Source organism: Silene latifolia, chromosome X (genome assembly GCF_048544455.1).
Source record: "Silene latifolia isolate original U9 population chromosome X, ASM4854445v1, whole genome shotgun sequence".
In the NCBI taxonomy this organism is placed as follows: domain Eukaryota; kingdom Viridiplantae; phylum Streptophyta; class Magnoliopsida; order Caryophyllales; family Caryophyllaceae; genus Silene; species Silene latifolia.
This window is the reverse complement of record NC_133537.1, coordinates 14,392,171-14,498,422: the sequence shown is the minus strand read 5'-3', so window position 1 is coordinate 14,498,422 and position 106,252 is coordinate 14,392,171. Positions and strand designations below refer to the sequence as shown.

The 106,252-nt window shown below is 38.1% G+C and overlaps 2 protein-coding genes and 3 long non-coding RNA genes across 6 annotated transcripts; 3 read left to right on the top strand and 2 right to left on the bottom strand.

Moving 5' to 3' along the window:
• Positions 1-47,377: 47,377 nt before the first annotated feature.
• On the bottom strand, positions 47,378-58,974 carry LOC141621240 (uncharacterized). Its single transcript, XR_012532163.1, has 5 exons — positions 58,760-58,974; positions 58,606-58,644; positions 48,978-49,063; positions 48,549-48,646; positions 47,378-47,594 (listed from the first exon to the last, which is right to left on the bottom strand). It is a non-coding gene; the product is annotated as an uncharacterized LOC141621240 (long non-coding RNA).
• Positions 58,975-63,423: 4,449 nt separating this feature from the next.
• Positions 63,424-65,560, top strand: LOC141622979 (uncharacterized). The gene is made up of 3 exons (XR_012533156.1): positions 63,424-63,693; positions 63,811-63,874; positions 65,493-65,560. It is a non-coding gene; the product is annotated as an uncharacterized LOC141622979 (long non-coding RNA).
• A 941-nt stretch (positions 65,561-66,501) lies between these two features.
• Positions 66,502-68,338, bottom strand: LOC141622977 (transcription factor MYB59-like). 2 transcript variants are annotated; one of them, XM_074439012.1, is made up of 3 exons: positions 67,730-68,338; positions 67,503-67,632; positions 66,502-67,318 (listed from the first exon to the last, which is right to left on the bottom strand). In XM_074439012.1, the coding sequence occupies exons 1-3, from the start codon at positions 67,842-67,844 to the stop codon at positions 66,808-66,810; spliced, it is 756 nt and encodes a 251-aa protein (XP_074295113.1). In that variant the 5' UTR covers positions 67,845-68,338; the 3' UTR covers positions 66,502-66,807. The 2 variants fall into 2 exon arrangements, with proteins under 2 accessions (XP_074295113.1, XP_074295114.1); XM_074439013.1 differs by having other exon boundaries at positions 67,701-68,330.
• Positions 67,204-91,482, top strand: LOC141622978 (uncharacterized). The gene is made up of 5 exons (XR_012533155.1): positions 67,204-67,292; positions 69,416-69,503; positions 69,851-69,899; positions 82,156-82,261; positions 90,156-91,482. It is a non-coding gene; the product is annotated as an uncharacterized LOC141622978 (long non-coding RNA).
• Positions 91,483-91,636: 154 nt separating this feature from the next.
• On the top strand, positions 91,637-97,143 carry LOC141622976 (protein SOSEKI 5-like). Its single transcript, XM_074439011.1, has 3 exons — positions 91,637-92,256; positions 92,365-93,306; positions 96,643-97,143. The coding sequence occupies exons 1-3, from the start codon at positions 91,955-91,957 to the stop codon at positions 96,797-96,799; spliced, it is 1,401 nt and encodes a 466-aa protein (XP_074295112.1). The 5' UTR covers positions 91,637-91,954; the 3' UTR covers positions 96,800-97,143.
• Positions 97,144-106,252: the final 9,109 nt, after the last annotated feature.

Here is a 106,252-nt window from a genome sequence, read left to right as displayed (position 1 = left end):
TCTAAAAAGGAAAAAATAATTCTCTCATTTCATTTCTTCTCAAAATCTAATCAATTTTTTTTTTCTCAAATACTTCAATCATATCATCATATCATCATATATTTCTTTAATGCAATAGCCAAATGTGCTGATGTGACATCATAGTTTTTCATCTAGAGTGATGTAGCAGTTAAATAAAGCACAACTAAATAAGGAAAAAACAAAGACTAATTGAAACCTGCCTTTAATAAAAAAATTATTACTAAATATTATGTTCAATCCTTATGTTGAAGAATGATCTTTAATGCGTTATAAATGTCTCATTTTATGATATATTAAAATCTATTTTGAAATACATTTTAGCGGAATTTATAAGACTTATAAATTACGACTACAATTATAATTAAAAGAGGATTAACATGTGATTTTCAAAATATCTTTTACGAAATTATTACTTTCTTTTCCGAAAATTAGCCAAAATTATTTTGAAAAATACTAAGTAATTTTTTTTAGATAGTCGAAATTTTAGCTAGCTATAACCTATTTCGAAAAGATTTCAACTATACTAAAATGTTACAGTATAAGATATAATTATTTTATGATCCCTATGCCATTACTCAAACTATATTATTGGACACGGATAAAGGAAAACTGTAATGCATATAAATTACATGTGACGAAATATTTTATATTAAAAAAGACATAAATATCTTATTGGGTTCTTATATATTTGAGACAGAAAAAGTTAATATAATAGAATATTTATATATAGATAAAGTGAACAATCGGTCCGTTGGGATAAAAGAGATTAATTGGTTAATTTGGTAAGCATTCAGAATAAAAGAAAATTTCTTAGGTGTATCCGGGATATGACGTTATCATACACTTAAACCAATAAGAATATTATAATTATAAACATTAACATCCATTGTCTTAATAAATGAGCGGTCTCATTGTTTAGCGCGCACAAAAACATAGTAGACTTATACACATAAGAAACTTTGTGAGTAAAAAATCAAGAATATACATAAGTGACAAACTTTCTTGATGTCATGATCACTTCACTTATACCAGATAATTTTTTATATGTCAATAAGAACAAATAAGAAATCATAATAAATGTTATATAAGGTGATCGCGTACACTAAATCAATGAAAAAATATTTAAAGTCTGGCATATTGTGAGGGTCACGAATACGCTGAAAAATAATTTCAATCTCAAAATATTAGTTTTAATGAAGATTAATAATGAAATAGCAATCTTTTATATTAAATATTTTAAAGCAGACCCGTGAATTTTCACGGGTTTAAACCTAATATTATATTAAAGCAGAAACCATCTGCCACATGTCATCGAAAAAAATAAATTTAAAATAATTAATTAATAACCTCTCAATTTCAATCCGTGTACTCCTAATTAATTAATTAATTAATTATATAGCAAATTGATTGATTATTAATTAAGTGTTAGCTATGATTTTTATAATTTTGGCAAAACGTAATTTACATACTATTTTGAATCCCAAATTGATATACTTTCCATTTTCGATGCTACATTTCCATCTCATCATATAATATCATTTCTTAAATAATTGATATAAACAGATTATTTCTTTCAATCTTGGAATCAACTGATCTTATCAAAGATAACATCCTTCCTCACAAATCTCTCCATTCACGGCAACAATCTCCCAAGATAAGCAATCAACATATTCTCTCCTTTATTACATTATTGCATATATTGTATTTACTGCATTATTTCATCATACTTGCCAAAGTTCAATATCTTCGCAATTATTGATTTTCTTGTGTCGTACTCATGTAAATTCCTAAGTTTAGACGAACTACGTGAATAAGCATATATATATGCACTGAAATTGATCATTAAAGCAAAGTTTGGAATATTTCCCAAAAGTATTTTATCTCAATCAAGGTGCGCCCGTGTGTTCGGATAAGTGTTCAGTAAAACGGTATTACAGTAAAAACATTGTAAACGTCTACCACTAAAACTTTTGAGAGACGGTCTCTTATAAAGTTATTGAAAAACTATTTTTGTCGTACACATTTATGTATTTTTTTCGTACCCCTTTTATTATTGATTGTGGTACATTCATAATTATCGTACCTATTTTATTATATAATATAACCATTTCTATTACTACCTCATTTTATATAGTATTCGAACTCATTTTAATGCTTTTCATACCATTTGTTCATCAATTTGTAGTTCTCCCAATAAGTTATCGACAAACTGTCGTCTCAGAAACTTATTCAAAGTATTCTATAAAACCGTATACCATTAGTTACTTTACTTAATTACCCCCGCTCTAATAATCACCACTAACTACCATAATTGGCTAACCGCCTAACAAGGACATCAAAGTATTTTATCAATAATAGTTTTACAATGTTTTAATTTGACAAAAACGTGACAATTAACCAACTTCTTCAACATTTCTATTCCTTTGTATGTTATTTTTTAAAAAAAAAATCATAAGGCTAATTGAAGGTATAGTGGTTGTCGATGAGTAGGAAAAGAGCGCGCGATAATGGAACAAATTTTACTTCATTCATGAATTCACTCACGTTTTTTGATAGTCTTAGAATCCGTGTTCACTAGAAATCCTTCATATTTAACTTGATCCCTCTTTGCCACATTGGAATCTTTTTTGTTCTACAGCAAGTCTTGCTATAAACGGATATATCCGTCTATAGCAAGAGGCGGGTCAAATACCCTTAAAATGATGACATTTTTGGATCCCACCACGTAAGTTGTTGTTTGTCTTATGCGTAATGTGGTATATTACTTGGCCCGTCTTTAGAGTTATAGACGGATAGTTGTCTTCTATAATGAGATTTTGTGTTTTTTCTACTGTTTGACCAAACTTTATAAGTGTTTTTGTAACTGAAAAAGTAGTAGTTAGGCCAAACACCCTAAATTATGGAGTTTTTAAACTACTTTTAAAAAGTCAGATTCTGATTATTGACCCCCAAAAGTAGAAGTAGCTATTTTATACTTCTACTTCTACTTTTTACATAAAGTGCCCAAAATTATTACTTTTTTTTTTTTATGAAACCATTACTTCTTTATATACTTTGTTCCTACACTTTTTCTCTTCTATGTACAATATTTGCTTCTATCCTCTCACATACACCGTCAAAGTAGCAGGATGGGTAAAATTATAATTTTGATTTACTTCCACCCTCTCACAATATTTGTTGGCATAATTTTAGTTTGACAGGGGTGTGTAAAATTAAATTGAAGGGAATTATATAGTTTTAGTGTAAGTGTCAAGTGATTAAATAAATTTTTTAAACGTTTATTTTTATTCAAATGATGAATCTACAAATAACATGGTTAATGGATAAAGCAAAAAAAAAAAAAAAGTTGGATGAGAGTAGTTAAACCAAACATATAAATTTTATAAGAAATCACTTTTACAAAAGTATGGTCAAACAACCAAAACTTTTACCAAAAGTAGCTTGTGAATAAACTCCTTCTAAAAAGGAAAAGCTATTTTACACAAGCAATGCCAAACAGCTAATAGGATTCAATATGCATTTTGGGAGATTTAAAAAATTTGTCTAAGGTTGCTAGATTTTGTTTTACGTGGTTTTAATTATTGTTTCATAAAAATCGTGAGTGACAACAACAAGATGTAATTGCACCAAAAAAAACTAAAAATGAGAGATGGAATATTAAACAACAAATTGACGAAGCTCGCCTCCAATGTCATGGCTCAAGTCTCCCAAGTTTGTTAATTTTAATATTTTCATCTATCTTTCAACATTTTATTTTCATATCACTTTACGCACTATATTCGTGTGTTTGATCTACGTGATAGATTAAGATTTATGATTATATAAACACTTGGCATGTATGTGATATAATATAGTACTCATTTTGAATGTAATGAAAGTTTACTTTAGACGTTAGGAATTTGTTGGTTTCGTTTATTGTATCTACTGATTCACATAGTTGCATCAAAATATTGCAAAATATTTTCATGATGTATCCGTTGTTCCTAAAAATATGGTAAAAGAAAAAAAGTTCAATCAAGTAAAAAAATATCATATGAAAACCATATGTTGTTGCTTTTAAGTTAGTATTTCTAATTATATACTCCGTTTCTCTCAATCATTTTTTATTTTGTCTTTTATATTCTTTGCAATCGAGGAGTAGTTTAATCAAAGTTAAACAAATGACTGAACAGAAGGAGTAATTACTATCCCTCTCATTCACCGAAAAAGCATTGTTTGATGAATATATGTGAGTAGTATTTTATTCAAACATAGCTTTTCCAAAAAAAAAGGAGGGAGTAATTATTAATTTGGTGGCTAACTATTTGAAAGGTTAGGTAATATAGTTGGAAGATTAGGGAAATACAGAAATTTGCTCCTACTATTGACGATGAACGTAACATGACATTACGGAAATACAGAAATTAGCTCCTGTTATTAACGGTTAAGGAAATGTTTTCATTTTTAGTTCAATATAGGAAAAGATAATTTCTATAATTCGTGTATCTCATCCCAACTTACAAACGGAGTATAATTTTACCAATCATAATCATTCAACGCTGAAGATGACACTTTGAAAATAACCTTATAATTTCCATGATATATAGTTGATTAGTTTGATTAAATTTTGTTCCTGATGATCATGATTTAAGAGGTACATTATAACATAATTTTTTCATGTAAGCGTGATGTATTCTGCAATTTCACTAAGTTTATACTATTATGAATGTAGTCATAAATTTTGATTAAATATCTAAATTAAAGTGTGTCATTTAACGAAAGAAGTGGAAGACAATATTTCATTACCTTGAAACAATTTTAGAATTTTAGAAAAGAAATCGAAACAAATATAAATTAGCTAAATTTCTCAAGTAATTCCATGACTAAATAAATTATACAAAAGAAACGAAATAAAAAAAAAATTAGTATTTGGCGATTTAAAAGGCAAATTAATGGCCAGTGTTAATGGTACGTGGGAGATCGTGATAGGGGAGGGGTTGCGATGGGTGGATAATGATGACATGAGGGGTCGCATAAGGTTACGAGAAGGGTTAAGGGTCATGCAAGGGGTAAGGCTGAGATGGTGGTTATCCTGATGATATGGTGGGAGCCGTGTTAGGGGTCGGTAAAGAATGGGTAGTAGGGTAGTTGAAGGACGTAGGTATGGATTGCAAGGTGGTGGTTAGTTGAGGTGGGGCTGAGATACGGGTTTAGACTGGAGAGGGACATAGTGGTTCGAGGTGTTGGGTAAGTGATGGGGAACGCTGCTTCCACACGTTCATGCAATGATGGGTGGAAGAGACAATGAGAAAGATCATATATAGAGAATTGAGAGGAGAACAAACAAGAGGGGTAATATGATACACATCATTATGTAAATAAACAGGTTATGAAATCTACAATAATTTTATATGCACTTTTCAAATTTCACTTCTCATAAGTTAAAAAGTTGAGGAAAAAAAAGCAGAAGATTTCGAATAAAATTAAGCAACATAAACTTATAAAAAATATATGGGTAGACAAAGTAAAATTTTCGAAAATTTAGTAACTACTAAACCAAAAAAATACGTAAGTTTTTGCTTTTAATTAACTTTTTCCGTTACCACCCGTGCAGTGCACGGGTTCCAAAATTAGTTATTCGTCTAAATTAGTATATAGAGTATATATCACACAAGCAATTAAATATTGTTAATTAAATTACACAATTTTGTTATCGATTGAATTAATTTAATATTTTTGTTCATTAGGGTTGTACAACATATTAGGCTTGATTTTCAATTAAAGGGTGTTAATGGGGAGATGATGGTGGTGGAATAAGCCAATTAACAGCCTCAAACAAACAAGCAACATGTTGTTCTATCTAATAGCTTGCCGAATTCCACTTTTCTATGTATGATGTTTCATTAATTGATCCATCATGATTTTAACAGCCTATTCAACTACTTCGTATAATTGATGCAAGTAGTGTGCAAGAGGTCATCGCGCACATGGTAGAGGTGGGCTATGCTAGGGTGGTCGAGTGGTGGTGAAGGGTAGTGGGTTACGTGCGGCAGTGGTGAAGGTGTCTGAGGTGGTGAGGGTGGCTCGAGGGGGATGAGTGTGGTGCGAGATTGGCGACTGAATGCCGGTGCGAGGGACGACGGTTGAAGGCTGGTGCAACCCACGATAGGGTGGTTGACCTGGGTGGTTGGTTGGATGGTTTTTATTGGGTCTTGAGTAGGAGGGAGATTAATTGAAAAAATGACAAGGTTAAAGTTGTAAAAGTTGTATGTGAAAGAGTAAGGGGGCGTTTGGTTCGGGGGCTTTAGGAAAGGGAAAGGAAATTAAAATGGGTGATTCTTTTTATTACTGTTTGTACACAAACAAAGGGTAACTCATACCCTCCCTTACCCCCAAAGCCATCCACATTCATACCCCCACCCCTCTAGGGTAAGCCCATACCCTTTCCCTCCTACTCTCTATTTCCACCACTACATTCATACACCCACCGTCAACCACTGCCGCCAACACCCTCCCACACCGACACAACCACCACCAGCGACGCTGGCGGCCCCTCATTCCGGTCCACTCACCGGCGTACTCATTCGGACCCCACATCCCCAACCTGTAACACCCCCATACTCCAAGTGCCTTACCAGGACCACTCAGGTATGAAGACATTACCATCTCGGTTACCCGAGGCAATGATAATCAAATAACAATGAAGAAACAACGTTTATTATAAATAATTAGCGAATAGTTACAATCCTCAAAACCAAACCAAAAGTACGATACATGATCTCAAACTGACTGTTCTAACTGAAATATAAATAACTAATAAGCTACAGCGGAAGACTCCTATCATCATGTCGTGGCCATCCCAGCTATCCCAGTACTCATCTCAATACCTGCTCAATATCTGCTCACCATCCCCGAATGGATCACCGCAGGTTTACAAAACAACACCGGGGTCAGTACTAATCACACAATTCAATATATACTAACAATAAGGTAAACAGACAGCTTAACTGTCACATACACACAATCACGCCAAATCCAATCGTCTCAATCACTGACTGTCCACTGGACCAGCCCCTGCCAGTGGGGGACCGCAGCCGTTCCCACCAAATCCCCGCTCCACATAGTGAGCGATAACCCTGTCCATTAATGTGCACATCCCTTCTATGGCGGGTTCCACAGAAGGCGAAACTAGGGCGTGAAGCCACTCCCGCAAGTGACCCCACTCAGCCGAGGCCACGCCTCGCGAACCATAGACAACGATCACAACCACAATCACAATACAATTACTATATCAAACAACCAAACACAACACATCAACCAATATCCCATTATGGGACTAATACGAGTAGAAATCCTACCCGGTATGCACACAATCGACGGTCTCTCTCTTCTTTGAGTCAAAAGCTTCCTCTATGAACCCTCCTCCTATCATACAACACATAAAGGCTACCAAATCACATACTACACATAAAACCCCCAAATCCCTTAATTAGGGTTTAACCAAAATAGAGGAAATACAACAAAAAGAGTACATAGATCTTACCCTTGACGCAAGGAACTCAACGGTATGAACAACGACAAGAACTGATCCTCCAAACTCCGGGAATTGCTAATTATGCGATTAGGATGAAGAACTTGCTTGCTTTCTCTCTTAAACAGTAATTTAGGTTTTGCAAAAGTGATTTAGAATAATGACGACAAAGCTTAAATACCTCAATCGCGTAATTAACAAAACCCGAGAAATTTTCCCGTAAAACCGGCTACTCGATCGAGTACCCGAGGTACTCGATCGAGTACCCCCTTACTCGATCGAGTGCCCCAGCTACTCGATCGAGTACCCAACAGGTCAGAAACTTTTCTAAAACGCAACTTACCCTTACTCGACAGAGTAAGGGCTACTCGATAGAGTACCCCAAGACTTATAAATACGGAGTATTACAGTCTTCCCTCCTTAAAAAGAACTTCGTCCCCGAAGTTCAAACCACTACCAAACAAAGGTACTCCCGTAACATTCCCGACTCTTAACAACCAAAACAAAATTCAACATAAAACATGTTACTAACCCAACTCATCCCGACAAACATCCCGACACACATATAAAAGGGGTATAAAACTCTTAAAACTGTTCGCGACCATCTCCTACCCCCCTAAAAGAAACAAGGTTACGTCCCCGTAACCACACATACCTGATCAAAAAGGAAAGGGTAACGCTCTTTCATAGCCTCCTCTGGCTCCCATGTAGCTTCCTCGGTCTCGTGGTTAGACCAAAGGATTTTGAGCAGAACTGTCTCACCATTCCTAGTCTTTCTAACCTTTCGGTCTAGGATCTGTTTTGGCACCTCAAGATATGATAAGGACTCATCTAGCTCTAAGTTCCCGGCCTCTAACACATGTGACGGGTCACTCACATACTTCCGCAGCTGCGATACATGAAACACATTATGCACTATCTCTAATGCAGCTGGTAAAGCCAGACGATAAGCAACTTCCCCAACGCGCTCTAAGATCTCATAAGGCCCGATAAACTTCTGACTTAGCTTGCCTTTCTTCCCAAATCTCATAACCCCGCGCATAGGAGACACTTTCAAAAGAACCTTATCCCCAACCTGGAACTCTATATCCCGGCGATGTAGGTCTGCATAACTCTTTTGTCGATCCTGAGCTGCTCTCATCCGTTCCCTAATCATCTTAATCTGTTCCACCATCTCATGCACCATCTCTGGTCCTAAAACCACTGCTTCAGCACTATCGTCCCAACAGATTGGACTCCTACATCTTCTCCCATACAAAGCCTCAAACGGTGCCATACCAATACTAGTGTGATAGCTGTTATTATAAGAAAATTCTATCAAGTCCAGCCTCTGCTCCCAGCTACCACCAAAATCCATCACACAAGCTCGCAACATATCCTCAAGAGTCTTGATTGTTCTCTCAGTCTGCCCGTCTGTCGCAGGATGAAATGCTGTACTCATCTTCAAAGTTGTTCCCAACGATTCCTGCAACTCCTTCCAAAACCTCGATATAAACCTCGCATCTCTGTCAGACACTATGTCCTTAGGGACTCCATGTAACTTAAGCACGTTCTTTAGATAGGCCATAGCCAGTTGTGCCTTAGTCCATGTATCTTTCATTGGAACAAAGTGAGCTGACTTGGTCAGTCGATCCACTATTACCCAAATCATGTTGTTACCTTGTTGACTCTTTGGCAAACCCACAATGAAATCCATGGAAATGGATTCCCACTTCCACTCAGGTACCTCTAAAGACTGAATCTTACCTTGTGGTCGTCGTTGTTCCCCTTTAACTCTCTGGCATGTCAAACAACGGGATACAAACTCAGCTGTCTCTTTCTTCATCCCAAGCCACCAAAACGTTTTCTTCAAATCCTTGTATAGCTTGTCACCACCCGGATGTATTGAATATGGTGTGCAATGTGCCTCTGCCATGATAGTCTTTTTCAACTCCTCATCATTAGGAACACACCACCTACCATCAAACCTCAAACTACCATCTGTATGAATAGAAAACCGGGACACTGTCCCTTTCTCTACTCCAACTCTCCACTCCACTATCTTAGGATCCAACGCCTGCTTACCTCGAATGTCATCATAAAACTCAAGATGATGTACTGTCATATCACCCATGGCATCTCCTTTTTGCATCATATGTATCCCAAAACTCGCTACCTCATCTCTCAGCCTCATCAAAGATAGAGCTGTACACAGAGAATGTACACTCTTCCTACTCAAAGCATCAGCTACAACATTGGCCTTCCCTTCATGGTAGATGATTTCCATGTCATAGTCGCCAATCAGCTCCATCCACCTCCTCTGCCTCATGTTCAACTCTTTTTGAGTGAAAATGTACTTGAGACTCTTGTGATCAGAAAATACCTTAAAGATTGCTCCATAAAGGTAATGTCTCCATATCTTGAGAGCGAACACCACTGCACCCAACTCCAGATCATGAGTAGGGTAGTTCTCCTCGTAAGGCTTCAATTGCCTAGAAGCATAGGCAATCACTTTACCATTCTGCATCAACACACATCCCAACCCATTCTTCGAGGCATTTGTATAAACCTCAAAGTTCTCGGTCCCTTCAGGCAAAGCTAAGACAGGAGTTGTGGTCAAACGCTCCTTTAATGTTTGGAATGCCATCTCACAACTCTCATCCCAACGAAACCTGTTCTCTTTCCTCATCAACGTTGTCATAGGTCTAGCTATCTTGGAGAAATCCTTCACGAACCGTCTGTAGTATCCAGCTAAACCCAAGAAACTCCTAACCTCGGCAACATTCTTCGGTGCTTCCCACTTTGTCACTGCCTCAATCTTCGCCGGATCCACAGCTACCCCATCTTTAGAGATCACATGCCCCAGAAAAGCAACTTTCTCTAACCATAACTCACACTTGGATAGCTTAGCATACAACTCATGGTCCCTCAAAGTTTGTAACACGATCCTTAGATGCTCCTCATGCTCCTCCCTATTCTTGGAGTAGATCAAGATATCGTCAATAAACACCACTACGAACTTATCCAAAAACTGTCTGAAGATCCTATTCATCAAATCCATAAACACTGTCGGTGCATTAGACAACCCAAACGGCATCACCACATACTCATAATGGCCATACCTCGATGTGAAAGCTGTCTTTGGTATGTCCACCTCTCTAATCTTCACCTGATGGTACCCCGACCTCAAATCAATCTTAGAAAAGACTGATGCACCACTCAACTGATCAAACAGGTCATCTATCCTTGGCAAAGGATACTTGTTCTTTATCGTCACTCGGTTCAGCTCCCTATAATCTATGCATAACCTCAAACTCCCATCCTTCTTCTTCACGAAAAGAACTGGTGCTCCCCACGGCGATACACTAGGTCTAATGTATCCCTTCTCTATCAGATCATCCAACTGCTTTCTAAGCTCCTCCATCTCCTTAGGACCCATGCGGTACGGTGCCTTAGAGATTGGCCCCGTCCCTGGTTTCAATTCTACTGTGAAATCTATCTCCCTTCCCGGCGGCAACCCCGGAATCTCCTCTGGAAAAACATCGGCAAACTCTCCCACCACTGGTATCTCATCCACTTCTGGACTCTCTATCCGGTCATCTCTCACATGGCACAAGATCAAAGGACATCCCTTCCTCAGATAAGACTTCAAGGTGACAGCTGCAATCAACTTAACTTTGGGTTTGACTAGAAACCCACGATAAGACACACTAACGCCCTTAGGACCTCTTAAAGACACTTTCTTTTGATGACAGTCTATCTTAGCTTTATACTTTCCTAACCAATCCATCCCAACTATCATCTCAAAACCGTCGAAAGGAAACTCTAGCAAGTCTACAGGGAAATCAACTTGCCTAACTATCATAGATACATCTCTAAACAATCTCCCACAAGATACAGACTCACCCGAAGGTATAAAAACTCGCTCACTAACAGACTCATATACCCTCAAACCCAACCGTTTAACATGACTCGAAGACACAAACGACTGAGAAGCCCCCGAATCAAACAAAACAAAGGTATGAACGCCATTTACAAGAAAAGTACCGGTGATAACGTGCGCATCTTCCTCAGCTGCTTTCTTCTCCATCATGAATAACTTGCCACTGGTCTTCTGCCCACCTCCCTCCCTGGACAAGATCTTGGCTGATGTGGTCGGCTTAGCACCCGACCCTTGATTGTTGTTGTTGTTCGTTGGTGGTTTCTGATAAGAATTACCGCCGTTGCGGTTGCCTCCACTCTGGTAACTCTGACTTCCCCGGTTTGGCCATGATCCAGCCGGTCTGTTGCTCGCGAAGCTCTGCGCAGGTCTCTGGAAAGATCCTGGTGCACTTGTGCACTCATGTCTCTTGTGGCCTACACCACCACAGCTATAGCAGGTCACTCCCCAACTATTACTCACACTTCCACGGCCACGCCCAAAGGAAGCCCCAACACTAAACCCTGACCCAGAAGAAAACCCCTTAGACTGATTGTGGTTGCCTTTCTTGTGATTAGATTGGCCACCACCCTCGCTCTCAGACTTCCTCTTCTCACCACCTAACCTCTCCTGAGCCATCTCCACCAACCTCTCAGCTCTCCCAGCCCTCTCATAGGCTTCCTTAACATCAGTAAGGACTCCCACGGGTAACTTATCCATAATCTTAGGGGTCAACTCCCTCTCAAACCTCAGCGCCAGATTCTCCTCACTCAAACCCATATCCTCTGCATACCTAGACTTCTCATTGAATTGCCTGTAGTACTCGGCCACAGACATCTCGGCCATCTTAAAGTCACAAACTCTTCTCTCAACTTACTCCTCACATGTTCCGCACAAACTCCTTCCTCACAACCCTACGAAACTCCTCCCAAGGTATAGCAGGTAAGCCTTGGTTGGTATATATTTCCTTAGCACTCACCTTCACCGAATCCCACCACTTGCCACCGCCTCCCTCAGATAGAACGCAGCCTGTTCCACTCTCATCTCATCCGGACAGTGAACCAAATCTAATATGTTCTCCATCTCTCTCAGCCAACTATCAAGAAGGTTAGGCTCCCCAACTCCCTTGTACTCTTTCGGGTTAAACCTCGCGATATAGAGGCTGATTTTAGAATGATCAACCTCCTTCTCTTTATCCTTATCCTTATCCTTCCCCACAGTCTTTAAAGCCTCAGTGAGAGCATCCTGATGTTCCAACATCTTAACGATGTCATCTATGTTCATAAGCTCAGCTCTCGCGTACAAAGCAGTCTTCTTGGGCGGCATCTTGAAACTATATATAAAAAAGGGTAGACATAAACACACGTACTAAACCTCAAAACATGAAAACACGCTGCCCAGAACCTACTCGATCGAGTTCCCAAACACACTCGATCGAGTAACGGGCTACTCGATCGAGTGCCCAACATACTCGATCGAGTACCCAAACATTAGACCCCTTACAGACCTTCTGATCTCTAACTTACTCGACCGAGTAGCTAGGCTACTCGATCGAGTGACCCCCTACTCGATCGAGTACCCCTAGTTACTCGATCGAGTACCCAAAAACACGATTCTGGACTCAAAATCGTCAAAAACCCACCCGATCGAGTCAGTCCCACTCGATCGAGTCATGCCAATTCATAAAAGCTACCCGCATGCTACGTCATATGCTAACATGCTAAACTTTATAAAACCACATTACATCATAACTAAACATGCTACGCATCTTTTCATACGATCTTCGAGATCACTTCATCATGTTACTAAATGCCACATTGTAAAACATTCAACATGCTATCATCCCATCACATGGTTTCCACATATTTCATTAACCTTTCTTTAACATTCTCAACCTCCAACTTCGAACATCCAACAATTAACACATTTCATCACATTCTTATACAAGTTAACCAAACACACATACGACTCGACAAACACTCCCCCCATGTGACCGGTTCAAAATTGTAGGGCGACCCCGCGACTTTAGGACGTCTCCCAAGCCTTTGCATTAGCTCCTACAACTTTTACCCCGGGTTCATTTTAATTGACGCCCTATGTTCATTAGGTTCATTGGTTACGAGTTTTGGTCGTTGCTCGATACCATTTGTAACACCCCCATACTCCAAGTGCCTTACCAGGACCACTCAGGTATGAAGACATTACCATCTCGGTTACCCGAGGCAATGATAATCAAATAACAATGAAGAAACAACGTTTATTATAAATAATTAGCAAATAGTTACAATCCTCAAAACCAAACCAAAAGTACGATACATGATCTCAAACTGACTGTTCTAACTGAAATATAAATAACTAATAAGCTACAGCGGAAGACTCCTATCATCATGTCGTGGCCATCCCAAATATCCCAAGTACTCATCTCAATACCGCTCAATATCTGCTCACCATCCCCGAATGGATCACCGCAAGTTTACAAAACAACACCGGGGTCAGTACTAATCACACAATTCAATATATACTAACAATAAGGTAAACAGACGACTTAATCATCACATACACACAATCACGCCAAATCCAATCGTCTCAATCATCGATCGTCCACCTTTGGACCAGCCCCGCCGATGGGGGACCGCACCCGTTCCCACCAAATCCCCGCTCCACATAGTGAGCGATAACCCTGTCCATTAATGTGCACATCCCTTCCGTGGCGGGTTCCACGAAGGCGAAACTAGGGCGTGAAGCCACTCCCGCAAGTGACCCCACTCGGTAGAGGCCACGCCTCGCGAACCATAGACAACGATCACAACCACAATCACAATACAATTACTATATCAAACAACCAAACACAACACATCAACCAATATCCCATTATGGGACTAATACTTTGAGTAGGAAATCTTACCCGTATGCACACAATCGACGGTCTCTCTCTTTGAGTCAAAAAGCTTCCTCTATGAACCCTCCTCCTATCATACAACACATAAAGGCTACCAAATCACATACTACACATAAACCCCCAAATCCCTTAATTAGGGTTTAACCAAAATAGAGGAAATACAACAAAAGGGTACATAGATCTTACCCTTGACGCAAGGAACTCAACGGTATGAACAACGACAGGAACTGACCCTCCAAACTCCGGGAATTGCTAATTATGCGATTAGGATGAAGAACTTGCTTGCTTTCTCTCTTAAACAGTAATTTAGATTTTGCAAAAGTGATTTAGAATAATGACGACAAAGCTTAAATACCTCAATCGCGTAATTAACAAAACCCGAGAAATTTCCCGTAAAACCTAATTTACTCGATCGAGTACCCGAGGTACTCGATCGAGTACCCCCTTACTCGATCGAGTGCCCCAGCTACTCGATCGAGTACCCAACAGGTCAGAAACTTTTCTAAAACGCAACTTACCCTTACTCGACAGAGTAAGGGCTACTCGATAGAGTACCCCAAGACTTATAAATACGGAGTATTACACAACCACTAAGCACCACACCAAAACCTTCAATAACTCTCCCACCCCACCGAAACTCCCTCCCTCGCCGGTAACCTCTCTTCCTGACAGCCTCACAATTATCGAAGCATCCCCCAACTGTAACATCCGCGAATTTTCTATTTTTGCATTTATAAATTAATTAACCTTTCTATTACTTTATTTTATATTTTTAAATTATTTAATTTTATTAATTTTATTTTAAACATGATTTTTATAAAAGTAATATTTTAAAGCTTAATTTATATAAAAATACGTATTTTAGTCGGACAGTAATAATAGTGAAAATAATAGTAACACTAATAAATCCAGTCTTAAGTTATAGACATATTTCCGTCTAGCAAAGATCGTCACATTTCTCTTGTAAGACTAATTTAATCCGGACCAACCCGATTTCGACAACACAACACACTCACCTACTCTCTTACACTCTACATTTATATAATCCTTTTATTATTATCATTATTATTATCATTATCATTATTATTATCGTTATTATTATTATTATTATTATTATTATTAGTATTAGTATTATTATTATTATTATTATTGTTATTATTATTATTATTATTATTATTATTATTATTATTATTATTATTATTATTATTGTTATTATTGTTATTATTGTTATTATTGTTATTATTTTATAGGCTATCGCACACCTATCCAAAAATAATATTTATACCCTAGGTAACAAATTAATGTAGTACTTAGGGGTCGAACCCAAAGGAGACGGGAGTTTATAATTTAGTTGTTATGGATTGAATTTTACCTTGGTAGATTAACGCTTGCTTTGGTTGATGTGTTTGATGTAATAAAACAATAATAAATAAAATGTCTAGGGAGGTCGGGTGATGCGTGTCATTTATATGATGTTTTACACCCTATTTTACACGCATTTCAGAGCTCAATTATGTAGTTTATGCTACTATTTTCCCTATTTCCGTCTACTTTCGTGTTTTTGTATAAAATTGCAGAAATGTGAAGAATCCAGCGGAAAATGAGCCGAATCCGTTCCCGAGTGTTTAGCATAGGATTTGACATGACGTATTGACTCGAGAAATGAGCTTGGTGCGCGTTCAAGGCCTAAAGATAGCAAAAGCATGGGTGCGTACGAGTTTAACAAGCAAAGAAGCACTTCACGATATTGCAGCCTGCTTCAGATGGCAATATCTCGAGTTCTAGACCTGATAATCGAGTGATTCTAATTGGAGGTGAAAGCTTATCCTCTTAGCTTTCCAACTCCGCATAGAACGCCTGATTTGACCAAGTAACGAAGAAATGGAAGCTCTTTTAAGATCGTTGCGCGCTGCAGAATTTGTCAGAATGCATTACTGTACAGCACCCTTGGTCGATCGACTGACCTACATGGTCGATCGACCAAATCACGACTAACAGAAGCTACTGTTCAGCAAGAGTCGATCGATCGATGCCTCGATGGTCGATCGACCATCCCACGAGCTGACGCGCAAATTAAAAGACGAGGAAGCCCATTGTAATTAGGTTTAGGAATAAGGGTTTTACGTGACATTCCTATATAACGTAACTCATTTCCTATTCATTATATATCAATCATTAGCTTAGTTTAATTCAGAAATTATTATTTATAGTTTAGATCTCAGTTCATTCGCTACATTAGTTTACTTTATCAAATTGGTTCTCAATAAAGCTTTGCTTCGGATCTTCTTCTGCTTTGCTATTTCGGTATTATTCCCTTTTAATTTACAGTTCACTTTAATTGTCTTTTAGTTTATAATTGCTAGTGTATATATCCCAAAACCGTCATTAACGTTTTATGCAATTTAATTGTTCTTCTAGTTTAATTATGAATTCTATTCCTTTAATCGCAAATTACATTGTCATTATCATCAATATGTCTAGCTAAATCACTATTGCTAGGATGTAGGCGAACTTAGCGTAGATGGCACTAGAATAGGCTACCCTCGAATTAGGGTTTGGTTGACCGACTGACTTATCTGGTCGGTCGACTGAGTCGGTTAGTCGATCGACTGGGGTAGCTGGTCGATCGACCACCTTCGTGTCTGATTTGCTTCGTTTGACTCGTTAAGTGCAATATCTATCAATGAGACCTAACGGAGACTTGTTAGATGCTTAGTTTTGACCAACCCGTAGATCGAAAGATAGGGAAGGACTTGAATTAACGAATTAAGACGGCTAAATTGCTAGATCGAAAGATAATGTAATTTAGGCATTAGGATCACTAGTCAGGAACGAAAGTTAGCATTAGTGACACCTAGGGACTAATAGCATAGACCGATAGGGGCTATTAGTTGACTTGGACCGAGAGGACCTGTCATACCCATCACCCACGACTGTATTTCGAGACTTACCTAGACTTATGTGCCATCGTAGCTGTAGTGACCCGATCATCCTAGCTCCTTTTCATTATTTGTTCACATCTTTTATGTTTATTGCGTATTTTTATTGTCTTATTTATTTTTATTTGCATTTAGTTTAGTTATTAATCAATCCAAACCTCCACAACTGTTACCCTTAGACTAGAATTAATAACAACTATTATCTCCCTACCTCCCTGCGGATCGACCCTTACTACCGCTTGCTAGTAGTAGTTTGGTTTTATAAATATTATTTTTGGTGCACACAACGACAGGCATCAAATTTTGGAGCCGTTGCCGGGGAGGCAGCGCTAGTTCTAGTTGTTTTTAATTTTAGTCTTTCTTTCTTTAGTCTCAGGGAACTTCGGTTCCTTGAGACCGTTCTCATGTTTTATATTCTGAGTTTTCCACAGGAAGAGGATGAAATCTTTGGTGCTTATTTAGCCAGACTTTGGGAGTTTATTGAGCCTAGACGAGATGCCTTTTCTGATCTCCAAATATGCTGCACTATTTTCCGGCATATGAATGACCTTACGCGAGCATACCTCGAGTCTATATGTAAGTGGGATTTCGAAGGAATCCCCGTAATTGAGGTATTAGAATTCTTTAATTGGTTTGCTATTGAATCTCTTAAACCTACTTTTTCTCTTCATGTTGACTCAGATGAGGGGATGGGTGAGACCTTAGAAACCAATCTAGGAAATGCTGACGGAGACATAGAAGAGACCATTAGCGTGGTTGACAATCCTTTTTATGAGGATAGTTTAGAACCCCTTTATGATTCTTGCAATGTTAGTGAGGACGATTTGGAGGCTCTATTTGAGAACCTCCATCTTGACGAGTCTAGCGATGAGGAGAGTGATAGTCTAGAGGTTAAATGGGATACTTATGATGATATCGATAATGAGCCTATTTTAGGAGACTCCATTGACCCATTTGACTTTACTATCCCATGCATTTGGGACGATTATCCACCTTCTCCCTTAGTTGACCAGACTCCTCCACCTCACATTTCATACCCGTCGGAGTACTTTAATTTTACTCGCGTTATTATTGAGTCGAATGCACCTGAGTGCGTTAATTCTCCACCTGTGGTTAACTTGAGCTTTTATATTCCGCCCTTAGCTGGAGGGCAGAATTATTTTGTGGATGATTTTAGGAGCCGCCATAGGAAATTTGTTAGGCTTAAATGTTTTTACATTTTGATTTCCTATGTTATTTCTATCTTATGGTGCTACAAACAGTTTTGTGTAGCACATGCGCAGATGTATGATAGGTTGCTGAGAGCCTTGAGTTGTTTTGATTGGGCTCCATTAGAGTGAGCTGCTGAAGAAAAAGAGGTCGAGCGGGACCGGTCTGAAACCAGCGCTAGCCGGGAGGCAACCCGGATGTGATTTGTTTAGTTTTGCGAATAAAATTCGTAGTCGTTTAAAAAATAAATAAAAACTCTTAGTGTGTGCTTAGTTTAATTTCCGTCTTTAGACTGTTACAATTGGGTTTAGCGCAATTTTGGGCGCGTTTTTATGTGCATTTACAGGTTATTAGACCAAGTTAACTCAATCCATTGAGTTAATTCGAAGAAAGAAGTTGTTTCGTCAGGTAGGTCAGTCGATCGACTGACCTAGCTGGTCGATCGATCGCTTCGGCCTCGATATACATACCCTCGATCATCGTGAACTGGTCGATCGACCAGGACCATCGGTCGATCGACCACTATAGCTGCTATACCTCGTTCTTCAATTTAATTCTTTGCACGTAATTTACCGCTTCATTTTTGTTTTCTCGGATAATGCGCGGTATTTTCTGTCTTTTCAGGTACTTATTGGTAGCACTGCTGGCTACTGAAACCTCCTAGCTCACGCTGGTTTGGGGGGTTTCCTTTTGCCGCGCTTAAAATCTTGTGAGTTTCCGAGTCCTTTTCATGTCTTATTTATTTAATTTATCGCAAATTCCCGTTTCCTTTTTATTTCATTACATGATTTTGCACAATGGGGACATTGTGTGATTTGGTTTGGGGAAGGGTTTTGCGTTGCATTCACATGTTTTATTGCATTTATGTTTCACGTTTATTGCATTTCAGTTTGCATTTGTTTATTTCATTTCTCTTATATATACAAAAATTCAAAAAAAATTGAAAAATTTCAAAAATTTCAAAAAAATTTCACGTTTATTTTAGCATATAGGTTGAGTCGGAACGGCAGTATTTCAATGATGACATTGCATTTTCAGCTGTTTACGCTTAAGCCGTGCTTAATTAACATGTTATTAGTAGAATCACATATGCATACCTACGAGTTTTTGTTAAAATATTTGCTGGATTATAAACTTGACCTGAATTTTGGCAACCTACTTATAATTTTTAAGGATTAGAGCTCATATAACTGGTGTCATTTGTGACCGGTTTCATGTAGGATTGTGAGTAGTTACTCCTTGCATATCATGTATCATTAATTTGCACATTTATGCAATTAAATTGCTTTTTGCCTGCATACATTCGGGTTAGTGGTTGGTGTCAAATGCAGGGAGGTGCTTACAATTTCCCCTTTAATTCATTTTACCCATTGAACTCCACATTAGCCAAATTTGCCTGTTGACTCTTAGCTACATCCAAATTTAGCCTGCCTTGTCAAGCTAGTATAATGTATGCTTTTGCGGTATATAATTTATTGTGCCAAGTTTGGTCTGTATTGCGTTATTTGGAGATGGTAGAAAATAAAGAAGGAGGATGAAAAAAAAAAGAAAAAAAAGAAAAAAAAACGTGAAAAAGAAAGAAAAAAAAAGAGGTTGAAAAAATTCAAAAAGAGAACAATGTTGAAAGAAAGAAACCGTGGAAGGAAAAGATGTTGTTTGTAGACGGTTTCACTCCTATGCTTTATTTACATTTTTTGAGGAGTATTTTCAGTTCGGTTTGGTGAGTTTTGTGCCAAATGAAGGGCATGTGCTTAATCCTATAAGTGAGTTGGAAATGGATGATGTTATATGGTTTTGTTTAGGTACTAGCTTGATCACCTATACCTCCACATTCCCATAAATGTTTTGCCTTTCTTACCCATTGCCTCACTCTACCATATTTTTGTAAGCCCTCGGCTGTGACAGGACCTTGTTTGGTTGGAATGTATGTATGGTAGTTAGAATTGTCTATCATATTAGTTGCATGCATGATTATGTGGGTCGTAGTCTAGGTGAGCGGCTATTTCTCTTCCTCTCTTACATATATATGCTTACCCTTTGCTTCATGAGAGAAGAGTGACCCGTGAGAGTCCAATTTTAAAGGTCTTGCAAGGTCGACGGTTCAGCAGTTTTTGACAACTACATAACTCGTTTGCATGATTCATATTGCTAATTTATTGTTGATTTGTAGCATTAAATTGGTTTAGGCTTTACAGTTTGCATTTCGCTCTGAGATTGAACTCGTTCCATTAGGTTTTAGGATCGAGTCTAGTTCTTGCTTGGGGACAAGCAAGGGTTTGGTTTGGGGAAGTTTGATGCGTGTCATTTATATGATGTTTTACACCCTATTTTACACGTATTTCAGAGCTCAATTATGTAGTTTATGCTACTATTTTCCCTATTTCCGTCTACTTTCGTGTTTTTGTATAAAATTGCAGAAATGTGAAGAATCCAGCGGAAAATGAGCCGAATCCGTTCCCGAGTGTTTAGCATAGGATTTGACATGACGTATTGACTCGAGAAATGAGCTTGGTGCGCGTTTCAAGGCCTAAAGATAGCAAAAGTATGGGTGCGTACGAGTTTAACAAGTAAAGAAGGACTTCACGATATTACAGCCTTCTTCAGATGGCAATATCTCGAGTTCTAGACCTGATAATCGAGTGATTCCAATTGGAGGTGAAAGCTTATCCTCTTAGCTTTCCAACTCCGCATAGAACGCCTGATTTGACCAAGTAACGAAGAAATGGAAGCTCTTTTAAGATCGTTGCGCGCTGCAGAATTCGTCAGAATGCATTACTGTACAGCACCCTTGGTCGATCGACTCACCTACATGGTCGATCAACCAGAGCACGACTAACAGAAGCTACTGTTCAGCAAGAGTCAGTCGATCGATTGGCCTCAGTGGTCGATCGACCATCCCACGAACTGACGCGCAAATTAAAAGACGAGGAAGCCCATTGTAATTAGGTTTAGGAATAAAGGTTTTACGTGACATTCCTATATAACGTAACTCCTTTCCTATTCATTATCTATCAATCATTAGCTTAGTTTAATTCAGAAATTATTATTCATAGTTTAGATCTCAGTTCATTCGCTACATTAGTTTACTTTATCAAATTGGTTCTCAATAAAGCTTTGCTTCGGATCTTCTTCTGCTTTGCTATTTCGGTATTATTCCCTTTTAATTTACAGTTCACTTTAATTGTCTTTTAGTTTATAATTGCTAGTGTATATATCCCAAAACCGTCATTAACGTTTTATGCAATTTAATTGTTCTTCTAGTTTAATTATGAATTCTATTCCTTTAATCGCAAATTACATTGTCATTATCATCAATATGTCTAGCTAAATCACTATTGCTAGGATGTAGGCGAACTTAGCGTAGATGGCACTAGAATAGGCTACCCTCGAATTAGGGTTTGGTTGACCGACTGACTTATCTGGTCGGTCGACTGAGTCGGTTAGTCGATCGACTGGGGTAGCTGGTCGATCGACCACCTTCGTGTCTGATTTGCTTCGTTTGACTCGTTAAGTGCAATATCTATCAATGAGACCTAACGGAGACTTGTTAGATGCTTAGTTTTGACCAACCCGTAGATCGAAAGATAGGGAAGGACTTGAATTAACGAATTAAGACGGCTAAATTGCTAGATCGAAAGATAATGTAATTTAGGCATTAGGATCACTAGTCAGGAACGAAAGTTAGCATTAGTGACACCTAGGGACTAATAGCATAGACCGATAGGGGCTATTAGTTGACTTGGACCGAGAGGACCTGTCATACCCATCACCCACGACTGTATTTCGAGACTTACCTAGACTTATGTGCCATCGTAGCTGTAGTGACCCGATCATCCTAGCTCCTTTTCATTATTTGTTCACATCTTTTATGTTTATTGCGTATTTTTATTGTCTTATTTATTTTTATTTGCATTTAGTTTAGTTATTAATCAATCCAAACCTCCACAACTGTTACCCTTAGACTAGAATTAATAACAACTATTATCTCCCTACCTCCCTGCGGATCGACCCTTACTACCGCTTGCTAGTAGTAGTTTGGTTTTATAAATATTATTTTTGGTGCACACAACGACAGGCATCATCGGGTCACACATGTCAATTACGTAAATATATGATTATGTTAAACTTGGTAATAACAATATTGTCAATTGTTTAGGCTTAAAGACACCCACCTTAAGATATTAGTGTCAACCATAGACCGGGTCCTAGAGAAACTCTCGTCCATGACTAGGTCGTCCTACTACACATGCTTAGTCTAATTCAATTCTGTGCCTCTCGACTTTTAGAATGAATGAACAAACTTAATCTACGATTACGGCCGATAACCAAAGACTAAACGTGACGTTACAAACATGTGATAGAAACAATTTATCAATATTAACTTAACCTCATTTTGACATTTACATATTACTTAATCATGCATGGCTTTCCTTAGTCCTTAGACAAATGCAACTACTCCAACATGGTGGAAATGTAAATTAAACTAATTCTAAATGAAATGATAAATAACATAATGAAAATAGAATAAGAATTACCTTGAATGGAAATGGAAATGGAAATAGAAGAGAAATGAAACTAGAACAAACTTGAAATGTAACTTGGAATTAAACTTGAAATGGAATTGTAATGTAATTGCTAAAAGGAAATGTAAACAAACTAAACTAGACTAAGCTAACCTAAACTAACTACTAAAATTTAGAGAGAATTTAGATGGAAAAATATGTGTAGAAAAGATGGTGTCCATGGTGTGTGAGATTAACACCCCTTATATAAGAAATAAGGGAGTAAACTTTGTAGAGTAATCCCAAAATGGCATCCTAAGCACACTTTTAATTTTCCTTCCAATTCTTGAGTAATTGCCAAAAGGAATCCCATGTAAATTCTTAATGTCTCTTTAATCACATGGTTAAATGTGATATTAGCATCCAAAGCTTCTTAGCATCCAATATTTTCCACCATAATTTGGACTTTGAATTTGGGCTTGACTTTGCACATTGACTTTGCTTGTATTTTCATTTTGATCCAACCCTTTCTTCATGCAAAATCCATGTACTTCCAACACTTAGTCCAATCTTGCTCTCATACTTAGCCTTGCTTCTAGTGTTGGCACATTTTATAGTATTTTAGCTCATTTAGCTCATTTTCCTACAAAACACACTTGAACACACAATTGCACTAGAAACACAATATTAGCTTAAAAACACTTTGATAAGTGCTAAAATGATATGTAAAATCAAACCAATATAAGGGGTTAAAATGTATAGAAAATGCACTTATCAATATTGTTGTTGTTGTTGTTGTTGTTGTTGTTGTTGTTGTTGTTGTTGTTGTTGTTGTTGTTGTTGTTGTTGTTGTTGTTGTTGTTGTTGTTGTTGTTGTTGTTGTTGTTGTTGTTGTTGTTGTTGTTGTTGTTGTTGTTGTTGTTGTTGTTGTTGTTGTTGTTGTTGTTGTTGTTGTTGTTGTTGTTGTTGTTGTTGTTGTTGTTGTTGTTGTTGTTGTTGTTGTTGTTGTTGTTGTTGTTGTTGTTGTTGTTGTTGTTGTTGTTGTTGTTGTTGTTGTTGTTGTTGTTGTTGTTGTTGTTGTTGTTGTTGTTGTTGTTGTTGTTGTTGTTGTTGTTGTTGTTGTTGTTGTTGTTGTTGTTGTTGTTGTTGTTGTTGTTGTTGTTTTTTTTTTTTTTTTTTTTTTTGCAAGAAATTATAGTCCATTTTATTCATCCATTTAGGGCAAATAAAGAGGACAGGGATTGTTATACAAAAACGCTATCAAATCCAACCTGTCCTCCCAACTTCCACTGAACTCCATAGCGCAAGCTCTCAACATGTCCTCCAAGGTCTTGATAGTCCTCTCAGTCTGACCATCTGTTGCAGGATGAAAGGCCGTACTCATCTTTAAGGTCGTACCCATCAACTCCTGCCAAAACTTCGATATAAACCTCGCATCTCGATCTGACACTATATTCTTGGGTATACCATGTAACCGGACCACATGTTTACTGTAACCCAAAGCTAGCTGTATCTTAGTCTAGGTATCCTTCATTGGAACGAAGTGAGCTGACTTTGTTAACCGATCGACGATCACCCAAATCATATTGTTACCTTGTTGTGTCCTTGGTAACCCCACGATGAAGTCCATAGAGATCGACTCCCACTTCCACTCAGGTACCTCAAGAGATTGAATCTTACCCTACGGTCTCCGCTGCTCCCCCTTGACCCTCTGGCATGTCAAACATCTAGCCACGAACTCAGCCACATCCCTCTTCATATTAGGCCACCAAAAAGTCTTCTTGAGGTCTTTATAAATGTTGTCACCTCCTGGGTGAGCCGAATAAGGAGTGCAATGATCCTCTGTTATGAAAACTCTCCTCAAGTCTGCATCATCAGGAACACGCCATCTTCCATCAAAATGCACACTCCCATCTGTGTGGATAGAAAACCTGGAAACTGTGACAGTCTCCACCCTAGACTTCCGTTCTTGGATCTTAGGATCAAGCTCTTGTTTTCTCTTGATATCCTCATACAAATCTGGCTCGATCGTCAAATCACTGATGGTATCCCCTTTCCGAATCATATGGATCCCCATCTTGGACATCTCATCCCTCAACTTCAGCAAAGACATAGTTGTACACAGCGAATGGACACTCTTTCTACTTAAAGCATCTGCAACAACGTTAGCCTTACCTTCGTGATAGATGATCTCCATGTCATAGTCCCCGATCAGCTCCATTCACCGTCTCTGTTGCACGTTAAGCTCTCTAAGAGTGTAGATATATTTCAGACTCTTGTGATCTGAAAACACCTTAAAGGTTGCCTCGTAGAGATAGTGCCTCCAAATCTTAAGAGCAAAGACAACTGCACCCAGTTCCAAATCATGAGTGGGATAGTTCTCCTCATATGGCTTCAGCTGCCTCGACGCATAAGCTATAACCTTCCCATTCTGCATCAGAACACAGCCCAATTCATTCTTTGAAGCATTGGTATATATTTCAAAGTTATCACAACCCTCTGGTAAAGCTAGGATAGGAGCTGTGGTCAAACGCTCCTTCACTACTACAAATCCAGGCAACTACAACGCCCCTTTAACAACGATTATTCACGAAAATCACAATAGACGTTGTAGAATGTATGGCGCGAATTTTACTAAAATTAATTACAACGGATATGGTTATATAACCGTTGTTATAAGTTTTAACAACGGGTCACACATGCACAACCGTTGTTAATAATTTGGCGCAAAATTGACGCAAAGTTAGTGAAAAGTAATCACAACGGTTACTTTTGAAACCCGTTGTTAAAACTTATTTGACAACGGTTGTTGTTTTACAACCGTTGTTAAAACGTTTTAACAACGGTTTTTGTTTAATAACCGTTGTCAATACTTTCCATACTATAAACCACACAAACACAAATCAGCTACAGCCACAAAACACAAACCTTAATACACAAATACAAACAAACACAAACACAAACACAAAACACACACTTTCTCATCGTCTCTTTCCCTCTTTCTCATTGTCGCTTTATCTTCTCGCCGTCACTGTTGATTTCATCGTCTCTTACTTTCTCTAATTATCGTAAATCTAAGTAAATCACTTTGTTGGTTTCATCGTCTTTCATCGTCATTATTTTCTTTTTCTAATTATTTCATTTGCATGTATGTGTTTTTATCGATCATTATGTTATTTCTTTAAGTATTATTCGCTTAATTAGCTAGTAAAACAAATTAAATAAACTAAAACAAAGAAGAAGCAAGATGATAGAGAGGAATACATGATAAACATAATTAATATATATATATATATATATATATATATATATATATATATATATATATATATATATATATATATATATATATATATATATAAATACATAAATTAAAAAAAATTATATTAATAAAAATGCAATTCTTATATTTTCATAGAGAGTCTTATTCTCTTCTATGATATCCGTCCTCTCCTCCTTGGCTATTTGGAGGTTCCGTTCGTGATTGCTATATCGTCATATAGGCAATCGCCGCTGCTTCTTTGCTCTGTCGAGCCATCTTTTTTGGAGTCCTTCAGTACGGATCGAGCATCCACAAGGTAGGTCCTGAAACTTTCCTCAATGTGGAGCAACCGGCGGATGAAACTGTTGTTGTTCTCGATCATAGTAAGAGTCTTAAGGATGATATCATTCATTTTGTTGATGGAGTTTGGAGTTTGTTTGAAAGATTAATTAGGGTTTATTTGGAGTTTGTTTTAGCAGTTAGGGTTTGGAGATGTATAGTGAGATAATGGAATGTTAGTTGAGATAATGCATGTATTTTTACTAAGCAATGTGTGGTTTGAGTTGTTTTTTAATTAATATATATGTTAGGAAGTTGTGCCATAATCATCATCATATCTCTCTCTGCTACTTCAAATCTTATTATAACCCTTCTCATTCCATATTGTCCATTCATATACACAGGGATGGCAGTAATAATGCATGCATCGGAATTATAACGGGCCATAATTATGCATGCATCTAGTAATATTTAATTTTATTTAATTTTATTTTTTAAAAACAAACAACAACGGTTATTTATAATCAACCCGTTGTCTTTAGTTATAACAACGGTTTTGTATATTACAACCCGTTGTTATAACTTTCCCCCCAAAATTGAGTCACACTTTCCACAACGGGTTTTTATACTTAAAACCGTTGTTAATAGTTTTAACAACGGGTTCCTTAAGAAAACCAACCGTTGTTAAAACCTTTTACAACGGACGCTTTAACAACGTCCGCTTTTTATATAACAACGGTTTTTAACCGTTGTTATAGCCTGTATCTGTAGTAGTGCTTTAAGATCTGGAACGCCGTCTTACAACTCTCATCCTATCGAAATATGCTCTCTTTCCTCAGCAAAGCGGTCATAGCCCGTGCTATCGTAGAAACGTCCTTCACGAACCTCTTGTAGTAACTAGCTAGACCCAAGAAACTCCGAATCTCATCAACATTCTTCGGTGATTCCCACTTGGTCACTGCCTCAATCTTTCTAGGATCCACGGACACACCCTTCTTGGATATCACATGACCCAGAAAAGCCACTTCCTCTAACCAGAACTCACACTTGGATAGCTTGGCATAAAGTTGATTGTCTCGCAAGGTCTGCAAAACTAACCTCAAGTGCTCCTCATATTCTTCCTTAGTCTTAGAATAGACTAAGATGTTGTGGACATGGGCCACCCGCGCGTTGTGAATGTTTAAGGCGGCGACACTTCTCCCACGGAACATTGGATAGCCAAAGCACGTCATGGGCCGTTACCGATTTGTGAGGCATTGAAACCGGTGAAAGGTTAAATAAGCCTGCATTTGTGGAGTCGCCACCAAATTTTTATGGGAAATTGGAACCGTTCGAATACATCGTGTCATGTCAAGACACAAAGTAGTGACATGAACACTAAGAACTCGTTACCCTTAGCATTCTATGTCTAGAATGACTCCCCGTGGATGCCAATGAACACGGATGTTCACAGAGATCTGAAGTAAGGGGTGAGGGTACGTATTAGGAAGTCCTTTTACTGAACACCTAATCCCTCCCGCCTCGATATCGGCCTCTACTAATGATTAGGGAAATTATTCATATTTGATATGTTGTCGATTTTATGCATGCAATGCAACAAACAAAAGATTAATCCTAGCATGTGAATTAAACTATGTCGGTGAACACGTAATTAGCAAACAATGAGGTCGGAGTTGGAAGTTAGATTGATTACATGTGAAACAATCAAGCAAACAAGATCATACAAGATAATAAGAAATATTACAAAGGAATAAGAAATAAATTACAATTGATATTTGAATTTGCATCATAAACATGCCCAGAAGAGTTTTAGAAATAAAAGAAAAGAAAAGAATAAATGAAATAAGGAAAATTAGAAAATAGGAAAAATAAGGAAATTAGAAATTGATTTAAATAAAGAAATTAAAAGAAAATAGGAAATAAAATAAATTAGGAAAAATAAAAAAATAAAGAAATAAAATAGAAAATATGGAAAATATGTCGAATTATGGTGATAATAAGAATAATAGTTAATTAGAAATCTAATCAGAAGCCTATGTCAAAACGAGAAGAGTTCAGAGGCAGAAGCCATCCCAGAACAGGCGCAGCATAAACTGGGTCCTCTGGAAGAGGCGCATCAGTTTATGCGACTGTTCTCGAGTTGGATTCTGACTGTGAAAGTTAGACCCGCGGGTTGTTTAATGTTCGTTAGTTATTTAATGTCGATTATTGGTATATAACTCGAGTAGAAGTGATTTAATCATATTACTTATGCTAAAGGTCGTCATAAGTCAGATTAAAACGAATTATTATAATGAATTAAAGACTACGACGGTTTACGATGTCGAATTTACAAAGATTGAAACTAGATTTGAAAACGGAATTAAAGTTATAAAACTGGAAAATAAAGAAAATTATGTACAAAAGACGAATTCAAACGACTTGATATGGAGAAATCGAATCCTTTAAGTCCGGGTTTGAATAAGATGACGAAAACCTGCAAATATTGAATTATAGGGGATTTAAGCCGTAAAAGATTGAAAAAGAATATAAAAAAACTAATTTGAGAATTACTAGATGAAATAAGAGAAAAAGGACGAAGAAAGAAAATATAAGGCGAAAGGAGCAAAACCCCGAGGAAGAAGAAGAAGTGCAACAACTGAAAGCAGCCCTTGGAAGAGGCGCAGCAGATGTTGCGGCCTTTCCAAGAGGCGCATCAGTTGATGTGATTCTTCCCCGTGTCAGATCTCTGTTGTTCCCGTCAAAAGGTTTTAAAAGGTGGTTTTAAAGGACGGTTTTGAGCATACTTATGATATAAATCCGTACATTAATTACAAAATAAAAAGTATAATAAATAAAATTGGGATTTTACACCCTCAGACTTACATGTTAGCGCCGCGAGATTTAACTAAATCGGTTTTTAGTGGTAACCCGACTCGATCTATGCAAATATGAAAGTGCCCTTGAAAAAAGATTTAAAAAACAAATTGATTAATTATGGTGTAGTGGTCAAATTGGTCGGTCATGCAAACGTGACTGGTACTCAGAATGATCTGAGCTTACGTGGTCACGTAGAGCAAGCACGTAAGCGTCGAAAGCTTAGAGCAAGGTCTAGAATGCAAAGAAAGAAGAGAAGGGCGGACACTCGCGTGAAAAATATGTGAGGCAAACGCCTCTATTTATACTAAACACACGGAGGAATTATGGTAAGCGTAGGATACGGAAGAAAAGATCCGGAAACAACCGACTTAGGTTGAAACACGGAAACTTGGACAAAAAGAAAGCCCTGAGAAAAGGCGCAGCAGGTGCTGCGTCCCTTAGAAGAGGCGGAGACGTGCAGTGCTTACTGCGTCCTTTCTCGGGTAGGATCCTTCTGCGCGTAGAAAACGCGTTTGACTGTAACGCCCCGTAATTTCGGACCGTTAATATATTTCGAAAATAATTTATTAATCAAATAAAAGTTGATATTTAAGTATTTAAAGTAAAAATAATTCAAAGAAATATAATTTTATTATATTTTGAGGTAAAGTATTTATTTTGATAGTTTCGAAATGTTTAAAAATAGTTTAAACCGTGTAAAACTTTTTATTTCGAAATAAGGACGTATCGGGGGGAAAATGACAATTCTTTTGAACGTTGGGTAAACGAATTTGGAAATGGGTCGTATGAATATTCAATTTTATTGTAATCTCGTGTTTAAAAACTTTGGTCTTGACGGAATTTGCATTTGACTTACGGATTTAATTATTATTGAAACGAGTCAAAACGGACTCGAAAAATCCCGACTCAAACCCGCTCTCCCTCCTTTCTTCTCCCTTACACGGCTCCCCTTCCCCCTATCCTTTCTTTTTCTGATTTTTGGCCTTTGTTCATCTTCTTCAATCGTCTAAAACAATTCCAAACACCATTTTTACCAATTCAAGCTAAAATCGTCATATCTTTTGCGTTTCTTATCGGTTTTTCGCATAATTTACCTTTCCGGAATCCCCTCGCCGAGATCTACAACTGGGTATAATTTAATTTCAGTTTTCTTGAAGTTGTTTTAAGACCAATTTTCGGAAATTCGGTTTATATACTTAATTATTGTGTTTTAATTGTTTATTTAGGTGAAGAATTGGAAGACGAGTTCGGGGACTCGTATATTGTAGAGGATAGCGGCTAGTTGTTGTTAGGGTTTCGGTTTTGAGGTGCTAATTGCTCATTTTCTAGCTTAAGGTAACATATTTCGAGTTACTCGACGAAAGATCGTCACATGTTTTTGATTTTTGTATGTTTGGTGAATTTTTGTTTGAGAATTAGTTTTCACATGTTTAGAATGGTTGCATGCATGTCAATTGTTAGCTTAAATTATGCCTTTTGTTAGTTTAAATTAACAAAGTTGAATTGGGAACGATTAATTAATGTTCAGACGGTCTTTTACTAAATAAAAATGGAAAAAAAATGGTGGTGTAGGGGACGGGCATCGGCGGCAGGCCGTGGCAGGCCCACGGCTAGCCCACGGCTGGCCCGGGTCGGCCCGTTGCTTGTTTCGCGGTTTTCCATGTTTTGTCCGTCATTTTAGGTTCATTAAGGATGTAATTAGAATAAGTACACATGGTTAAACTTGTGAAGTGAATCATAATAGTAACTAAAAGTTATGTTAATGGTAGAAAAATTATGTTATATTGATAATTATCACATGTTAGGATAGTTTACAAAATGAATTTATAATTAATAGGCTCAAAATGAATTTTATAGTGATAAATTGTAATGCTTTGTTGATTGTGCTTGAAAATCCGAGCCTTAGTCCCTTTAACGATGCGATGTCGATTAATTGAGTGATTGGTCACCATAATTTGACCCGCACTGCCGCAGGGGTTGCGGGTAAAAATTCGGTTGAATGAATTAGATAATCGGTCTTTTTCTTGTTTTAGGCCATTTATTATATCTCTATTTCACATGTGTAGTTAGTTGAATTTAAATAGTTTCTTATTTAGTTAGTTGAATTTAAATAGCTTCTTATTTTGTAGTAATGGCCCTAGATTCCCCTAAAGCCTTTAATATTGTTAAAATTGCTAGAATTGGAAGTTAGTATTGAATTCTTATTGAGGACACTGTTGGATTTGTATGCTGAATAGACAATTATATAGCCTTTCACATGATAGAATGTTAGAATTCATGTTGGTAAGTGGGTGTCCTAATTGACTTGTGTGGTGAGTCGTGTGTGGTGTGGGCTAAAGTATTCAAGCTGGGACTAGCTGGGACTAGGTCCTAGGTGAGTATTTCGGCCTTCATCATAGATAGGTCTTTATAGTCTTTGACGTATATGTTCACTTTGCTTGATAGCCTTTGTGTTCCTGACTAGTGGATGTTTATCCAAGTTGGGGCATGACCTCAGTTACTTATTTTGATAGTAAGTGGTCAGCTTAAGTACTAGCCAACCCTTCGGTGGTGTCCTTAGGGTACTCACTTCACTTTGTTTTAAAAAAAGTTGTGGGTCTTGGGTGCGGTGGTGTGTATCCGCATGTCTAGGTCTCTTGTGATTTTAGGCTAGGGTTGTGTTGTCTCTTGGCCATGTTTTATTAATATTAACCGCTGAGCCAAGATACCGGTTCGATTACCTTCCCTACCTCGTGGTATAGACTCGAGTTACAAAGTGACTATTGACGGTGCTAAGAACTTATGCCTGTCTTTGATATATTGCCCTTTCTTGTTTGATGATTCTATGAATCATAGAAGGTGAGATGCAAGCCGGCTATGGTTGATAGAGTTTGGTTTACAATTTGTTAAATGTTTCACATGTTAGTTTAGTTGGTCGGTTTAGGGCTCATATGTTAGAATAATTGATAATTGAATTCTTTATCATCTTGTTTACATGTTTTACTACATGTACATTAATTTTGACGATTCGTGGCTGGGAGGACTCGAAGTTACTCCCCACTGAATTGTGGCTTTCGTGTTTGTATAAAATGCGATTGACAGGTTGTTGATGCTTTGTTGGGGGTCACGGATTTAGCTAGTGAGCAAGGAACCTTGGACCTAGTTTGGTTTTCTTTTGTAGAAACCTTTTATCTTTTGGTTATGTATATAACCTTTTAACTTTTGGTTTGTATATAATTTGAAGGGACATATGTCTCCCTTTTCCATTTTGGGTTGTATCATTATGTATTCTCTTACCTTTAGCGGTGTTAAGTAAGTTAGATTGTAGCAATTGTAGGGTTTTTTGACACTCTTCTTGTGTTGGATTGGTTGTGAATGGTTTAGGAAGAAATTTTTTTGAAATTGCAGGTTTTTGGACTAGTTGAACCATTTACAAACATATCTTACCAGTTTTTCTGTAGAATTTACATATTTAATTAAGGCTAGATTTAAGGGTGTCACATTGACAGTCTGTCGTATTTTAGGCATAACTTTCTCTACAAGACACGGATTAAGGTGATTTTGGTGGAGTTGGAAAGCTAAAAGAAAGATCTAGAAATTTATGTGAAATAGGCCAGACCCAAAAAAGTCGTTATCACCTCGTAAAATGGGCCTAAATGTCGGGTTGTCATTTTAGCTAAATGAATGCACATTTTGTAATGTAAACTTTAAGTTTAGCCCAAAGAAGTGACATGGGACTCAAAATGAGATATACTTATAACATTTTATGACATCCTAACCTTAGGTAGACAAGCACATTACCTTTTGACTCGGAATTTGACGGTTTTGGGAAATGAAGACAGTTTTTGACCCGGACTCCAAATGTACTCTAATTACTGCCAAAACGATCGTAATGACACCTAGACGACACCCATGAGGTATAAACAAGTGTATGATTTACCGTTTATTAACCGATTTACGAAATGTCATAAAATCACAACGTATGCTAAACATGCGGCCCAATCATCACTGGGTGTTTGGCGGGAGGTGCAGAAACAAGGTGTCTACAGATGTCATCAATGAAGATGACCACAAACCTGTCAAAGAACGGACTAAAAATCCGGTTCATCAGATCCATGAAAGCTGCTGGTGCATTTGTCAAACCAAAAGGCATAACTACATACTCATAGTGACCATAACGGGACCGGAAAGCTGTCTTAGGAATATCCTCATCAGCTATCCTCAACTGGTGATAACCTGACCTTATATCGATCTTAGATAACACCCCTGCGCCACTTAGCTGGTCAAACAGATCATCAATCCTAGGCAAAGGATACTTGTTCTTCACCGTGACACGATTCAGCTCCATATCACTACTACAGATACAGGCTATAACAACGGGTAAAAACCGTTGTAAAAACAAAAAGCGGACGTTGTTAAAGCGGCCGTTGTAGAAGGTATTTACAACGGTTTGGTTATTTAATGAAACCGTTGTCTAAAGTATTCACCACGGTTAAAAGCCGTTGTTGTTGGGTGTTCTCCGTTGTGGAAAGTGTTTCAAAATTTTGGAGGGAATTATATAACAACGGTTGTCGTATTTATAACCGTTGTTGTAACTTTTCCTCCAAAATTGTGAAGTCTTTTGACAACGGGTTTATGGTACATACCCGTTGTTGAAATTTTTAGTAACAACGGTTCTTTGTTTAATACCCGTTGTTGTAATTTTACCTCCAAAATTGTGAAGACTTTTAACAACGGTTCTTCGATTAAAATCTGTTGTTGAATATTATGCGCGGGTATTTGTGAATGTCATTCACAACGGTGTTATTTTTATTAACCGTTGTGAAAGGTATTCACAACGTTTTTTTTTAGTAACCGTTTTTATTACGAACTCCTAATGTTTTGAAAAATTAAATTTGTTTCATGCCATTCAAAAAACACGCATATGTCGTGACACCATATACCAAAGACCAACATAAATCACAAATGGGTTCATCGAACTCAATAGATTCAATTCAACCACAACAAAGAAATGCATCATATATATATATACTTACAAGGAGTTGAATTTACATGAACAAATCATTCCCTAACTTCAACAAAAAATTTACTAATAAGTTGATCTAAACTCTGAGTATCATGCATTTCTAATATATTCTAAGACGTAGTTGCCCCACATGTCTCTTACCTCGTCTATATCTATACTTGAGTCTTTGCTCAATCTGTTGTGACGGGTTGATTGCATACTGTGGAAAAAACAAAGAGAAGACATTATGGTATATATAGCAGCAAGCAAGACAACATTAGCAACATCATGGTATATATAGCGACAAAGCAAGACAACATTAGCTCTAATTTAAAAAAAAGTAATAAACACATGTTTAAATTATTACTAACCTTTTTTGGAATAACGAGATATCTTCGCCTAATAATCTCCAACATGAACCGACAAGCGTAGTATCCACATTGTATGCTATCTGGCTGGCGAGGAGCCTATTATTACATAAAAAAAAACAGACGAGAGAAAGCTCACATCAGAATCTTGAACTTTAGGTATTGTATTAGTATTAAACACAGATTTTGCACTTAATGTTATTGTATTTGAGCACGTACCCCTGTTATCGTAATAAAATCAGGGCCAACATCAGAATCTTTCGTGGGTTGATCCTGCTCGTTTGCTCTTTTCTTCTTAAAGGCCCTTTTTTAAAAAAAAAAAGGAGGCGAAAACTAATTTTTTAGGGGCAAAAATATGAAAGAGCTTTTTTCTATAAATAAAAAATGAAAATGTTATTATAAATAAATCAGTATTATAAACTTACATATTAATCAAGTGCTTAAAAGTCTCGCTTGGTTGATGATGTAAAGAGTCCAACCAGAAAACTTTATTCCTTGTCGGCATGATGACTGCTAGCACCCAATGAGTCCTACATCAAGAGACATCATCATTATTAACAAGTACATATATTAGTTATGAAAATGCAATTGTAGGGGGAAACGTAATATTAATTTGTTTATTACCCTTTTTCATTATAAGCGCCAAAAATCAGCTTCTTGGTTGTCGCCAATTCTTTGAGCAATATAATCTACCCGTTGTTCGAACGAGAAATCCGGAATAAATAAAGATAAAACATAGGGGCACAGGAATCCGTATTGATCAGATGGAATATTCTTCTCGGGGATCACTCTCAATTTCAATATCCTACATTATTACGGTATTAATTCCGGTATTTAAAACACTATCTAGTAGTCAGAATATTAGACTATGAAATTATTTATTAAGAAACTTACTTCATCCAAACAAATATGTGTGTTATATCAATCTGGTCTAGGCCAGCCCATACGGCTAGCAGATCCCATGATATAAGCGCTTGGCGCTCAGCCCCTAGAATATCTTCCTCGAGCGGAATAACTATCAATTGCTCGGTGGCTATGCGATGGTCAGCCTCCTCATGCAGTCTCATCATCGTCACCGTTCTTACTTTTTGCATGTAATCCTTCCCTTTATATTGTGTGGAGTTTAAACTCCTAACTTTCGGTCCGGAAAGAATGAGTCTTTGATTTTGTGCTACTACCACCAGCCTACACATGTAGTAGATAATTAAAATAATAAAAAATCCAAAGGTAACATATCCTAGTTGGAGTAATAAAAATAAAAGCGTACTTAATTAAATACCTCGTCAACCTGCTCTTTCAATGATGAGGTAGTAGTTGCGAGTAAGACTGGGACTTAGGCTTATCGGTCTTTTTTGTCCCCTACACAAAATTACCATGCTTTTTATAAATACAGACAAAATATAAATAAAGGGAGCGAGGTTAATTTTTAAAAAAATGGAGAAGTTAATTAAATACCTCATCAAGTTGTTGTCTCGACGAGGTCGTTGGCATGTCTGTGGACTTAGGCTTATCCGCCAAAGCCGTCTTTTTTATTCCCTACAAAAAAAAATAACATATAAATTTAACATATAAAAACATTCAACAATTAAAAATGTAACATATATATAAAAGGTATTTCTTCTAACCCCAACTGCTTTCCGTTTCTTGAGGCGGCGAGATATCTTCGCCAAGTAGATGTGAGTTTCAGGGCCATTGGATGAAACTTCCAAGCGCATCTCCCAGAATGGTAATGTCGTCCGAACTGGGACAGAAACGATTGCAAGTTTTCGTGGCCTGGTTAGACTGTAGTTATCTCTACTTTGGTATGATTCGGCAAAAGTTTTTCGCCATGAACTACAGTTTCCGCTGCTGCAGATTTGGTGTGCATTTCTACGAGACCCCGGACAACACGCACATGTGGCTTTTCGGTTCTATTAGGGTCAGCAAGAATAACTGGCCTCTTGTTTACGGCCTGAAGAATATACACATACATTATTATATTTTTGCAAAAACGCTTCAAAGATTCAAAAGATTTTGCAAAAACGCTTTCATCTCAGGCCGATTTTTGCACAAACTTCAAAGATTCATATAAATTTAACTAATTAAACACTTCATGCATACCTTACTGAAAACAGGAACCGACTTGAAGGGGATGTATGCTGTTTTCCATCAGCCGTCTTCTCAAGTTGCATCTCCTTTTCAGACCCATTATTTACCTAATAAAATTAACCAATTCAATGGCACCATGTCAGAAGTTATAGCATTAGAGTTGGCAGTGAACACACCCCCTGATCTTACCCAAAAAAAAAACAAAAGAAAAATAAGGAAGTATTAGGTACCTGATCGGCTTTAGTTGTTACAACTTCAGAAGCATTATTAGGTACCGATCTTTCGAATCTCGTTGACCGATACTTCCTTCTCATGTATTGCCAAGGTAGTAGCGGCCTCTTGACCAATCTGTTGTACCTTATTATTACCCCCTTTAGAAATGACATCCTCCATCATCTTCACTTCTTCTTCGGAAAGCTTACCTCCACCATTCAGCTTTAGTAGTACGGATGCCATTAACTGAAGCTGCTTGCCAAGAATGTAATGTGTCAGCAATTTTTATCCCAACAATAACATGTGAATTGAACTTAAATGAAAATAATAGAATAAATGTTACCATGTCAGCCTTCTCAGACTTAGTCTTCCTTTTCTTCTTTATCTGGGCAGTTTTCCCATAATATTTCGTTACTCCAACCTGTAACGGGACGCCCTCAAACGACCTGGATGTTCGGGTCGGCCGATCGCTCTAGCAAGAACGTCATTACGACCACTGGGAGTGAATTTCCCTTCTTCTACCTCTTTCAATACGTTGTCCTATAATATATTAAATAAACTTCAAATTATATTTGTGACTAAAATAATAAAGTTAGTAATGAACTCGTCTTAATAAAATAATGCTTACTATGTTGGCCAAAACTTCCTCATCATATTTGTCACGCGACGACCGGGATCCTTTAGGCGTGTGCCCTTCTTTATAAGTTACATGCCGATCCACCTCTTTCACTCCCTTTGCCACCTACACATTAACATGGTAACATTTATACACGTAAATGTGTATCAATGCAAGTCCAAGTGTGATTAAAAAAATAAAGTCTCACAGGGGAATAATGCATGCTACTTACGAGGTCCTCTTCTATCTTTCTCAGAATCCGCCGAGAACCATAGAATTTCCCCTTCTTGCATGAAATGTTAGCACGATTTCTTCTGCTAACGGCCTTCAAATAATTATATAAAAGCGCAAGTAGATGAGATAATAAAAAGATTATATAAAGGACTCATTAATTAAAAAAATGATAGGTAAATCGTTAAAAGGCGAGGATATTTAACCTGAAACTTCTCAGTAGTTCTCATCTTTTTGAAAAGATCCCATTGTTCCTGCTTGATGGTGGAACACTTGTTTTCCGGTGGGCTCTTACGCATCTCCCTCGTTGGCTTGTCCACATACAACCAATCCCTAGCAACGCCACACCTCCACTGCCTGTGGACATCCGCTGCCTTATGCATTAAATACTCATCATGGCTTTTATCGGGTATAATAAAGCCTTCCTTTACACGAGCCAAGTATAACTCCGCCAATTTTGGATTCAAAGTTCTAAAATCATCTAAATGGATAGGCACAAACTGTCTTGTGCAAGTACCAATCCAACCGGAGAAAAGACCCGCATTTGGACCAAAGAGGGAAACCCATCTCACTCCATGTTATTTGGAACGGCTGTTTAGCGGCTATAGCTGCAAGGACTTTCTGGCACTTCGTAGCACCCCTCTCACCAGGCTTATTATCACCAGGCTCATTATTCTTTTGACTTCTTTTACGTTTTTCACCCATGATAATCCTAAAACCCAAATATGAATGATATAGCTGGAAATGAACAACTTAACAATGTACATGCAGAGTATTATCTAAAACCCTAAACCCTAATAGGAATGAAAATTTAAAACAACAGATTGAGCTTCTAAAATCCTAAATCCTAATAAGAGGAGTGAATTAGATGATGCGGGATGATAAAGATAACAAAGAAGACGAAAAACAAACAGATGCATGAAAAAGAAACAAGATGATCGTCTTAAAACCCTAATGACGAAACACAAAATTAAAGTGAACATACCTGTTGATGATGATGATAAAGAGAACGAGCAGGATGATAAGGGAAGGCAACGGAATCTGGGCGTCGGAAACTGGGCGACGGCAATGGCGACGAGAAATGTAAAAAGCGAGGAAGAGAGAAGAATTAACATAGGATACCAACGGTTGAACTAATAATGTTGTGTGTGTTTGTGTATGGCATGGCTTTGTGATGGGTTTCTATATTAGTTTTTTATTAAGACAAACTATTGACAACGGGTGCTCAAAGAAGAACCATTGTTATATGTTAATAACAACGGGTCAATAAAAGTCAACCGTTGTCAAAAGTTTATTACAACGGTTAAAATATACCCGTTGTAATATATTTTCACCAAATTTGCGCCAAAATGAAATATGTCAAAAAAATCATTGACAACGGGTAGAGGTACTACACCGTTGTTGAAAGTATTAACAACGGGTAATTTAAATATAACCGTTGTTATTGTTGAACCTCTTTTTTTTTTTTAAAATTACGTAATTCCATTACGGTCCAAACTGTAACAATACATACTCAACAGCAGAAGCACCATATCTTTGCAACATTATTCAGCAATTTCAACACCAGCATCCACATCTAATAATAAGATCAAGAAAATAAGACAACACCAAAGATGCATGCATACATCGTGTCCTGATGAACTATCTCAGGATCGGGGACGTTTCTTGGATGTCATAGTTTCTTCGTTAACCCAAATACCTTCACCATGGTCATCACGCATATAGATGCTTTCAGTGTCCTCATGATCAATGTCAACATCGTCGAAATAAGATACAGTGGTAGACTGATCCATTCCCTCAAAAACGACATCCTGATCATCATCACCATTATCGGATGGACTACTCCTTCTACTCCTTATAGACAGTACAACAGACCACTTCTTATCCATAGGATCGGTGACATAGAACACTTGTTTAGCTTGGGATGCCATTATGAAAGGATCATCCTTATTATTGTCAACCTTACCCAGATTGACCAACGTAAATCCCATCTTATCCTTTCGGACACAATGGATGTTGTTATCAACCCAGTTACATCGAAACAAAGGCATTGTGAAATCAATGTAATCTAGTACCAATATTTCTTGAATAACACCATAATAAAGGCATTTTCCCCAAATAGGCTTTTTATCTTTTGAAGTAGCAAAGTGCATTGCCTCAAATTCAGAACTCACACCACTATTTTGCATTGTGCTCACCTCATCTTGCTCGCGGGTGTAAAAAGTATATCCATTAATGGCAAAACTGTTGTAAAAGGTGACCCTGGCATTTGGACCTAAACCAAGATGTAGTAACCTAGGAGAGATGTCATCACCAGTTTGATCAGTACACTGTAAGACAATATTCCTAAACCACTCTGGAAACATCTTCGTATGCTCGTTCGCAATCCACTTCTCGGTCTTGTTTTGGTGATCGTATTTGAGCTCATCTTTGTGTTGTTGAATATAAGGTTGCACCTCATCTTCGTTGTTTAGCACATACATGTGTGCTAAATGCAACATTTCATGTGTCACAATTTTTTCAACCCGGCCCCTAATACCTTTTCCGGTCATCCAGTCACTATGACGATTCTTAGGAACGCCAATCAACTCCTCAGGGGAGAGATGAGCGTAACAATATGAAAGAGCTTCGTCTAAAATAGCGCGTTCAGTAATACAACCTTCCGGACGATACCGATTAGATGTATAGTCCTTGTAGACTTTCATCAATCTTTCGAAAGGATACTGGTATCTCAAGTACACGGGCCCAAGGTACAAAATCTCCCTAACCAAGTGAATGGTCAGATGAATCATGATAGTGAAGAAAGAGGGTGGAAAATACATTTCAAACTGACAAAGAGAGGTTACAACGAGGTCCTGCAATGAATCCGCGTCATCGGGATCGATGAATTTCTCGCATATGGACTGGAAGAAGAGACAGAATCTAGTTATAGCATATCTTACCTTTTCAGGTAAAATGGAACGAATAGCCACAGGTAGTAATTGTTGCATCAAAGTGTGACAATCATGTGACTTTAACCCGGTGAGTTTTAGGTCTTGCATCGACACTAGGCTTTTGATGTTCGACGAATAACCATGTGGCACTTTAATTCCATTCAAGCATGCACATAACTCTTTTCTCTCATTCCGTGAAAGGGTAAAAGTCTGTTGCGGTAAAAATGTACGATTACCTCTCTTCCGTGGTGCCAACTCTAGCCTAATACCCATCATTTTCATATCTTCCCTAGCTGCGGCGTTATCCTTTGTTTTACCAGGAACATTCAGAAGGGTATTGATAATATTATCACAGACATTTTTCTCAATGTGCATGAAATCGAGGCAATGCTTGACCTCCAAGTCAGGCCAATATGGAAGTTTATAAAAAAATATGGATCTTTTCTTATACCTACGAGTAGACAATTTAGAGCCGCTCTTCTTCCCATAATCTATCTCAATATGCTTTACTTTCTGATAAACTTCATGCCCACTCAAAATTCTAGGAGGTTGACGAAGTTCTTGTCTTCCATTGAATGCTTTCTGCATCTTGCGATAACAATGGTCATGAGACAAGAACCTCCTATTTCCCATATACACATACTTACGAGAAGATTTCAAGTATTCAGACTCGATATCCTCCCCACACAATGGACAAACCTCTTTCCCATGAACTGTGTGCCCAGAAAGGTCGCCATACGCCGGATAGTCAGTTATTGTACACAATAACATCGCTCTCAAATTGAAAGTTTCGTTCTTATATGCATCAAATACTTATATCCCACTATCCCACAACAATCGCAAATCATCTAGAAGAGGTTCCAAATATACATCTATATCATTTCCAGGTTGTTTAGGGCCGGAAATTAACAACGACAACATCAAATACTTTCTTTTCATGCACACATATGGAGGTAAGTTATAAATAGCCAATACTACTGGCCAAGTACTATGTTGGCTACTCATGTTTCCGTGTGGGTTCATTCCATCAGTGGACAGCGCTAGACGTAAGTTTCTAGGTTCATTGCCGAACTCGGGATACTTAGCGTCGAACGATTTCCATTGCTTACCATCTGCCGGGTGTCTTAGCTTTCCATCATTTATTCTTTCTGTTTCATGCCAAGTTAACATTTTTGCATCATCGGGATTCGCATAAATCCTTATGACTCTTGGTATCAATGGAAAATACCACAACACCTTAGCCGGGATCCCTTCCTTATCCTTATAACGCCACTCCAAACATTTAGGGCAATTGGTTAAGTTTTGATATAATTTCCGATACAATATGCAATCATTTGGACATGCATGTATTTTCTCATATTTCATACCCACTCCTCTTATTAGTTTTTTCGCCTCATATGTCTTAACAGGTAGAACATTACCATCAGGAAGCAACTCATTTATCAAGGCTAAAATACTAGTGAAACACGTGTCACTCACCCCATTTGCCCCCTTGATATTATACAACTTCACCACAGCCGACATTTTTGTGAACTTACAACCAGGATACAGAGGTGCTTCAGACTCACACAACTTCTCATACATGTTGTTAAGGTCATCCCAATTACTAGTGTCATCACCTACATCTTCAAAAGCAATGGACTCATCATCATTCTCTTCATTATCTATAGACCCAACATTCAACTTCTCTACTTCCAACTCTTCCAACTCAAAAAACTCGGCAAACTCAGGATCATCAGTTAGCCTTTCGTGTACCTCAACATCATCTTCTTCAGAGTTATTCTCTTCCTCTAATGATTTCCCATGAAAAATCCAAAGTGTATAGGATCGACTAAATCTCCACTTTTTTAGGTGTATTTTAACGTCCGGAAAAGCCATATAGCTAATATTACCACATCTTTCACAAGGACATGCAATACTAGAAGAACCTTTCAAATTGTTCGAAACGAATTCATAAAATTCAACTAAACCATCCTTGTAGGTGCGGTCACTCATATTTGCATCAATCATCCAAGTTCGAGTCATTATTCTACATTCGTAATAATAGGCAACTAATTCAGAAAATACAATAATAGGCAAACAAATAAACGAAATTCAGGAAAGCAATTAAGCTAAATTATCAACAAATTAGATAATAACCCAAAAAATCCTATATCTACTTATAAGCGTTGCTAAGAAACATATATATACCTGATTGATAAACACGATGAGGGAGAGAAGACGTGACAACAGTGACGGAGATGAAGACAGAGAGACGATCAGGGAGGAATGGAGGATGATATAGTAGCAGTATTAGCTTGTGTTTGTGTTTGTAGCGTATAACAGAATAAAGCAATATGTTGTTCTTAAGATTTTCATAATATTAATAACAACGGTTATTGAGTCTACAACCGTTGTTAAAACGTATTAAAAACGGGTTCTAATATAACCGTTGTGATTACTTTTCACTAATTGGGCGCCAAACCATTAACAACGGTTAAAATTTAACCGTTGTTATTAGTTTTTTCATTAACAACGGTTGTTTAAGTATGACCTGTTGTTAAAACCAATAACAACGGTTAACAACACATAACCGTTGTAATTAAGTTTGGTAAAATTCGCGGAATAAATTCTACAACGTGTTTTGATGATTTTCGTGAATAAGCGTTGTTAAAGGGCCGTTGTGGTTGCCTGTATTTGTAGTAGTGTATAGTCGATGCATAACCTCATGCTCCCATCTTTCTTCTTCACAAACAACACTGGTGCTCCCCATGGTGACACCCTAGGCCGGATATACCCCTTGTCTAACAGACCATGTAACTGTTTCTTCAACTCTTCCAGTTCTTTAAGTGTCATACGGTATGGTGTTTTAGATATAGGACCTGTTCCCAGTTTAAGCTCCACATTGAAGTCGATATCCCTCTTTGGTGGTAGCCTCGGTATCTCATCTGGAAATACATCACTAAACTCTCCCACCACATTTATATCAAAAGCTGTCAGCTGTTCCACGCGTTGATCTCTCACTTGACAAAGAATCAAGGGACACTTTTTCCTCAAACATGACTTTAAAGTCATTACCGCGATGAACTTACACTTAGTCCTCACAACAAATCCCTTATAAGACACCCTTATGCCCTTAGGACCCTTTAAAGACACTTTCTTTTGTCGGCAATCTATCTTGGCATCATACTTACCCAACCAATCCATCCCGACGATGACCTCAAACCCACCATAGGAAACTCTAGTAAGTTGACCGGTAAATCTACCCCTCCAACCAACATGGACACATCCTTATACAACTTGACATATGACACCGACTCCCCAGAAGGTATAAACACATCATCTTTTACAAACTCAAACTCCCCCAAACCCATAGACAAAGCATGGCCTCTAGACACAAAAGAGTGTGTTGCCCCAGAGTCGAACAAAATAAAAGACGGTGTATTATGAACAAGAAAGGTACCTGTAACTATATGAGCATCATTCTCAGCTTCCTGCTTGCCCATCATGAAGAGATTCCCGCTGCTTTTATGACCTCCACCCTAGACCGAGGTGTTAGAAGTACTCGGCTTAGCTGTCGAGGTCTGAGTCGTACTGTTGTTCGAGCGCTGGTAAGATCCTCCATTGTTGCGGTTGAAGCCGCCATTGTTGTTCTGCCCTCCACGGTTACCCCATGACCCAGATGGCATGTTGCTAGCAAAACTCTGACTCGGACCCTGTGAGAAACTTCCCTGATAAGCCCCTGAGGCTCCTCCAGCTCGGGCACTAGTACAGTCATACCTCTTGTGGCCTATGCCCCCATAGTTGAAGCAAGTAAGGTTGGAGTTGTCACTAACACTCTGTCCACCACCCCTACCCCATGCTCGCGATCCTCCAGAGAACCCAGCTCCTCCTGAAAAAGCTCTTGACTGGCCAAAGTTGCCCTTCTTGTGACCCGACTGGTTGCTACTCCGACTCTCTGCTTTCCTCTTCTCAGTAGCGGTTCTCTCCGTAGCTTCGTTGGATAGATCCACCAACCACTCCGCTTGCCCAACCCTCAAGTACGATACACATCCTTCAGATCGGTGATAACCCCAGCTGGTAATCGATTCATGATCTTGGGTGCCAACCCCCTCTCAAAACGAAGATCCAAACCCCTTTGCCCTAACTACACGTCCTCCGCATAGCGAGATAACTCAAGGAACCGGTGATAGTACTATGTGACCGTCATGTCATCAGTCATGGTAAAGGAATCGAACTCGGATCTCATCTTGTGGCGGATGTGTTCCGGCATAAACTGTTTCCTCATAGCGCTCTTCAAGCCCGACCACGGTATAGCACCGAGCCCCTCATCTTTGTAGTAAGCTCTGGCATATTCTTTTACATTCTGCCACCACACTGCAGCCTCACCCCTTAGGTAGTACACTACCTGCTCAACAGTTAACTCTGGCGGACACTTTACCACTTCAAGGAGACTCTCCATCTCACGGTGACAGTTATCGAGCAGCTTAGGTTCCCCGGTGCCCTCATAAGTTGATGGGTTGAAGCAGGCGATGATAGTGCTCAGGTGGGTAGCATCCACCGGTTTCTCAGACCCCTTACTCACATTCTTAAGAGCTTCAAGGAGTGCATCCTGCTGCTCGATCATACGAGCTACCTCATCCGTGGTCATCTCGGATGCTTGAACATACGCGGCAGACCTCTTTGGCGGCATTTTGAGCTGATAAGAAGCAAGGAAACGTAAGCACAAAAGCCTACAGCTCAAAATAAACATGACCCTCCGCCAAAGAAGCACTCGGTCGAGTACGGTTCGAGTAACTCGGTCGAGTATGGATTACTCGGCCGAGAATAACTAATACTCGGGCGAGTAGTCCACTCCAGTAGTCAACGTCAGAAACACAGAAAACATACTCGGTCGAGTATGCATGATACTCGGTCGAGTATGCATGATACTCGGTCGAGTATGCATGATACTCGGTCGAGTATGCTCTACTTGGTCGAGTACAATCTACTACTCGGTCGAGTAGTCACAACCAGAAGCTACTGCCTCGTACCCTCAAACAACACTCGGTCGAGTGCCTGGTTACTCGGCCGAGTACCCGCCCTGCTCGGCCGAGTCATGCCAAAAACGAGCTACTACTAATATAAACATACTTTACACATGCTTTTCTACCAAGATATATATGATATGTCACTACCCTTTTAAAAGCCACATAATAAACAACTAGTGTAGTTCCCGTGCTACAGCACCGTAATTTTTAGATTTGGTTTCTAAAGAGACTCTCAATAAAATTATTTATATAAATATTTTATAAATTATTATACTAATAAACAATTTGGAGTTATATTATTAAGAGTGTAAGGAATTTATGAGATAATTTCGGTGGGGATGATGAATATTGTGTAAATCATTTGAGTATAATGTATATACGGTATATACTTGCCAATTAGTGTTAGTAAATTAATGGAACCAATTAACAGTGGATCCACTTTCATTAATTAGTAAGAATATTAGCTAGAATAAAAAATATATATTTTAGCCAATTAACTCCTTTGGGAGTAGAGATCACCGAGATCACCTGTTCCACTTTTATGTCTCATCTTCTGTTTCATGATTTCATCCCCTTAAGATTTTGACCCATCACACTTGAAATAATAAAAATGGTAATATTATATCTTAAAATGCTAATGTATCATTAGGAGAAATAATGGGGCACAAGATAAGACATAAAATAGGATAGAGAATCCGCTCTGAATTAACAGTGGGGGTCCCTCTCTTTCATTATTATCACTAATTATCCGAATATGAGTTAGAATAGAATAGATAGAATAGAAGAGATTTAAGATTTGAGCCCAATAAATTTTTATAGCCCAATAATTACCTAGTTTGCATCGAAAGATGTGGCCCATTTTCAAGTTTGTAGCATTGGCGGGAAAACTACTAAGAGTTTTTATTCTCTTAGTAGTAAGAGAGATTAACATGCCAACATATTCTATGCTCAAAGTTTAATATCAACAAATTCTCAATACATTTTTCAACTACTATCACGTTCCACTTCCTTCACCATTTCATTCAACCATGCACAAGATTCAAGCCACAAGTACTACACACACATGACTCGACACACAACAGTTCCGCCCATGTGACCGGCTTGAGACACTACTACAAATACCTGATGTTACCGACGCTTTTTAAGCCATTTTGTGACGCTTTAATGCGTCAGTAATTATTTTATCGACGCTTTTGTAAAGCGTCAATTTTTGCACCGTCGCTATTTACTTACGCTTTTTTGTGTCAGGCTTCTTGACATTTAAAAGCGCCAAAAGACAAATAACGACACTTTTTAGCGTCCAAAATCATTTTACCTTTCTGTTGTAAGAATATATACCTTCGACACTTTTGTGCGTCAACAGTATTTTATTGACGCTTTTATGTGTCCATAAATATTTTATCTTGGCGCCAAATTATTTAGAGATTGTTTTCCTCAAATTCTGTTCAGAATAAATTGCACTTGCAAAAGTAATCAAATTACAATACACAGGATCGTCATACTATCAACGTATTCCCCTTAAAAAAACTGAAATATTGTATATTTAGAATCTCTTTAGAATCTTTATAATAATAACAAATGTATGTATTCAGCCTAAAACTCTAGATTCAAATGAGACCTTGCAAATTAAATGTGATACAACTATACAAGTCAACATAAAAAGTTCATCTAGTAATCTACAATACACTGCTAACATCATTTTGGTGTGTTAGAAGTTTTCCTCGTATCAGTATTTCCTTCCTTTTAGCTGGGAGTACTAAATATGTTCGCAAGCCTGTTCAAGATACAAGAATATTAATATCAACATACTTAAGCGATGTAAAACTTGGTGAAACAATTGAATAAATGGGAACTAAAAACAGAAAAACAAATAACACAACAAGCTAAGCTACAAGCTAGTGTACTCTGATGCAATGCCGTTGAAAAAAATTGTACTTGGGGTCCGAAAGATATATGTGCATTAACTTAAAGATTACAAAATTTAAACCAAGGTTATACTAATGTAATAATCTATAGTGTACTCTAGACCTCTTAGTGTGCAAGGGTAACCACCAATTAAGCCATTACAGAAGTCAAGTGAGCTCTTTTACTCGTTTATATATTTAGAGTATCTAGTGCATCAGCAACAACTATGAACATGGGTTGATAAACATTATTCCTTCCTCTATCAATAAAACCATCAACTTGGTTCATTTTCAGAAGTGCTGATATATCATAAGGGTAATTTTATCAATGTTCACAAATCAATAACAATTTAACAAACATGTAACAAGCAGTCATGTTGCACCAAATCAGAGATTAACCCAGCGAAGTCATACATTCAACATAAATAGCTCCAATAAAGGTGAATAATGTCATTTCGTTACAAATTTATCTTATTAAGAGTATTTTACAAATTGGTCTCCTCCACTCGATTTTCTCTGAAGTTTGCTAATCAATCAAGATAAATTGGTCTCCTCTCTTCCCTTACATTCCCCAATCCCCACCCCTTCAAATACATGAATGCAGGCAAAAAGTAATTAATTTAATCGAGTCATTAATATGAATATCATAATAAAAGGAAATGTCAAAATAGGAGAAGAAGATCCACACATGCTTAATGCATCAAGATCACCCACAATATTTAACTTCACTGTGACAGGATAGACTATGTGCATCAGCTGAAATCCAATAATACTTCAATGAATAAGCAAGACATGGTTTGAAAATTAAATGTACATGCACATACCTTAAAAAGGCCAGGTTATGAGAGGCGCAAGTTAACTCTACAGTATCTTCATCCATCTTTATATTGCTTCTATAGTAGAAGAATTAACACTTATTTTACTGACAAAGAAAAGTGTACTTGTCTGATTAGTCAAAACACAAAAAAAATGAGAAATATATGAAGATGGTGCAGAATAAATTTTCATAATATCACATACTGAAATAAATTAGCTTAATTGGATGATCCTTAATATTTCCAAATATATACATCAGTGTTTGAATTACCAAACAAGAAAAGCTATGGTCAACTGAATGCAGAAGTTACCTTACTATTCTGTGAAAAATCTATTATTTTTATTTCTAACCTGCCTGTCTCCTAGTTAAAATGATGAAATGGAATAAGAATAAGAAAAAAAAAAGTGCACACATAAAACATGTGAAATCGTACTACCTTTTTTGGCCCGTTGAGTCTGACGGTTTTGAACCAACGGTCAGCATTTTCACTAGCTAGAAGTTGCATCCAACCCATGTGCTTTCCTAAACAAACATAAATGGCCCAACAAACCACTGGTTAGTGCTACAAAATGAATAGGAAACCCAAATAAATTCTAAAATCAATACAGAACACTCCATAAGAGAGGAGTGTAAGAAAAACATAGGCAACACCGAGCACAATTAAGCATCTTTTCCATTCTGGTAAAAAACTAGCATGCTGCATTAATAGAACTTAAATTGGAAGCAAACAATTAAACTGTTCCACTAAAGGTATTAATTTTAGATAAGTAAACAGAAACATAAAGGGGTATGACTTACACATTTCAGAGTAATAAACGATCTTTGTCATGAATATATAGGGCAAAACGGTCAAAAGCAATTTCAAAAGAATAACTTGATATACGTTATTCATATCTATGTTCTATGAGGGAGAAGTCAATACCTAAGTTGTCTCACTAATCCTACTTGACAATGCAAATAAAAGTGTGAACAAAAAAATATCATGAACCACAACATGAACAAAATTTTATATCTCTATCTTTTCACCAAAAGCTACGTAATAGTCCAAATCCATGGCCATCAATTCGAAATTGAGTTATATCATAGCTTATATAAAAACCGAGTCTTTGAAAATAGAATGATCGCCAACCTTATCTAAATTAGCTTAAAAGACATAACTTATGAGATAGTATTCTTTTTCCTTGTTGACAAACACCCAAATTTTGTGGAGTAATTAATGTACATCACATAAAAAAACATTCAAGGAGTATTTAGCTTGGAGATAGTGTTTGTCAGTAAGACACCTCATCTTTGTGTCAACAATAACAATATAAATCAACACTATGATGTGAACTCGTATGGGTATGATCATTGACTAGCAGACTATACAAATGCATCAATACCCAGCGAAATGTTAATATAGTTGATGGGGCATATTCTGCACCGCTGACCAAGTCAACATATTGAGCAAGGTCAAAGATATCCACAGCAAGTCAACGGCTTAGACAGCCTAGCCGATGCAGCCCATCGGCCTGTCAGCCTGGGTCTCGGCATGGCAACTTGCCAGCCGGGGCACATACCCGCGTACTCACATCCAAGACCCCTCGGCGGTGAGTCAACAGGGCCCGCCGGCCTGCCATAGGTCCCTCGGCCGAGGGGTAGATCAGTCTTTCCACCTGCTAGCCACTTGGCCACTTGGCCACTAAGTGACAAAAGGTGAAAGTCTATAAATACTCCTCAACCTTCATTGAGGAAAAGATCCACAACTTAACCTAAGAAACACTATTCATCTGGTATAATCTTCCCTCTCTCTCTACAATATACATTTAGCCAAGGAACAACTTATCCCCTAAGTTACTGACTTGAGCGTCGGAGTGAGTACGCTTGGCACAAAGCCAAGCCCTCAGTTTGTTCATTGTTGCAGGAGAGGCCGAAAGGAACGATAAAGACAAGAAGGATTCAACCAAAGACATCATTCTACAAGCAACGGGTGGTAACGAATATCTGCTCTGGAATTACACCCGGAATAATTGGCGCCGTCTGTGGGGAAACGCTACTAGAAGCTAGTCACATTCATTCCCAAACAAAAAAAAAACAACAAAAACCCACCCAAAAAGCTAAGAAGATGTCAAAACAACAAGACGCAGTCGTGACCGACGAAGCCGCATTCTACCAAGATGATACCTTCAACAATTATGGAGTCGTGCAGCCCTCCACCGGCGGAGTAATCCAACCGGAGTTCGGGATGCCAATAATACCGGACACGCCGCTGCCAGCCAACCAGGTCACCATCATGGGACATGTGGTTGACATAGCAAAACTGAAAATGGTCCTGGACCTAATTAGTAATACGCCTGCTCACACTGTCACGCCGACAAGAGCGGCGGAAACCGTCCAGGAGACCAGGGCCCAAAATGTGACTCAGAAATTTGAACGGAGCACTAGGAGAGGCGACCCGGCCAAGTCGCGGGGAGCCCAAAGTGGGCGTGGTAGACCTAAGTCCTTCCCGCTCATGGGAGGACAGGCGTCCCCGCAAAGACGAACGAGGCTTACCCCAAAGGAGCCGGAGGAGTCCGACTCAAAAAGTTGGAGAAGAAGTCCGAGTCGAAGAAGGAGTCCTTCCCGCTACGAGGAGAGGAGCCGGATTAGGAATGCGAGGAGCCGATCGCCGCGTGTCGTTCGACACGTGGTCAGACAGCCCCTCAACGCCTACGTCCTAGAAGTCCAGGTGCCAACCAAGCTCAAGTTGCCACCCCTATCATACAAAGGAGATAGTGATCCAGCCGACCACGCTGAGGCTTTCGAGTCTTACATGTCGGTATGGGAGCAGCCCGATGAGGTCTGGTGCCGAGTTTTCCCAACAACTTTGCATGGGATGGCTCAAAGTTGGTACAAAGGGCTTCCCGACGGCTCGGTATACTATTACGCCGACCTAAGAGACGCCTTTCTAGCCCAGTACTCTTGCAACAAGAGAAGGGTCGTGGAGACATCGGACCTCCTAACTATCAAACAGGAGGGGGGCGAGTCTCTACGAAGCTATGTGAAGAGGTTCGATGGAAAGGTCCAGCAGATTCGAGAAATTAATCCCGAACTGGCGGCCTTCGCGCTGATGAAGGGCATCCCAAGGGGAGACTTAAAAAATGAGCTCATCAAGTGCGGAGGCTCGAGCTTGGATGCCGCCAGGAGGATGGCCGACCAGGCCATCAAGGTAGAAGACTATCACAAGACATGGGTAGGCCCCAGCGAGGCCGAGCACTCCGAAAAGAAGAGCCACCGGGAGGACAACCCGGATGAAAGACGCCGTGACAACAACGGGTCACGGTCCGATGAAAGACGCCGTGAGAATAATAGGTCACGGTCGGACAAGTCTGCCAGGAAACAGGACTCGACAGGCGCCGGGTGGAGTTCGGGAACGTACCACCAGAGGCGGTATAGTGATAAAACCCCTCTCGTCGTATCAGCCGCCGAGGTCTTCGCCCTGAGCAAAAACGAGGGCCAGAAGTGGGAGAGACCCCCCAAGCCAAAAAGTGACGGTGACACGAGCCGATCTTTGCGAGTACCACGGCCACACCGCCACTTAACCAACGACGCGGCATCGAAGAATGCCATTGAAGAGCCGATCCGGAAGGGAGTCTCGGCAAGTACGTTGCCAAAGGCCAAAAGATCGACGCCAAAGTTCGGGTAAGAAATCCGTCTTCGAACGGATAGGAGTGATCCATGTTGTCATCGGGGCAACGAGAACGGAGGGTCCGCCCATGGGCACAAACGGCATCTGAACGAGCTATATCAGGCCATCAACTTTGTGCCCAACACGGCGATCCCCGCTTCCAAAGATCCCCCGATATAACCATTGGAAGGAAGGACTACGAAGGAGTCATCGCTCCTCACAACGACCCACTTGTAGTCAATTTGGACATATCCAACCACCTGGTCAAGAGGTGCCCGATCGACACAGCGCGTACACGAACATCATGTTCGGGGAGTGCTTCCTCGGCCTCGGCCGAAAGTCAAGGACTTGAGCCCCCGCACCAACCCACTATACAGCTTCTCTGGGGCCGGCCTGGTACCACTGGGATCAATCAGACTCCCGGTGACGTTCGGCGAAAAGAATGCGGCTAAGAATGTCCTAGCTGAGTTCGTGGTCATCGACGGCTCGTCCGCCTACAACGTTCTCATAGGCCGAGTCGCCCTGAGTGAGGCTGACACAATGATGTCCATCCGGGCCCTAACACTGATGTATGTCTCGGACCGGGGGGAAGCGCATAAGCTCGTCTCCAAAGACGAGAATGACGAGGTGGTCAACGTCCAGATAGCTGCCAGAGGATGCAACATGCAATCCCTCAAAGTGGCAAAGAAATCAGAGAAAGGGAAAAGTCTATCCTTACAACAAGAGGGCGACCTCATGGATGTAACTAGCGGCTGACTGGGAAGGTGTGCCTCTGATAGGCCATTAGGACGCTGGTAATCTCGGGAATACTCTATGTAGCAGCGGAGGTGTCCAAAACAGCTGTGGGCACCCCGACGCATGTTTTTACCAAATGAAAAATCATCCAAGTCTTCCATCAAAATGTTCATTTTCCCCCTAGTCACTAGGAAGCAAGTGACGCCGCTCACACTTCATCATACCGACAAGAGCGGTAGTCTTTATCGATGCGATGTCGGCTCACACTGTCATACCGACAAGAGCGGCAGTCTCCATCAAGAAGTAGGCGCCGTCGCAGTCACCCCAAGTAGTAGACGCCACGGCAGTCACCCCAAGAGGTTTGACGCCGTCGCAGTCACTCCAAGTGGTAGACGCCACGGCGGTCTCATGAAGAAATAGGCGCCGTCGCAGTCACCCCAAGTAGTAGACGCCACGGCAGTCACCCCAAGAGGTTTGACGCCGTCGCAGTCACTCCAAGTGGTAGACGCCACGGCCGTCACCAAGAAATAGACGCCAGCTCACACTGTCACATCGACAAGAGCGGTAGTCTCCATAAAGAAGCAGGCGCCGTCGCAGTCACCCCAAGTAGTAGACGCCACGGCAGTCACCCCAAGAGGTTTGACGCCGTCGCAGTCACTCCAAGTGGTAGACGCCACGACAGTCTCATGAAGAAATAGGCGCCGTCGCAGTCACCCCAAGTAGTAGACGCCACGGCAGTCACCCCAAGAGGTTTGACGCCGTCGCAGTCACTCCAAGTGGTAGACGCCACGGCAGTCTTCATCAAGAAGTGGGCACCGTCGCAGTCACCCCAAGTAGTAAACGCCACGGTAGTCACCCCAAGAGGTTTGACACCGTCGCAGTCACTCCAAGTGGTAGACGCCACGGCAGTCAATAACAAGAAGCGATGATCTTTGGCTCACACTTTGTCACACCGACAAGAGCGGCAATCACGACCCGGCGCGATTGATACTCGCAAAGCAATCAAAACGCCTTAGAAGCATTACACAGTTGAGGAACGCACTCTAGACTGCCTCGGTCAAGCCAAGGCGGAAACAAAGGAGACGCCCAATTAATAAAAAAAAAGGAAAAAAAAAAAAAAAAACTCAGAAAAGGAATGAGGTAAAGACCTCGGCCAAGTCGGAGGCAGAAGAAACGAGCTCTTATTAAATATGTTCAACAAATTACAAGAAATACAAACGACGGCCGTCCCCATAAGGGTCAGCCAAAAGACAACCTACCAAAGTTGCACAAAATGCAAAGACAAAGGCAAAAGGGTACAGATATCATCTCCCTATGTCTGTTGCTGCTCGCCATCAGCAGCGGTAGCAGCACCTTCCTCAAGGGGCAACCCAACAGCTTCCCTAGCAGCCTCAGCTTCAGCAGCCTCAGCTTTAGCCTCGGCCTCCTCAGCTGCCCTTGCCTCCTCGGCTTCCTCCTTGGCCGCCTTAGCCTTCTCAGCAAGAGCTGCTGCCTCCTCGGCCGCCTCCTGCTCTATCTTCACCCGCACCGCCTCCTTGGCCTTCTCCTCCACGGCCTTCTCCTTAGCTTCGAGCTTGTCGTCAAACAGCTCGTCGAATTTGCTCCAAGGAAAGGAACCTTCAAGAGGGAAAAGCTCCTCAATTACTTCCCTGGCAGCGTCTTCGGCCAGATCCCGGAATTCGGAGCACAGGTCAGGGAGCATTTTGGTTTGGAGCATCTCAATGTCGTCCTCCTTTTGCCTGATGATGGCCTCCTTGCTCCGAATCACTTTCCCCTGGATCTGAAACCGTTCCCTGAATTCATTCCTCTGCTGGAAATAGAGGTCGGCGTGCCTCTGAACAAGGTTACACTTCGCCAAAGACTTTTCAATTCCGGCCGCAGCAGTCTCGGCCTTGGCTCTCTCAAAGAAGGACCTCCTTTTCGGCGTCCTCCCTGAGCTTTCTCTCAGCCAAGAGCGCCTTCTCGGCCTCCCCCCTAAGCCTCTGCTCATTGAGAAGATCCAGTTTCGCCTTCGCGGCCACCTTCTTAGTGGCATTAAGCTCAAAAGCGGACTGAGCCACGGCCTTCTCCTGCTCCATGATACGAGCACCGGTCAGCTCGTTCCACCTCGCCGATCTCTTGATCAACCTCGCGCTTTCGCTACAAGTGTGAGGGGGAAACCTTCTGGGATGAAGAGTCACCGGCGACGTTATGATCACCGACTGCGGTCGGGAAAGGGAAACCTTCGGGATGAAGAGTCGATGGCGACGTTATGATCACCGACTGCGGGTTTCTCCTCCACTTGCTGCTCAACAAGAGCGGCGGCCGACAGCGGCTGATCTACAAAATTTAAAATAAGCATCAGCATCAACATACATAGACATGCCGGAGAGCCTGTCACCGGCAGCGCCTAATGAACCGGCTAAGTCTGAACCACAGGATAGATCAATACCGTGCTTGGCCTTCTTGGCCGAAGGGCGCATTTCCTCGTCAGCAGCAGAGGCAACGGCAGCGGTAAAGGCTGTCTGTTTTCTTTTACGGACAAGGGGAGACCCCTCGTCCTCATCGGAGTCATCCCCATTGGAGATATAAACGATCTCCACCGTCTCCTTCTGAACAGGGGGGATGGAAGGCGGAGCCGATGTCGACGCCATCACCGCCGAAGGTTTTGTTTTTCGCGTATGGCGCGGCATGTTACTAACAACCTTCGCCTGGGCCTCCACCGCATTCAAGCTTTTCAGCCGCTGGTCCATAAGATCATTCGGCGACGTCCTACGGTCATGGGTCAGAGCCTTGGGATGCAAGTTAGCAACGGTTTTGTCTTTGTGCAGCCCCATTCTCCGGAGGATATCCTCAGACAAATCCGGTCCAAAGTAGTCTGCGAAAGAAATAAAAGCAAGAATTAAGTAGAAGAAATAAATCGAAGTTCGAAAACAGGAACATTAAGAGCGGTGATGGGCCTCATACCGACCCCACTCACCCTGTGCTAGGGCCGGTATGAGGCCGACATGGCAGAGCGGCTCATCCTGAAGAATGATCTCGCGTTGGGGAATCCATTTTTCGGCACCCCACCCTTGTCCGCCTCAAAAGCCTCATCGCGCCTTCTCATCCTCTTTAAGAAGGACCTTGCTGGCATCCATCTTGAGCTTCTTCCGGCTGACCCATCTGTCATGCTCCGCCTTAGTCTCACACCGCAGATTCACTTGGTGCTGAAAGGAGAGGGGCAGCGGATAGTCATCCGGCACCTTAACATACACCCACCGATCTCTCCAGTCTTTGCAAGAAGTAAGTTTGTCAACAGAGACATAACCTTTCTCCGTGTGCACACTGTACCGACCAACGCGACCAAAGATTGACGGCTGGAGATAATGAAGCCGGCGGAATAAATTCACCGTCGGGGCCTCCCCCTTGAAGAGACAAAGCCACACAAAGCCGACTATCGTCCTCATGGCCAACGGATGCAGTTGGGCCACAGCGACGTTCATAGCTTTAATGATGGCCATGACGTACTCATTCAGCGGAAACCGGAGCCCGTACTCCAAGTGTCGCATGTATACGCCGGTATGGCCCGGCGGAGGGCAACAGACGGCCTGACCCTCCTCAGGGATAACAATCTTGTACCCCCTGCCAAAAAAGAAATGGTCCTCGAAAAATGTCTCACCAGAACAACTAGCCAACTTATGGGTCCAAGCTCGGTCAACGCGTACCTTACAGACGTCACCGTGATCCATAACGTACTGCCTCACCTCTTTGGGACGAGCCTCTTCAGCATCATCACCAAAATCGTCTGCGTCATCATCGACATCAGAGTCATCCTCCCATTCCTCCAAAATTCGAGGATCGACTTCAGGAGAAGGAGACCTAGGGCCCCCAGGCCTTATCAGGAGGGCGTCCAATTTCTCCCCGGCATCAGCAGAAGACATGTTTACAATAATAACTTACAGAGTTAAGAAATTGGAAAGTTTGTTTACCTTGAATAAAAACACTCGCCGGAGTAACAACTCTGAGAAATAGAAGACAAGGAAGCCTTTGAAAGTTTAGAGAGAAGAAAATTTTGGAAAATGAAATTGGTGACCAATTTCACGGGATAACTGCCATATTTATAGGGAAAAGCCCATGAAGAAAGACCAACCAGAGAACAGCCCATGAAGCGTCAACCAATCAGCGTGCAGACACGTGTCAGACATGCAACCACGGGATGTCAATCGTTGCAACAGTCGAACGTCAATCAATGCAACAGTGACCAAGCGTCTTCAACACGCCCATTCGTATCTCTCCGCCTATTCACCTTCCTCAACAAATTCCCAAGCATCTGTTCTCCGCCGGCCACATGATCAACCAAGCTAAGTAGCGTCGACCGGGGGCAATCAAAAACATTCGGCACTATCAACCCTGGTCTCGGCCAGCGTCACTTTCTTTTCCACATCGGATGCCCTTTACGCATCCATGCGGAGGGGGGATATGGTACGGACTAAGAAAAGACCAGGCCGAGGTAAAAGAAGCCGCCGCAGAAGAAGCCGTCTGAGAAAATTTTTACAAATTACTTGCGCAGAATATACGCTCAAACGTACATCGGAGCCCATACCACGGCATAGACTACGCTGGGGGCAAAATGATGGGGCATATTCTGCACCGCTGACCAAGTCAACATATTGAGCAAGGTCAAAGATATCCACAGCAAGTCAACGGCTTAGACGGCTGCCGATGCGACCCATCGGCTGTCGGCTGGTCTCGGCATGGCAACTTGCCAGCCGGGGCACATACCCGCATACTCACATCCAAGACCCCTCGGCGGTGAGTCAACAGGGCCCGCCGGCCTGCCATAGGTCCCTCGGCCGAGGGGTAGATCAGTCTTTCCACCTGCTAGCCACTTGGCCACTTGGCCACTAAGTGACAAAAGGTGAAAGTCTATAAATACTCCTCAACCTTCATTGAGGAAAAGATCCACAACTTAACCTAAGAAACACTATTCATCTGGTATAATCTTCCCTCTCTCTCTACAATATACATTTAGCCAAGGAACAACTTATCCCCTAAGTTACTGACTTGAGCGTCGGAGTGAGTACGCTTGGCACAAAGCCAAGCCCTCAGTTCGTTCATTGTTGCAGGAGAGGCCGAAAGGAACGATAAAGACAAGAAGGATTCAACCAAAGACATCATTCTACAAGCAACGGGTGGTAACGAATATCTGCTCTGGAATTACACCCGGAACAATAGTAACAACAAGAATGCAAGGCTAAGTAGTTCGGTGTACACAACTTTATTTTAACTTTTCAAAAACAGTTTATTGTGATTAAAGTAATACTACTCAGACCAAGTATAACTAAAACATTAAATGAAATAGTTCACAACAATATAAAGTAGCTCCTAAGGCCAAATCTTAGTCATCAAAGGTGCTAGGCGCATCAAGGCTGCAAAAATATATATCGATAGTACCTTTTTACACACAAAGATGAGCAGCTAACTATATGTCTAATTATCAGAGAGAGAGAGAGAGAGAGAGACACTGATTGCCAATTAAAAGAAAATAATTTTGACTTTTTCCTTATTGTTCATCAACCATCACTTGAAGAACAAACCCTCAAATTCAAAAATCCAAAAAACAAACCAAAGAAACATTTATATGACAAAATTAATCAATTGAATTTGCATATTAAGCTAGTAAATTAACCAAACGCGAATTAAAGCTACATATGGATGATACCTTAGAGAGATAAGACAATTATAACAAAGCGTTCATGCCCTGAAACAGGATTGCATACTCATAATCTGTAGTCACTATTGTAAAATCTTGCAATTAAATTACCGAAATTTAATGTTCTTGGATATAATTATCAGAACCCATAATTAAAACTTACCAGCTTTGATTGGCAATGTTGAAGATCGAAAGGGGATAAGGTGAACAGTTACATAGAGGGATTACCAACAAATTGACCGATGAGAGGAACAACAATTAGCGATCGTCGATCTGTGTGCTATTGACTTGCAACCTGTGTTTTGTGAAAGGAATTGAGCAGTTAGGGTTTCTGTCTTCTTTTTGTTTAAGCGGTGCGTGAATTTTTTTCAAATGTTCAGTTGTGGAAAAAAAATTCATTTAGACGCTTAGTTGAGAACAAAATAGGCCCATTAGTATATTAGTATATTATATCCAGTCCTTTCCAATTTTGACGTGAAAGAGTATCAATAGGCAAAGGCGGGTTAATTACGCCATCGACACTTGACTAAAGCGTCAATACTAAATTGTCAAGAATGTAAGGGATTTGTAGTAGTGAGATCGTGAGGGCCTTATTACGACTTCAGGACGTCTCCCAAGTCTTTGCGGTAGCTCCAAACAACTCTCCCTGGTTCATTTTATTTAGACTCCCTAAGTTCATTGGGTTCATTAGTTTTAGGTGCCATAATCGTCGCTCTGATACCACTTCGTGACACCCCCACATACTAAGGTGCCTTACTAGGACCACCCTAGCATGAGAGACCGTCACCATCTCGGTTGCCCGAGGTCAGTATATCAAAGTTAACAATCCAAACACAATTATTAAAGTATAAATGGTTAAAGTTTACATGTTCTCCAAAAACCAAAACCAAAGTACAACTGTGAAAGTGTAACAACTAAAAAGAATGCAAGCTAAGTCTCTTGACGGCGGAAGCTAGACTCGAGTGATGACTCCCCAGGACTGTCCCATAGCTAAAGAACTGCATCACCTGTCACAATCTGCTCACCATCCCCGAATGGATCACCACATATTTTATAAAACAACAACGGGGTCAGTTACTGAATAATCAAAGTAAGACAAATACAAAAGGCAACCAGCTGATCATCGTCCACCTTCGGTCTCCCGATCTCACACAGTAACTAACTACACACCGAAGTGTGTAGCCCTGCCAGATTACCCATCACAATAGGTAATCCTCGCCGCTAGTGGAGGACCGCAGCCAATCCCCACCTAAGCCCCGCTCATCAACGAGCGATATCCCTGTCCCTTAATGTGCACATCCCCTCCCGTGGCGGGTTCCATGGAGGGCGAACTAGGGTGTGAAGCCACTCCCGCAAGTGACTCCACCACAATCATCACAACACCAACACCAAACCAACACCAACATCAACACTCCCACAAAGAACAACAGACAATCAATCGTACACAATACAACATAATCTCAAATCAATTAAACAGGAACTGAGTAGGAAAACCCTACCTTATCGCAACTGCACAGAAACACAAGCAACACAATCTAGAATAGCTCCTTTACGAATCCTTCACCTAACAACAATCACATAAATTCCAATTACCATTTGCAACACTCTTTTTCCCCCAATTCATAGTTCAAAGCAACCCTAAAAGAATAATCAAAGGACTAAGGAAATCAATGACTTACCGACACCAACAATAGAATGAGAGATGAAGAAACTTGCTAACAATCACACACACTAGGGAGAGATCTGGAGAGGATTAGAGCGTCGTTGAAGTGTTTAGGTTTTGTAAAATGTAATTAGAAACTGATTAACACGTTTTATATAACTCTAACCATCTCTAAATCAAACCGCGGAAATAACACCCGTCAGACCGGATACTCGGTCGAGTATTCCACATACTCGGTCGAGTATTCCTGGGCAGTAAACTTTCCAGGATACACGACACCCCTTACTCGGCCGTGTAGGCCATACTCGGCCGAGTACCAGCTTAGGAAAACCGTAGTATTACAGTCACGGTGGTCACACGGCGGGTCCAAGTCGCGGGTGAGTCAAAGGTATAAAAATAATAACATAAAGGCTAGTATAAGATGGTTTACCTTACGATCTTGAGGCGAGGTGATGGAATCTCTTTTTCCTCTGTTTCTCTCTTCTCCCTTATCTTTTGTGGATTTTTGGTGGATTATGTTGGGATAAGGTTTGAGTGGATGATGATGGGATTATAAGGTGAGGGTAGTATAAGGTGAGGGTATGTGTATAAATACATGTATCTTATTATTATTATATTATTATATTATTTTGTCTCAACATAACTAGCTAAATATAATAAAATATTATTATTATTATATAATTATTAAATACGGAGTATTACAATGGTCTTCTTAATAACTTATCGAGCAGGGGTGGGTCAAACTCAATGTCGATGCGGGGTGAAAGAGGGAGGTGGGGTTGGAGTGGGTGCGGTATATCGAGACGATTCAGGGAAGGTCTTGTGGGCCACTACAGGAAAGAGGTATCTAATTTCGTTGTTTGATTGAATGATATTACCCTGTTGGGTTTAAAAAAAATATGGATTAAAAGTAGTTCATGCATTGCTATTTGGTTGAGTTTTTTTTACACTATTGACAAATTAATTACTGGTTCAAGTTAGGTTGACTTTATTCAAGTTTGCAAGAATATGGATCAGATCGGTGTATTTTAGGATGAAAATTTCTCAGGCGTGTCATTATCAAGTTACTTAGAAATAATGGTTAATACTTAATAACATGCGAGAATGGACATTCGAGTTATGAGTCGATCATTTTGGGTTGTAAGTCAAATTCAAGGCTTTTGTTTGGTGCGGTCTGAATAAGAATCGAGTCATTCCGTGAAATCATTCGGGTCAGAACAATGTTTCTTGTTTACATATACCTCAATTCCTCCCGCAACTAAAGTTTTATTCGTATTCACTCAAAATAGGGTTGATGTGGCGTAATATTTGAATCCATCCAACTAACATCCTTATGTAGGACTTAGGGTGTTAAGAATAGTAAGTTGCTAACGTAAAAATTAAATGTTAGAATCATTTCAAACAATTACCGCATTACTAAGAGAAAATATTTGGTTTAAAGTCGCCGGATCAATATTCCATTTACCGATCTGAATTCACAGTTCGATACAACAACTACTCAGATATGATAATTTTTTTATAAGATTTCCGAATAATAATATCTTTGGAAGTAAACATATATACATCATCAAGTTTTGTGGATGTCAACTACTCAAACCCGTCAACGTCAAAATCGCATTTGGGTCCCATTTATGTAATACTACGGTTTTATGAGTCTCTAGGTACTCTATCGAGTAGGCCTTACTCTGTCGAGTAAGGGTGTGTTGCGTTTTAAAATAGTTTCTGACCCGTTGGGTACTCGATCGAGTAACCTGGATACTCGATCGAGTATGTCAGCTACTCGATCGAGTAGCCGGTTGCCGGGGAGGGGGGGGGGGGGGGGATGATTTGTCGGGTTTTGTTAATAATGCGATTTAATATATAATTACTCCCGTCACTTTCTTTACCCACTTTTACAAACCTAATTACTTTCAAAGAGAAAACAATCTACGTTCTTCGCATCAATCGCATTATTGGCAAATCCCGGAGCTTGGAAGGTCGGATTTCACCTTTCTTTATACCGTTGTAATCCTTGCGTCGAGGGTAAGATCTACGTACTGTTTTTATAGTATTTCGTTGAAGTTAGTTAAACCCTAATTTGGGGATTTGGGGGTTTTGTTGTATTTCTTGATTGGTAGTGATTATATGATTGTATGTTAGGAGGAGGATTCGTAGAAGAAGCCTTTTGATATCAGCTGTTGAGATCGTCCGAGTGTGTTGCTTTCCAGGTAGGGTTTTCCTACTCAGTATTAGTCCCATAATGTGTTGTTGGTGTTTGTGATTGTTGAATAATATCATACTCGTATTGTGACGATTATTGGATTTGGTTGTTGATAGTAGTTGTGATTGATTGTATCTGTCTGTGTTCTTCGGGGCGCGTCCCTGGCTGAGTGGAGTCACTTGCGGGAGTGGCTTCACGCCCAAGTTTCGCCTTCTGTGGAACCCGCCACCGAAGGGATGTGCACATTAAGGAATTTGGGTTTATCGCTCGATGGAGATGAGCGAGGATTTGGTGGGTGCAGTGCGGTCCCCATCAAGGCGGCGTGGAGTGACTGTTGCGATGGGCACTCTGCGGGGCTACACACTTTAGTGTGTAGTCGATGTGTGGAGTTGGGAATGGAGTTCGGAGGATATCTGTGATGTTTGAGCTGTTTGTTTACTGTGATGTTGGATTATATAACTTGTGTGATTAGTACTGACCCCGTTTATTGTTTTAAAAACTGTGGTGATCCATTCGGGGATGGTGAGCAGTTGTTGAGCAGGTATGAGTTGAGTCACATGGGATAGCTGGGATGTGCCACCGTCTGATGATAGAGTCTTCCGCCGTAGCATGATTAGTTTATTAAACATTTCATTTAGCTGAGTAAACAGTTGGTTTTGAGAACATGTAACCGTATTTTGGTATTTGGTTTTGGATTGTATTTTATTCACTAAAGTTACACTATTTAAATGTTGTTTCGTTATTGTCTTATGATTATCATTGTCTCGGACAACCGAGATGGTAGCATCTTTATACCCGAATGGTCCTGATAAGGCACTTGGAGTATGTGGGTGTTACAATTTACACCAGAATTGTTCTTAACATTTTGCACATCTGAGGTGACCAAACATATGAAGGGCCAAAATGGGCTTGGGATATATGGGCAGCTAAGCGTCCAACCAATAGGCAAAAACTGCCACAATAGACACAACAAATCAGCCCAAATAATTGAACCCGGAATTTTACGCGGGAACCGTTTCACGGTTTCAGTTCGTCACTCCACAAATTCACATAATTGACGCGAAATCAAAAGTGCAGAACCCTAAGCTATGAAATCGCTTCCCACTAAATTACCCTTACCATTTCCGTATCAATCAATTGTTTACCTTTCATATTCATCGTGTAAAGGCGATTTTAATCAAAGGTAAACAAATGATTGACACGGAGAGAGTATCACTTTCAATTCTCCTAATTGGTTCGTTCACTTTGATATAATTTCTTGTTTATTTCAATCCCTCCAATTTTCCTGTTATTATTTCTTGTTCATACTCTTAATCTAACTTGAATTTCACTTTAATTATTCAAATTTCAGGTTTCTGTAATGCCGAATTCTGCAATATTTTTGCGAGATTTTGATTACCGCCTGTTTAATTCTGGTAATTTCCTGTTTATTTTGATCGATTCGCTGTTTATAATTGCTGTTCGTTTTTTTTAATTAGTATTTTCCGTTTTCCAGCTTTGATCAGTTGTAGAATTTAAGAATAACTGTACATATGCAAATTTATGTGATAAAATCATAGCAATATATGTAAAATAGTGATTCAGTTAGGAGGATATCAATTCTAATGGCAATTTTACGATGGCGGACTAGATTGTTACGGTGTTGTGTTGTGTTGTGTGTTCGTAGAAGATACTTCTAGAGTACATTTAAGTCAAAAGGATGAGTGAAACTCGGCGTTTTTTGATGTGAAGGTGTAGGATATATGCTCATTATATAGTGATCAGTTATGAGAAAAGCGATTCTAAATTTCTGATTGTGATTTTACGATGACGGAATAGATTGTTATTGTGTTGTGTGTTTGTAGGGAGTACAGATTACTTTATTACTCTAACAAAAGGATGAGTGAAACTGGACGTTTTTCGATGTGAAGGTGTAGGATATATACTTAGTATAATGCGTTTGAAATCCCTAAAATGTTAGGGATCTTTGAATAATAAATTTATAGTAGTAAACTGGTAAAAGACTAAAGAAGAAATGAGCAAAAAAAAAAAAAAGCTATTGGCCTATTAATGCAGTTCATTATTTATCCTCCTCCTTTGTTATTATGTTTATTTATGCGTGGTTGCGGCCCCATATTAAAGGTCACTGTTATCTTTTCAAAAATCCTCCACTAAATTTAGCGCTCTTTCATATTGTTTTCATATGGAGGTAAGAGTATATAGAATAGAGCAATTTGTTTAATTGAGTAGAAATTCACCATGCTTCTTTAAAGTGATTTGCGCTTAGATACCCTCCTTTTCCACTAGTTTTTTAATTGTGGTGTCAGAAAATGAAGTAAACAAAGGTTTAAATTTGCCTATTCTTATTCTGATTTACTGTAATATTCTCATTACAGTTGACTAAGCATAGTGGGATAATTTTCATGTCGGCTGCTTGTTCTTTGAATCTTTGAAGCTCAAAGTGTGTTTGAGAAGATGACCATCTTGTTGGTTGCTATCCCACTTTTTTCTATTTACTAGTTGAACGAATTATAAACAAAATTACACTGGTTTTGATATTTTACCCGTTACAGTTGTAGTAGGCAGTAAAATAGTTTTGTACTGGATTTTGAACATGGTGAAACTATTGCTCGTTCAGGTCATTGCTATAGAAGTTGGTTAATCAGCCCTGAGTTAATAGTGTATCATAGTATCGGCTATTGTTTCCTGTTCGTAGCTCATAGAACTAGGGTACAGTTTGTTTGGGTTTTATTGATGCTTGGAATGGAAAATAAGCGAAGAGAGTTTCTGTTCTTTAGTTTTGACTAAAGAGAAATCGAGAATTGAAATGATTACTTTCTCTCACCGTTCTATGAATAGTTGCCATGTAGTCGTTTTGATCGATTTCTCGAGACATTACCACAATATATAACGTGATAACTGAGATATGCCATCTAGGTACCTTGGAAGGGAATTATCTTACATGCTTGTACTCTGATCTGGATTTAATAGAATAGACAGGATTTTTTTGAGGAAGCTGATATTGTTATCTTATGTTCTCATTTGCGCCTGTAGGGATTTCATGACAGCTCTCAGTAAATGCTATGATTATCAGCCCAATCAGCAAATTGATTTTCTTAAGGTAAAATTCATTCAAATACGAAGTATGTGACTTGTTTTTTTTTTTTTTTTTTTTTTTTTTTTTTTTTTTAATCTAGTTATATAAACACAGTGTGAAGTTTTGATCATTTATTTGCATTTCATCAAATATATTTGCTTTCTTGGCTACAATATTTTTTTAAAACTGTCAAATACGCTTAATTAAAACCTATTTCACGTAACTCTTAGTTTTAAACTAGGATAGGCCTAGTAAAGTCATGGAGTGGAAATTGGATTAGAGAGCTAATTACGAGTATATGTCGTGCCAACAAACAACGTTGCTTTTTACTATGATCCTTCCAAGCTTCCCATGGAGATGATGAATTATGTAGACAAGACAAGTAGCACAACCAGAGATGTACTCATTGATAAAGTCTTGTGTGGTTAACCCTGTGCTGCAGTCTTGATGAGAAGTGGGACAATTAGAAGAAGAAAATAGTGCTTGCTCCGCATATTTGTTTTGGTGTTCTTAGATATGAGATGCACATTGCTTTGAGCGAGCCTAATCACGTACTCAAAACTAAATTACTCCCTGCATTTCATTTTTATTTCCCTCATTTCCATATTAGATTTCATAGTGTTCTGAAATTTAGACGAATACATCGAGGCATGAACTCCCTATCAATCCAACACCATTTCAGGAAAGATTGAGTCAAGTGAGGATAGGGGGCTATTAAAAGAAATCTACTACTTAGTGGCTTGTTGAAGGACTCTACATGAGATATACGCCGTACTATTTTCTGTTTCTTTCCCAAGCATCATTTAGTTGGGGATTGTGTTATATCTGACTATCTCCTCATCCTCCACATCTCCTATATTCATATACTCGCTATATGACGTGATAATGAATTAATGGTATTTGACATTTATATAGCGTATGAGCATGTAAATAGCACACATGTATGAAGGGAACAAAGATAAGATATTGAGAGAGTATCTGATGAAATACTAGGGTAATTTTAATAGATTATAGTAAGCATTTTTTATACATGACATTGGCAAACACGCTACTTGAAAGATTTTTGATGATAACATAATCTAGAAAGTGAAAGCATGCACCACACTGCCTAGAGACTCTATGTAATGATGCTTGAAATGATACAATGCTGACGATACTACTAAATTACAACGAAAGCAAAATCTTCTACTATGATACCATGCTATACAGGCAAGAGAATTTTCATGACATGATATTGTTGAAGCTGGCATAGATATTACTAAAACTTACTAGTTAGTTATAGACATTACGATCTTGATAGCAGGGAACAAACTGATCATTATCAGAACAAAGGATCTTAGTTTCATCTTCCTCCATTCTCCATAACGTGTGCGGACTATATTCCCACAAGGGAGAAGTGATTGGAGGGCATGAAAAACTGCTTCCTTCACTGTACCCATCATAAACTGGCTTTATCGGTTCATCTGAAGTTATATCTTTCCATATGTCATCCAGGGAGTACAATTCTTCATCCTTATTCTCACCTTTTTGATACTTATTTTCCTGCAGGGCTGATCTATCAAGAGCTCCCTTGCTCTGAAAACTGGTTGTCTCAGTGGCAGTAATTGAATTCACTGCTGCACTGTTTAATGAAGAGGAATATGAATTCAGTGAGGACGAGGATGATGTTGATTGCGATATTTCTTGTTTCTTCTCCTGTGCTTGCTTTCGCATATGTGTTCTCCAGTAGTTCTTGATCTCATTATCAGTTCTACCAGGTAATCTTCGAGCAATCCGTGACCATCTGCATTTAGTCATAAATAAGCCATAAGTCTGTGTCCTAAATTTATTTGGGGTCAGTTAGTATGAAATTATGAATATCATATGGAAGCATTTGTTTTATTAAACAAAGATCTAAGTAGATTAATCTCTTACAATGATGAGGGTTAAGATGATGTATTTTCACTTTAGCGTGCTTGTGTTCATACCTGTTTCCCCACTGTGAATGAAGTTCAAGGACAAGTTTCTCTTCATGAGGAGTCATCTTGCCTCGCTTAAGTCCTGGATGCAAATAATTAACCCATCGCAGCCGGCAACTTTTACCTGTTCTTTTCAAACCTACAAGAAAACTGCGGTTAAAAACAGATGCTCTTGGCAAATGTTTGCCATGCTCCAAACAAGCATACCTATCATGTGTCTCCCGCCACCTTCAAACCTGAAACTTTAGCTATGAAATCCCATCGTCGGTCCCCAAATAATCCCACAAAGCAGACTAGCTGAACATCTTCCTGTTCTGTCCATGGACCCTTTCGGAATTCTTCTTGAACCATGCTGTGCTGTTTTTATCTTTTCCGTATTAACTTCTTTAAGATGGATGCTTCTGGTTATGGTTTCCTGGATGGAAGGAGAGTGGCTTCATATGGCTAATTTATATAAACCAATTTGAGAATTTTCTAACCTATGAGATAATCCTGATATTGTTAGAATAATGTTAAAGTCGATCGTCACCGTACATGTGTTCCCCACCCATTCTTGTCTTATGATGGCTACCTTATCAAATGATGTAAGCCACTTTAATACAATTGTAGTTTAATATAAAGGATTGATATGTTGCTCCAATTATGTGTATATCTTTTTCTCTAAACACATTAGCCACAGTGTTTTTTTTTTCATGCTTGAAATCTGGATGGCAGGTTAAGCTTTTGTATAATTTAATCCGTTACATTTAAGTTTTTTCTGTTTTTTTTATTCTGTTTCTCCTATTGGAAATGGTGGATGATTGGATGCTTATTATTGGCATTAATCTACTTGGTTATATACTCCGTATGAAAATGGGTGGTCATTAATTAATTAGATTATATCTGAAATTGAAAGAAAGCTTGGTGTAGGATGTTTGTCTGTTTAAGGTGTACTAATAATCTCTCTTCCCATACACATTGAGATATGCTGGCTGAGTGCCTTTAAATTTTGGTGGAGGCCACTGAAAAAGAGGTGCTAGAAAAAGAACAAATGAACAAGTGTTTGTCTTATTAAAAGACTTTTTATGAAGATACTATTACCTACATGTCCATATTTGATAAAATTTGAAAGGCGCGGGAAAATATAGGGGATAGAGGTTATGAAAGGTATTAGAACTTGTGTCAAAATATATACTCATGCTACTCAATTTCCATGGTTGCCTTAAGTCTAGTTTGCAAATATCATGATTATTCGGTGACTCAATAGTTATTCAGTTTTGAAGCCGGCTGTTAATATGACTGGACATTTTTGTGTGTCAGATGAAGGTTGATTTACAAATGTCCGACTTGTTCATGCTTCAGATTCTGATCAATTAGAACTGGTTACTCATTTTTAGGGCTATTTTGATCGTAGTGCTTTATTCTTGACCCTGGAATTCCTTTTTCTTCCTTTCTCAAGTAATATGTTGTTTATCAGCTAAAAGCTGAAATACTAAACCTTGCATTTTTTTAATACCTAAAGTGCTAGAGACGTCCAAGTTGATCTTATTACATTGACATTTGTCCCTTTTCTCTTGCCCTTCAATTGCTAAAAATTATCAAGTGCATTATAGTGCTTTGATGTCATTCTTTATCTTAAACAGAGATACCTGGCTAAAAACAGAGCATAGTATGTGGTCCTCTATCATTTAAAAATAATCTTGTGGATATGCAAAATTACCTTTCCCCTTCATAAGTTCTTTATTACAGCAATGACAATAGCACTAAGAAAACAGTTAGACTAGTAGATATTTAAGCGTGCCGGATATGGTTGTTTATATGTCAGTGGTGTCTGGTGTAGTTATCAATATTATGTTTGTGGTAAGAGATGCCTATACTGTACCCAGCATTTTACAGGTGACGTGAACCAAAGATTGATATGTGATAATATTTCCTTGCTTTAGGGTCCAACGTACTAGTGGAATGAGAACGGAAGCCTTTGCAAATTGATCATGGATGAACCACAGAACCAGCGTGACTTGTAAACCACAAGTATGTGACTCCTGCTTAGTCTTGACTCTTGATTTTTGACATCCTTGTAAAAATTTAGTTAGAATTATAACAGTCCTTTTGCTTTCCGTCCAAGTATCGTCTGTTTTTAGCATCGCCAAAAAAAAAATGCGAAGAGAACAATTATAATGTTTTATGTCTACTTCTTTCCCTTGTTTAAACAGTTGATCCATCTGATTGCTTTGTCTGATCGTGATTAGAGCCTTAGGAGGCATAGATTTTGAAAATCCTATCTTAACATTATCAATCATTTGTCTGGAACAATTATTCCTATTCTTAACCCGTGTATACTTTACTCATAATAATCCCTTGATTATATTAAAATCCAGCTTGAAATCTAGAGAAGAGCAAGACTGGACCACTTAACTTTTCCAAAAGGTACGCATTATATTTCCAAGATTAGAGATGAGATGATATCACATTAAAATATCACGTAACTTTGTTGGATCATAATCTGCCTTTCTTATTTGATTGTGCCCATTGAGGATAAAATGTTTGATTTATTTCACTGATTCTGAGTTGTTACTGGCGATATACTAGTACGGGAGAGTATGTGTGTCAGCACCATCTTGTGTGAAGCCATACCTTTGTATGCCTGGATCATAGGGCTTGGTTTGGTTTGTCACACGATGTAACATTGGTGTTGGTTAGGGATGTTAACGAGCAGTGCGAGCCTAGGGTTGCTCGGCTCGAGCTTGAAAAGCTCGAAGGCCTGCTCGGCTCGAGCTCGAGCTTGACGAGCTCGAAATAATGGGCTCAAGCTCGACATTGGAGGTGTGCCAAAAATGATTATAGCAGGGTTTGAACTCTGGTCATTTACTTCGAATAAAAAGTTAGAACCAACTCACCCATAGTAGATAATTTATTGTTAAATGTTATTTATCTTATTGAATTCAGGGTTTACGACCCCACTATACTAGACATGGCTATGCCGCTAGACTCTCTACTCAATTTTTTTGGTTAGATTATTTTATTTTCATGAAATAAATGTACTCATTTAAAAAGATTGTAAAAAGTAAACTATACCTTTCAAAAAAAAAAAAAGTAAACTATAGCATTAAAAAAATAACGAGCTGCTCATAAGCTTTTCGAGCCGAGCTTGGCCCTACCCGGCTTAACTTGCACAAAGTACGCAAGCCAAGCTGGAGCTCGAGTCGAGCTTTGACCGAGCCAATCTCGAGTTGCTTGCGAGCGGTCAAGTCTCATTAGCACTTCTATTGTTGGTAGTATATGTTGGTTTGAAGAGATGACTTTTGATAGGGACATTCATTACATTATTCATTTTTGCAACCTTAGTGACTGACCTTTTCATTCAGAATTGTCCATTAAAGGTCATTGTAATCATGATTAGAGGAAAGAGAGTATCGGTGAGAGCCTATTTTTTTCAATTTTTATAGGGGTTGTTTGGTTGCCCTCTTCAATCATGGGAAGTTCCCATGAATTGCTTAAATGGAATCTTGTTTGGTTTGCCTATTTCATGAGAATTAGAACTTCTCAAGGAACTTTAATTCCTCCATAATGTAGGAAGGAAGTTGTTTACCTATCCTCCCTTGGTAAGTGCAACTTCACACATGAATTCACATCCCACATGACAACCAAACAACATTTTTGCAATTCACATAAACTTAACTTCCTAGAAACTTCATCTTCCCATGGTGAACCAAACAACCCCATAGAATCCAAGGAGGTGAAATGCTATGCTGGTTATCAAAGTGTAATTGTTACACTACTAGTGTAGATCCCCGTGCTACAGCACGGTATTTTTTAGTTTTGTTTTATATAGACATTCTCATTATATTAATTGCATAAATTAATTGTACCTTTAATGTTATAATGTACTAATATAATCTTAGTAAGAGGTAGAAAATGAAAGTTTATTACCATCAAAAGACACTTTAAGTTAAGTTATTTTTGTCTTAAACCATTTTTACTTTACTATAAAAATTAACTCTATAATGCTATATCATTGCATGAAACTAATTTATGACATTAAATTACAGTTAAGTGATGTAAAAATGTAAAATCTAATTAAAATGCGTATAAACCTTATAACAATAAGAGGTAAAAAGAGTATACCACATTACCACACACTTAAAAAGACGATTTACGAATAATTAGACTAATATTTTTTTATTTTTAATTAAAAAAACATAAAAATTGTTACATCCTTTAAAATATACACCATATTTAGTGTGTAACCGATGAAGGATAATATAAGAAACAGATTTACGTAATTTTAGGGTGTAAGTGATGACAATAATTATGTTAAAGACCGCAGAAAAAGCAGGTTTGCGTAATTTCAGAGTGTAATTGATGAAAAAAATAATATTTATGTAAACGGAAATGATTGCATAATAAATTATAGATTTCAGTGAAAAAATCATAAATATGAATTTTAATTAAAAAGATTAGAGTTTAATTATAAGAATATATTAATTGAAAAGATAATAATGTAATGAATTTTTTTTACTTGTTACCTTATTTAGCTAGATGCCTTTTGGAAGAAAAACTAAGAGAATTTTTATTTTCTTAGTAGTTGGGGGATTTTCCTCCCTCTCCTCTCTTCATCACCACCACAGCCACGTTCTCAGCTATTTAAAATCAAATTACCCCTCAACAGTATCTCTTAATCCAAGGAGGCTTTTGTTATGTTTGGTAGTGGGATGTGTTACGACTTACAATTGCCATAAAAGAACGTAGTATGCGCTTTGTATTTGTAGATACTATCTTTTAGTTTGGTCTGATGGAAGAAAAAAAACGTTGTAGTTAAACTATTGCAGTTAGGATGTTACATCGGTAACACTCCCACCCCACCCCTCCTTCACTCCTAGTTTACATCACTCATTTCGGCCGCCACCCTTCTCCCTGACCCCCACCCACGCCCAATCCGCCTCCAAACTCCATATCCTTGCTACCTACACCTTCGAATTTTAAATTTATTCAACAGAAACCTTAAGGATTACATGAAATTTTTTTTGTCAAGAGGTACTTAATATTTAGATCATCCGCAAATCTAGTACCTGATTTTTAAAATTGTCCAAAGGTATCAATCACCTTCTTTCCTCCTCCAATGCAAGCCTGCAACCACCTTCTCTGCTCCACTCCGCTTTTGCCTCAGTAACCTTCTTTCCTCCCCTAGAGTACCCAACCAGTTACCCCACTGTGTTCCACATCCTTGCCTCAAAATCTAGCCTCACTTCTCCCCCACCCCTTCCCTACCTTCTACTTCATCTCATATCCCACCCCAACCACATCCTCTCTTTCTCTTCCCTACTTCAACTCGCTAAATACCTTGTTTCTGTACGTAATCTTACCTTTCTTTCCTGGAAAAGTTAGTTGGTACCTTTAGACAAAAAATGTTAAATTATAGTAGGTATCTTTAGGCAAAAATTAAAGCATTAGGTACTAGACCTCCAAGTACGTAAATATTAAATCTCTTTTTGCAAAAAATTCTTACATAAATAAGTTCAGTAGAGATCTCAAGGTTTACTCTAATAAGTTTTAAGCTATCTCAATATTAATCAAAGAGTGTCACCCTTCCCTATAACGCAAGGGCCTTGCTCTTGAGCTTTCGATGTGTGAGAAATTTCCAGTTCAAACAGAAGTCCTTTTTTCTCACATATTCGACAATGATAGAACATGATATGAGATTTCTTGGGCTTGAAGAGGGTATTTTGATGGAGAGGGTACAATAAAGAGAAATGATACATGTGGATTTTTAGTATATACTCTTATTTGAAATATTTAGTGTGTTTATTTTAATATTAAAAAAATCATTTATTCTTTTTGGATTTATTTCACGTTTTACAAAAAGAACTTTCTTATGTAATAATACTTGATTTACTTTTAAGATATTCTGTAATATTAATTTTTATTTCGATTTTTCAAAACATTGTTTTAATTTTATCGTAGATTTAGATTCTAAGCTTTTATAAAAGAAATCCGAGCTTTGATTTTCAAACCTATAAGTTTAATTTGACTTTTGTATTATGTTTCACCCCCATTTGCTTTTCGCCCTTCTTTTTCTATATTTTCGCATTTTGAGGCGTGCGATCACCTAGGGATGGTTCTAAAAGATAATTCATGTCAGCGGACCTCAAATTATTTTGGGATTAAAGCTCTGATGTTATTGTTATTGCTTTAACTTGTACTCCGTATTTCATCTTTAGAGAGGATGATTGCCTGAACCATTGCCCATGGCTTCTCTTAATCATGTTTCTAGGTGATGTGCTTGGCATAAGAGACCAAAGCAAAGTTGGGTGTACGAGTGTTGTTCATGTAGTGAAAATTTTAATTATATATAACCGAGACCGAGAGAGTGTTTGAATTCTACCGAAGGAGTGTCATATAGAAACACATGGTTTCCAATATCTATTTTTTTCAAACTTGAAATCTACAAAATGACTTGCAAAAGTTCAATTTTCGTTCATTTTCACATTAGCTCAAATTCCTAGCTGATAACTTATATCTTAAGAACATTATTATCTTGTTTAATTCTCGATGAAATGAAAATTCAGTAAGTTTAAGGTAAAATTCCAATATTCAGACCTGATTTTACAGTGTTGGGTTTTGAAGTGAAGGCTAAACGGTGGCACCCCAAATGTAAATCGGCTCTTGTGCAACAGTAGAGCCAATGATGAAATCCCCCTTTCCATAATTATAGTACCTTAGAATTTACAAAGTGTTCGTGATAAGTAGTGCTTCGACGGTCTATAGTTTACAACGAACCGTAATGTCACTCTCACAAGTAACAACTTGATAATAAGATAAGTGCTGCATGATGGTTGTGGACTTATCTGCATAATTTGTCATTGATCTAAATGCCAATGAGTGCAATTTTGGCAAAGTGCACGTAAGCATTTACATCAAAAGCTAGGAGTTTTATTTCATCAAAGTGCTGGTGGGTGCGGGTCCCATTTCTATTATATGCATGCCGACTTGGATGGGGCATGGAGTTGGAAAATTGGCAAATTAAATTGAGGAGCGAAGACACCCAATGAAAAGCAAGGGGTGCTCTTAATATAAGTCCTCTCAACCTTCTTTGATTTTTACCTTTATTTTAATCGAGTGTGAGAACTGTTTTAAGTTAATACGGTCTTAAACACGATTTGGTGGTGAATTGAGGGGATATGGATGGGAAAATGACACTTTTAACATTCTTTAATTCCATATTATAATAGTTTTTCCACCGACGCTCTTTTATAAGGCAAAGGTTGAATAAATAATTTTGATGACATAGCAATATAGGATACAATCATTGGAGTACAAGAAAGAGGAAGAGTCCCTTACTAGAGACTTTTAGAGTGTCTTTCAGTCGAATTTTCATCCCTTTGATAATGGGCAATGCACCAAGAGCGACCAAGACTAGAGCTTGTTTTTGTGAGATACACCCTATTCTCCATAGTTATTTCACAGATTTTGAAAATGTTCCATAGCAAGAAATAAAGAGATACGGTGTCTTCATATTATTATTAGGATATTATGTACGAGATTTTTGGGTATGAGGAAGTAAATGATTTCTTGGTGTCTTAACATATTTCAATAAATGTCCCGAGTTAGAAAATGTATGTTTTAATTAGCTTTTTATTGTGCAAAATGAGATGACGTAAAACTTAATTATTGTATGTACTAGGTAGTATCCCGCGCTTCGCGCGGTCTGCTTTAAAATTTTATTATTATAATTGAAGAAAAATAATATAATTCATATATAACCTTTGATATTTTTACCTATAAATAAAAATAAATTAATTTTTTTTCTCAAATTTTATTTTTTTAGGTTTAAGTTCAGTGTTTTAAAATAAAATACATTTTAATTACAAAATGTTTAGGTTTAGGTTTAGGTTTAACTAATACTAAGTTATAGTTAATTACGCATGATCAACGTTTTACAAAAAAAATTGTAACTGATCAAATACCACATTAATTAAAATAAAATTTATTCGAATAATGCAACAATCAACATTAAGGTATCAAATTATATCATTTCACGATACGTTATATTCCAAATCAATTAAAATATTTGTTCAAAACGATATGAATATAATTTTATGCAATTTTTAATTTTGTATGTATAACATTTGATACTTATGTATCAAACATATATGGCCCAAACTAAACTTATTCAAATGTTTTGGTTGTGTATTACATGTGTTATGTGTCAAACATATCTATAAAAAATTTGCACCTTCTGTTTTTTTAACAACTATATATAACGATGTTTAAGAGTTTACCGTAAATAAAATATGTTAAACTTTCTCAAATATCATTTTTATAATGTAACATATAAAATATTTAAAATAAAAGTAATATCTAGTTAGTCATAACCAATGTTTTATTCTTGACGTATACATATTTAACTAAAGATATTAAAGAAAAATGTAATGTGTATTCTACTTTTTCATGTTGTTTATATAATAGGGTTTTTCTACATGATACCCTTGTATTTATTCGAATTCTACGTGCTACCCATCGCTTTTCAAAAATACCTGTGATACCACTAAACATGATAAAAACATCTTAAAATACCCAAAATGCTCTAATCCGCCTCTTTAAAATGTTTAATTTATACATTTTTTATTGATTTTTTTGGTAATAATTTGTCATGCCATTAACATAAACATCGTCTACTCAATTGTAAACATATTTTCTTTACAAAATCTAACATTAAAAACGTGATTTTTAGTAGATTGGGTATTTTTAGAACTTAGGGATACCACTTATATTTTTAAATATAGGGGTACCTCGTAGAATGTGAAGAAACAGGGGGTACCACGTAGAAAACCCTATATAATATTATATTACTTAATAATCATTACTTTTCTTTTAATTATTCAAACCCACTCGTGATCCCCGTGTACATACATACTCGTTATCACAGTATTTAAACCTCTCAAAATCTTATATCTATTCATTTTGTCGCATTATAATTTTTTCGTTCCCACACTATAAAAACTTATATCTTATTAGTTTTTTTAAAGTTTTGTTTTTAATTAATACAATGACTCTTAAAAATATATTTTTCTTAATAAAATTAATGGTCTAAGTTTTATAACTTTCTCAAAATGTTTTTTTACGTAAATGTAAAACATTGTAAGATACTCACTTTAATCATCTCTACATATCAAAATATGTTAATAAATATAATGAAAATTATACTCGATTGAAAGCATTTTTCGCAATGAACGTTTTTACTTACAATTTAGAATTTTTATCCAAATAACTTTTTAATAAATTTAGAATCAAATCAACGTAATTATTTAATGTAATTTTATAATAAAATTTATTAAATTATAATTAATATTTAGTGAGATTTATGCTGCATTTATTATGTTCATATTAAATGATTAGCTGTAATAAATGCTTGTCATTAAGGTTGTATGGGACACGTGGCGTATCCATAGTGTTTCAACCTTCAACCCAGTTTTATATATATATATATAAGATGGGCCATGGGGTGAAACTATGAAAGAAGATTGTCCGGGGTGATGCCATGGCCTTGTTATTAACCAACACAATCTGTCATTGTGTCTGATAGAAAAATCCAACGTTCCTTAACTATTGTATGATGGAATACGATTGAGCGCTTTGTCATTGTTGAGGGTAGAAGTGATGCATGAGACCATTGGTCCAATTGTCGACCCACAATAGGGGTTTGGCCGTTTGGCTGCCAAGGGAACGTGTCATGGGTTAAGCTTACACATTAGGTTTGATGCCTCGGTCACCTTGACTAACTTTTAAAGGGAATCGGGGTGAATCCTTTGATGCCAACAAATCAAATATGCTCTCGTAAGTAGCAGTGTGACTTTGTATCGTTAGCATGGTCTACTTGGATTCCCTATGTCTCACCCGGGGAAAAAATTAAATATGCTCCTGTTATAGAGGTCTGACTTTGTTACCGTTTCTTCTACTCGTCCCTTTCCCAAATCTTTGAAATACTGAATAATATTCATGATAGCAGGACTACCATTGACATATGGTGTCCCCAAGTAATAAGAGTGTGTTTGCAATCTTGCATAATACTTGGAACAATTTGTTTAATGTTTAATATTACACCAACTATTCTAGTCTTGAATTCAAACTAATTATTGTAATGAGTTTACGTGGGATCAGTTAGTAAAACTGTTGTTTTGGCTAGATACAGCCTATAAAACCGTTGTGTTAAGCAACAACTTTACTTTTGACTGAAATCAATAACAAGCCTCTTTAACATGAGATAACACAACCCTGGATCAAACCGATGGTTGTTGAGGTGCAAAACTTGTTTTTGAACCAGCAATTTTAAGCAGAACCGTTGTGATCTCAATTAGACCGAAGTTCTTCAGGCCCTGGAAGATTGACTTGGTGACGAAGGAGGTTATTAGCGTCAATAGTCGAAGTCCAAAGCATTGATGCATCATGCATGTATAACTATAGTTTGCCATTCTCCTCAAAAGAAAAACTGTTGTTTGTCATGTGCTAGTGTAGGCTTTTATTTGTCCAAATCATCTAAGCTGTAGTTCTTTCTCAATCATTAGTATTCAGTTTCGAACGTGATGAAAACAAGTACTCAGCTTGTTAACGACGTTTGAATAGTAGGTCTATCTAAGAAACTCTGTTATATCTACCTAAAAGTTGTTTTTAACACGTTTCTATTTGGTGACTCCATTTTTCTTAATCTTTGTCAATCTATTGCTATGGTAACCTCATTTGGTTTTAACCTTAATATAGTAGATAATCGAATAGGTAGCTTCGTCACTGAACTCTAGAACTCCAACTATTCCTGTTAGATCACACATGGGACTCGGCTGTACCTGTCGAGGAGGAGATAGTGTCCACTTTAGTTTAAGGAGGTTCCATTCTAAAATCAAATGAGGTGGGAGATCTACATGTGATTCTTCTCAATTCCGTTTTATCTCTGTATTTTTTTTTTAAAAATTCACTTATGTATTTTTTTTTCTACGTTTATAGTTTTATACACGCGTACGAAGTATTAATAACAAACTAGTATTGGTGCCCGGCTTCGCCTGGGCTACCTCTACTTACCATTAAAAAAAATTTCTCATAAATAAAATTACTTAAAATTGCATAACCCATAAATTTATCATTAATATATTTTTCTACGACATATCGTAAAATTATGATGAAATAAATTTTGAGACAAATTTACTACTCCCGCTATTAATATTTTACTTTTATTAATGAAACAATAGTAATAACATTTCACTACTTGCCCGTAATCATTGTTACTTTCACTACTCCCGCCGTAATTATTGTTACTGTCACTACTGCCGCATTAATATTGATAATTTCACTACTCCCGCCGTAATTATTATTCTTTTGTCACTCTTCACCGCATTAATATTGATAATTTCACTACTCCCGCCGTAATTATTGTTACTTTCACTATTGCCGCATTAATATTGATTATTTAACTACTCCCCGTTGTTGTTTCTACCACCTTCACTAATCTCGCTGATAATATTGTTATTTTTACTATTCAAATGAGTGATTACAATCATATAACTATATCCATTGTTACTACAATTCTTTTTTTTACTGACGAAATTACTTTTACTACTTAGGCATGCAATTTTAAGAGTTACTAGTATTGGTGCCCGGCTTCGCCCGGGCTACCTCTACTTACCATTAATTTTTTTTTTTATTAAATAAAATTACTTGAAGTTGCATAACCCATAAATTTATCATTAATATATTTTTATAACATATCCTAAAATGACGATAAAATAAATTTTGAGACAAATTCACTACTCCCGCTATTAATATTTTACTCTTATTAATGAAACAATAGTAATAATATTTCACTACTTGCCCGTAATCATTGTTACTTTCACTACTCCCGCCGTAATTATTGTTACTGTCACTACTGCCGCATTAATATTGATAATTCCACTACTCCCGCCGTAATTATTGTTACTTTCACTATTGTCACATTAATATTAATTATTTCACTACTCCTATTGTTGTTTCTACCACTCTCACTAATCTCGTTGATAATATTGTTACTTTTACTATTCAGATGAGTGAGTACTATCATATAACTATATCCAATGTTACTACAATTCTTTTCTTTACTAACGAAATTACTTTTACTACTTAGGCATGCAATTTTAAGAGGATTATATATTTATATAAATATATTACATATATGCATTAAATCAAATCGAAAGAATTATGCAATATTATATATTATGGATTCTAACTTGAATTATTTATAACCTACTTATTATAGTTTTGTACGTTAAATAATTAACATCTTTATACTCCCTCCTATTCTCCATATTCTTCCCCTTTGTTGTGGGCACAAGATTTTAGGGGTGGATAAAATATGAGTAAAAGATTGGTTGGGGTTTGGTGATAGGAGAGATGGATGAATAATTAGGAGTTAAATAAAGAATTGTGAGTCCCAAACATTAATGGAATGAATAAAATAGGAGTAAAAGAGTTGTGTGGGGTTTGGTGATAGGAAAGAGAGATGAATAAAATAAGAGTAAAAATTTTCAAAATAAGAAAGGGGAAGAAAACCTGAATAATCCGTTTTAGGAAATATGGAAGAAAATAGTGAATAGGAGGGAGTACATCTAATAAACTATAAAATTTAATAAAATTGCATAGATTTTAAATTTAATATATAGTTTTATGATGATAATAATTAATGCCATAAGTGTGCATGTTTATACTAATTAATTATTTTATTTTAAGGAAATTGACCATCTTCTAGTCTTTTATAAATTTAGGAAAATTACCAGCATCTTCTTTTTTTTAGTTTCCTTGAAATTGACCATATTAATTAATTATTTTATTTTAAGGAAATTCACAATTTTAATTAATTATTTTATTTAAAGGAAATTGACCAAGTTTAGGAAAATTGTCAAGCTTCTATATAATTTAATTTTAACCCAAACTATGTAATATTTGCATTGAGATCCCTTAATCGGGTCCATCACACGGTGCTATTGATTTAAAACTATATAGTATAATTAATTTGTATAACTTTCTTTAATTACATTGAAGTCCCTTGGTTTCTGGATTTAATATATAGTATTGATGCAATATTATATATTATGCAATATTATATATTATGGAATCTAACTTGAATTATTTATAACCCACTTATATTATATTTTTGTATGTTAAATAATTAACATCTCTATACATTTAATAAACTATAAAGATTTATAAAATTGCATAGGTTTTAAATTTAATATATAATTTTATGATTATAATAATTAATACCATAAGTGTACATGTTTATACTAATTAATTATTTTATTTTAAGGAAATTGACCATCTTCTATATAAATATTTAGGAAAATTATCAAGCATCTTGTTTCTTTTAGTCTCCTTGAAATTGATCATCTTAATTAATTATTTTATCATAAGGAAATTGACCATCTTAATTAATTATTTTATTTTAAGGAAATTGACCATGTTTTAGTCTTTTATAAATGTTTAGAAAACTACCAAGCTTCTATATAATTTAATTTTAACCCAAATTATATAATATTTGCATTGAGATCCCTTAATCGGGTCCATCACACAGTGCTAGTGATTTAAAACTATATAGTATAATTAATTTGTATAACTTTCTTTAATTACATTGAAGTCCCTTGGTTCCTGAATTTAATATATAGTATTGATTTATATTTATATTTGACGGTGTTCATGTGAATTGTGAATGTCCTTAGATACATAAAATGAAAACACTAATGTAGATCCCACACATGTGCGGTATATATAACAGTTTTATTTCTAGTTATTAATTTGTCATACGCCTCATTTTATTTCGATATGAGAAAAAAATATTTAATCGTGAACAAATCAAGAGAATTTAGTAAAGTAATAAAATGTGTAACTAACGAAAAAAATCTTTTTTTTTTTCTTTACCATAAAACTAATTTGAGTTAATTATTAGTACAATTTATAGTTTTTCTCAAATTATTTTAATGATTGTTTTTATGAAGCTATTAATATCAGTGTAAAGTTTTGTTTTATATAGAGTATGTGTTAAGTTCTTCTCTAATACTCGTATACAATAATACCAATAATAAAAATTTAGAAATTTACAATTTATAAAATTATAGCGAATTTATCTTATTTTTTAATTAAAAGATTAACATTTAGATTTTAATGAAAATATTATTATTTGATTAAAAAATTAAATTTTGATGAAATAATAATTTAATGAAAGAAGTATTTTTGTTTCCTTATTTACCCGGATGCTTTTTGGAAGGAAAACTTTGAAGGTGAGGGCATAATTATTTTGAAAAACAACACTAAATTTTTTTCTATAATTTAAATAAAAATATACATTCTCTGTATATGTTTAAAACTGAATAATGATTGTATTCCATGGCGCTATTAGTTCTATTACAAAATAATCCTAAAAGCAAAGAGTAAAAACATTTTAAAATTATGTGAATAGTGTGTGGTTTTCATGGGCCAGTAGTCTTGGTATGATTGGACTTCTCATTTTAATGTACATATGGACTGTAACCTCGTTCGATTGCTGTCAAATTCCTTAAAATTTGAATGCAAGCCTAGCCTACTAAAGTTATGTCATGAATATAGGTACTTGGAAAAGCCTCTTCAATCTCCTGAACATTGAAGTAATCTTTTGTTTCCTTGTCCATTTTAGGAAGATGCTTGTCTTATGAAGCTTGTCTCAATTGTGAACTTTCCTGTGAGACGAAGATTCTGATTTCTTTATCTTAAAGAGGATTGCAATACACTTATTTAAGCTGGTAAGTTGACTTAATTTCTTGAGCACTCCCAATAAATTGTTACGAGTATTATTACCGGCTCTTTCTTGCATGTGGAATGCTATCGATCTTCTCATTTTAACCTTCTCCGACCTTCTCTCATAAGTCATAACCGTATTTATGACATTTGTGTACCATTTACAATCGTTTGAGGAGTATTTTAATCAAAGTTAAACAAATAAATGAGATGGAGGGAGTATATCTTAGTTTATTGGTGTGTTAGAGGAGAAGGTTGGAGAGAAGCTCCGAAAGAGGTGGATAGTATTCCGCAAAACCTATCATGAGTTCATGACATTAGCTTAGGTGAACAATTTGAGTTTGTTATCTTTGTGATGCATCTGGTTGTTTTATACTTCCATTTTAGAATATGTTGATTCTTCTTCCATAGGAGCTAGGAAGGAAGTAGCAGCTAGTGATGAATCTGGTGATTGTTTTTGAGTGTATGATTAAGACGATTTTTTGACACTGAAGAAGTAAAATTTAAGGCTTATCACTCTCTCATGCATTATATAAATTCACCTAAATTCTCCGCATACTAATATGCTTGTTTAATATTGTCAGGTTTAACTCTTTCATATTGGCCTTATAGTTGATAATGTCGTATATAACTCTATCGTTCCTCATTTCTCCCTTAGTTTTAGAAGGCATAATTAAGTCCAAGGCTTAGTAGTTACTCCTACTAAGGAAGACACTTGGTTAAAACCTCGCGCTACACCTTTAAGTACGCCTTGTAGATAAGGTGTAACTTGTGAGTTGTGACGCACCACTATGCAATTTCTGGATTTGTCTTTGGTCTCTTCTGGATATTTTATTATGTTCTTCTTTATACGAAAGTTTTATCCTGAAAATACTAAATTGTCTGCAAAACATAGCACGCCTTGTGTTTATGAGGCGTGTGCCTTTGCCTTGCTTATTACACATTGTTGCCACAGACCGTCATCAGCTTGATGTGCTACGAGCCTACGAGCTTTTTATAACTACGATTTCTGCTCGTTTTATTGGCCTACTTACGATTGTTTCTCTATGATGAACTCGGCACATCTCTCTTAAGAGTCTTAACCCCCATTCAGTCTCATAAATAAATCTTCTGTTACATTTTCATTGCATGCAGCATGCCAGTATGTTACGGGGAAGGCCAGTATGTCCTAGGAGTCCTATCATGGGTTATGGGTAGTTTTTTCAAATCAGTAAGATACTCGTAGATTATAAGCTGCCTGCTGTACATGTAGTTTTCAAATCAGTAGATACTACAAACTACTAGTACTTGCCACATGAAAAACTAACTATTCAAACTACTTTTCATCATTCCGTTTTAAAATCGAATCAAATGAAGGGGTTTTAGGGTATCGATATGATCCACTCTTTTGAAGGCTGATCGATCTATAACTTTACATCCTTCTATATTTCTATGTTAGTAATAGTTTGGTTATACAGAAACTAGAAATTTTTATGAAACCTACTATTTGTTTCATCATGTTCATGTAGGACATCTTTCATGGGTATTTTCTCATTTTGGCAAGGAAAAGGCAACCGGCAAAACATTATTTTTCCAGTGAACTTGCAATTTTTGTTTTCTCAAAAGCAATTAAACAACTTATTACGAAACTAATAATCTGTATATACATACACTCTTTTGATAAAAAACAAAAATACACGATAATTGACCCGACACGTGAATGCCAAAGTCCAAGTAAATTACTCATTGTTTCAGCTCATCGGATAACTTGGACCAGCGGCTATATGCTATGTGTCACGGTCCGGTACTTTTGCCGGATCGTGGCGCGCACTCTTGTCTGGCTCAAGGCAAGATGCAAGCGACAAGGATCTTCGTACTAGTAAAGGATCGCTCACTAGCACGATACTCAGGTCTCGGCAACACTCGACAGGATTGCAACGAGAGCGTCAAGCACTAGTGTTTGTCAAGCACTAGGCATTCGTAATCGGTCTCGGGTGTGTGAGTCGGGATCCTAATGTCGATCCCGCAAACACGGCTTGTTAGAAAAGTGAAGGCAAAGAGTCGTTCACAACAAAGCAATAACAAGCAACACGAAGGCACAAGGTAGGAAGCAGATTTTCATTCACTAGTACTCCCTAAAGAAGGAAATTTGATATTTACATCCTGGTAGCAGGAGACATTGAAATTACAAAACTAGTGTAGAATAGCGATATACCTATTTATGGAAAGAAAAGTTAGGCTAACTATGCTAAACTAGGAAAGTATTTACTAAAAATATACAAGGGAAATGAAATTACATAAGCATGAATAAATCTAAGAGTTCGAAGTGTGCGGATCATCACACTCTCCCCCGCCTAATGCGGCAACGCCATAATCTTGAATGGTGCTTCAGTGAGACATCGTGCTTGAGCCCTGGTTGGTTGTCCATGTTGTGTTGGGGTTTGGCTTTCTCTGCACTCCGGCTTGTGGGCGAGCTTCTGACCACACAATGATCGGCGTCATCGTCCCTTCAAGGATAGGCTGAAGCTCCTTGACATAGAAGTTGCCGAACATCATGTTCTCCCAGTCCACTCCTCGCTCCTTGTCTTCCAGGAAATTCCACTTTGTCGTTGTCCGAGTAAACATCTCTCGGGGTCTCTCCAAACACTTGCTCCCATGGACCTTCCCCTTGTCTATCTTCACTGCGGTACCTGCATTCAAGGACATGTGAGATCTCCAGAACACCGAATCAGCAATTCGGCGCGGCCCCCTAATGGTACGAGGCCTTATCTCTTGGGTCGACTGACCCGCAAACCAGGACGTCGATTCAGCATATCGACGCGGCCCCCTGATGTTACGAGGCCTACTTCTTTGGGCATCTCGGCCCTCATTGTCTACTCCTCGGTGAGGTGGTAGACTCTCCTTTCGTCCCCCAGGCCACTCAGTAGCCTGTGTCTAGGGATGGCAATGGGTAGGGTTCACCTAGAGCCGGACCCGGACCCGAGATTTTCCCTTTGGACCCGTATCCGACCCAGACCCGCAAGGGTCTAAAATTTGAGGACCCATACCCGGACCCTATGGGTAAGGGTAGGGTCTGGGTCTACCCATGGGTCCGAGTTTCAGCCACTTTAGTAACGGGATTAACAGTATGGGTCTATAATATTAAAAAAAAAATCATACTACTTTAACATTATGAGTTTATTAATCTCTATTGTACACTACCAAATCCAATATACATACCAAAGAGATTAAGAAAGACAAAGAAGACCTAAATTAATTTTACATCCAAATACATGTGAAAGAATCAAACTCGGAACCCAAAATCAATACCATACTTGATAGTCTCTCCATCCGACCGTCCGTCGCCGTTAATGGTGGTTGTCGATCGCCGCCTATTAGAGAGGTGGTTGCGGTCGCGTATCGGTGTTGTGGTGGTGGTTTTCTTGTGTCGATGGTGGAGTGGTGGTATTGTCGAAAAAGTTTGGTTGGGTTTTATCACTTTATGGGATGGGGGAAGAAAGCGACTTTAGTTGGGTTTCTACGGCCCGATATGAATTCGGAAAAGTTGTGATTTTGATTTTTTTTTTTTTTTTTTTAATAAAGGGTCTAAGGGTCGAGTATGGGTCTCATAACTTAGACCGGACCGGACCAAAATATTTTCTTAAGACCCATACCCGACCCATACCCATTGGAGTCCGAAAAATGAGACCCATACCCGACCCATTAGGGTCCGACCCTCAGGGTCTGGGTCGGGTCCCCGACCCACTGCCATCCCTACCGGTGTCTTGTTCGCCCTCGTCTTGTTCGCCCTCGGCTCCACCGAACCTTTAGGCATTCTCCAAGGTTGCATTCCTTGTTTCGGCGTCGGTATCACCCTCATAGCCGAAATCTGATGCTGCCCCTTGTCTTCGTCGTCGTCTCACCGTCTTCACTACGATAGACCCCATTAGTAGCATCGATCCGTCACTCGGTTTCAATACTACCAATGCTTTCTGAAAGAACTGCATCCCGAGTACTAACTTGAAGTCATCCAGCGGAACGGTGGTGAAGTCGAGCTCCCCTGCCCACTCACCCACTTGGACCGCGACCTTCTTAGCCACTTCTTGGACGCGTCTCAATTTCCCATTGACCGGCTTCAGGCAGTTGTTAGCATCCCGCAGAACTAGCCCCAACCAATCAGCTTCTTCTTTCGTAACAAAGTTGTGGGAGGCGCCCGAGTCGATCAAGGCTCGTGCTTGCTTCCCATTCACCATCAAGTCCACGTACATGAGCCCGTTGGATTTCTTGGCGCGGGAATCTTCGTACTTCTCCATCGCGCTAATCCTTTGAAGTGAGCCCATCCGTGGTTGGTCTTCACCATCACTCGAGTCTTCGTCATACTCTTGGTGATAGTCGTCCAATGCCCCCATCAAGACGTTCTTGAGCCCCTTTCGGCATCTTCTTGAACATGGCATTGAACTCCGCTTTGTTCGGACAATCGGCCATCTTGTGAGGACCCTTGCACACAAAACACGCGAGCGGTTTCTTCGTTGTGGAAGCAGTTGAGTTTCCTGCCTTCGAAGACGAGCTTGAGGGCGAGTTCGTAGTGCTCGCCGATTGGACTTGACTTCCTTGCGAGCGGTACCGACTGTTCCCAACTGAGATGACGCTATTTTGTGGCCTTTGTCCATTGTACCCACTTTGTGACGCACTAGTATTCCCCGTTGGTGCCACAACTCTTGGTGCCTCTCGCTCTCCGTGAAAGTCGAGCAGGCGCTCTGCGACCGATATGGCCGAAGACAGAGTTTTGGGATTCTGCCTCATGACCTCCTGTTGTGCCCACCTCTTCAACCCGTCAATGAATTCGAATGTCCTGTCCGTCTCGGACATTTCAGTAATCTCGAGCATGCACGCTGAGAATTCCCTCACATATTCTCGGATTGATTTGGTGTGCTTGATTTCCTTTAACTTCTTCCGAGCAACAAACTCCGTGTTCTAGGGGTAGAAGTGATCCTTCAAGATCCTCTTGAAGTCGGCCCACGATGTCACCGTTATCGTGCCCGCATCGATTTCCTTGTACCTAGCCCTCCACCACATCTTGGCATCGTCGACTAGATATATGATTGCCGTGACAACTTCCGCGACTTCGTCGAGCCCACTTACTCGGAAGTATTGCTCCATATCGAAGATAAAGTTATCGACCGCTTTCGAATCCCTCGCCCCATCGTAGGTACGAGGTGGAGGTGCCTTCACCTTATGGCCCCCCACAGATTTCCCGTCATTGGCCACCGCTTTCACGAGCGTGGCGCAAGTGTTCTCTAACATCTCGACCTTTCGGTGGAGATGATTGATCTCTTCCTCCCGATCATCGGGGATCGAATCACTGATCGCTTGGATGCAGGTGTTCATCCCATCCACCTTAGTCTCGAGTTCACAAACCGTCTTCTGCAACTCCTTAAGGCTCCTCGAGGCTCGCGGCCATCCGCATAACGACGCCCTCGAGTTTGGGAAGCTTGACGTCGATTGATTCCTCTAAGACATCCACTCGATCCTCAATTGTTTCGCCCATTTTCTCGATCTCGATAAACAAATGCGGCGTGCATAAACCCGTCCGAAGACCGGGCTCTGATACCAAATGTCATGGTCCGATACTTTTGCCGGATCGTGGCGCGCACCCTTGCCCGGCTCAAGGCAAGATGCAAGCGACAAGGATCTTCGTACTAGTAAAGGATCGCTCACTAGCACGATACTCGGGTCTCGGCAACACTCGACAAGATTGCAACGAGAGCGTCAAGCACTAGTGTTTGTCAAGCACTAGGCATTCGTAATCGGTCTCGGGTGTGTGAGTCGGGATCCTAGTGTCGATCCCGCAAACACGGCTTGTTAGAAAAGTGAAGGCAAAGAGTCGTTCACAACAAAGCAATAACAAGCAACACGAAGGCACAAGGTAGGAAGCAGATTTTCATTCACTAGTACTCCCTAAAGAGGAAAATTTGATATTTACATCCTGGTAGCAGGAGACATTGAAATTACAAAACTAGTGTAGAATAGCGATATACCTATTTATGGAAAGAAAAGCTCTGCTAACTATGCTAAACTAGGAAAACATTTACTAAAAATATACAAGGGAAATGAAATTATATAAGCATGAATAAATCTTAGAGTTCGAAGTGTGCGGACCATCACACTATGGCTAAAAATCTTATATATTCCCGCAATTCCAATAAATCCGTATTTGACAGGTTATTTGGAGTTATATTACTCTAGTACGATATGAGGACAGGACTTTGTATTCTCTAGTGCATGTTTTCTTCTTCAAGTTTATTGCAAAACGACGAGAATGTGATCATTTTCCTGATATGATCACATCACATTATACATAACTTACTAGATGACATCCACCTAACGAATTGATATAGCATTTTCCGATTTAACGTATCATCTCTATGCCCTACTATTTATTGTTGATAAATACAATATATAATGGACGTGTGATGAGGATTCCGCGGCATAATTAGAAATTTAGAATTTTGTAATATGGTTTTTAGTGGTTGAATATATTTTGGTGTGATGTTATGACTACTATTTGTATGCTAAATAGAATTGAAACTTGTCTTTCGTATTCTCTAGTTTACCTCTCCTATCATGAGTATCATCTACTAAAAATTAGACACTAAGTCTCCTTTAAAAATTAAGACGGATACAATAAAACGGGTTAACTAGTAGTCACATTTGCATATAAGACAAATCTGTTGTTTTTTCCCGTAGATTAGGCTTTTGTTTTATTCTAACTACTTGACCCGTCTTAAGCTTAAAATTGATAATACCGTTTTAAATGAGAATTTGTCCAAATTAGAGGGGAAGTATAGGATAGGACTATAGGAGGTATGATGAGTCATCGAAACTGAAATTACATTCGTCAAGTCTTTATGTTTAGGGCACGGCCTATTTTCAAAATGTTAAGACTTGTGAGCTTTGTATTAATCTGAAACTGGAGGTCCTTGGAAGAAAAATGTGAAGGCATGTAATATGAAATTGAACGTTGAAGCAAAGTTTTATATTCATGATTTGGCTTGAATTTGATTATTTTGAGCCAAAGCCAAAACTTTGGCTGTGTTTAATGGATGGATTAATTTTTTCTGTGTTAAGAGGTCAAAGTCGCGCATCGAGCCAAGGATCTTGGACCTTAAACCGGCCTGAAATGTTGGGTGGGGTTGCACTGGGTCATGGACACGCCAGCCGGGCCATATTTCCGATGACCCTAGAAAATGCTCCGGCTAGACGACCCTGCAATTGGCCACCTCTCTTTAGATGAGTATAAGTTGATAACATTAGCCCTCAAGTCTGAACACGATTTCATGAATCTCCTAGCAGCAGACCAATAAATGAAAATAAGTTGTACTCTCGCAAAAGCGATCCAAACACTGGACGGCAGTCAACGGGAGAGTTATTCAGTTAAAGGCTCTAACACGTGTAGCTGGGGACCTGGACTTTAAATTAGCCTGATAAAGTTATGCGTCCACATTTGATTGTTTTTTATATGACGTCGATTAGTACTAGTTTCCAACTGCAACTTAGATTTACATAAATCTTTTATTATTTGGTAGGACGTTGAGCAGCGCATACATCGCGAGTTGTGACTAGAGTCAAATGTTTTGTGTCAGTCAACTTTTTAAACTAATCTGGTTACTCGTTTAGTCAACTCTGTCTTTCAAATGTCATTAGCTTTGGAAAGTATGTTTGAATTGTGAATGTGAATGCTGGTTTTAGGTTGTTTATGCTCCCTCTAATTGAATTTGATCTATATTTTTTAATTAAGTAGGTAATTAGTTGTCCTTTAGCAGCCAATAAAATGTGCATTAAGTTAATATGAAAGATGTGATGATTTATTTGAATCTCTCTTGCATATTTAGAACAAACGTTTGGACATGAAATGTATTGAAACCGATGTTTGAATGACAGAGTTGAAGATATATACAAGTACTAAGACGTTCTTATTAAAGTTGGATTCTCTATGCTTCAGTTCAATCCATCGAAAATCTGCTATTACTTCAAAGGTAATCGACAAGGTTTTGTGATTTCATTTTCCATATTCACAAATAACAATTTTCAAGTTTCAGAAAAATAGAATTGAGACGATCTAATTCGTATGAATTGTCATTTTTAGTCGATTTCAACTCTAAAATATAAATTGTGTTTTGTACTGTACTTCCTTCCACTCCTTCATTTGCATAAGAATTATGTTACTCCCTCTCTTCAAGTTAATAGTTTACATTTTATTTTGTGAGGGGAAAACAAAGTAATTATAAACTATTGACTAGATTATTGGTAGTCTCGAGACAAGCTTCATCCAAGACCACCAATAATCTACAAAAATTTTAGCAAAGTTTTTAAATTGAACTGAGACGATGGAAAAATAGCTCCCCATATGCACCTCTCTCCTCATATGGGTAACCTCACTAATGCACCAACGTTCTCATAAATTGAGGCTCCACCATTTTTAGAGGAGCTTCCCAACAAAAAGTAAGGGTAAATTGTGTTCCCTTTGGGGGGTTTCCAAAATTTTATGTGTAAATGGGGAACCTCATTATTGCATAAATGTAGTTATAAATTAGGGAGGGTAGATGGGAAAATTAGTGAAAAATGAGGTGAACGAATAAAAAAAAGATAAAATATGGGGAACCCCATTGTTACAGATGCTCTAAAACCCAAGACTCAACTTGAGTCTTGACACACCTTTTTAGTGAGGACATCCAATAAATGGTTGTCATGTGTTAGACTATTAACTCTTTTTTTTTTCTTTTTGTTTAAAACTTGTATAAGGGCTAAAGTGAACAGTTAATGTATTATACAACTGGTTGTATAAACAACATATTCAATGTAGTTAAGCTTTGTTATAAAGTTGTCGAGCTTTATTAACAAAATTATCGAGTTATAGTACAAAGTTATTGAGCTTAACAGAATAATTATTAAACTCAATAACTTCGTAAAATAGCTAAATAACTTGTAAAATAGCTCAACAGCTTTGTGTAAGAGCTTAAGAACTTTGAGGCGGTTGTACAATATTATTATACAACTGGTCGTAGGATAGTATTTGTGTAAAGTGAGTTCAAAGAGAGTCTGAACAATAAAATAATAATAAAAATTAATAAAAAGCTGATGTAACAAAGTTTCAAGATTTAGGTGACTCTCACCAATAACACAAAATCTCATTGAAGGCGGCCGATATTCGTCACAAGCTTGTGATGGATACCGTTTTCTCCCACAAAATACCCATTGAGAGGTGAGTGAGAAGATACGGGGTGCTTCCACCTCTTCTCCCTCTCTCCTTTTTGTGAGAGTCTTCAACTCGTGACGGATTAAATTCAAAGAAAGACGCTTTGCACCAATAATCACGCACTAACGTTATTAAGTGTGAGGGTGGAGTATTTATTTTTCATACTATTCCACCCGCCAAACGAAATTAACAAATGAAAACATTTATGTAGAGTAAGAAGGGGGGTGACAGGAAAAGTCCCAGAAATATATTTATGTTTATGTAGTAAGATGTGTTCTACTCGTAAAAGCTAAAATAGAATTATAATGCCTTGTTTGTTAGCACTTGTCGTCATTTCTACCTTCTCACTTCTCTAAATTTTGAAATCCACGTTCCTCTTCTTCTTCTCATCACTCTCCTCTCTATATATTTCCTCCCAAACTTCCATCAACCTTAACTAAAAACTAAATACAAATTTCTGTAACATTCTTTTTCTTGTTCATCAATGGCGGTCTCATTGAGCAAAACACGAAGCGAGCAGCTTCAACTTCACAAAAACCGCAACGAGCAAGATGAAGACATGGATAACAACAACAACAACAACAATGGTAAAGTGATGGAGCAACAAAAAAGAGCACTAGTTCCAGTTGTTTACTATCTCTCTAGAAATGGTCAACTTGAACACCCTCACTTCATGGAGGTTCCTCTTTCTTCTCCTCAAGGTCTTTACCTTCGCGACATTATTCATCGTTTAAACCTCCTTCGCGGTAAATCCATGGCTTCTCACTACTCCTGGTCTTCCAAACGGTAACTCTTCCGTGTCTTAGTCATTTGTTTACATTTATATTCATCGTGAGTGGTATTTTAATCAAACTTTAGAGCTGACTGTCGATAATTTATGATCAAATTATACAGGAGCTATAAGAGTGGATACGTGTGGCATGATTTAGGTGAGAATGATTATATTCATCCAGTTCACGGAGGAGAGTACGTGCTCAAAGGCTCCGAAATCCTTGAAACGACATCGTTATTGCTATCCTCACCGTCATTGTCTAAATCTCCGGAAACGTCGTCGTCTTCCAGTGGCAAGACTAGTAATGCCGTTCCACCTGCAGTGAATAATCGGCGGAGGAATCAGTCCTGGGGAGCTATAGACCTGCACGAGTACAAAGTGTACAAGTCTGAGTCGACTCAGGAGTTTGCCGCAGCAGACGCGTCAACTCAGACAGACGACAAACGACGTCGTAGAAAGGCGGTTATTAAGGAGGAACCAGAAATTGAAATGGAAGAGAAGAGTATGGAGCTGAGCAGAGGCGAGATTTCACCTCCTCCGCCTTCGGATTCTAGCCCTGAGACACTAGAGGCATTGATGAAAGCTGACGGAAGATTAATTATTAATAACAATAACAATAACGGAAATGCGGTGTCGTCGACATCGCAGGCCATTGATCAGGTTGCAGGAGCAGTTGATCAAACGGCAGGGTATTGTCCAAATGGGGGAAAGATGAAAGCTTCTTCAGTATTAATGTCATTAATCTCCTGCGGTTCGATTTCATTCAGAGACTGTGGGGCTACTGCAGTTAAAGACCATGGATTGTCATTAATCTCGCATTATAAACCACGGTCCACACGTGGTGGGAATACGACAACAGGTGATGATAATGGTGATGGTATTAATAACGATAACGATGATATTATGAAGATGAAGAACAATTATGTGGGTGGTAGCTTTGCAAAGATGGCATTAGAAGATAAGGAGTATTTTAGTGGGAGTTTAATTGAGACTAACAAGAATAATTATAAGGAAGATCCTCAGTTTATTTCTCTCAAAAGATCCTCATCTTACAATGCTGATAGGTAAAATTACTACTCTAATCTCTTTAAGAAGACTAGTTTATGGTCAATCATCGACTTAAGTTTTTGGTTAAGATAGTCGTCTCACATTTCTTCATTTACCGTTGTTTGTATGTTTTGTTGATGTTACAGTGTGTTATAGCTGTTGACTGCCTGTTGTGGTTTTATAAATGTGTACGTTTGGTTTGGCGTCAACCATCGGCTTAAAGTTTTTTTGTTAAGATTGTCAGCTCACATTTGTTTATTTACCTTTGTTTTTATCGCTGTATGTCTCTTAGTTGATGTTAGAGTGTGTTATTTAGCTATTGTGGTGTTATGAACACGTCCGTTTGGTTTAGCATCCACCATCAACTTAAGTTTTTGGTTAAGATAATCGTCTCACATTTATTTATTTACCGTTGTCTTTAGTGCTGTTTGTATCTTTACTTACTTGATGTTACAGTGTGTTGCTTAGCTGTTGTGGTGTTATGAATGTGTACGTTTGGTTTCTGAGGGATAAAAAGTGTGAACATCAATATATTCATTATAGTATGGAGAGTACTAGTACTACTGTAAACGTGTACAGTTTGTTACTGCGAGGGTTGAAGGTACGATTCTTTCTTTGTTACAGAAGTTCTGACCCCATTTATTTTGGGAGTGCTTCTCTGTTTTTAGCTTTGCCGTATTGTAGGATAGAAAATTTGGATGTAGGAGAATCATAGACTTCATTTTGTGACATCATGGTGTAGTGTAGGAGTTGGTACAAATTACAGGATTGATAGCTGTTTTTCACTGGTATAATATTATTAAAGGTTATGGAGTACTAACTTATTTTCTGACTTTGTTTGGTGCTATAATTAACTGCTATATATGTTCAAACACAAACTCTCATTTAAGACAAGCATTATCCGTCTTAAGCATAACATGGGTCAAATACATAATCACATACTCACCTGAAAGGTTTTGACTATTGATTTTCAGTACCATCATCTCGTAAGTATAAGGTGAAACTTACCCATTTCTTTTTCCATTGCTTGGGGGTATACATTGTATATTCCGTATATGAGAGGGTTGTACTGAAGCCCAATACCACCCAATGATACCGTATGAAAATTCGGTTGGAGTGCAATGTCAGAAGATGAAGAGCATCTATTTTATTCTATGATTACTCTTAACTTACATAGCTATGCAATGTTTGATGGCGTTTTGTCCTATTCTGAATGCATTTTTTTTTTAAATCTCATTTACTTCAAGATGACCTTATGCAACCATATAGTGGAACCTAGAGTTTTAACCTTTCTCCTTAAACTAATTATAGTTAATCTCCGTTAAATTGACGGTAATAATTAACCTCTATTTTAAACAAGAATTTGCGAACTAATTAACCTTAAGCCATGATGAGTTTGTGTATTTTGAAATTGCTGCTACCCTACAAACTCTACCTTCCAGGAATAATAAGTCTCACGTGATGATGACAGAGTACATAGAACATTAATATGCGCCCTAAATTGGGGAAATATTAAACTTTTAGCTAAAACACCCTTTTGACCCTTTAGATTATGGCTTTGTCTCAGTCCCACCATACCTATTTTAGCCTCCGTACATTTTTTTTGCAAGAATCCAGCTGATCATTGTAGCTAGCCTTGACTCCTTCTTGGGTCTATCTGTTGTTTACTCCTAGTTGACAACGTTACCGCTTTTATTAGTTCACAAAATCTCATTGAAGACGGCACGTATCCGTCACTTTGGAGTGACGGATACCATTTTCTCTCACAAATGACCCAAATAGAGGAGAGAGAGAAGCACATGGGGGTGCCCCCACCTTGTCCCCCCTCTCCGTTTTGTGAGTGGCATTACCCGTCACTTGCTCCGACCCGTCTTCAGCAAGACTAACTGTTATTAGTTTGCTTAGTGTATTTGCTACTCTCTCCGTCTTAAAAATATCTTTCACAAAAATTAAAAATGGTAACCAAATGATTAGGACGTACGGAGTAATTTCTTTATCAACTTACTCCGTATATAATTTTTGCATGTTTTGAGATTTGATGTTTAACTTGTGTATCCCATTTTTGCTCATTATGTACATAGAAAGATTAAATGTGATTGTGTTGAAGTGTTGTTATTTTTGTCCTTTGGGGTTGGTTCTGGAATGCAGACATGCAGTTATTGCTTAGACCATACTGTATTAAGAATCAGAAGTTACATCTCGACATGAATCTTGGTTATGTCACATATGTGACATACTATCATTATGAGAAATTTTTCTATACGTCATTTTCGCACTTTTTATTGGTTATCACTGTTATTTAGCATACTTTTTTTAGATAACCCGTATTCTAGTATGAAATTATATTCTACGGAGTACAAACTGCGAAGCTAATGAAATTTGATCATGTATTGCAATATAGTTAGAGTTCTAGACAATGCTAATTTGGCAGAAATTTGTATGGTTGCCAATTTGGCAGCAATTTTGTATCAGTAGCTTAAATTGGGATACCCAATTTTGCCTTGAAAGGTCATTAAATAATTAACTGGACTAGCCTATGTATGAACAGGTGTGGCGTTTATTTTGTGCGAGGGTAATTAGTAACAGTATTACAGTAAACTGTGTCATACTCCATAATTACGCCAGTAAGTAACAGACTAACAGGTGTATGTCTCTTGGCTCTTGGGTCCAAAATTAGTGTAATTTCAAAGGTGGTAAAAAACATGCAAGGAAACAGCCACAATTAGTGTAGATTTCAGGGGAGATGTCTTTAGGGATCTAAGAACGAGCTTGCGGCCCATGTCGGCTGAAAATCACATGGATTGCTAGTTTTAATCTTTCATGCTATTATTCATCAGACAAGGATGTTTTTCTGTTTATTCACATGCAAATTCGTTCTTACTATGTATCAGTTTCATGTCCATTGTTATCTGTTTTAACATTGGTTAACTAACTTCGCTTTGGGATTGGGTTTGATTGTTTGCATCTACATGTGCGACAAAGTTTTATTAGAATATTCTATCGTTGTTTTATGGGTTTCATATTGGGTACTAAGCAGTTGTTTGGTTGATCAGCAAATTGCCATTTCGTAGAAAAGTTTTATTCGTATAAACTACGGGAGTAGATTTTATGTACGAAATTTGGCCTCCTTACTAGTTACTACTCGTATTATGACTAGTGAATAGTGCTCACATTTATGGTGCAAAAAGTAAAAACCGAGCTTTAATCGTGATTGTCGATTCTGAGATCAAATTAACTACAATCTCTGAGAACCATTTCTTTTTTAGTTTTATTATGTTTTCTCAATTTCCTTTCCCCTCGTAATTTGTGGTGTTGTGTGTGTTCTAACATGCATTTGGTTTGTTTTAACTTAGGAGCTCTCATTTGAAGCTGGACAGGAAAGAAGTGGACGGAGTGAGAGCGAAATGCATACCAAGGAGGCCAAAGGCACAACCGAACAACACTAAAGAACGCGTCTCAGAAGCATCTTCCATTAGTATCACCAGCACTCAAAACGGGAGCCAAAACTGAGGGCTTTGATGTCTAATAACGAGCCTTAGGAATAATACTCTGTTATTTTCTATCCGTTCGGAGTCTTTTGGCGTAAAAGAACAGTAACTAATGGTAAATGTTAACCCGTATATTATCAAACAAGAGAAGCAATAGCCGTGATTGGTGTAGGCTTTGGTGATAACATAGGCAGTAAATTTAGGAACTTACGTAAGCTATTGGTATGTGTTTTAGAGAGGTGAATTCTTAATTAACTTTTGGTTCATCTCCTGATGCTTTAGCTCTTTATCGTCTTTTCGGGGTGCTAGTTTGCAGTTATGGTTTATCCAATTTTTAATTACAAAGGTATGCATTGAGCTTAGCGATTTCTGGAGCAGAATTCGAGTTAATATGATGACCCATGATGGTAATTAGTCTTTAATTAAATAGTATTAAATACATATTAGTAGTACTTCGTAAGATGTACTGTAAAGTTCCTTGATTGATTTCTGAGCTTGGAGAACTTTGATGCTCCCAACTCCCAACCCTTTTTGTGTCGAACAATTGTTGTCCAATATCCAGTAATTTCAGGTGAATCACAAAATCTCATTTGTGACGGCACGTATCCGTCACTTTGGAGTGACGGATACCATTTTCCCTCACAAATGACCCAAATAGAGGAGAGAGGGAAGCACATGGGGTTGCCCCCACCTTGTCCCCCCTATTCGTTTGTGAGTAGCATTATCCGTCACTTGCTCCGACCCGTCTTCAGCAAGACTAATTGCAGGTGAATATGGCTCTGACTCCAAGAACGGCATTTACTCGTCCACGAGAAGGCTGGGTCCTGGGAGTATGTCCACTGTAAAATGAGCTAAGTTCTCATCTATCAAAAAACACTATTGTTCAGGCATAATATTTCCGATTACCAAATTTGACGGGTAATCAATATCTATTTATCTATATTATTAAAGGAAGCTTTTTTCGAGCGACGAGGGAGACTCCAATCTTTATGAAATTTTAACCGTCAATCAATCAAAAAAGTTGATAATTCAAAGGGAATCCAATTTTTATAAAATTCAAAGATAGAAAAAAAAAAAGAAATACAATCATGCTAACATAAGATTACGTACACTTGGTGTTTGTATTAGAATAGAACTATAAGTTTGCAATTTTACGTACTGATGGAGTTTTATAGAGCTTCAACAACTTTTTCTATTAATTTCTTACGGAAAAGTAAATCTAAATCTTAATAATATTAAAACATAAAGAACTACGATAGAATTTGAGAGGTATACAAACTGAAATAATACACAAAATATATATATATATATATATATATCGGTATATAACTATATATACAGTCATACGTACTCCTATTTAGCGTATTTTATTTCTTTTATGCTTTTTTGTTACATTACATTCCGCTTAATTGATTACGGTTATCTATTTTATTCATAGTATGATTGGCTTTATTGATTGCAGTTATATGTTTTATTCATCATATGATTAATTGTTGATACTTTGTTAATGAATTTAATTAATTCTCTTTATTCTTGATGCAGATTAGAAGAATAAGCTTATTAAGCTATATATGATCATTGTCTAAAATAGCGTTCATTTGCTCGGATTGGATTTATGATAACGAAAGTAAATTTTGACCCGTGCTGAAGGCCATGATTACGAATGATGAGAACTAACCTTTATTGACAAATACGCGATAGTGTGGTATACGTTGTCTTCTCTAGAGTAGTTGTGTGCTATAGACAGGTCAATGTATTTTCCCTTTATAATCAGCATTAGTAGTACATTAACCATCTAAATTATTTTATTGCTATTATGGATGTCGATTATAGTTTGTTCGACATTGCTATTTAACTAATTTATCTATTACTCCGTATTTGCTCTATACTTTTTTAATGACTGGGTTATTTTTGGGTATACACCAAAATGGCATAATATAAACAAATACAGGTGTGTTTTTCAATATTCTCTACTCCCTCCGACCTAAGCATTTGTTTACAGTTTATATTTTTTGTAAAGGGTTATTTTAATCAAATGTAAACAAATAAATATTTTTTTGTATGTGAATTACTCCATAATAAGAGTTATTTTGTAGCATACGTACCTTCAGGCTTCGGCAACCAAAAATAGATCAATTCTAATATACGAAAAGCATCCAACAATCCTTGATGTATAAGAGTAGCTGAGAACCGGATTCCAGCACAATATGTGAGAAGGGGCAATGAGTTTAGAGTCAATCTAAACTTCGAATATATAAAAGAATATTTTGCGCATATTAAAGAGCCAATTCCTATAAATTATTTTTATCAATATTTGTAAATCCAATTTACATAAATTACCATACCCGAAAGGCTAAAACGGCCAAAACGTTGTAGTAGGAGTATATTTGTGATAACACTATTGTAGCTGATAGTCATGGACTCCTGGTAAATTGGTCATGAATGATTAGTGTTTCTGTTTACTACATGTTCCTCCGTACATACTCCGTATTATTTGTCTAGAAAACTTAATACTTAGCATTGTACTATGAATTTAATACTCCGTCGTTGAATTCGGACACGTTAGCAAATTCACAAATTCTTGTTTGTGACGGCACATATCCGTCACTCAAGAGTGACGGATACCATTTTACCTCACAAAGTACTCACTTTTTCTCTCTCTGCAACACTATTCATGTGGTCCCCTTTCTCCACTAACCCATTTTGTTACCATTTTAACTCACAAAATATCCGCCACAAATGGTAACCCGTCACAAGGGAGACCAATTGTAGCAAATTTCAATTACCATATTATATAGTATACGATAGAACATTACAAATAGGCCCGTGCATGGCACGGGCATTAAAGCTAGTAAATATATATTTGAGGCTTTTTTCGAGCGATGTGGTAGTTTCCAACTTTTTTAAAACACTTAATTAATTAAATTTTAAATTTAATTACTTACAATTTTTCTATTAGAATTGGAAAATAATTAATCATTTACAATTTTCCTATTAGAATTAGAAAATTAATTTTTAATATTTGTGCACTTATTATTTTAAAATTATATTTTTTAACTTTTATATTAGGATTAGAAGATTGTTTCTTAGTATTCGTATTTATTTATATATATGAAAACTTTGATATACTATAGAAAAAAAACTTAGATATATATTCATAGTCTCCAATTTTATACGGATTATTCAATATATTAATTCACAACATAAAACGTGTAAGCTCAAAAATTTTTAAACATTTAAAATAAAATTAAAAATTAACAAAAAGAATAATATAGAAATAGATTTTAGTACTGTAATTAGCTAACCATCATATTTTAAATATTATATTTAATAACTTAATACTACCTCCATGCTACACCAATGGTAATATGGACCCACTTTTCTTCTCACAAAAAGTGGGTCCATGTTACCATTGGTGTAGTATGAGGGAGTAGTAGTTTCAAGTCTTTGTCTGAGTGTAGATACCTCATTTCTGCACCTCCCGCAAACCACCCGGTGATGATTGGGCCGCATGTTTCCTACGCGGAACGATTTGTGACAGTTCGTAAGTTTATCGTCAAGTGATTGCTCAAATACTAATGTCTACCTCTTAGTTGTCATCTACGAGCCGATACGGTCGTTTTGACGGTAATTAGAGTACATTTGGAGTCCGGGCCTAAAACCGTCTTCATTTTCTGATAACCGTTAAATCCCGAGTCAGAATGTTCTGGAATGTTCCGGATATTTCTATTCCATATTTTATAAATATTTCACAATCTTTTATTCTTTAGTAAACAATTTCCCGTAATATTCATACAAAATATTAAGGAAAACCAAATTATTCCGTCATTCCATAACTTAAACACGGAATCTTTCTTCCGCAGGAGGAAACCACCTGGGAACAGACGCAATAGTGTGCGCGCTCTCTTCCAAGAGACGCAGATCGCTGCGCGCTCTTCCCCGGAGTTCTTTCTCGCGTATTTTTCGTATCTTTTTCATATCTTTTCGAGATTCACTTCCAAAGTCTCTCCGAAAACCCTATTCCTTCACGTGATTAATATAAATAGGAACCTTCGCTCCTCATATTTCTCACGCAAGTGTCCGCCTTTCTCTTCTCCCTTTGCATTCTAGACCACATTCTTACTTTTTGGCGTCTACGTGCTTGAACATTCGACCACGTAAGCTCGGATCCTTCTGAGTACCAGCCTCGTTTGCATGACCGACCAATTTGACCAACTCCACAACTAATCAACTTAATTAATCTTAATCGTTTTCCTCTTACGAGGGCACTTTCGTTACATTCGAGTCGAGCATCACTAATCGTAAACTTAGTTCATCTCGTTTCGTCAAACATGTAAGTCTGATGGTGTATAAATTCTTTTTTTATTTATTGTTATTTACTTTTTGTATCATTAATGTAAGATTTATGTCGAAAACATCTCTTAACACCGATTTATAAAATCTCGTTTAAAACCCTTTTTACGGATTACCAGAAGATAACCGTCGAGAAAGGACGCAGCGACTGCTGCGCCTCTTCGAAAGAGCGCAATGTCTGTTGCGCCTCTTCGTGAGGCTGCCGCAGTTCCTGCTTCTTTTCCTCTTCCTTCGTCCTCTGTAATTCGTCTTCTTTATTTGTTTCGTTTGTTTTTGCTAATTCTTTGACATACAGACCATAATAATTTCACATGTATATTATTTATCATTCATTAGCATGTAATTTAATCATTAAATCTGACTTGAATCCCTTATAATCCAATATTTGCGGGTTTTCGTCATTAAATTCAATCCGGGTTGTAGAAATTCAATTCGTTCATATTGAGTTTTTGGAATTCGACTTTTGATATATTTTCATCTGTCTATTGTCATGTTCATCGCATATTCGTCCTTAGTTTGTCATTAATTCGTTATGTCTAACCTAATTAGTTCACCTATGTCACTAATCAATCATTCATTCATGTAAATAATTCATCTTAATTCCGTTTCATCCGTGTTTTATTGCTTTTATGACCCTTATTCATGTGTAATTAATCCATTAAATCACTTCCATCCGAGTAAATATATTAATCAATCCTTAAATTAACTAACGAATATTAACGATTTGCAGTTCCGGATTCACAGCCAGAACTCAGCCTTGGAACAGACGCAGCAACTGCTGCGCATCTTCCAAAGGGCGCAGTCCTGCTGCGCCCGTTCCAGGTTGATTTCTGTCTCTAAACTCCCGTTTTGCCTTGACCTAGTTTAAATAGCTTACGTATAGTTAACTATTATCCGTATTATCGCCTACTGTTTTGTTCGTTAATTCCTTTATTCTTTCTTTTTTCCCAAATTATCCGTTTTAAAGGTATTTTCGACATAAATCGTTTAACCCAATGTAATTATTGTAATTTTCCATTATTGTAATTTCATTATTATAATTATTGTATCATTTGTATGTTTTCACATGTAATTGAACCTTAAATCCCAACTTCGACCCATTTACATGATTAAATTAATTGTTCACCGACTTAGTTAATCTCACATGCTAGGATTAAAACTTGAATGTTGCATTGCATGCATATAATCGACGATATATCGAGTATAAACAATTTCCCTAATCATTAGTAGAGGCCGCTATCGAGGCGGGCGGGATTAGGTGTTCGATCAAAAGAGCTTCTTAATACGTACCCTCACCCCTTACTCCAGATCTCTGTGAACATCCGTGTTCATTGGCATCCACGAGAGTCATTCTAGACATAGAATGCTAAGGGTAACGAGTTCTTAGTGTTCATGTCACTACTTTGTGTCTTGACATGACACGAGGTATTCGAACGGTTCCAATTTCCCATAAAAATTGGTGGCGACTCCACAAATGCAAACGCTTGTTTCCCAAGCTCCCCCGTGGCCCCCATTGTCCACAGTTTGGCGACTCCGTTGGGGATAATACACTTACGTGTAGCCAAAAGGGTGAAACTTAAACAAGGTTAGGGAATAGTTTGTGCAAGACAATTGTCGGTTTTCATAACTCGGTCTTCCTAGATCGTTTCATTCGGCCTTCCTAGGCCCAACCCAACCCATTTGACCAATCGTCCCGTCTAAACGGTCCTAATTCTTATTTGGGCCTAAGGATGGATAGCGATTGACGTCATCCATACCATGATGCTTACTCTTGTTTGTATCAAGGACCTTCACTACTTGAGGAAATGGACTAGGAATCGGCCTTACTCTTGTTCGATACGAGCCTCTCCACAGACTTCGGGTTTGATGTTCGGTATGGCAACCCACTCTTTAAACCAAAACCCTTTTAAATGCACTCAGCATCTCGTTATAATGTTTGTATAAATGTTTGTACCTTACATGATCACCATTTTGTACCTTACATGATCACCATTTCTAAACGAAACCATGACAATTTTTGTAAAAAAATCAAAACCCCTTTTTAAATGAAAATTTTGAAAAAGGCCATTGATTAGCGCAAAACCGAGTCGAAACTCTGTCCGTTTGTCGAGTCAAAATTCGGGCCCAAGCCCATTTCAAAACCTCACTTGAAGTCCACTCCTACAACTATACTATAGTTGACTAGGATACACATTTTCAAACCTTTGTCTTTTCTTCAAAGCTCACTAACACAAGTGCCACACACCCACTTCACAAGTCAAAACATTTCTCCTTTTAATAAGTGTGTTAAGATGGTCGATCGTGTTTTGATTCGTCGTCGATCTCTTATCCAGTTTTCAAGATGCCTGAAACAAGTGACGTGAACTTCAATCAACTTCAAGATTGTAATGATCGAATCCTATCCGCCCTAGCTCAAATCCAAGTTACCCAAGACCAAGTGTATGATCGCCTTGATACCATCGTGGGCCGGATTTACGCCGTAGAAACGAGGATTCCTCCTCGAGAAAGTGAAGTCGTTGATGACTTCGTGAATGCCTTCAGGGAAGAAAGCTCTCCCATGGGTGTGACTGCAGCTGAAAAACGACTCCAATAGTTAGAGGAGCAATTGATGTACCTTAAAGGGGATGACATTTACAGGGAGAATAATCGCAAGTATGAGGCCGTCAATTCCAAATTTCCAACTAACTTCAATATGACGGATATCCCTAAATTCAAGGGGCACGAAAACCCTTTGAACCACATCCATGCCTTCAAGGATTACATGTCTATCAAAGGCATCAAACCCGAGATGTTCTTAAGGATCTTTCCTTCATCTCTTGACACCATCCCAAAGCAATGGTTCTACTCTTAAGAACACAAGAAGATCGCCACTTGGGAAGATGCCTAAATTCAAGGGGCACGAAAACCCTTTGAACCACATCCGCATATTGCTTAGAAAACTCGATCGCGGCATCTTCCCAAGTAGCGACTTTCTTGTGTTCTAAGGAGTAGAACCATTGCTTCGGGATGGTGTCAAGAGATGAAGGAAAGATCCTTAAGAACATCTCGGGTTTGATGCCTTTGATAGACATGTAATCCTTGAAGGCACGGATGTGGTTCAAAGGGTTTTCGTGCCCCTTGAATTTAGGGATATCCGTCATGTTGAAGTTGGTTGGCAATTTGGAATTGACGGCCTCGTACTTGCGGTTATTCTCCCTATAAATATCATCCCCTTTAAGGTACATCAATTGCTCCTCTAAGTATTGGAGTCTTTTCTCGGCTACAGTTAGTCCCATGGTAGGATTTTCATCCCTAGATTCATCCGCGGAGTCACCTATTACTTCACTTTCATGAGGAGGCAACCTCCCCTCCACTACTACAAATCCAGGCAACTACAACGCCCCTTTAACAACGATTATTCACGAAAATCACAATAGACGTTGTAGAATGTATGGCACGAATTTTACTAAACTTAATTACAACGGGTATGGTTATAAAAACCGTTGTTATTAGTTTTAACAACGGGTCACACATGCACAACCGTTGTTAATAATTTGGCGCAAAATTGGCGCAAAGTTAGTGAAAAGTAATCACAACGGTTACTTTTGTAACCCGTTGTTAAAACATATTTGACAACGGGTGTTTTTTACAACCGTTGTTAAAACATATTTGACAACGGTTGTTGTTTAATAACCGTTGTCAATACCTTCCCATACTATAAACCACACAAACACAAGTCTGCTGCAGCCACAAAACACAACCCTTAATACACAAACACAAACACAGCAGACAAACACAAACACAAAACACACACTTTCTCATCGTCTATTTCTCTCTTTCTCTCTTTCTCATCGTCGCTTTATCTTCTCGCCGTCACTTTGTTGATTTCATCGTCTCTTACGTTCGTATTTATCGAGGTAAATCTCGCCGTCATCCTTTTAGTTTCATCGTCATTATTTTCTTTTTCTAATTATTTCTTTTGCATGTATGTGTTTTTATCGACCATTATGTTATTTGTTTAAGTATTGTTCGCATAATTAGTTAGTAAAACAATGAAGAAACAAGATGAAGAAGCAAGATAAACATAATTAATATATATATATATATATATATATATATATATATATATATATATATATATATATATATATATATATATATTTATAAATACATAAATTAAAAAAAAAATTACATTAATGAAAATGCAATTCTTATATTTTCATAGAGGATCTTATTCTCCTCTATCATATCGTTCCTCTCCTCCTTGGCTATTTGGAGGTTCCGTTCAGCAGTTGCTATATCGTCATATAGCTGCAACTGTTGCTGCTCCGTCAAGCCATCTTCTTTGGCGTCTTTCAGTACGGATCGAGTATCCGCAAGGTAGCTCTTGAAACTTTCCTCAATATGGAGCAACCGGCGGATGAAACTGTTGTTGTTCTCGATCATAGTAAGAGTCTTAAGGATGAAATCATTCATTTTGTTGGAGTTTGTTTTGAAGGATTAAGTAGGGTTATTTATTTGGAGTTTGTTTTAGCAGTTAGGGTTTGGAGATGTATATATTGAGATAATGGAAATGTTAGTTGAGATAATGCAATGTATTTATACTAAGCAATGTGTGGGTTGAATTGTTTTCTAATTAATATATATGTTAGGAAGTTGTGCCATGCATAATCATCATCATATCTCTCAATGCTGCTTCAAATCTTATTACTAACCCTTCTCATTCCATATTGTCCGTTCATATGCACAGTGATGTCAGTAATAATGCATGCATCGGAATTATAACGGGCCGTAATTATGCATGCATCTAGTAATATTTAATTTTTTTTTTTTTTAAGAACAAACAACAACGGTTATGTATAAAAAATCCGTTGTCTTTAGTTATAACAACGGTTTTGTATATTACAACCCGTTGTTATAACTTTCCCCCCAAAATTGAGTCACACTTTCCACAACGGGTTTTTATACTTAAAACCGTTGTTAATATTTTTAACAACGGTTTCCTTAAGAAAACCAACCGTTGTTAAAACCATTTACAACGGACGCTTTAACAACGTCCGCTTTTTTATATAACAACGGTTTTTGACCGTTGTTATAGCCTGTATTTGTAGTAGTGCTCTACGTCATAGATCCGGCCCTCGAT

Coding starts and splice junctions, on each gene's coding strand:
- LOC141622977 (XM_074439012.1), bottom strand. CDS start 67,844: ATGGTTCAAGAAGAATTCCGAAAGGGTCCATGGACAGAACAGGAAGAT. Junction 67,633..67,729: donor TTTCATAGCTAAAGTTTCAG/GTTTGAAGGTGG, acceptor GTTTTCTTGTAG/GTTTGAAAAGAACAGGTAAA. Junction 67,319..67,502: donor CATTCACAGTGGGGAAACAG/GTATGAACACAA, acceptor GACTAAATGCAG/ATGGTCACGGATTGCTCGAA.
- LOC141622976 (XM_074439011.1), top strand. CDS start 91,955: ATGGCGGTCTCATTGAGCAAAACACGAAGCGAGCAGCTTCAACTTCAC. Junction 92,257..92,364: donor TACTCCTGGTCTTCCAAACG/GTAACTCTTCCG, acceptor CAAATTATACAG/GAGCTATAAGAGTGGATACG. Junction 93,307..96,642: donor TCATCTTACAATGCTGATAG/GTAAAATTACTA, acceptor GTTTTAACTTAG/GAGCTCTCATTTGAAGCTGG.